General features: G+C 41.6%; 3 protein-coding genes across 3 annotated transcripts in view; 1 reads left to right on the top strand and 2 right to left on the bottom strand.

Annotated features, from left to right (window-relative positions):
* Positions 1-32,638, top strand: part of ANTXR1 (ANTXR cell adhesion molecule 1) — a 93,470-nt gene extending 60,832 nt beyond the window's left edge. Inside the window, exons 11-18 of the mRNA XM_060787030.2 lie at positions 7,464-7,533; positions 8,147-8,225; positions 14,678-14,773; positions 19,195-19,236; positions 23,053-23,148; positions 23,928-24,095; positions 25,709-25,789; positions 32,342-32,638. Coding sequence (XP_060643013.2) covers positions 7,464-7,533; positions 8,147-8,225; positions 14,678-14,773; positions 19,195-19,236; positions 23,053-23,148; positions 23,928-24,095; positions 25,709-25,789; positions 32,342-32,563 — 854 coding nt within the window. The 3' untranslated portion in view covers positions 32,564-32,638. The remainder of the gene's footprint in view (positions 1-7,463; positions 7,534-8,146; positions 8,226-14,677; positions 14,774-19,194; positions 19,237-23,052; positions 23,149-23,927; positions 24,096-25,708; positions 25,790-32,341) is intronic.
* A 15,213-nt stretch (positions 32,639-47,851) lies between these two features.
* GFPT1 (glutamine--fructose-6-phosphate transaminase 1) lies at positions 47,852-121,500 on the bottom strand. The gene is made up of 19 exons (XM_067470706.1): positions 121,387-121,500; positions 107,683-107,790; positions 107,220-107,327; positions 106,160-106,285; positions 103,943-104,001; positions 100,594-100,728; positions 97,295-97,356; positions 96,077-96,156; positions 86,853-86,958; positions 84,228-84,391; positions 81,321-81,416; positions 80,833-80,930; positions 77,308-77,428; positions 73,529-73,686; positions 64,522-64,636; positions 64,098-64,225; positions 55,052-55,219; positions 51,799-51,960; positions 47,852-49,222 (listed from the first exon to the last, which is right to left on the bottom strand). The coding sequence occupies exons 1-19, from the start codon at positions 121,391-121,393 to the stop codon at positions 49,178-49,180; spliced, it is 2,046 nt and encodes a 681-aa protein (XP_067326807.1). The 5' UTR covers positions 121,394-121,500; the 3' UTR covers positions 47,852-49,177.
* A 5,620-nt stretch (positions 121,501-127,120) lies between these two features.
* The window catches only part of NFU1 (NFU1 iron-sulfur cluster scaffold), a 21,258-nt gene continuing 12,985 nt past the window's right edge, over positions 127,121-135,393 (bottom strand). Inside the window, exons 7-8 of the mRNA XM_060787493.2 lie at positions 133,564-133,738; positions 127,121-127,647 (exon numbers count right to left, since the gene is read on the bottom strand). Of these exons, the coding sequence (XP_060643476.2) occupies positions 127,600-127,647; positions 133,564-133,738 (223 nt within the window). The 3' untranslated portion in view covers positions 127,121-127,599. The remainder of the gene's footprint in view (positions 127,648-133,563; positions 133,739-135,393) is intronic.

Below are 135,393 nucleotides of genomic sequence, written 5' to 3' on the forward strand. Positions count from 1 at the left end.
TGGTCGACTTTGACATATGGGAGTTGTAGTTTTATTTATTTATTTCGTATACTTCTATCCCGCCCTTCTCAACCCCCGAGGGGGGACTCAGGGCGGCTTACAAAATGGGACAATTCGATGCCTACACAATAATACAATAAATGTATAAAAACAGCAGTTAAACCTTTCCAGAGAACACTGAACCCAGCAGATGACGGATCTTACCAAGCTTGGCATACAGACTCATCACAGCCAACTGTGAATACTGGAGAGTTTGAGGGTGATTGATCTTGCATTCTGGGAGTTGTAGTTCACCCTTATCAAGAGAGCAGCTGACATCAGATCTGGACTAAACTTGACACACAGACCCAACATGGACCACTGTTCATGCAGGTGGAGTTTGGGGCGATTGACCTTGACATATGGGAGTTGTAGTTCACCCTTATCTAGAGAGCACTGAACCCAGCAGATGATGGATGTGGACCAAGCTTGGCACACAGACCCAACATGACCAACCGCAAATACTGTTGGGGTTTGGAGGTAATTGACCCACTATTTTGGGAATAGTAGTTCACCCACATCCTTATGTATTTTCCAAAGGGAATAGTCATCAAATACAAAAGCGAATTACCAAACCAATATAACCTAACATCCAAAAACAAGCAATGCCTTTTTCACATAATTGGAGCATTTGGCTAATCAGAGAGAGATGAGCCAAATGTGAAACAGTGGTCATTGAACTAGGATGGAGAACAGCCATAATTGGATGTTTAGCTCGAATGCTTTCACATCCTATATCTGATGTAACATTTCTGATTGTAATTTCCCTATTAAAAAAATACGAGGAAGCCGCCATTGCTTTCCCACCAACAGCCGAAGTGCCAAACCGCATTAACTCTCCTGTCTAGATGCAGCCATAGCTTTATCTCTTCTTTGCCATCCTGACCACATCATTCCTGAAAAGCAATGACTCAAGGTCTTGTGCTTCCACTTTTCCAGCCTTTCGTAAGTCTTCTTGTTTTGCATCCTTTGCGTGCAACCTTGTTTTGCAAAGAAGGGATTGTTTTGCCCTCGAAATGCCTTTTTTTGCTTCAACACCAAGTGCTTTCTGAAGTTTCTGCAAACAAAACATTAGTTTGCACAATTCCATCCCGATCCTTCTGGGAAAAAGAATAGGGTTGTGAAACCAAGAAATGGGGGTGCCAAGTTTTTGGGAAAATTAAATCGGGAAACAAGGCAACAGATTTGGTCTCTTTCTTTGAACATGGAGCATCTGTCAGTGTGCATGGACTGCTTGCTCTTTTCATGAGCAGATGGGTGTCAGAGATGAGTGTTGCAAAAGTCCGTCTCAAAACAACACCTTTATTTGGCTTTTTCCTACAATTTTAAAAAAGTATTATTATTATTATTATTATTATTATTATTATAGCCTGCTTTATCCCTCCTGTAGAAGACTTAAAGTGGCGATATTATTATTATTATTATTACTATTATATTTATGTATATCCTGCTTTATCTCTCCTGCAGGATACTTAAAGTGGATATGCTATTATTATTATTATTATTATTATTATTATTATTATATTTATAGCCTGCTTTATCCCTCCTGTAGAAGACTTAAAGTGGCGATATTATTATTACTATTATATTTATGTATAGCCTGCTTTCTCTCTCCTGCAGGATACTTGAAGTGGATATGCTATTATTATTATTATTATTATTATTATTATTATACTGACACAGTATGACACAGCAAACGAGATATATATGCTGGATTTCTTATCACGAAACTACAGGTCGAACCCTTCCCAAGTGTTTAGGACTGTGTGATTTATTATTATTATTATTATTATTATTATTATTATTATTATTGCATTTATGTATACCCTGCTTTATTTTTGATGCAGAAAATTTAAAATGGCTATGTTGTTATTGTTGTTGTTGTAATTTTACTCCACTTGATCTCTTCCAAAGGAGACTCAATGCAGCTATGTATTCATTATGATGATGATGATGATGATTATCATTACTATTTTTTGAAACACAACAAGATTATTACATAGCAAACAAGATCACTCTGCTGGCTTTTGTATTCGATTACATGTCGGACACTTCCCAAGTGTTTAGGACTGTGTGATGTATTGGCGAATAATGTGTGCATATCCCAGTAGGATGGCCTTTTGCAGCTCACAGGTGGGAATTTTGTCAACGCTGATTGTGTTTAAGTGCAGGCCAAGGCTTTTAGGCACTGCACCCAGTGTGCCGATCACCATTGGGACCCCCTTAACTGGCTTGTACCAGAGTCCTTGAGGTTCGGTCTCGAGGCAGCTGGGTATCTGTTGTTGTTGTTATTATTATTATATTTATTTATACCCTGCCTTACCTCTCCTACAAGAGACTCAATGCAGCTATATATTCATTATTATTATTATATTTATTTTACTCCACTTTATCTTTCCCGAAGGAGACTCAAAGCGGCTGTGTCTCTATTATTGTTGTTGTTATATTTATTTATACCCTGCCTTATCTCCCAAAGGATACTCAATGCAGCTATGTATCTATTATTATTATTATTATTATTATTATTGGATAGAGTAGTCTCTATTTAATTTTGTCCATTACATTTGGCCCGGCCTTTAGGTTTTAAATGCGTCATGTGTCATTGTTTTTAGTGTTTTATTGTTTTGCTTGATGTTTTATTATTTGCTTATGAGTTTTACTGTTATATTTGTATATAATTGTTTGTTGGCGGCCTTGGCCTTTGTAACCCGCATCGCGTCCTTCGGGAGATTTTGCGGGGTATAAATAAAGATGATGATGATAATAATAATAATAATAATAATAATAATATACTTATTTATTTATACCCCACTTTCTCTCTCCTGCAGGAGACTCAAAGCGGCTAAACATAAAAGCACCAGCATACAATTTAAAATATACAAATATTAAAATAGCATTAAATATAAACAGTATTAAAATTCACTGTTAAAATCCATTAAAATAATATTTAAAGTTAAAAAGTTAAAGTTAACTTTTTCAAAAGTCAAGCCAGCATTAGCATTCGTTGCAAGGGGGTGCCGAGTCGCATTCCTTTCTGAGCACGGATGTAACTTTAGTTTCTGATCAGTAAGGTTTGCGGGAGTTATAGTTTGGTGTGTCATCTTTGCAAAAACTACAAACCCCAGGGTTTCCAAAGCAGTCAAAAGTGGTCCAAAATCATATTCATTCTGCAGTGCAGACACTCAAAGCAATGCTTCATCCTGCTTTGACACAAGCAGCGCAATATCATCCTAACCTTTGGGCTTGGATTTGCTTATTTCTGAGACGATCGGAAAGAACGTCCTTAAGCTCCGAAGTCTGCTTTTAATTTCCGGTGCTTTGGCCCTACAAGCCCGGCTGTTTGTATTATTATTATTACCCAAAGCCATGATTATGTAAGAACCCAAAAGCATCTTGCCGTAAACAGGGCTGGATGGGGACCAGCTGCTGCTGCTCCGAATTGCAATGGTTTTCTTTGAGCGAGCCATCCTTGCAAGACAAGCAAAAGAAAACAAAAGGCAAAAGGCCTTTCCTTGCAAAACAAAAATCCTACAGGACACTTGAGGATATTTTAAATTGTGTACTGATGCTTTTGTGTTAAGCCGCTTTGGAGTCTCCTTCTGGAGAGAGAAAGCGGGGTAAAAAGAGATAATATTTATAGATAATATTTAGTAAGTGGTAATAAAAATGATAATGATGATAATGCTCAGGAGCCAAAAGGAGTTGTAGTTTGGCAAGATTGACAAGTTGCTTTGAGCCTTCTTGTGGTAAGAAAAAGTGAGATATAAATATAAGGAGGAGAAGGGGTGCAAACTACAGCTTCCAGGGCTCCACAGCATTGAGCCATTGGCGCAGTTAAAGTGGTGCCAAACTGCTATAATTCTGCAGTGTAGGTGCACCTTTGGGCAAGTTTCTGTTTGGTAAAGTTTATGGGGGTTATAATTTGGTGCGTCATTCACCAAGACCTTGCAAAACTACATCTCCCAGGATGTCATGGCTGCAGATGCACCCTTCATGATCCAATTCTTGCTAGGTTTGCATTTGAATACTGAATACTTGGAGAAACCACTTGATCCAAAATTCATCAACATCCATGTTGTTGTTGTTGTTTGCATACTGAATAAATGGAGATGACTTTATCCAAAATTTATTATTATTATTATTATTATTATTATTATTATTATTATTTTACTGACAGAAAAACACAATATGTCACAGTAAACAAAATATATATGCTGGATTTCGTATCACAAAATCACAAGTCAAATACTTCCCAAACGTCTAGGACTGTGTGATGTATTATTATTATTATAATTATATTATTATTGTTGATGATGATGATGATGATGATGATCATAGAATCATAGAATCAAAGAGTTGGAAGAGACCTCATGGGCCATCCAGTCCAACCCCCTGCCAAGAAGCAGGAATATTGCATTCAAATCACCCCTGACAGATGGCCATCCAGCCTCTGTTTAAAAGCTTCTAAAGAAGGAGCCTCCTCCACACTCCGGGGCAGAGAGTTCCACTGCTGAACGGCTCTCACAGTCAGGAAGTTCTTCCTCGTGTTCAGATGGAATCTCCTCTCTTGTAATTTGAAGCCATTGTTCCGCGTCCTAGTCTCCAAGGAAGCAGAAAACAAGCTTGCTCCCTCCTCCCTGTGGCTTCCTCTCACGTATTTATACATGGCTATCATATCTCCTCTCAGCCTTCTCTTCTTCAGGCTAAACATGCCCAGCTCCTTAAGCCGCTCCTCATAGGGCTTGTTCTCCAGACCCTTGATCATTTTAGTCGCCCTCCTCTGGACACATTCCAGCTTGTCAGTATTTCTCTTGTATTGGGGTGCCCAGAATTGGACACAATATTCCAGGTGTGACATTGTGTGGGCATTGAATAATGTGGACATTGATTAATTTTGGACGAGGTCACCAGCATGTATTCAATATGATGATGATGATGATGATGATAATAATAATAATAATAATTGCAAAAGGCCACCTGACTTGGATCTGTATGCATAATTGAAAATACATCACGCAGTCCTAAACGCTTGGGAAGTGTTCGACTTGTGATTTTGTGATATGAAATTCAACATAGATATCTCGTTTGCTGTGTCATACTGTGTTTTTGTGTCAGTAAAATGATGATGATGATGATGATGATGATGATGATGATGATGATGATGTGGACCTTGATTAATTTTGGACAAGGTCACCCCGATGTATTCAGTATGCAAAAAAGAAAAAGAAGAAGAGGAATTGCATACTAAATAAATGGAGACCACTTTATCCTAAATTCATCCACAATAATAATTATTATAATTGCATACTGAATACATGGGGGACACCTTATCCAAAATACATCAGCATCCACATTATTATTATTTTGTATAATGAATATCCAAAATCCATTTATAGTAATAATAATAATAATAATAATAATAATACCACCTGCCAGCAGTAAAGAATTGGTGGCGTCATAAACCCGCAAAGGTCGTGGAAAATGAACATGCAAAAATACTGTGGGACTTTCGAATCCAGACTGACAAAGTTTTGGAACACAATACACCAGACATCACAATTTTGGAAAAGAAAAAAGTCTGGGTTATTGCTGTTGCCATTCCAGGGGACAGTCGCATTGAGGAAAAACAACAGGAAAAACTCAACCGTTATCAGGACCTCACAATCGAACTGCAAAGGCTCTGGCATAAACCAGTACAGGTGGTCCCATTAGTCATTGGCGCACTGGGTGCCGTGCTAAAAGATCTCAGCCGGCATTTGGAAACAATAAACATCGACAAAATCACGATCTGTCAACTGCAAAAGGCCACCTGACTTGGATCTGCGAACATCATTCGAAAATACATCACACAGTCCTAGATGCTTGGGAAGTGTTCGACTTGTGAATTTGTGATGCGAAATCCAGCATATAGATCTTGTTTGTTGTGACACACTGTGCTTTTGTGTCAATAATGAATAAATGGAGAACCACATTATCCAAAACTCATCCTTATTATTGTTATTATTGTTATTATTGTTTGCATACAGAATACATGGGGGCCACTTTGTCCAGAATACATCAACATTACATTATTAGTAGATGCACCTTTGGTTGACATGATAGATGCCATAGAAGGCTAAAGCCAAGTATTTTATTTATTTCTCGTGTCAGGGCAGCCAGTCCATTATATTACATTTCTAACAGAACAAAGCAAACAAACAGAGAAAATACAAAATGTGTGAGTTTGGTAGTTGATTAAATGTCCTTTGACCAGTATCTGGCCACTTGGAGTGCTTCTGGTGTTGCCGCAAGAAGGTCCTCCATTGTGCATGTGGCAGGGCTCAGGTTGCATTGCAGCAGGTGGTCAGTGGTTTGCTCTTCTCCACACTCGCATTTCGAGGATTCCACTTTGTAGCCCCATTTCTGAAGGTTGGCTCTGCATCTCGTGGTGCCAGAGCGCAGTCTGTTCAGTGCCTTCCAAGTCGCCCAGTCCTCTGTGTGCCCAGGGGGGAGTCTCTCATTTGGTATCAGCCATTGATTGAGATTCTGGGTTTGAGCCTGCCACTTTTGGACTCTCGCTTGCTGAGGCGTTCCAGCGAGTGTCTCTGTAGATCTTAGAAAACTATGTCTGGATTTAAGTTGTTGATGTGTTGGCTGATACCAAACAGGGGATGAGCTGGAGATGTCTCTGCCTTGGTCCTTTCACTATTGGCTGCCACTTCCCGGCGGATGTCAGGTGGTGCGATACAGGCTAGACAGTGTAATTTCTCCAGTGGTGTAGGGCGCAGACACCCCGTGATAATGCGGCATGTCTCATTTAGAGCCACATCCACTGTTTTAGTGTGGTGAGATGTGTTCCACACTGGGCATGCATACTCAGCAGCAGAGTAGCACAGCGCAAGGGCAGATGTCTTCACTGTGTCTGGTTGTGATCCCCAGGTTGTGCCGGTCAGCTTTCGTATGATATTGTTTCTAGCACCCACTTTTTGCTTGATGCTCAGGCAGTGCTTCTTGTAGGTAAGAGCACGGTCCAGAGTGACTCCCAGGTATTTGGGTGCGCTGCAATGCTCCAGTGGGATTCCTTCCCAGGTCATCCTCAGAGCTCGGGATGCTTCTCTGTTCTTGAGATGAAAGGCACATGTCTGTGTTTTAGATGGGTTGGGGATTAGCTGGTTTTCCCTGTAAAGCCAAGTAAAGACTACAAGTCCCAAGATTCCATAGCATGGAACCATGGCAGTCAAAGTGGTATGAAACTGGATTAATGCACCCACTGATTCTGCACCACCTTGCAAACCCGACGTGCATGGGATTATTTTTTGCATCCCTCTTTTACGTTTCTTTTCAATGAAACTTTGCCAGGAGATTATGCAAAAGAAGGTAAATAAAGAAGATAATGTCTTTGCAAATATGACCTGCAAAAATCTCATTTTTTTCCTGTTTTCTAGACGAGAAGCCCTTTGTGGTTGAAGACACTTACCTGCTTTGCCCAGCTCCTGTCTTACGAGAAGTTGGCATGTAAGTCCACTATGCATCTGCTTACTCTGTTATGCCCCATTTAAATTGTATTTTCCTATCTATATGTTTTGCATTAATTGTGTTTCTGTTCCTATAGGTCATGGGCAAAGTCAGATAGATAGATGGATGGATAGATAGATAGATAGATAGATAGATAGATAGATAGGGATGATAGATAGATGGATGGATGGATAGATATTGTTTATTGATGACTCCACTGACCATGTCAATCAGCAATACAAGACAAAATAGAACACAAAATAAACACAAATCACTGTCCTAAAGCTCCCGTAAGAGTTAACAAAAATAAATTGAGACACTATAAAACTTGATTAAGAAATAGATTTGGTAAAATTGGGTTATAATTACAAGTTGAAAGCAGGGGAAGTTGCTATGCAGTGAAATACATAATAGCATAGCAATTATAATCCAACAAACAAGTTTTGACCATATATGTGTGTGTGTGTATGTATGTGTGTGTGTGTATATATATATATATATATATATATATATATATATATATATATTCAAACCAATATATATACATTCTGCTTGCTATTATAGCACGTTTGATATATATAAATTATACCGTCCTGCTCCTTTTCTTTTGCAGGGAAGCAGCGCTGCAGGTCAGCATGAACGATGGGCTGAGTTTCATCTCCAGTTCTGTCATCATCTCCAGCACCCACTGCGTAAGTCCTCTTAATTAATTAGTAGACTCCATATTAATTAATGCTGCCACTGTCTTTTGCAGCCATCAGGGTCTCCACTGGCTTTAATTCAAATGGTATCCGAGGTCGCCCGTATGGTCCGGCTGCATTTGCAGTGCAAGAGAGTGAAAGATACTTTTTCTTGTACTAATAAGTATATTGTGCTATGTCCTAATAATGAAAACCCATCAATAATAATAATAATAATAATAATAATAATTGTATTGGCTGCCTATAATAATTAAAATCCATCAATAATAATAATAATGATAATAATAATAATAATAATAATAATAATAATAATAATATCTGGCAGCCCAAGACCAAGCCATTCAAACCAATGCCATCAAAGCCAGAATTGAAAAGTTGACGACAGATCCCAAATGTAGACTCTGCAAGGAGGCAGATGAAACAATAGGTCACATCCTCAGCTACTGCAAGAAAATCACGCAGACAGACTACAAGCAGAGGCATAACAGCATTGCTCAGATAATTCATTGGAACCTGTGCAATCTCAGGTGACAGCAGAATTGAAGAGAAACAACTGGAAAAGCTAACACAATATGAGGATTTAAAGATCGAACTGCAAAGACTCGGCACAAGGCAGTCAAGGTTGTCCCAGTGATGATCGGTACACTGGGTGCAGTGCCTAAAGACCTTGGCCTGCACTTAAACACAGTCGGCGCTGAAAAAATTACCATCTGCCAGCTGCAGAAGGCCACCTTACTGGGACCTGCATGCATTATTTGCCGATACATCACACAGTCCTAGACACTTGGGAAGTGTCCGATGTGTGATCCAATACAACAGCTAGCAGAGTGTCTGCTGTGGACTCATCTTGTGTTTCTAATAATAATAATAATTATTATAATTATTATTATTATAGTATTGACCTACCTATCATAATTAAAAACCATCAATAATAACAACAACAACAACACTTTATTTATATTCCCTATCTCCCCAAGAGGACTCAGAGTAGATCACAGTACACATAGACAGCAAACATTGAATACACAGATAGAACAGAAAGGAGGTGTGTTGTTTCGACTCAGTGTCCAGTTGTTTTGGTGCTGTGGAATGTTAGGCTCGAGTCCAGCCACAAGGGGTGGTGTCGCTCCATCCTCTATGATGAAGAGCCATCAGGACTTTATTATCCATAAAACCTAACAACAACAACAACAACAATAGTATTGGCCTGCCTTTAATAAATAAAACTCATCAATAATAATAATAATACGATTTTTATATTTTTTTTGTCGTGTCAGGAGCAACCGCTCCTGTTGTGAGAGAATTGGTCGTCTGCAAGGACGTTGCCCAGAGGACGCCTGGATGATTTTTGATGTTTTATCATCCTTGTGGGAGGCTTCTCTCATGAGGAGCTGGAGCTAATAGAGGGAGCTCATTCACCTCTCCCCGGATTCGAACCTGCGACCTGTCGGTCTTCAGTCCTGCCGGCACAGTGCTTTAACCCACTGCGCCACCGGGGGTTCCATAATAATACGATATGATAATACGTAATACATAATACGTAATACATAATAATACGATATGAGAATTTAAAGATCGAACTGCAAAGACTTTGTGACAAGCCAGTCAAGGTGGTCCCAGTGGTGATCGGCACACTGGGTGCAGTGCCTAAAGACCTTGGCCTGCACGTAAACACAATCGGCGCTGACAAAATTACCATCTGCCCGCTGTGATCCAATACAACAGCCAGCAGAGTGTCTGCTGTGGACTCACCTTGTTGTGTTTCAAATAATGATAATAATAATACATGTATTACCCTCCATAAAAACCTAATAATAATAATAATAATAATAATAATAATAATAATTGTATTGGCCTGCCTGTAATAATTAAAATCCATCAATAGTAGTAATAATAATAATGATAATAATAATAATAATAGTATTGGCCTGCCTATAATAATTAAAATCAATAATAATAATAATATGAATAATAAATGTATTACCCTCCATAAACCTAATAATGATAATTGTATTGACCTTCCTATATAATTAAAATCCATCAATAATAATAATAATAATAATTGTATTATCCTCCATAAAACCTAATAATGATAACAATAATAATTCCATTACTCTACCTACCTACCTATATATATATATATATATATATATATATATATATATATATATATATCTTGTGTCAGTAGTGACTGCTGGTGTGAGAGAATTGGCCGTCTGCAAGGACGTTGCCCAGGGGACGCCTGGATGATATGATGTTTTTATCATCCTTGTGGGAGGCTTCTCTCATGTCCCCGCATGAGGAGCTGGAGCTGATAGAGGGAGCTCATCTGCCTCTCCCCGGATTCGAACCTGCGACCTATCAGTCTTCAGTCCTGCCAGCACAGGGGTTTAACCCACCATGCTACCGGGAGCTCCACCTATATAATTAAAAACTATCAATAATAATAATAATAATAATAATAATAATTAATAATAATAATAGAAACTGTAACAACAATAACAAGCTCAATGCTATGCAGTCCTGTGAGTTGTAGTTTGGCACCCTTTGGGTGGAGGAGACCTTGCAAAACTACAACTTCAGTTGTTTCAAAAGCCTTGTGAAGTGGTACCAAGCCACATTAAGTCTGCAGTGTAGATGCAGCTGTGGGTAAGGCACGCTTTCCAGGCATTTTACAAGCTGTTTTTCTGCAGTCCTATAAACCAGAAAGCAAGAATCCAAGGTGGCTGGCAGGCAGCCCTTGGCTTTTCATTTCCTTCTTTTATGGACCCAGATTGTTCCAGTTACAAAAAGCAAAAATAAGAGGTCTGGTCCATGCATTCATTTATGATAGAAATGCTGCAGAGACATCTTGCTTCTTAGGAATGCATGGAGAATGGGCCTGGGAGGCTTCAGCATAATAAACCCTGGCAAGAGCACAAGAATGCATTTGTCTGTTGCTTTTGTCCGGCCTTAATCTGAAATATTTCTTTAAGATTAAGGTGTTCTTTGTGCATCGTGCCTGGCTGCAGCACTCCCTTCAAATTATTATTATTATTATTATTATTATTATTATTATTATTTGAAACACAACAAGATTAGTACACAGCAAACAAGATCACTCTGCTGGCTGTAATCTCTCTTGGTTCCAAGGTCTGTTTGGAGACAGAATGTGGAGGCATTTCTTCCATTGTTTCCTATACATTGTGCCTGCCTGCATCCCCTAAATAATAACAACAACAGTCTGCCTTTCTCTATATCAATTGTGTATGAATAGTGTAGGGCTGGCTTGGTCACGGTAGTACACGCTTTGGTTACATCCCGCTTAGACTACTGCAACGCTCTCTACGTGGGGTTGCCTTTGAAGACTGCCTGGAAGCTGCAGCAAGTCCAACGCGTGGCAGCCAGATTACTAATGGGGGCTGGGTACAGGGAGCACACCACTCCGCTGTTACGCCAGCTCCACTGGCTGCCAATTAGCTTCCGAGCACAATTCAAAGTGCTGGTGTTGACCTATAAAGCCCTAAACGACTCCGGCCCTGTTTACCTCTCCGAACGTATTCTCCCCTACGAACCATCAAGATAATTAAGATCATCTGGAGAGGCCCTGCTCTCGGTCCCACCGGCCTCGCAAGCGTACCTGGTGGGGACGAGGGACAGGGCCTTCTCGGTGGTGGCCCCGCGACTCTGGAACTCTCTCCCTCTGGAGGCCAGAACCGCCCCATCCATCCTAACATTTAGGAAACGGGTGAAGACGTGGCTGTGGAGTCATGCCTTCGATGAATGAGACAACACCATAGGACCCTGGATGGAAGTTGATGTAGATCAATCTTAATAGGACGACTGACCACTGTAGTTTTATATATAGTGTTTTTAAAGTTGTTTTTGTAATTGTGATATATGATATTTTAATGAGTGTATATGTTTTTTATGGCTGGAAACCGGGCTGAGTCCCTCAATGAGGTTGAGAAGCTCGGTATAGAAAACTGTGAAATGATAAATAATAATAATTATAGGAAAAAGCAAGATATGGCCATCTTTTCCTTCCTAGAAAAAGGCGCATTATTTTTGGAACCGTCCTCTCTTTCCGCAGCGCAACCGTGCACCCCATCTGCTCATAAAAATAGCAACCAACCCATAGACATTTATTGATGTTCCACGCTCCTCTTCAAAGCAAGCGCTGACGTTTCCGACCGATGTCTTGCTCGCGTTCGGCGCAGATTGCATTTAATTGGAAACAATTGTAGGGAAAATTGGCTCCTTTTCAGATTGCGGTTTTGCATTGTCTGCTCTCCTCCAGAAAATGTCTTGCAAAGCATTGGACAGGTGTGCTTCTAGCTGCTGCTATTATTATTATTATTACTATTATTTATATAATCTATTTTTCCTCATTTAGCACAGCTTGCATTCAATTTAAAATAATTTGCAGATTGTGATTTTGCATTGTTTGGGATACAGAGAATGTCTTGCAAAGCATTGGACAATTGTGCCTCCAACTCCCATTATTATTATTATACTTATATTTATTTATTTATTTATTTATTACGGTCGCTTATACCCCGCTCTTCTCACCCCGGGGGGGACTCAGGGCGGCTTACACAAACAAGGCACAATTCGATGCCTGCAATGACATGACAACAAAAACATAACATCAGTAATGGCTACAATTATAACAATGATAACAATTAATATAAACAATCATTACTATCGGAAAAACGCTATAAAATCCGTAAAAGCAATTAAAACAGTAAGAACAATACAAACCACATTGCTGGTCAGCGTTTAGCCGACTCAAAGTTTAAGTTCTGCTTTCCACACATTGTTGGTCCTATCCATCTGGTTCAGTATCTAATTGTCAGGATGCCCAAAGGCTTGGTCCCAAAGCCACGTCTTTACCTTTCTCCTAAAGGCAAGGAGGGAAGTTGCTGCCCTGATTTCTCCCAGGAGTGAGTTCCACAGGTGGGGGGCTACCACTGAGAAGGCCCTGCTCCTCGTCCCCACCAGCCTCACTTGTGATAGTGGTGGGGTCGAGAGCAGGGCCTCCCCAGATGATCTCAAATTCCGGGTTGGGACGTAGAGGGAGATACATTCGGACAGATACGCTGGACCGGAACCGTAAAGGGTTTTGTAGGCCAAAACCAGCACCTTGAATTGTGCTCGGAACTGAATCGGCAGCCAGTGGAGCTGACACAACAAGGGGGTGGTATGTTCCCTGTATGTCGCTCCGGTAAGCAGTCTGGCTGCCGCTCGTTGGACCAGTTGGAGTTTCCAAACAGTCTTCAAGGGCAACCCCACGTAGAGTGCGTTGCAGTAGTCTATACGGGATGTAACAAGAGCATGGACCACTGTGGCCAGATCAGACTTCCCGAGGTACGGGCGCAACTGGTGCACAAGTTTCAATTATATATTATTATTTGTGATATAATATATTTATTCTCATTCAGCACAGCTTGCATTTAATTGGAAACAATGGTAGGGAAAACTTTATTATTATTAATGTATTTTTTTCTCATTCAGCATTTCATTGGAAATAATTTGCAGATTGTGATTTTGCATTGTTTGGGATACAGAGAATGTCTTGCAAAGCATTGGTGTGCCTCTAGCTGCTGCTATTATTATTATTACTATTCTTTATATAATATATTTTTCCTCATTTAGCACAGCTTGCATTTAATTGGAAATAATTTGCAGATTGTGATTTTGCATTGTCTGGATATAGAGAATGTCTTGCAAAGCATTGGACAATTGTGCCTCCAGCTCCCATTATTATTATTATACTTATTATATTAATTATTATTTGTGATATAATATATTTATTCTCATTCAGCACAGCTTGCATTTAATTGGAAATAATGGTAGTGAAAACTTTCTTATTATTGTTGTATTTTTTTCTCATTCAGCACAGCTTGAATTTCATTGGAAATAATTTGCAGATTGTGATTTTGCATTGTCTGGGATACAGAGAATGTATTGCAAAGCATTGGACAGTTGTGCCTCTAGCTCCTATTATTATTATTATTATTATATTAATTGTTATTATTTGTAATATAATATATATATTCTCATTCAGTGCAGCTTGCATTTAATTGGAAGCAGCGGCAGGGAAAACTACATCCTTTTGCAGATTGTGGTTTTGCATTGTCTGCTGTCCTCTGATTGCGGATAATGTCTTGCTGAGCACTGGACAGACATGCCTCTTAGTGCTGCCATTGATATCAAACTCTATGGAATTGATGACTTCTGGTGGAAACAGAAACTGTATTGGGTGCTTGGACTGCCATCGCTGAAGGCCATGGCATTGAGGGAGTTGTAGTTTCCCAAGGTGTTTAGCCATCTCTGCATCACCAAACTAAAGCATCTCCCAGGGTCCCATGGCAGTTAAAAGTGGGCCCAAACTGTGTTAATTAGGCAGTACGGAGCGCCAGTCGTTTTGAGCGAACTACATCTCCCTTTTCTCCCTGCAGTCGGATGGGACGATCCTGGCCTTGGTGCTGCTGATCCTCTTCCTGCTCCTGGCCTTGGCACTCCTCTGGTGGTTCTGGCCCCTCTGCTGCACTGTGGTAAGCCCTTGGCATTTCTTGGATCTCCTCTTGAAGGAGACTAGATGACCTTTGAGGCCCCTGCCACATTTTGCGGAATATGGACAGCCTGGGAGTCTGGTGGGGTGTCCGTTTCTGGAGGTTTCTAAGCAGAGGAAGGGTTAAATGGTGCCTTCCTGCATGGAATAGATTGGGGGTGGACTGGATGACCTTTGGGGTCCCTTTGACTCTAGGATTCTAGTATTATTGTTATTGTTATTATGGAGCAGGATGCCACCTGTTGTTTTGGATGGTGTCTTCCTGTATGGAACAGAATGGCGTTGAACTAGATGGTTCTCTTTCAACATTATTCTTATTCTTATTCTTATTCTTATTAAGCAAAGTTTGGATGGTCATCTGTAGGGAAGGATTGGATGGTGTCTTCCCACATAGAACAGGATAGGGTTGGACTGGATGACCTTTGGGGATCCTTTTCAACTTTGGAATTCTATTATAATTATTATTATAAAGTAGAGGTTGGATTGGATGGTCATCTGTAGGGAAGGATTGGATGGTGTCTTCCTGCATAGAACAGGATAGTGTTGGACTGGATGACCTTTGGGGGTCCCTTTCAACTTTCGAATTCTATTATTATTATTATTATTATTATTATTATTATTATTATTATTATAAAGTAGAGGTTGGATGGTCATCTGTAGGCAAGGATTGGATGGTGTCTTCCTGCATAGAACAGGATAGGGTTGGACTGGATGACCTTTGAGGGTCCCTTTCAACTTTAGAATTCTATTATTATTATTATTATTATTATTATTATTAGTAGTAGTAGTAGTAGTAATAGTAGTAGTAGAAGTTGGATGGTCATCTGTAGAGAAGGATTGGATGGTGTCTTCCCGCATAGAACAGAATGGGGTTGGACTCAATGACCTTTGTGGGTCCCTTTCAACTTTAGAATTCTATTATTATTATTATTATTATTAGTAGTAGTAGTAGTAGTAGTAGTAATAGTAGTAGTAGAAGTTGGATGGTCATCTGTAGAGAAGGATTGGATGGTGTCTTCCCGCATAGAACAGAATGGGGTTGGACTCAATGACCTTTGTGGGTCCCTTTCAACTTTCAAATTCTATTATTATTATTATTATTATTATTATTATTATTATTATTATTATTGCTGGACTGGTTGACCTTTGTGAGTCCTGTCTTCCTGTATGGTGTCTTCCTGTATGGAACAGAACAGGGTTGGAATGGATGACTTTTGTGGGTCCCTTTCAACTCTATTATTATTATTATTATTATTATTATTATTATTATTATTATTATTGTTAATATGAAGCAGAGGTTGGGTGGTCATCTGTAGGGAAGGATTGGATGTTGTCTTCCCACCTGGAACAGAATGGGGTTGGGATAGATGGATCTTTGTGGGTCCCTTTTATTATTGTATTGTTGAAGGCTTTCATGGCCGGAATCACTGGGTTGTTGTAGGTCTTTTCGGGCTATATGGCCATGTTCTAAAGGCATTTTCTCCTGACGTTTCATCTGCATCTATGGCAAGCATCCTCAGAGGTAGTGAGGTCTGTTGGAACTAGGAAAAAAGGTTTATATATCTGTGGAATGACCAGGGTGGGACAAAGGAGTCTTGTCTGCTGGAGCTATGTGTGAATGTTGTTGTTGTTGTTGTTGTTGTTGTTGTTGTTGTTGTTGTTATTATTATTATTATTATTATTATTATGAAGCAGAGGTTGAAGGTAAGGATTGGATGGTGTCTTCCTGCATGGAACATAATTGGGTTGGACTAGATGACCTTTGGAGTCCCTTCCAACTCTAGGATACTATTATTATTATTAGTATTATTATTGAGAAAAAGCAGAGGTTGGGTGGCTATCTGAAGGTAAGGATTGGATGGTGCATTCCTGCATGGAACATAATTGGGTTGGACTAGATGACCTTTGGAGTTTCTTCCAACTCTAGGATGCTATTATTATTATTATTATTATTATTATTATTATTATTATTATTATGAAGCAGAGGTTGGGTGACAATCTGTTGTTTTGAATGGTGTCTTCCTGCATGGAACTGAATGCGGATGGACTGAATAGCCTTTGGGGGTCCCTTCCAAATCTAGGGTAGTATTATTAATATTATTATTACCATTACGCCACATGCTGGAGAGGTCCCTTCCAACTATTATTATTGTTGTTTAAGCAGAGATTGGATGGCCATCTGCCCAGAGTGCTTTGATTGTATTTTCCCTGCATGGCAGAATGAAAGAGTTTTGACTATTTATTTATTTATTTATTTGCAGTATTTATATTCCTCCATTCCATATGGAACAGATGGGGATGGACTAGATGGCCTCTGGGGGTCCCTTCCAAGTCTTATGACTCACCAGGAATCCCGTTTCAGCTTTTAGAGCCATGTTCTTCCCTCCTTTGCACACTCTCTCAGCCTCAAGGGACAGCAATGAATAACATCAGTATCAATAAATACATCTTCCCAAGAACCTGGTTGATTTAAAGCCAAATCGCAACCCATTTTACTCTTCAGGGGCTTGCGGTTTTGGAGGAAAAATAATGCTTTGGATTATGTGGAATGCTCTTGATTTGCATTTGGAACGCAGGCATGGATCTGCAACCCTCCAAGGAACAATGGTAATGTAATTTCTCCCTTTTCCCCAAAACATAAGAGGAAATAATGAGGTTGAATGTCTTGCTTTCCAGACTGGAAAAGAGCAGAGAGGGAAATTATCCTTATTGAGAAAATAGGGGGAAATATATATTAAATAAAGAAGTTGTGGAATAATAATGTTCACGGTGGGATTGAAGCCTCGGTGCTGTAATTTATGTAAACGTTGCTTAGGGACGGACACATTCCTATAATTGGGGTCCCGCCCCATTGATTGGTCCAAATTCCATCCTATTTTCCGAAACTAAACAGGACACTTTCGAGGCAACTCCTCCTGCATTTGGAGGCGTTTGGAGGCATTTTTCCTATTTCATCATCCCATTTCCCTCCTCCTTTTATGGAAAAAGAGAAGGGGAAAAGCCTGGTCTCAGCCTCAGTTCATATCCAAGCAAAGGCAATCCTGGAAGAGGAGCCCCCAGAGGGCATCTAGTCCCTCCTTCGTTTTGTTCAATGCAGTTAAACCATTGCCTGTAAGATCTTCACTTCTTATTTATTTATTTGTCATGTCAGAGTAACCAGTCCATTATATTACATTTCTAACAGAACAGAGCAAACAAACAGACAAATACAAAATTTGTGATTTGGTAGTTGGTTAAATGTCCTTTGATCACTATCTGGCCACTTGGAGTGCTTCTGGTGTTGCTGCAAGAAGGTCCTCCATTGTGCATGTGGCAGGGCTCAGGTTGCATTGCAGCAGGTGGTCAGTGGTTTGCTCTTCTCCGCACTCGCATGTCGAGGATTCCACTTTGTAGCCCCATTTCTTAAGGTTGGCTCTGCATCTCGTGGTGCAAGAGCACAGTCTGTTCAGTGCCTTCCAGGTCGCCCAGTCCTCTGTGTGCCCAGGGGGGGAGTCTCTCATTTGGTATCAGCCATTGGTTGAGGTGCTGGGTTTGAGCCTGCCACTTTTGGACTCTCGCTTGCTGAGATGTTCCAGCGAGTGTCTCTGTAGATCTTAGAAAACTATTTCTAGATTTAAGTCGTTGACGTGCTGGCTGATACCCAAACGGGATGAGCTGGAGATGTCTCTGCCTTGGTCCTTTCACTATTGGCTGCTACTTCCCGGCGGATGTCAGGTGGTGCAATACCGGCTAAGCAGTGTAATTTCTCCAGTGGTGTAGGGCGCAGACACCCCGTGATAATGCGGCATGTCTCATTCAGAGCCACATCCACTGTTTTAGTGTGGTGAGATGTGTTCCACACTGGGCATGCATACTCAGCAGCAGAGTAGCACACCGCAAGGGTGGATGTCTTCACTGTATCTGGTTGTGATCCCCAGGTTGTGCCAGTCAGCTTTCGTATGATATTGTTTCTGGCACCCACTTTTTGCTTGATGTTCAGGCAGTGCTTCTTGTAGGTAAGAGCACGGTCTAGAGTGACTCCCAGGTATTTGGGTGCGCTGCAATGCTCCAGTGGGATTCCTTCCCAGGTGATCTTCAGAGCTCGGGATGCTTGTGTGTTCTTGAGATGAAAGGCACATGTCTGTGTTTTAGATGGGTTGGGGATCAGCTGGTTTTCCCTGTAATAGGCAGTAAGAGCACCTAGAGCTTTGGAGAGCTTCCGTTCTACCGTCTCAAAGCTCCCTGCTTGAGCAGTGATGGCACGATCATCAGCATAGATGAAACTCTCTGTCCTTTCTGGCAGTGGCTGGTCATTTGTGTAGATGTTGAACATGGATGGAGCAAGCACGCTCCCCTGAGGCAGGCCATTCTACCATCTGCTTCTTCGCTTCTGTATCAATTCTTCTTCTTTTTTTATACATACAGATCATCAAGGAGCCACCTCCACCTCCCATGGAAGACAGCGAGGTCAGTGCTATATGGGTTTTCTGCCATTCTTTCGGTGCATCCACACCCAGGAATGAATGCATTTTTGCGCCACTTTTCAGACCCACGAAGACTTATTATTTTGCTGAATTCAAGCAACCCGAAAGCAGCCAGATTCTTTCCCTGCTTGGTTTTTTGTGCCTAGTTTTTCCATTTGCTGCAATTGGATTTAAAATGATGCTGATGTTGCCAACTGAATACGCTCCTTAAGGCCCAATGCTTCCAAATCTTTGCAACCGGAGCCTTTTGCAAAGGAGCCAGAAATCATGACGGATAAAGCCTGGCTGCAAACATTGTTTTCTGCCTTTCTTTTACAAAGAAAATGTGGGTCAAGGAGGAATTTTCCTCCTCTTTTTTTCCAGATTAGATTCTGACTTTTATGAAGTCTCCTTAAATGCACTTTTCCGGAAATCGCAGCCCTTGTTCTGGGCCAATGGCTTAAGAAAGGAATGAGGTGCAATGCTGGAATGCAACCAAGGCGCATCAAATATGCCTGGTGGTCCATTGAGGCGTCATATCATTGGCTTGGTTTAGATTGGTTGCCTTTGCAAAACAATGGTTGCCTTTACAAAACAATAGTGCCTTTGTCAATAATAATAATAATAATAAGGCATCCTTGAAGTGACTGGACTGACCTTGAGGGAGCTGGGGGTGGTAACGGCCGACAGGGAGCTCTGGCGTGGGCTGGTCCATGAGGTCACGAAGAGTCGGAGACGACTGAACGAATGAACAACAAATAATAATAATGTATTATTGAAGGCTTTCATGGCCAGAATCACTGCGTTGTTGTAGGTTTTTCCGGGCTATATGGCCATGTTCTGGAGGCAATTTTTCTCCTGACATTTCTCCTGCATCTATGGCAAGCATCCTCAGAGGTAGTGAGGTCTGTTGGAAGTAGGAAAAATGGGTTTATATATCTGTGGAATGACCAGGGTGAGACAAAGGACTCTTGTCTGCTGGGGCTAGCTGTGAATGTTTCAGCTGATCACCTTAGCATTCAATGGCTTGGAAGAGCCTGGGGGGAATCACAGAAGTGCTGGACCACTCTCACAACCACCATGTCAGACTACACAGAGAAGCCATTGAAATCCACAAGCATGTGGACAATTTCAACAGAAAGGAAGAAACCATGAAAATGAACAAAATCTGGCTACCAGTATTAAAAAAACTCAAAAATTACAACAGCAAAACAACAGAGAGGAAACAAACAGGCACATAAAATCACTCTCAACAAAAGATTCCCCCCAGGCCCTTCCAAGCCATTGAATGCTAATCAAGGTGATCAGCTGAAACATTCACACCTAGCCCCAGCAGACAAAAGTCCTTTGTCCCACCCTGGTCATTCCACAGATACATAAACCCATTTTTCCTACTTCCAACAGACCTCACTACCTCTGAGGATGCTTGCCATAGATGCAGGCGAAACGTCAGGAGAAAAATTGCCTCCAGAACATGGCCATATAGCCCGGAAAAACCTACAACAATCCAATAATAATAATAATAATAAATTTTACTTATATACCGCTCCATCTCCCCATGGGGACTCAGAGCAGTTCCCAGGTAACATCACAAAACATACAAAGTAAAAAAACACAACATAACCATAAGATTAACAAAATATAAGCATAAAAATTGTCACCATAACACACATATATTAAAAGTAATCCTGCATGGTCAAGGCAATTAAAAAAAATATAAAAGTCCGGGGCAAGATTTGTGCAAGCCCGAAAATTCTAGGGGGAATTAAGTGCAATGCTATGGCAGGCAACAATAATATTAGGTACGGGACTGTGGCTGTCCATTCCAGGGCCGATTAGAGGAAATGATCTAGGTAATTGGTAGGAAGAATAAGGCCGTATTAGACAATGTGTAAGACTGAGTTAGAACTGGTCATTTTCAAAGGCTTGTTGAAACCACCAGGTCTTCAAGCTCTTACGAAAGGAGGGGAAAAATGGGGCCTGTCTTATTTCCCTTGGGAGGGTGTTCCAGAGGTGGGGGGCCACCACTGAGAAGGCCCTCTCTCTCGTCCCCACCAACCGCGCTTGAGACGGAGGTGGGACCAAGCGGAGGGCATCCCCGGAAGATCTTAGAGCACAAGGAATGTGCAGATATATTCCTGTTATATATATATATATATATATATATATATAAAGAGAAAGGGTGTTCAACGGGACAGCAAAACGTGAAAACCCCCTGACGAAAACTTACCAAATTTACCATGCACATACCTCAACCCACAAGGTATGCACAAACCGATTCAAAATTCTAAACAACATTTCAACACACTCACAATCACAAAAAACAACTGAGCATGCGTAAAGGCGCCCCTAAACGCCCATACCCCAACCTTACCTCCTCCCCCTCCTTCTTCTTCCCCCGGCCACGGCCCCCCAACTTCACGCCATGCCCCCCATGTTCACGCCCCGCCCCCACCCTCCCCCGCCCCACCCCTAAACGGGAAGGAAGGAAGGAAGGAGAAGTTGAGAAGGTAAATTAAATAAGAAAGGAAGAAAAGAAAGAAAGGGAGAGAAGGAGGATGGGACAGAAGGGAGGGAGGGAGGGAGGGAGGAAGGAAGGAAGGAAGGAAGGAAGGAAGGAAGGAAGGAAGGAAGGAAGGAAGAAGAAAGGAGGGAGGGGAAGGTGTATGAAGGAAGTAAGGAAGGAGAAGTTGAGAAGGTATATGAAAGAAGAAAGATAGGAAAGAAGAAAGGGAGAGAAAGAGGATGGGAAAGAATGGAGAAAGGAAGAAAGGAAAGGAAGGAAGGAAGGACGGAAGGAAAGAAAGGAGGGAAGTTGTAGGAAGGAAGGAAGGAAGGAGAAGTTGAGAAGGTATATGAAAGAAGAAAGGTAGGAAAGAAAGAATAAAGAGGGAGAAGGAGGATGGGAAAGAAGGGAGAAAGGAAGGAAGGAGGAAAGGAAAGAAACGTAGAAAAAAAGAAGAAAGGGAAGGGGAAGGTGTCAAAAGGAAGGAAGGAAGGAAGAATGGAAGGGGAATTTGGGAAGTGGAAGAGAAAAAAACGAAGGAAGAAGAGAAAGGGAGGGAAGAAAAGAAAGAAAGGAAAGGAAGTCAAGAAGTGTGGAAGTCAAGAGCGAAGAAAGGAAGGAAAGAGATAGAGAGGGAAGAAAGGAGAGAAAGAGGAAGGAAAATAAAAAGGGAGGAGGAAGGAAAGAGGAAGAGAAGGAAGGAGGAGAGAAGGAAAGAAAAAAGGGAAGGGAGGAAAGACGGAGCAAAGGAAGAAGAGAAAGAAGGAGAGAAAGAGGGAGGGAAGGAAAGAAATAAAGAGAAGGAAGGATGGGAGCAAAAAGCTAAGGAAGGAAGTAAACAGGTAGAGAAGGAAGAAAGGAAAGAAGAAAAGGAAATGAAGGAAGGAGTGAAAGAAGGAGAGAAGGTTGGCCACAGCAACGCGTGGCGGGTAAAGCTAGTATGTGTGTGTATATATATATATATATATATATATATATATATCAGGAATATATCTGCACATTCCTCGTTTCTCCTTTATCCCTGGCATATTTTTGCATATATATATGTATATTTATGTATATCCTACATAACTGAATTGAGTTTGACATCATGGGTTCCAATCACAGGGCCATGATCTTCTTTTCTCATCCTGCCTGCATTCTTGCTGTTTTTGTTGCCATTTATTTGTATTGCAATATTGATGCACGCAGTCCTTTGCAAAGTTACCATTTATGTACATAGTCCCATTGATGTCTGCAGTGCTTTGCAAAAAAAAAAAAAAAAAGAGCTATCAAAGCAAGACAAACAGCTTTCTTTTCTGTTGTTTTCTTCAGGAGGAAGATGATGACGGTCTTCCCAAGAAGAAATGGCCGACCGTTGATGCCTCCTATTATGGCGGACGTGGCGTCGGCGGCATCAAGCGCATGGAGGTAAAGGGAGTCTGGACACTCTCCAAATATTTGGCATAAAAAATGTCCCTGTTCCGACTTACATACAAATTCAATTTAAGAGGGCTTTGATGGATGACCTTTGGGGTTTTTGTAACATTATTATTATTATTATTATTATTATTATTATTATGTAACTGTATTAGTGTCATTTTCATGCAAACGTGATTTGCATTATGATATTTAAAGCTTCCAAAAACTACTCTTTTGGATTACATTATTTGCTGGCAGAGGAGATTCTGAGAGCAATCGTCCCAAATTGTGATGAAATATTAAGTGAAAAATAAGTAATGATGATAATTATTATTAGATGGCATTATTATTATTATTATTATTATTATTATTATTATTATTATTATTATTTAAAATGATGATTATTATATAAATGACTTATTATAAATGGCAATTATTATTTCCTGCATAGAGGCAGAAGGGAGGTTGGACTAGATGCCCTTTGATGCTCTTTCCCAACTCTAGCAGTCTGTTGTTGTTGTTGTTGTTATTATTATTATTATTATTATTATTATTATTGAGACTGGATGGCCACTTGTGGGGTGGGTGCTTTATTGTGCTTTTCCTGCACAGCAAAGGAGGTGGACTGGATGCCCTTTGGGGGTCTCTTCCCACTCTAGTAGTCTATTATTATTATTATTATTATTATTATTATTATTATTTCCTGCCTGGCAGAAAGAAGGGGATGGATTAGGTGGGCTGAAGAGGTCTCTTCCCACTCTTATTATTCATTAATGCTCTGTTGCTAGGTGCGCTGGGGCGAGCGGGGCTCGACGGAGGAGGGGGCCAAGCTGGAGAAGGCCAAGAATGCCCGGGTCAAGATGCCGGAGCAGGAGTTCGAGTTCCCGGAGCCCCGGAGCCTGGGGGGAGGCATGCGCAGGCCCTCCTCCCCGCACAAGTGGTACTCCCCCATCAAGGTACGCGTCTAATGAGACGGTTGAGTTCTAGATTTATTAGAACTGCAACCCATGGCTCTTGCGGCCAAGAATACTTCTTTCTAAACTATTTTCCCAGTGGAAGGGTGACCCTTTCTCCACATGGTCGCCATCCTGCAATCTCCAAGTGCAGTGCAGTACTGTACTATCCATCCATCTATTTATCAATCCATCCATCTATCCATCCATCCATTCACCCATCCATCCACCCATTCATCTATCAATCTATTCATCTACCCACCTGCCCATCCATCTATCTAGCCATCTATTCACCCATATTTATATCTATCTATCCATCCATCCATCCATCCATCCATCCACCCACCCACCCACCCACCCATCTATCCATCCATCCATCTATGCATCTATCTATTCATCCATCCTTCCATCTATCCAACCATCTACCCATCTATTCATCCACCCGTTCATCTATCTATCTATCTATCTATCTATCTATCTATCTATCTATCATCTATCTATCTATCTATCTATCTATCCATCCATCCATCCATCCATCCATCCATCCATCCATCCATCCATCCATCCATCTATGGATCCATCCACCCACCCATCTGCTCCAGAGTGTGGTGGAGGCTCCTTCTTTGGAGGCTTTTATGTAGAGGCTGGATGGTCATCTGTCAGGGGTGCTTTGAACGTGATTGTCCTGCTTCTTGACAGAATGGGGTTGATTTCTTCCAACTCTATAATTCTATAATTCTTATTGGTATTCCCCCATCAAGGTGCATGGCACCAGAACCATGGCTTCTGCAGCCAAGGACTTTCTCTTGCACTCAAAATGGAAAACACAGGAAGCGCCCTTCTAAGCACACTAGGTTCTAGAGCTCTTGCAACAAGGAACACTCAAGGCCTCAAAATGGCAATGAAAAGCATGCAGAGTGCATGGCTTTAGGCCATTCTCCACAAAGAAGGAGGTCAGCAGTTGCATAGATGTACCTCTGTATGTCATCTTTTGCATCCCATTGGTGCATTTCTGTCAAATCCTTTTTGTGTGTCCCTGCCCTATTGAAATCAGCAGCGGATATAGAACAGCAAACTTTGCCAGAAAGAAATGGCTGCAGACAACCTTTCGTTCCATCATTACTTAGCAAATTGCATCTTAGCAGTCTTTAAGCACATGAATTCAGGAACCTGGGATTTCTATGCATTGCTTTGAAAATCAATTGTGTCATTTAATTTTTGTAAAAAACAAACAAACAGCTAGCAAAAACTAGATTCCATGGGAATTTATAGAAAGCAAGTTTACAGCTTTGCATTGTTTTCTTGCTCATTGCTTAATTGCATTTGCACTGTAGAATTAATGTAGTTTCTCCATTTTCTCTATGCTATGGGGGCCTGGAAGTTGTAGCTTTCCAAGGCCTGCTTTGTCCTAAGAATGCTGGGGCCTTCCCAAACTACACATCCCAGCATCCCTTTTTGCCATGGCACTTCAATTAGTCTCAAAGTTCATTCACTCTGTAGTGTCCATGCACCCCATGAAATTATTTGGTGTTATGTTATGCTATTTTATGTTAAATAAATGTTCATGTTTATGGTCAATCTGTGGGTTTTGTGAACTCTTTGCCTTCTCTTTGCAGGGAAAATTAGATGCTTTGTGGGTTTTGCTGAGAAAAGGCTACGACCGGGTCTCTGTGATGCGGCCACAACCAGGAGACAAGGTACAAACACTCTTCTGCATCTTTATTTATTTATTTACAGTATTTATATTCCGCCCTTCTGACTCTAAAGGGGACTCAGGGTGGGTTACAATGTACATATACATGGCAAACATTCAATGCCATAGACACACAACATATATAAACAGACACAGAGGCAATTTATCATTCCAGCTTTTCTTGAAGGTATTTTGGCCACCAGGGGAGCTGTCGCTTCACCCACCATTTGTGACACTGATGAAGTACTTCCTCATTCTTTGCAGGTTTGCTGGAGATTTTTATGGCCTCATAAATTAGTTAAATTTGCCTCCCCAAATACGCGGTAACTAAATTTCCTACTTGACAGATGTAACTGTCTTTCAGGCTGCAAAGGTCAACAGCAAGCTATACAAAATTGGTTGGAAGCTCACTCCGACCCGGGCTGGCTTTGAACTCATGACCTTTCGGTCAGTAGTGATCTTAATGCAGTTAACTCCCAGCCAGCTGTGCCACAATCCCAGTGCACACACACACACAAAAGGTAAATGTTTCCCCTGACATTAAGTCATGTCTGACTCTGGGACTCTGGTGCTCATCTCCACTTCTATGCCGAAGAGCTGTGGCCACCGGCATGACTGCATGGAGTGCCGTTACCTTCTCGCAGAACCTGTACCTACTGCATGTTCTCAAACTTCTAAGTTGGCAGGAGCTGGGGCTATCAGCAGGAGCTCACCCTGCTCCCTGGATTCAAACCACCAACCTTTCAGTCAGCAACTTCCGCAGCTCAACTGTTTAACCCGCAGCGCCACCAGGGCTCCAACTTGATATTCATCATGAAATACAGTTATAAAAAGCAAATTAAGGCAAACTTAATGTAACACAGTTTTACTGCATTATAGAAACAGCTTTCTGAATGCAGTTTGAGTTAAATGGCAATCAGTAAACCTTAGCCAGTTGCTAGAGTTCCAGTTAACGAAGAGCTTACGTTTATTATTATTATTATTATTATTATTATTATTATTATTATTATTATTATTAGCATCTTCCCTGCAAACAGTGGTATTTGCTAAGATTTGGTTCCAGGACCAAGATCCTGGATGCTCAAGTCCCAAATGCAATGGCGCCAAAAAAAAATACTATTCCTTTGTACAAAATGGTAAAATCAAAGATTGCTTTTCTGAAAATTATATGTGTGTGTGTGTGTGTGTGTGATGTGTGTGCGAAATTAAAAAAATATATACTTTATTTTCTCTCTCTCTCTCTATATATATATATATATTAAATTCTATGGTGTCATAAAATATTATCCCTTTATACAAAATGGTAAAATCAAAGTTTACTTTCTTGAATATATATATATATATATATATATATATATATATATATATATAATATAATGCAATATATATATAATAAAATGGTAAATAAAATATTTTATACAATATATGTATATTTTATTTAATAATATATATTTTATAATATTTTATATCTATCTGTTGTGAATCGCTTTGGGACATTCTTCCTAAAGTATCAGATTGAAATTTACTTTGAGATCTAGATGTTTACATAGGATATTGGGAGACTTAACTTGAATTAATCCTGGAACCAAACCTTAGCAAATACCACTGTTTGCAGGGAAGATACTAATACTAATACTAATAATAAATGTAAATTCTTCATTAACCAGAGTGTATTGGAGTCCATAGGACTCCTTGGAGGTTGTTATGCAAAGACTGGTTGACCATCTGTCGGGAGGGCTTTGATAGTGTCCTGAATAACAGAATGGGGTTGGACTGGATGGCCTTGGGGGGGCCCTTCCAACTGTAGGATTCGATGATTCCTTCTTTTTAGGTTGTTACACAGAGGCTGGATGGCCATCTGTCGGGAGGTTGGACTGGATGGCCTTTGGGGGCTCCTTCCGACTTTACAGTTCTCTGCTATTTCATTTAAAGAAATCAGGGATAGAGTTAGGTTCCTGCAGTAATGAATGGCCCCAGAGCCCCTTGGAGGCGCATCATGCCCAGACATGCGCCAGTGCGCCACGACCTCCTTGCTTTCCTCCCTCCCGCATTCCCAGACGCAAACATGCACCCCAGCCTGCCTTCGCCATATTTTTCTAATGACAGAAAGGAATTAACTTTCGTGAGAATTATTTTTCGCAAAGCCACCGCATCCCTTTAAAGGCAGACCTGCGCCGACTTCAAAGGTGCCTCAAAGCATTGACCAAAGCAGACCATTTTTGCTTTGCAAGCAGTGAGTGACACAGACTTTCCATCGACGTCAAGCAAAAAACCTCCAGGCAGAATTCCCCGGGTCCCTTTTGGAGCTCCGCTGCCTGGAAAGCCAGGATTGGGTTTCTTGTTTGGAAACAAAAACAATAATCTTTATCCTTTGGGTCCAATAAATCATCCTTCGGGAGCAGGGTGAGATCTAGCGTATGGCCTTGTTCTCCTGCATTGCTTTGAAGGCAGGAGCGCTGCTGTGCTTTTGCAAAAGCAGCAACAAGGAGGCTATGTTCAGCAGTGGAACTCTCTGCCCTGGAGTGTGGTGAAGGCTCCTTCTTTGGAAGCTTTTAAACAGAGACTTCCACTCCCATAATTCCTAACAGCTGGTATTATATTTTTATTGTTATTAGGTCCAAGTGTCTGGGGTTTGTCTCTGAATATTAGGCTCTTCCCAAAGGCTTGAGATATTGAGATCATAATAATAATAATAATAATAATAATAGTTACTATTATATATATGTACTAGCTGTACTTGCCACACGCTGCTGTGGCCAACCTTCCCTCCATCTTTCTCTCCTTTTTTCCCTCCTTCACTTTTCTTCTTTCCTTCTCTCCTTCCTCCCTTCTCTTCCTCTTTCCTTCCTTCCCCTCTTTTCTTTTCCTCTCTCTCTCTCTCTCCTTTCTTCTTTCCCTCCCTTTCTCTCCTTCCCTCGCTCCCCCTTCCCTTTTTCTTTCTTTCTCTCCTTTCTCTTCTATCTCTTTCCTTCCTTCCCCCTTTTTCTTTTCCTACTTCTTTCTCTCCTTCTCTCCTTCCTTTGCTCTTTGCTTCCATCCTTCCTTTTCTCTTTCCTTCTTTCTTGCCCTCCCTCTTTCTCTTTCTTTCTTTCTTTCTTTTTTTTCTTTTCTTTCCTTCTTCCTTCTCTACCTCTCCTTCTTTCCCCCTTTTCTTTTCCTCGCTCTTTCTCTCCTTTCTTCCTTCCTTCCCTCCCTTTCTCTCCTTCCTTCACTCCCTCTTTCTTTCCTTCCTTCCCTTTTTCCTTTCTTTCTCTCCTACCTTCCTCTTCTATCTCTTTCCTCCCTCCCCCTTTTTTCCTACTTTTCTCTCCTTCCTTCCTTCCTTCCTTCCTTCCTTCCTTCCTTCCTTCCTTCCTTCCTTCCTTCCTTTGCTCTTTGCTTCTATTCTTTCTTCTCTCGTTCCTTCTTTCTCACCCTCCCTCTTTCTCTCCTTCCTTTCTCTCCTTTCTTCCTTCTCTACCTCTTTCCTTCCTTCCCCCCTTTTTCTTTTCCTCCCTCTTTCTCTCCTTTCTTCCTTCCCTCTCTTTCTCTCCTTCTTTCACTCCCTCTTTCTTTCCTTCCCTTTTTTCTTTCTTTCTCTCCTTCCTTCCTCTTCTATCTCTTTCCTTCCTTCCCCTCTTTTTCTTTTCCTACCCCTTTCTTTGCTTCCTTCCTTCCTTTGCTCTTTGCTTCCATTCTTCCTTCTCTCTTTCCTTCTTTCTTGCCCTCCCTTTTTCTCTCCTTCCTTCCTTTCTCTCCTTTCTTCCTTCTCTACCTTTTTCCTTCCTTCCCCCCTTTTCTTTTCCTTCCTCTTTCTCTCCTTCCTTCACTCCCTCTTTCCTTCCTTCCTTTTTTCTTTCTTTCTCTCCTTCCTCTTCTATCTCTTTCCTTCCTTCCCCCCTTTTTCTTTTCCTACCCCTTTCTCTGCTTCCTTCCTTCCTTTGCTCTTTCCTTCCTTCTTTCTTCCTTTTCTTCCCTCTTTCTCTTCTTGTTTATTTCTTTCTCCCCTTCCTTCCCCCCCTCTTCCTTTCCTTTTTTCTGCATCATCATTTAGCTTTTTGGGGGCTTTTTAAGTCCTTTCTGCTGTTTTTTGTGGGGGTTATGAGTGATGGTCACTCGTTGGTCTGTTAGGAGTATAGTGTCCAAATTTGGTGTCAGTTCGTCCAGTGGTTTTTGCGTTATGTTAATCCCACAAACGAACACACACACACACACACACACAATACTTATTATAATATTGTAATATATTACTTTTCTTTGTGGACTCTGTGAATGCACGCATGTGGAGTATCTGTGTCTGCGCAGGCTTCAACGGAAAACTTCCAAAGTTTAAATCCAAAGTTCCTCGGATTTGAACTGCCAACCTTTCAGTCATCAAGTTTAGCAACTCAATGCTTTAACTCACTGCACCACTAATAATCATCTTTGTCATCATCATAAAGTATTGGTGATTCTTTGCTATGCATCCGAAAGGTTGGCGGTTCAAATACAGGGTGTGGGGTGAGCTCCCACTGTTAGGCCCAGCTCCTGCTGACCTAGAAGTTCGAAAATATTCAAATGAGAGTAGATCAATAGGCACAGCTTTGACAGGAAGGTAAGGGCACCCCATGCAGTCATGCCAGTGGCCACATGACCTTGGAGGCGTCTACGGACAACGCCAGCTCTTTGGCTTAGAAATGGAAATAAGAGTCGGATATGACTAGACTTAATGTCAGTGGAAACCTTTACCTTTACTTTATGCTATGCAGAAAGGACCTTTTTTTGCCGATTTTCTGGGTTTTCTGCTCTTGTTGTTTAAAATGGGAAGGAAAAGAATTCCAGTATAAAATCTCAAAGAAAACCGTATCCTGTAAATGTTTTATTGGGTTTTGGTGGAAGAGTGACAGCTGAAGTGTCCAAAACCATCACTATTTTCAGGCAAAATTGTCCAAGATGCAAAAGCATTTTTATGGCTGAGTTTCCCCAGCTTTGAATTATTGTTAAAAGCCTTGGGGGGGGGGGGGGGGCAAAGGAGAGATGATGTATTGCATAGGAACGAGAGTCGAAAACAGATCAAGTTGCATTGCAAGGCAAAGCGACAAATGGCACGGCGAGGCGCATCTACACTGCAGGATTAATGCAATTTGGCACCACTTTAATTCTCATAGTTCCGTGCTATCGGCTTCAGGGATATGTGATACTACAACTCCCATTATTATATTGCATGGAGCCATGGCATTTAAACTGCATTCATTCTACAGTGTAGATGCATCCGAAGTAATATAGGCTGTTCAGTATTTTTTGTAAAATGGCAATAAGGCAGAATTTTGGGTCTCTCCAGCTATATATAATAATAACAATAACAACAACAACAACAACAACAACAATAATAATAATAATTGGAAGGGCCTTCCTACCAGACAGAAAGAGGGGGCTGGGCTAGATGACCTTTGGGGATCCCTTCTGGCTCTAGAATTCTATATTATTATTATTATTATCATTATTATTATTATTATTATTATTACCATTATCATTATTATTAAGCAGCAGGAGCTAAATGGCCATCTGTTGGGAGGGGTCGGACGGTACCTTCCTGCCAGGCAGAAAGAGATTGGACTGGATGGCCCTTGGGGGGTCCCTTCCAATTAGTATCATCATCATCATCATCATTAAGCAGGGGCTGGATGGCCATCTTGTCAGGAGGGATTAGATGGTGCCTTCCTGCCTGGAAGAAAGGGGCTGGACTGGATGGCCTGTGGGATCCCCTTGAAGTTATTTTTATCATTATTATTATCCTTAGCATTATTGTTGTTATTATTAAGGAGGAGTGGGTGGCCATCTGTTGGGAAGGGTCAGATGGTGCCTTCCTGTCTGGGAAAAAGGGGCTGGACTAGATATCCGTTCGGGGTCTCTTCCAATTATTATTGTCATCATCATCATCATCATCATCATCATCATCATCATCATCAGGCAGGAGCTGGATGGCCACCTGTCAAGAGGGATAAGATGGTGCCTTCCTTCTAGGCCCTTCCTATTATTATTATTATTATTATTATTATTATTATTATTATTATTAAGCAGGAGAGAGATGGCCATTTGTCAGGAGGGGTCGTACGGTGCCTTCTTGAAGGGGAGAAGGGGGTTGGGCTGGATGGCCCCTGGGGGTCCCTACCAATTGTTATTATTATTACCATCATCATTATTAAGCAGGGGCTGGATGGCCATCTGTCAAGAGGGATTGGATGGTGCCTTCCTATCTGGAAGAAAAGGGGGGGGGGTCTCCTTCCAGTTATCATCATCATTATCATTATTAAGCAGGGGCTGGATGGTGTCTTCCTTCCAGACCCTTCCTGTTGTTCTTGTTATTATTAGTATTAGTATTAAGCAGGGGCTGGATGGCCATCTGTCGGGAGGGATCAGATGGTGCCTTCCCTTCCTGTTGTTATTATTATTATTATTATTAAGCAGGAGCTGGATGGCAATCTGTCGGGAGGGGTCGGGCGGTGCCTTCCTGCTGGGCAGAAAGAAGGGGTCTGGGTTGGATCTCCTCTGGGGACCCCCTTCTAGCTGACCATCTCTCTGTCTGCTTCCCTTGCAGGGCCGCTGCATTACCTTCACGCGGGTGAAGAGTGGGGGTCTGCCCCCCAAGTACCCTCTGAACAACGCGGTCCCACCCCCGGCCCCCGTCTACTGCCCGCCCTGCCCCCAGGCCAACCCCTGCCCGCCCTCCCCACTGCCGCCCCTGCCACCCCCACCTCACGTCCCTCCCCCCAGCCGGGCCCCTCCCCCTTCCCGGCCCCCACCACGCCCCTCTGTCTAGACCCCCCAGGCCCTGCCCACTCCACCCCTCCCTCTCCCTCTCCCTCCTTCTCTCTCTTTCTCAGAAGCCTCTCCCCATACACTTTTCATGCCCAAAGGGTGAGCTGAAACCAAAAGGCAATCTCTCCATTCATTCATAAGAAGGAAGGAAGATGATCGGGATGTTTTCTGTTCACACTGAGAATGGACCCTTGCTTCTGGATCTGGTCCGCTGCAATGCCCAGGCCAAAGAAAGACACCTTTCTGTTTGTTGCTGAGAAAGAAGATGGTGCCATGTCCAGGAATGCATTGCAAGGAGCAACCTCGCCGCTTCTGGGGGACCGTTTCTGTTGGAACCGTCTCCAAATTAGGGAAGTTGCATGGCTTCCAAGCATCGTTGCTTTCCTATTGCTTTTCTGAATTGGATCCACTGCAATGTCCAGCTCAAGGAAAGACACCTTTCCATTCCAAAGGAAGATGGTGGCATTGCAAGGAGCAACCTCACTGCTTCTGGGGGACCGTTTGTGTTGCAACCTTCTCCAAATTGAGGAAAGAGCGTGGCTTCCAAGCATCATTGCTTTCCTGTTTGCACAGAGAATGGGTCCTTGCTGTTCTGGATCACTGGAATGGGCAAATCAAAGAAATGTCTCCATTGAGGAAGGAAGGAAGACAGGCCATGGCAGCCAGCATCACAGCGACTTGCCCTGCAAGCCTTTTGCTGCAGCCAAATGGAGCAAGGGAGCATTGCTTCCTATTTGCACAGATAATGGATCCTTGCTTCTGGATTTGGCCAACTGGAACAGTCATGTTGCTTCGTCAGCAGAATAGGAATCATTCTATTCCTCTCCAAGATGGAAGGAAGGAAGGCAATGCCACTCATTGTTTTCCATTCGTCACAAAGAAAGCAAGCAGCGGCGTCCAGCAATGGTTGGAGAGGAAGAACCTCACGTCTCTTGCTTCTTCCTCCATTGAAATGTTCGGTGCAATTGTTGCCAAATTTGGGGAAGGAGCACTGCTTCCTATTTGCACCTTTCTTGGATGGATGCTGCGCCAAAGCCATGCACTTGCAGACCTTGGGAGCGCCGTTTCCATGCACCGTCACATTGTTTTGAGTCTTTGATTTGTGCATTTCGACAAAGAAAGGAGCAGGAGATAGAATAAACTAGGTTTGCGACGGATCGAAAGGGGGAAGTGGATGCTGGAAAGCCTCTTTCGGAAGGAAGCGGCTTGGAAATGGGAATACCAGCCTCCCATCATTTTCCCAAAGGACCAGAGGAGAGTTGCAAGATGGTGAAGTGTGTTTGCATATTTGGAGAGAGGGAACGAATTGTTCTCCTGTGCTATGGCACAAGAGATACGGTGCTTGGTTGTATTGTATCACGCCCAAAGCGGAGTCTTTTCACAGTGCCTTTCATTTTGGGACAAGCTCAAAAGTTTGCATTTGCCACCTTTAAAGCACCTAAAGAGAGAAGGGGTGCCTCCAAGGAATTTCACAGTGTATTCTAATGCACTTGAAATAGACTGAATAATACATTTTCTTTTTTCCAGGGGGAAAAAATAATTTTGGGAGACTCACTTGGATAGCAGGGATTTGCAAACAACACTCATATTTGCAAGCATTTGCATAGAGTTTGTCATTGGATGTGTAGGAGCCAAACTGGGCTTGCAAAGGGAGGAAGGTGTACCACGAATGAAGCTTTAGTCCTTCCTGGTTCATACAAGATGATTCTAGTCTCGGTTTAGAGATGGTGTTTGGGGGGAATTGGGGAAGAAAGAAGGAAGAATAGAAGCAGAAAGTAATGGAGAGACTGTGCCATGTTGGAGTCATGTCTCCAACAGCCTCTATTCCCATTTCATTGGAAATATAAAGGATAAATAAGAAATGGTTGGGAAAGTTGTTAGGAAGGAGAGGGATGTAGTTGCAAATTAGAGTGATATATTGAGTTTCCTGTTTGGGAAATGGCATAGGATGAGAGTCTTCCTTCTGATGCGCATCCAATGTTTGCTTCCTTTTCCTGCAAAATTGCTCATAAACTATAGAGAGCTCTAAAAATCTGCCTTTGTGTCCCTGCCACAAACCAGTTGAAAGGACTGGGAAAGACCTGCTGGCAGAGTAAACAGACCAGCATCAATCTGGTCTGGATCCATGCCTTTGCATTGCATTTTCCTGGTGCAAATGGAAGCAAGGGTGTTGTTGGGCAGGGAACCTTTGCAGCTGCTTTCCAGACCCAAAGTACAAGAAATGCACTGGTTGCATTTTGTTCCTGCTTTTTCCCTTCCTTCCTTTGTGGGACTTTCCTTTTTCCAGCCCTGCATTGTATGCACATCGTAAACTTAGTAAAACAACTCAGGCAGGACCAGACTTAGAAATGTTTAGAAGTAGGCACAAAAAGGACCGAATCCTTCAAAAGCAAGCTTCCTCCTGCTGGTTGTTTGCAACCAAACTGTGGTTTTTGCAAAATCCTTTTTTTACACCACTTTAGTGGCTTAAGTCCTGTTGTTTTAAGTGTCTGTTGGCATGAACGTTTCCCCTAAAGAGGCTTGGGAAGATGCGTAGGTGTGCGAGGGAAGAAATAGCGCTGCAATGATCCGTTTCCAAAAATGGTTTTCCTGGCGGTTGGGAAAGGAAGAGTGTTCTATCCCGGTGGGAACTGAATGCAATTTCCTGCCGGTCAAATCCCAAAATGTTGGAGAGCGGAGCAAAAAAGAAGGGGGTTTTGCACAAAAAGAAGTGGGGGTTTACACACAAACGTTGCATTTCCTAGGCACAAAATCCCTTCCAACAAACAGAATAATTTTGGAACATTCAAATACAGGGAAACTGCTATGGATGAATCTTCATGTTGGAAAGAAAACGATCCTAATGATTCCTCCTGGCATGCAGCGATGGGATAGTGAAGGATTGAGATTCCTTGCGCTATACGGAGCAGTATGTCTATTCAAATGGGAGGTGTAGTGATCTATGCAGTCAAATGGCTTTTGAAAAGGTCAAAGGATAGTTCTTCCTGGATGCATTTTGTATTTGATTTCCTGCTTCAGATGATATCCCCAAACCACTGCAGAATAAGATCATGCAATGTTGCAGTTTTGAGGAACAAGTCCTTGTTCTCATGGGTTTTTGTTAATCTGTTCATAATGGTGGCGATGCCAGCAGAGATCTCTCTTCACACTTTGAGATGGTTTCCCATAATTAGGAATTTGGACCAACAGGATTGCAGCCAACAACCTTCCACATTGACAGGTTTCATGATAGGAGGGTTATCCAGAAAGTAAGGTTACAAGATTTAAAAAATATATACAAAGAATGAATATATTTCAAGAAAATCTACCTGGATTTTAGCATAGGGATTACATTATTTTCCCACATAATCACCATTCAGTTCAATACATTTTGTTATCCATGAGACAGGTTTTTGATGCCTGTGACATAGAAGTTTCCCTCTGCCTTTTCCCAGCTGTTCGTCACTTCGATTTTCACCTAATTGTCGTCAGGAAAGTGTTTTCCACCCAAATGTTCCTTCAATTTAATGAACAGATGAGTCACTGGGTGTGAGATCGATCGGGACTGTGAGAGGGGTGGGTTCAAACACCCCCACCAAATGAACTCTTGTGTTGCATGAGCGTTGTGTGGACAGACACGCATTGTCATGAAAGAGACAGACTCCTGCCATCAGCATCCCACGACGTTTGTTTTGGATGGCTCTGCAGTTTCTTCGTGGTCTCACATTATATGATGTACCCATTTTGCGACATGCTGTCTCGACATTTTGCTCTCTCCATAAACTCAAACGATTTCACAATGAATCGCAGTGGCTTTCATGCCCTTTGCATTTAGGTAGCCTATTACAGCGCTAAGAACGTTGTACTTGGAGGGAAACGGAATGAGGACGCTCAGCACTAAGCTTCACCACAACACAAGTTGATGAGCTCCTGACGACTGGCACTGCTCGTTCACTTCCTCTGGCATCCTGCTACATGGCAGACCAACTTCCCCCAAGAAAATACGTACCTTGCAACCTCACTTTCTGGATAGCCCTTGTATTTGCAGATTTAATACATTCTTTCTAGGAATGTATGTCTTCTGGTGCAACGCCTGCCAGAAGGTGACTATAAGAGGCTTCTCTATGCATTTATAGGTCCGTCAGCACAATTGTATGGCAACTTGTAGCAGATGTTCACCATGAAAGTCATAACTTTTTTAAAAAATTGCCATATTTTTGCTTTTTGCAGGGATCCTGTTCTTTTCATTCCAGAAAATACATACTGTTATTATCACATTTCTTCAATTCTAAGATTGCATTATTTGTAAGGCGCTCTCATGTCACTCCCACCAACAGAAAAACAGAAAAGCTTTATTGATAATATCAGTCTTAATTGGTTTATGAATCTGCTATGCACTTTTTCCGCCGAGTGAATTGAGTCTTTGAACCGTATTAGAGATTGATGATGGTTATTAATAACACCCGCATTTACTCAAATCTAATGCTCACCTTTTGGGGCTCAATGACCTTGTCAAAATGAGGCTGCGCATTAGATTTGCATAATATTGGCCATCCTAGTGCTGAGTCAAAGCCAAAAGGAGAATCTGCTTCAGGAGAAGCGGGACGTCACCTCAAATTTAATAGCAATGCTGGGATTTTGTAGTTTGGTGAGGTACCAGCATCCTTTGGAAGAGAAATGCTCAAGACCTTGCAAAACTACATGTCCCCCCATGACTCCATAGCACTGAAATACGGCAATTAAAGTGCAGTCATTATGCAGCATGCATGTGTCCAAAGTGGGCATAGGCAAACTTCAGCCCTCCAGGTATTCTGGACTCCAACTCCCACAATTCCTAACAGCCTCAGGCCCTTTTCTTTCCCCTCTCAGGGAAGGGGCCTGAGGCTGTTGCGAATTTTGGGAGTTGGAGTCCAAAACACCTGGAGGGCCGAAGTTTGCCCATGCCTAGTCCGAAGGTTTTCCTTTCCATCACTGGAAGTTTTGTTGTTCTATCACTTTCGTTTTCAAAGAAGGAATTGCAATGCACACTTTTTTTTTTTGCCCAAATGATGAAAGGATGCACTTTTTGTGGATGTCATTCAGCAGCAAATACCTTTTTTCTGATTCCGGGATTTTGGAAATGGAGGTGCGCATGAGATCCAATAGTGCACGAGGATCAAGTAAATAAAGGGTGTTTAAAAGAGCCCTCGCAATAAATGCAGCAATTGCAATTCGCACTTCTTCTTTTTTTTGCCCAAATGACAAACAAATTAGCTTTTTGCACATGTCATTCAGCAGCAAATACTTTATTTGGCTTCGGGATTTTGGAAATGGGGGTGCACATGTTATCCAATGGCACACAAGACCCGCAATGCCAAGATGCACCCCATATTTGGAGGCTGGGAAAAAGAGCATGTCTTAGAATGGAAGAAATGCAGCCTGATCTTGAAGAAATGCAGTCTGTTGCGTAACATAGTGAAAGTTCAATGTGCCCCGGGAAGGAAGCCTGCCCTTTTAATGGGGGGCTTTATTAATGCTTGATCCCTCTCTCTCCCATAAAAAACACATCCCAAATAGAGCAAAAGAGGGGCTTTGTCTGCAGGCAGAACAAAGCCACCTCTGTATATAGGAAAAGCACCTCTCCCAAGGATGGCCTTACGGTCGGTCCTTCATGGAGCGGGATTCGAACCCAGAACCCAAAGCTTTAAGAAGGGAGAAGTCTTTCACATGGACCATTAGAAGCCTGAATCACTTGCTTTTAATGGATTTGGGTTTACTCAAAGGGACACCCCAAAGAGATGGGAAATTTCCATATATATATAGGTTCGTATTCATTACAGATCCAAAAATGAACATCCCAATACGTTCTCCTACAGCGCCCATTGCAGAACTTTGGAAAAGGTTAAATTCACAACAAGTTGTTATATCTGTTTTTATTGAAACTGCTTCCAAAATTCAAAATCTGAGAGCAAAGTGTAAAATCGGACCAAGTAATTATTTCCACGCTGTGCATGAATCAAAAAGGAAAAAAAAATCCAGATATTATGGTGTATATATTGTGACTATTGTTATTATTATTGCGTGCTTGCCATACTTTGTAAGTGGAAGCATTTCCGGCCCCGTTGTGGATAAAAGGGACCCTTTGGGGTGTTTTTTCCTTTGTTTTCTTTTCACGTTGTAGTAAATTATTACGAAGCCAGTGACCTTTCATGGCCCGTTGTTGTACCAAGCTGTGCTTGTTTTTGTTATGATGATGATGATATTTCTCACCCTTGTTCCTTATTTTTACGGTTGTATTGCTTTGTATCCGTAATGTATAGATAGAAGTTGTCCTGTACTGACGAATGCCTCCTTTGCAGAGCATTAATTGCGGTTAATTAAACCAGGGAACGGACAAAGCGGCAAATGCCCCTCCAAAAAGCACATAACATAATTTGGAAAACATAGATTTTCTTTCCAAATGTCAAACAATACAGGTGGGCCATGAAGCCTGTTTGGAAAGGAAATGGCTGCAAATAAATGGGAATCTTTGCAAAAAAAAAAAAAAAAAAAGGAAAATTGTGCTTTTGGGGTCAGTAAAATCCCTGTTTTGAACCCTATTATTCCCTGGTTTAAACTTTTAAAGAAAATTGGTAGAAAACCGATGGAGCTGTTGGTTTTGAAGCAGGTCAATGGACCCAATCCAGCAAAGCATTATTTTTGCATAAGTGGCCATTCAATTGGAAAGGGAGGTGTTTCCAAACAGAAGAAAGTAGGCCAAGGATAGATCGGGTTCTATTGTTAGTTTGCACGAGAACATCCAGATTTGTAATGTATTCGAAGAATAGCAACTCTGTCAAGAATTCTAATTCCAAATGTGTTAGTATATGACAGGATTTTAGCATGCATTTAGGATGTGCCTTGGTTCTTGGGTGGCTCTCAAAGCCTGGAATGATGGGACTTTTGGAGCAAATCCAATCTCGGAGACAAAAATCCGGTTGCAAGTTCTGCTGCTCAGACTACTTTGATGCAAGGAAATACGCACCAATCTTTTACATCTGTAAAGGATGCGTGTCCAGTCGATCCTAAACTTTAGTGGGATTGACTTTGGTGAAGTTGATGGAAAATATGCCCCGTTTCCACTTGTGACCCCTTTCAGCCCAAGACATGTTTCGGTGACCTGCAGGTAGATAAAGTAGATGGAAAAACTAAACATTTACCGATAATAAATCAACTCTTGCAACGCTTGCTAAACCAGTTGCTTGTTCTGATGTACACCTGGAGCATTGTCTGCAGAGACAAAGCATTCAAGCAGGATTGTTTTCATGCATCTTCTGCAGAAGCAAGGAGGCATTTGAGCGAGGAAGACTTGTTTATTTTCTTTATGCAAGGAGGAACATCTCAGTGCATTTTCTGCTGAGGCAAGGAGGTGAAAAGGCTAGTATTTTTAATGCAAGCCTTGCTAAACAGTCTAATTGTTCCTTTTTATGAAGTACAGCTGAAGCATCTTTTGCAGAGACACATATGCAAGATGCATTAATATTTTAATGCATCTTCTGCAGAGGCAAGGAGGCACAAAGGCAAGACTTATTTCTCTCTTTTTAAGTGCAAGCCTTGCTAAACAGGCTGGTTGTCCTTTTTATGAAATACACCTGAAACATCTTTTGCAGAGGAACACAGATAAGGAGCAGTATTTTAATGACTTCTGTAGAGGCACAAAGGCAAGAAATATTATTTCTATTTTTAATTGCAAGGCTTGTTAGATGGGCTGATTGTCCCTTTTTATGAAGAACAGCTGAAGCATCTTCTGCAGAGGAAGGAGGCACATTGGCAAGCAGATAAGGAGTAGTAGTATTTTAATGCATCTCCTGCAGAGGCAAAAAGGTATATTGGCAAGCAGATGGGAAAGCAAGGATGAGTATTTCTATCATATCATGCAAGGTTTGCTAAACAGACTGGTTGTCCTTTTCTATGAAGTACACCTGAAGCATCTTCTACAGAGGCACGGAATAGCATTATTTTAATCATCTCCTGCGGAGGAACTTAAGACAAGGAGGGATATTTTGTTTGAATACAAGGAGGCCCATTGGGAAGGAGTTTTCCTTTGTTTTTAATTGCAAGGCTTGCTAAACAGACTGGTTGTCCATTTTTCATGAAGCACAGCTGAAGCATCTTCTGCAAGGCAAAGAGGCACATAGGCAAAGAGGAATATTTCTTTTTTTAATGCAAGGTTTGCTAAACAGATTGGTTTTCCTTTTTGTGTGGCACAACCCAAGCCGCTTCTGCAGAGTTTGCTGCAAACACGGCACAGATTTGAGTGAATGTCTAAAACAGCCACTAGGTGGCGTACTGGAAAAAAAAAACTTCTACCAAAGTTTGCTGAATTTTTGGAAGCCCAGTTCAGAACTTTTTTCCCAACTTTCCATGTCAGTGACAGACGTTTTAAAGACATTGCAGCCTTTTGCAACACAGTCATTCAATTTGACTAGATATGGACTTAAATTGTTATCAGGAAATGTACAGGGACGTCACGTATCTCACGAATACCTGTCATATATGATTTGTAAGATAATAATGTACATTTCCATTGAACTCGATACAGTTTGAAAAGCTCTGGTTTGAAGTGTCGAATGTAATCAAATACAAAGGGATTTTTCATTTTAATTTTTCACCCCGAACCACAGCAAATACTGCATTGTATTATAGACAAGCTTTTGGGGGATTTATGCTTTTTAAAGTATAACGAAACTGGGCACGAGGCTCCATTTGTCATTGAATTATGCAGCAAAACTTCCAGTCGGATTATCCTCCAGCATTGAATTATTCCAGGGATTAAGGCAGGCACTTTGGTATCAAAATATTTAGAGAAACCAATGGGAATCTGGGAGGGAGAGCTTTGGCTTGGATTGTGTCCATATTGCCTTCAAATCCAGATGCGAATTCCCAGCGCCAATTAATGTTTTTGCACCACAGGGAGGCCGAATGGGCCTTGTATAGTCTTGTGTATGTTATCTTCTCATTATTGTTGACTATCTCAAACCTATACGCATTTCTGAAGAGTTATTTTCATAGAAACTCCCCCCAAAAGTACAACGAATGGAAGCCTTTGGACGGCATTGCAACTTTCCTGTTGTTTCTGAGGGGGGAAACCCACCAAAGATGCAATACGCATGCATCACCAAAAGACTCCATTATAGGACTTGGCCAGAACTTGAAAAACTTCCTTTGGTAGCCACTGGAATTGGCAAAGTGCCTCACTATCAAATGCACCTCATTCCATAGAGAAAAAAGGACCAATTTACAATTAATGGAAATACAAGGAAAAACTATCACTGGAAGAGAGAGGATGCAAAGGAGCTTTCCCTCCATAAATTTGGAGACAAAGAACTTTCCAGCAAACATTCCTTATTCTGTGCCTTGTTTTGCATGAGACGAGTTTTCTTAGATAGTCATTAACCTGTCCATTTGTAATGTCATTAAAGAACGGATTCCAACTCCAGTGTTTGTATGCATTGCCTTTTTTGCAAGGGATGATGGCCATGGCCCCGTCCCCAGGCACAATTCAATTCTAAGATGCCATCAATTGCAAGATTTCAGTACCACTCTCTCTATACTAGCGGTTCTTAACCGGTGGGCCGCAGACCACGAGTGAGCTGTGAGGACGAAAATCTGGTCTGTGAGCCTCCTTCCATTTTATTTTATTTCTGTTCCTTTCACTCCTTCCCTGTTGCTGACCATGGCAGATGTTCTGTATCAGAAACTAGAGCTGATGTGGTTTATCCAATGCAATTTTCTGAATTAGCACCCCAAACCAAATCTAAAGTTGACCAAAAACTCATTAGTAACCCTTTCAGTACTAATGTTGAAGAGTGGTCCCTGGTAAAAAAAAAAATTCTCATTCTAGTGAACTGATATTTACAAATAATGTCTAGTATCTCAACTGTAACAGCTGTGTTATCACCGATAATGATATGGGCTAATCAATAAAACGTACTACTACACTGAAAAGGAATGTGAGAATTCAGTGTAGGCTTACCCTTATCCATATTTTATATTCCCTGATTGTCTCCATTAGCTTCCCACTTCTGTTTTCTTTTTCATTGCAAAGTAAGTACCTCATTAAAAAGGTACAAACCTCTGCTCTATAGGCACCTGCAATTTATGCATACACACACATGCACATCTACACCTGTGATTCTGTATAAATGCCGAAAAGCATTGTAATTCATTCTATATAAAAGCACTTGCAATTCTCCTCTCTAAATATATATATATTCTGTTTGCACCTGCAGAGAAAGATATGTTCACATCTGTGATTCTCTATATAAATATCTATGCCTGTGAGATATAGAGTAGGTAGAGGTTTTCCCCTGACATTAAGGCCAGTCGTGTCCGTCTCTGGGACCCTGGTGCTCATCTCCATTTCTAGGCTGAAGAGCCAGCGTTGTCCATAGACGCCTCCAAGGTCATGTGGCCACTGGCATGACTATATGGAGTGCTGTTCTCTTCCTGCCAGTGCCGTACTTATTGATCTACTCACATTTTCATATTTTCGAATGCTAGGTTGGCAGAAACTGAGAAACTAACAGCGGGAGCTCATGCCCAGATTTGAACCTGCGACCTTTCGGTAAGCAAGTTCAGCAGCTCACTTGTGGCTCTGTGAGATATATACACACACACATACACAGCACATGCAATTGTGTATATATATATACACTTGTGATCTCTATAGAATATATAGAAGCATCTGTAATTCAATCTGCACCAGATTCCATCAATCTGCACCTGCTAGATCTAGGGAAGTAATGCTATCCCTCTATTCTGCTTTGATTAGACCACACCTGGAATATTGTGTCCAGTTCTGGGCACCACAATTGAAGAGAGATATTGACAAGCTGGAATGTGTCCAGAGGAGGGCGACTAAAATAATCAAGGGTCTGGAGAACAAGCCCTATGAGGAGCAGCTTAAGGAGCTGGGCATGTTTAGCCTGAAGAAGAGAAGGCTGAGAGGAGATATGATAGCCATGTATAAATATGTGAAAGGAAACCACAGGTAGGAGGGAGCAAGCTTGTTTTCTGCTTCCCTGGAGACTAGGACGCGGAACAATGGCTTCAAACTACAAGAGAGGAGATTCCATCTGAACATGAGGAAGAACTTCCTGACTGTGAGAGCTGTTCAGCAGTGGAACTCTCTGCCCCGGAGTGTGGTGGAGGCTCCTTCTTTGGAAGCTTTTAAACAGAGGCTGGATGGCCATCTGTCAAGGGTGATTTGAATGCAATATTCCTGCTTCTTGGCAGGGGGTTGGACTGGATGGCCCATGAGGTCTCTTCCAACTCTTTGATTCTATGATTCTATGAATCTGCAGATAGACTATATGTATATATACACACACATATACACGCATACACTTGAGATTCCTCATATAAATAGCTATAAATAAATATGCCACATATATTTATATTACATGTAATACTACTAATAATATTACAATATAATAGTATAGTACTATATAGTAATGTATCATACTGATGTACTATGCTAATAATATAATATATTGTATGTATATATATCTTGTAAGCTGATCTGAGTCCCCTTTGGGGTGAGAAGGGCAGCATATAAATGTTGTAAGTAAATAAATAAATAGAAAGCTGCTGAACTTGCTGACTGAAAGGTTGGCCGTTCAAATCCAAGTAGTGGGGTGAGCTCCCACTGTTAGTCCCAGCTTCTGCCAACTTAGTAGTTCAAAAACATGCACATGTGAGTAGATCAATAGGTACCGCCTTGGCAGGAAGGTAACGGCACTCCATGCAGTCACGTCAGTGACCACATAACCTATGGACAACACCGACTCTTCGGCTTAGAAATATAGATGAGCCCGAGTCCCAGAGTTGGACATGACTGGACTTAATGTCAGGGAAAAACCTTTACCTTTTATATACACACACACACACACACACTGCAGTAACCAGCATTCAAAACAGCCCTGTTCAAATAAGTCCTAGAACCATCTTCAGGAGAAAGGGAGATCCACACAAGTCATGGGCGTATGTTTTCTTAATTTATTCCAAAGAGCAAATGGCAAAAGACAAAGAAACGAAACATAAAAATACAGATTGGTCCCATAAAGCAAGACAAACCGGGGGGAAATAGATAGAAAGGGTGGACTAATGCAGGCCTGGGCCAACTTCGGCCCTCCAGGTGTTTTGGACGGCAACTCCCATAATTCCGAGCAGCCGGTAGGCTGCTCGGAATTATGGGAGTTGCCGTCCAAAACACCTGGAGGGCCGAAGTTGGCCCAGGCCTGCACAAAGTCTACCAAAGCCTTACACACATATATATCTCAATGCCTTTCTTCAAGCAGCTATGTCAAGTCATCTTTAGGCAACATAAAAGGCAACTTTGCAGGTAAAGAACGCAAGGCATTGAAGACCCCGGTGTTGCAAGGATTGGGGTCTATGTACCGATAAAAAGGAATACGATGCAGAAGAGACCCATCAACCTTCCCATCTTCCATTGCTACCTGTTTTGTATCTGGACTGAGAAATAATCCCATATACTTCTTGCAAAAACAAACCATGCTTTCTCCTACAACGTTCCTTCCCATTTGGCTCCTAACAACCCAGAGGTGCGTTACTGCATCACAAAAGGGAGGGAAGACGCACATTTTGACATAATGCACTTGCAAAGATGGCTATTTGGGTTTTCTCCGAGACCCAACTCTATCCGAAGAGTAAACACTAGGCATGTGCAACCATGGTTCTAAAGTACATACAAAACTAAAGTTCTGGTGGTGAAAACTAGAGGGCGCTGGTGCTTTGCTTCTACAGTGTTGCTAAACTTCTGGTGGTGAAAATTTCAGAACTCTTACAAAACTTTCAAAATTTCATTATTGGTGATTTTTATGACAGAACCCATTAGGAACTGCCATTTCTAATGAAATGTTGAAAGTGGTGTTGAAAGGGTCTTTGAGTGAAATTTGCAAATGCCAAGCAAGGGGCTTTGAATGAAATTAACAGCAAAAGAGAAATATACCCTTTCTCTGTAGAAAAGAAGCAACACGGAAGAAAATGTTTTAAAAACAAGAGGCATCATGTAGAGGTCACACCAACTTAAATAGGAAGTTGAGTTGTGGTTAAGCCAAAGGTTGTGGTTAAGTGCAAAGTCTGCAGGTACAATAAGGTACTTTTCATCAAGAGGCTGATGGAGCAGGAAGAATAAAGGTCAAAATACTTTCCATGACGAAAAGATTGTTGTTTACTTGAGGGTATATAACGGTGTACAAAAACCAAGGGGCGCGCGGCAGTCTTTGAAAGCACAAGCAGAAGTGCTTTTGTCCATCTCATGTTGATCAGCTTGATTAAATGGTGTCTTACATGAACCAATTGGACTCTGTGGATTTCTTCGAAAAGGGACCCCACACCCTAAACTCGTGATCCTTTACAGTGTTAAGAGTTCTGAAAGTTTCACCACCAGAACTTTAGCATCACTATAGAAGCAAAGCACCAGTGCCCCCTAGTTTTGACCACTAGAACTTTAGTTTTGTAAGTACTTTAGAACCATTTAGAACCATGGTTGCACATGCCTAGTAAATACCTTTAACAGGAGACATTTTCGGAGCAAATGCAAGAGCGCCAACATTGAAGACACACTAAAGGCCTCGATTCATACCCAATCCAATGGGATCCTATTTAGGAAGCAGTTCCTCGATGCCTAACTTATCGCTGCACAGTTCAAAAGGACAGGAAGGACCTTGCAATTATTTTTCATTACAGAAGGACAATTTTGATGACTCAATGCAGCAGGCGGCATTCAAACCCAAACACTACCTAAACTACAACTCGCAATGCTTCCATACTTGGAATGCACACTTCTCCGCGTACTTTGGCCCTCAGCGGTGAATGAAACACAAAAGCCACACTTTGGGAACATCTCCATCCTTCAAAGCTGCACATTCCCATTGAGTTGCATGTATTTTGCTCCTTCATCTTTGGTCCCGTTTAATGTGCATTGCATGCTCACTCCAGCAGCATCATAATCCCCACATATTTCAAGTATCTGACTAGATAAAGAGGACCAAGCCATTCTATTTCTATAAACACTTTCTGTCGTGTCGGGAGCGGCTTGAGAAACTGCAAGTCGCTTCTGGTGTGAGAAAACACGACAAAAAAAACCAACGCTTTCTGTGCAAAGCTGGAAGAGAGCAACCCTGGCTTTCTTCCTCCTGCAAGGACACAGAGATTGATTCCAGGTCCTTCAAACAACCGGGAAAAGGCCCAAATGTTTGTTGACTGCTTTACTCGCTGGGAGGAGAGCAGCACACAGTAAATGGTTCTCGTCAACATCAAGACGAATGCAGGTTTGTTGTTTGTTTATATTGCTTGCAATGGAAGGGAACAGAAAGGAGAGAAAGGGCTACACAATCCGGCATTGCTCCTTGTCTTTGCTGCAATATTTCACAAGGGAATCTGGGAGGGAATTTCAAGGCGCCTACAATCACTCTCTGCAAATTTGTGCTGGATTTATTGCGCTTTGGTGGCTTTCTTAATTGCCCAACACTCATTGTCTTGACAAGTGAGAAGAGGTTGGAAACCATTCTGTCATCATATTGTCAAAGGCTTTCATGGCCGGAATCACTGGGTTGTTGTAGGGTTTTTCAGGCTATATGGCCATGTTTTAGAGGCATTCTCTCCTGACGTTTCGCCTGCATCTATGGCAAGCATCCTCAGAGGTAGTGAGGTGCATCACTAGGATCTAGTCTCACCCGACTTCCAGATCTGATGCAATCCTCACCACCTCTGAGGATGCTTGCCATAGATGCAGGCGAAACGTCAGGAGAAAATGCCTCTAGAACATGGACATATAGCCCGAAAAAACCTACAACAACCCGGTTCTGTCATCAACACAATATTTCTGCATAATATCCTCATGCTTTTCTGCAAAACCATTTATGTTAACTCTCTCAAAGGGAGCTTTTGGCAACAGAGGATGATTTCTGTAAGTAAAAAGTGCAGGCAGGCTGCAACTTTCCCCTCCTTTCAGTGTTGAAAGGCATTCAAAGTCAAAGGGAATGTATTTAAATGCATTCAAACTCTGCTTTCATACCTGGAAGCCAATGAAGCACATTTGGGCAAGCAGGGAGGTGCCTTTTTCCTGAGGATTCTGCAAAGTCACCACCTTAAAGAAGCCTCTATGATGCAAATCTGGATTTAGTCTCACCTGAATTCCAATCCTAATGCAATTTTTGAATTGCAGATCTTGTTCACAGTTCTGCAAAGTCTGAACCCTAAAGGTGAAGCTGCATTTCTGTGCCGTTTAGAGCAGCCTTTTCTTCCTCTACGAGGCAAAACTGGATCTGGTTTCACCCGACTTCCAGACCTGATGCAATCCTTGCATTGCAGATCTCATTCCAGAATGCATCCCTAAATACTTCACTTGGATTTAGTCTCACCTGACTCCCAGACCAGATGCAACCCTTGCATTGCAGATCTCATTCCAGAATGCATCCTTAAATGCTTCACTTGGATCTAATCTCATCTGACTTCCAGACCTGATGCAATCTTTGCATTGCAGCTCTCATTCCAGAATGCATCCCTAAATACTTCACTTGGATCTAGTCTCACCTGACTCTCAGACCTGATGCAATCCTTGCATTGCAGATCTCATTCCAGAATGCATCCCTAAATACTTCACTTGGATCTAGTCTCACCTGACTCTCAGACCTGATGCAATCCTTGCATTGCAGATCTCATTCCAGAATGCATCCCTAAATACTTCACTTGGATCTAGTCTCACCTGACTCTCAGATCTGATGCAATCCTTGCATTGCAGATCTCATTCCAAAATGCATCCTTAAATACTTCACTTGGATCTAGTCTCACCTGACTCTCAGACCGGATGCAATCCTTGCATTGCAGATCTCATTCCAGAATGCATCCTTAAATGCATTCTGGAAGTTAGTTTCACCCGACTTCCAGACCTGATGCAATTCTTGCATTGCAGATCTCATCCCAGAATGCATCCTTAAATGCTTCACTTGGATCTAGTCTCACCTGACGTGCGCACCTAATGCAATCGTTGCATTACAGATCTTGTTCTGAAATGCATCCCTAAATGCTTGATCCCATCAGAAGCAGTCAGGAGCATGCCACTTCCTTTGGAGGCCTTGCATTTCTATCCCGTTTAAAAGGTGTGAAGGATAAGCAGCAACAGAATGGTGAATTGTGCATTCATGGTGTGACAGATCCCCACAAGGCTGGAGGAAAGGGGAGTTGCACTGGTTTCTTTATGGCTAGGAGGACTGCAAAAGGCCAATTCTATGGGGATCTCACCTTCTGGTGCAAAACAAAGCACATCCCTATCTATGGTTTCTCCAGCTTCCTTAGTTTTTCAGCAACTTCCTGGAAATGTTTTGACCTTTGCGGGAAAACGAAGAGGATAAAAAAAACCGACGTGGAAAGGATTGTCATTTAAACAACGCCTACGGATCCCACATTGAACGGGGTCACAAAACGCAACAAGCAACAACAAGGGTTCTCGGACACAACGGAGTTGCATTTCCCCCATTTGGGGTCATTGAAATCAATACCTTCCAGTAACAAAAAAGAGAGGGGAAAGGGGGAGAAAGAGAAAGAAAGAGTCTCTTGCAAATGCCTGCCGAAGCATTCGCGGCAGAATGCACTACTCGACAGTAACGGATTTGGCCAGATTTCTTGGAAAGTCAACCTGGAAAAGGGGGAAAAAAAGAGAGATGATAAAATGCTATGAAATAAGTGCAATTGACAACGGGAATGGCTTTGGATTACGATTTTGGATCATGCGATTTTAATGTTAATATTAGGATGTTTTAATTCTATATTTTGATTGTCTAAATGTTTGCTTATGTTGTATGTTTGTTATTATTTTAATGGTTGTAATTTATAGTTATATGTCATCGTTTTAGTTATTAGGCTTTGGTTTTGTATGTATGTTGCCATTGAATCTTGCCAGTACTTGATGTACACTGCTTTGAGTCCCCCAGGGTTGAGAAAAGTGGTATATAAAGGCAGTAAATAGATTGTTGTTGTTGTTATTATTATTATTTATAGATACATAATAACACAGGACACATGAACATTAGGTCCAAGTGTCTGGTCTTCTTCTCTTCCCAAGGGTCTATTATTATTATTGTTGTTGTTGTTATTGTTATTATTATATTTTACTATTATTTTATTTTTATTTTATTTTCAGTTGGTTGTTGTAGGTTTTTCGGGCCGTATGGCCATGTTCTAGAAGCATTCTCTCCTGACGTTTAGCCTGCATCTATGGCAGGCATCCTCAGATGTTGTGAGGATACCTGCCAATATTTTCAGTATTATTATTATTATTATTATTATTATTATTATATTGTATTATATTACTATTGTATATTATATTATAATCTTTATTATATTATTTTATATTATTATAATTTTTTATTTTATAGTATTAGCATCATTTCATTACTATTATATTATTTTATTATTTTAATATTATTAACTTTATAATATTACTATCATTATAATTATTGTATTATATTGTTATTTTATTATATTATTTTTATTTTATATTGTTATCATTATTACTTCATTATTATGTTATAATTTTATTATTATGAATATAATAATAAAATTATACGTCAACGACTTAAATCTAGAAATAATTTTCTAAGATCTACAGAGACACTCGCTGGAACACCTCAGCAAGCGAGAGTCCAAAAGTGGCAGGCTCAAACCCAGAACCTCAACCAATGGCTGATACCAAATGAGAGACTTCCCCCTGTGCACACAGAGGACTGGGCAACTTGGAAGGCGCTGAACAGACTGCGCTCTGGCACCACAAGATGCAGAGCCAACCTTCAGAAATGGGGCTACAGGGTGGAATCCTTGACATGCGAGTGTGGAGAGGAGCAAACCACTGACCACCTGCTGCAATGCAACCTGAGCCCAGCCACATGCAAAATGGAGGACCTTCTTGCAGCAACACCAGAAGCACTCCAAGTGGCCAGATACTGGTCAAAGGACATTTAACCAACTACCAAACTCACAAATTTTGTATTCTGTATTTTGTCTGTTTGTTTGCTTTGTTCTGTTAGAAATGTAATATAATTGACTGGTTGCTGATGACCCGATAAATAAAATAAATAAAATAAATAAATTATGAATATTATGTTATTATTATTTTATAATATAATGTAATATTATAATTTTATTGTTATAATATTATAAGGTTATTTTTATTTATTTATTTATTTATTTATTTGCGACATTTATATGCCGCCCTTCTCACCCCGAAGGGGACTCAGAGAGGCTTACAAGGTATAAATACATACAATATATTATTAACATAGTAGAATATCAGTTTTAAATATTGCTATATTGCATTATATCAATTATACTGTAATATTATTAGTAATATTACATGTAATATAAATATATAATTATAATATCATATTATTATTACTAGTATTATATTGCATTACATTAAAAGTAAGGTAAAGGTTGTCCCCTGACATTAAGTCCAGTCATATCTGACTCTGGGGTGTGGTGCTCATCTCCATTTCTAAGCCGAAGAGCCAGCGTTGTCCGTAGACACCTCCAAGGTCATGTGGCCGGCATGACTGCATGGAGCGCCGTTACCTTCCCGCCGGAGCGGTACCTATTGATCTACTCACATTTGCATGTTTTCGAACTGCTAGGTTGGCAGAAGCTAGGGCTGACAGCGGAAGCTCACGCCGCTCCCCGGAATCGAACCTGCGACCTTTCGATCAACAAGCTCAGCAGCTCAGTGCTTTAACCCGCTGCGCCACCGGGGGCTCCATTACATTACATTATTAATGCAATTGCATTACATTACAATATTATAAATATTATATGTATATACAATATATATTATATTATATTATAACATATTATAGGCATGGTGGGAGCTGGAGTCCAAAACACCTGGAGGTAGGGCTGCTGGGATATTTATTTATTTACTATGTTTCTACCCGGCTTTTCTTACCCCGAAGGGGACTCAGGGTGGCTTACATTTATGGCAAAATTCAATGCTGCATTAAACATACAAATAAACAAATGCAACACATTGAGCAATAAAAACAGATAAAACATATCAGTACAATTCAAACAGATTAAAACATAGTGTCTAGTCCCATAGTCGTTGTTTGTACTGCTACATTTAAGTCGAATTCCATATTTCACTGCTCCCCAAAAGGGAGGAGATAAGGGAAGGGCCGCAGGTATTTTAGTATTTAGGTGTTTTGGGTATTTTAGAAAGCTTACGTCGTATCCTCGTAGGACGGCCAGGTGGAAGGCCAGGAGCTGGAGCGGGATGACGCTCAGGATGCCCTGCAGGCAGTCCACCGTATGGGGCACCTTGATGGTCCGCTTGTTGTTCTTGATGGTCTCAATGTCCTCCTTGTCGCAGATGATGACCGGCCGGCCCTGCAAGAAGAGCCAAGCGCAGCCTTTCATAACTCAATGTACTACAATGATTTGTGTTCCCAGGTGATCAATGTCCTTTCCTAACTGGTTCTATCATAAAAACACGGGAAAAGTTGAGGCACATCATATTATATTATAATATTATTATAATATATTATACTATACTAAGACAATTTCTGTCCTGGTGAACCAGCCTGGACACAGCATATTATTTGAGGACACAGAAATGCTGGACCACACCAACAACCATCATGTCAGACTACACAGAGAAGCCATTGAAATCCACAAGCATGTAGACAATTTCAACAGAAAGGAAGAGACCATGAAAATGAACAAAATCTGGCTACCAGTATTAAAAATTTCTAAAATTACAACAGCAAAAACAGCAGAGAGGAAACAACCAGGCACATCTTAACACCTCTCAACAGAAGATTTTCCCAGGCTCAGCCAGGCCTTCAAATGCTAATGAAGGTGGTCAGTTGAAACATTCACACCTAGCTTCAGCAGAGAAGAGCTCTTTGCCCCACCCCAGCCATTCCACAGATATATAAACCAATTGTCCTAATTCCAACAGACCTCACTACCTCACCACAGGCGAAACGTCAGGAGAAATGCCTCTAGAACATGGCCCTATAGCCCGAAAAAAACCCACAAGAACCTAATTTCTGTCCTTTCCGAATTGGTACTGTCATAAGCATGGGACAAGTTTGATCAACTGCACCAAGTTTTGCTTCTGTTTGTTTATACTCTGCGATTTCCCCTCCACGAAGGAGACTCAAAAGCAGCTTACAGTAACAATACAATTAAAAATCCAAAATTAGACAACCTCTGAGGATGCTTGCCATAGATGCAGGTGAAATGTCAGGAGAGAATGCTTCTAGAACATGGCCATATAGCCCAGAAAAACCTACAACAACCCAGTGATTCCAGCCATGAAAGACTTCAACAATACATTAAAATAGAATTTAACATTAATAATATTAATTAAAAATTCACAGTTAAAATCCTTAAAACTGATTAAAATCACATTAAGTGGAAACCACAGCAGCCTCTGACTTGATTTTAAAAGCCTGAATAATAATAATAATAATAATAATAATAATAATGTATTAGTATTATATACTATTATTCTATTATTATTATTCTATTGTTATATCACTACTAGCCGTATCCTGCCACGCGTTGCTGTGGCCCAGTCGGTGTATATGTGCTTTGTGTGTGTATATAATTGTGTATATACTTGTGAATGTAATTTTTTTTTTACTTTTCAGTGTTTTTATGAGTGATGGTCACTCATTGGCCTGATAGGTGTATTGTGGCCAAATTCGATGTCAATTCGCCCAATGGTTTTTGAGTTCTGTTAATCTCACAAACGAACATTACATTTTTATTTATATAGATACTAGCCGTCCCCTGCCACGCGTTGTTGTGGCTCAGTCTGTGTATATGCATTTTGTTAGTGTACATATTTGTGTGTATGTCTGCATATACATGCGCATACATTGTAATGTTTTGGGGTTTTGGGGTTTTTTTGCTTTTTAAGTCCCTTCTGTTGTGTTTTTTAGTGTTTCTATGAGTAATGGCCACTCATTGGCCTGATAGATGTGCTGTGTCCAAATTTGGTGACAATTCGCCCAGTGGTTTTTGAGTTATGTTAATCTCACAAATGAACATTACATTTTTATTTATATAGATTACTAGTTATAATTTTCATATTCTTATTACGATTCCAATCTTATTATTTTTTCTTTTACCAAAGGCGACTCAAACAGCTAACTTTAAAAAACCATAACAACGCATGAATTAAAATACCTATAAACAGTAAAACAGAATTAAACATGGAAACATTATAAACCAACAAAACCACTTGAATGAATCTATTAATTAGATTAATCAGTGAAGACATCTGCCCTTGCGCTTTGCTACTCTGCTGCTGAGTACGCATGCCCTGTGTGGAACACATCTCACCATGCTAAAACAGTAGATGTGGCTCTTTATCACGGGGTGTCTGCGCCCTACACCACTGGAGAAATTACACTGTCCACCTGACATCCGTGCTGGGAAGTAGCAGTCAATAGTGAAAGGACCAAGGCAGTGACATCTCCAGCTCAACCCCTGTTTGGGTATCAGCCAGCACGTCAACGACTTAAATCAAGAAATAGTTTCCCAAGATCTACAGAAACACTCGCTGGAACACCTCAGCAAGCAAGAGTCCAAAAGTGGCAGGCTCAAACCCAGAACCTCAATCAATGGCTGATACCAAATGAGAGACTACCCTCTGGGCACACAGAAAACTGGGCGACTTGGAAGGCACTGAACAGACTGCGCTCTGGCACGAGATGCAGAGCCAACCTCAAGAAATGGGGCTACAAAGTGGAATCCACGACATGCGAGTGTGGAGAAGAGCAAATCACAGACCACCTGCTGCAATGCAATCTGAGCCCTCCCACATGTACAATGGAGGACCTTCTTGCAGCAACACCAGAAGCACTCCAAGTGGCCAGATACTGGTCAAAGGACATTTAACCAACTACCAAACTCACAAATTTTGTATTCTGTATTTTGTCTGTTTGTTTGCTTTGTTCTGTTAGAGCCCAGCCACATGCACAATGGAGGACCTTCTTATAGTAACACCAGAGGCACTCCAAGTGGCCAGATACTGGTCAAAGGACATTTAATCAACTACCAAGCTTGCAAACTTTGTGTTCTGTTTGTTTGTTAAAAAATGCAATACAACTGTTTGGTTTGCTGCTGATATGATAAATAAATAAATCTATTAATAATCTATTAAAGCTACATAAAACACAGCACTCCCTTAGGCTTAAATCAAAAAAAGTTTATGATTATTTTGTTCTAATGCAGTGGTTCTAAACTTGTGGGTTCCCAGGTGTATTGGCCTTCAACTCCCAGAAATCCCAAACTGGTAAACTGGCTAGGATTTCTGGGAGTTGTAGGCCAAACCGCCTAAAGACCCACAAGTTGAGAACCACTGTTTTGTGAGCAGCCTTTGGTCTCATGTGAAGAGGAAGGCAGGATGTGACTGAAAGGCATGGATAAATACGTAAGCGCTTGGTGTTCGGAGGGGGCTCACCTGCCGCGCCATGACTTGCTGCAGGGCGTTCTGGCACTTGGCGTAAGTGTTGTCCCGCATGATGATCATGATGACAGGCATCAGCTTGTCCACCAGTGCCAGCGGGCCGTGCTTCAGCTCCCCGGCCAGGATGCCCTCCGAGTGCATGTACGTGATCTCCTTGATTTTCTAAAGAGAGGAGGAGCAGACAGCAGGTTATTCCAGCCTTGCAGACAGTATGGGAGCTGCCTGGTGTTGCACTGTAGTCCTGCAACACCTTTTCACCCAACACTACACACTCTTCAGATATTTATTTATTTACAGTATTTATATTCCGCCCTTTTCACCCTGCAGGGGACTCAGGGCGGATTACAATATACATATACATGGCAAACATTCAATGCTATAGACACACAATATACAGACAGACACAGAGACCTTCTCAACCTCTGAGGATGCTTGCCATAGATGCAGGCGAAATGTCAGGAGAAATGCCTCTAGAACATGGCTCTATAGCTCGAAAAAACCCACAAGAACCTAGACACAGAGACTATTTAACATTCCAGCTTTTTCATGAGGGTATTCTGGCCACCAGGGGAGCTGTTGCTTCACCATCCATTTGTGACACTGATTAAGTGCTTCCTCATTCTTTGCATGCTTACTGGATATTTTTATGGCGTCGTACATTTGTGGCACTGATCAAATACTTCCTCATTCTTTGCATGCTTGCTGAAGATTTTTATGGCGTTGTAAATTAGCCTCCCCGCATAAGCGGTATCTAAGTTTCCTACTTGACAGATGCAACTGTCTTTCAGGCTGCAAAGGTCGACAGCAAACTACACAATTTGGTCGGAAGCTCATTCCGACCTGGGCTGGCTTCGAACTCATGATCTTTTGGTCAGTAGTGATCTTAATGCAGCTGACTCCCAGCCAGTTGCGCCACAGTCCCGGTGCAATATGTAAAAGTTTATTAAGTGAAAACTTTATAAGGAGAAAGACAAGACAAAAAAGAAGCAGCAAAAGCACAAAAAGCAATTCCCAAAGAGTTCAGCATTTGAACCAAGGCACCAAAAAGCAATGCACAGAGTCTTGAGTTAGAACAGAGCATCAACTGCGCTGGACCGAAGGCCAAATTGTCCAAATACCCTTAAATATAGCAGAACATCCAAAAACAAACAGGATACCAAAGCTGAGCATCAGCTTATTAGCAAGCAGAAAATGAAGTGCCGTGCGAAGTGGCTGTAAAGAGCTTAGGAAGCAAACATACAGAGTCCAATCTTTAAAAAAATCAGAAAGGTTTATTTACAATTATAAGAAACAACTGCATTTCTTAATAATCAAGAACTGGGTCTGAGCTACTCTAACACTCATCTCTTCTAAGGTTCAAAGAGGGGGGGGGAAACGCCAATCACTACATCACTCTTGACACACATGCAGAGAGAGATCTCAAAGCACACAGCACATACTCTCCATACGAAAGTGTAAGAAGGCTTAGATTCAAAAAGCTTGCAATAGAAAAGTATCCATTTTAAACAGCCAATCAGAGAGTAGACACAGAGAGAAGAAAAAGATACCTTCCCAACTGTCATTCAGAAGACATGAGGGAAGGGAAATCCTTAGTCTATAGAAAACTAACTAAACTGTTCCTCATTGAGGACTTGAAACTTGGGCAGTGTGGGGTTGAATTCCAACACAAAGTTCACCGTTGTCTCTCAAAGCAGTAACTCCCAATCAAGAATGGAAAACGGAATGTTGGCAGACAGGAAAAGAGATGGAAAGGCAGGCTTAAAATAACAAAGCCAGCGGACCTGATGGGATCCCTGATGAAATCTTTAAAATATGGTGAAAGGGAGAAATCATGTCAAGAGGAAGGTGGCACATCGAGCCAACCTTTGTCAGAAGAACACCTTCTATCTGGAAACTGATATCCTCACTGCAGAAGAACATGCAAGTTAAGAATAGTGTTGCACTGTAGCCTTGGAACACTTTTTCACACAACACCACACAATGTTCAGATAATCCAATAAGAAAAAAGTTTATCAATAAAGAAGTATAAAAGGAAAAAAGCAAGTAAAAAAGAAGCAGTACAAAAGTACAAAAAGTGATTCCCGATGACATCAAGAGTTCATCAGCTTTTGCGCCAAGGCAGAGACTTGAGTTAACACAAAGCTCAAGAATCCTTAAGCAGGGTATTGTTCAAAAATTATATCCATAGACATGAAAACAGGAACACAAGAAAGGCAAAGCCTCCAAGCACATGAAGTCATAAACAAGAATCAAACCAAGAATCTTGAAATATATGAACCAGGAACTTAGGACTAGGAATTGGGAGCTGTTTCCCCTTTTTACAACATTGTTCCCACTAAAGGCTGTGGAGCCCAGAAACCACTTAAAGGGCCTCAATCCCTCCCATGACATCATTTCGCACACACCTGCTTTTCTCTCCTAATCTCTAAGCCTCTGAGGAAACAGATTTTGTGTCTGTTTTACATTCTGCCTCCTCAATTCAAGGTGACTGGATCTGGAAAAACCTTTGTCAGCCACATTCTCCTCTGAAGGTCGCTCTAGCTTATTCTCATGGGAAATGCTATTGCTTTCTCCTGTTGCCTGGGAACAGCCTAGGGGTTCCAAAATGTCTATCTCCAGGCCACTGCTATCTTCCACAGACCCCCTCGAAAATTACAGATTGCAACCCATCACCCCCTTCCTTATTCTCCGAGCACTCAGAAAGTTCATCCGATTCTTGCCGGGCTACAACACCTGGCTCCACAACAGAATCCCATGCGAAAGGGATCTTGGAGTCTTCGTGGACCACAAGCTGAAAATGAGCTAAGAGTGTGATGCAGCCGCTCAAAAAGCCAATGGCTGAAAGACATTCATGTACAACCTTGCCTTTCCTTCCCAGTGAAATGTTCACCCATTCTTTGCTTTAGCACAGGCCTGGGTCAACATCAGCCCTCCCTCCAGATGTTTTGGACTTCAACTCCCACAATTCCTAACAGCCAGTAATCTATATCTGTATATATAATAAAGAAGAGTGTTTGTATCGGACAGAGGAAGGGCGGAAGGGCGGAAGGGGTATGTGGCAGCGTTCTGACTGGCCAGCCTGAAAGTTCCAACATTCGGATTGGCTGCCGCAGTGGTGCTATTTGCATATGGTCTCTGATTGGCCAGCTTCAATAGGAGCCCCTGGTGGAGAAGAGGGTTCATGGCAGAAACAGGGCATGACAGAAGGAAATTTGCATATGCTCTCTGATTGGCCAGCCTCAAATCCAACATTCCGAGATGACAAAGAGAGGAAAGGAAAGGCCAAAGGGGGCTGGGTCAGAACACTCCCAATACAGACCGAAATAGGCACACAGAGCCCCCACCACCCACTCTACATCCTACTGCAGTTTGGAGGAGGATGAACCATGGATGATGGGACTTGCAGTACCACCACTCACATTCTGAGACCGCTGTTAACCTTATCCAATGACTGATCAGGACCAAACTTCGCACATAGACCTCTCATGGCCCACTTTACGTCCTGGTGTGGTTTGGCCGGGGATGGACCGTGGATTATGGGACTTGCAGTACCATTGCTCAATTCATCAGACCACTACAACCCTCATCCAAATTCCAATAAATACCAAACTTGGCATACTGAGTCTCCATGATGCACTCTACATCCAGGTGCAGTTTGAAGGAGGATGCACCATGGACAATGGGACTTGCAATACCTGCACTCCCTTCCTAAGACCATTACAACTGCCAACGATGATGGATCAGGACCACAATTTACACAGAGATCCAGCATGACCCACTCTACATCCTGGTGCGGTTTGGAAGAATTTGACAATGGATGATGGGACTTGCAGTCACTTCACTCACTTCCTGAGACCACTGAGACTCTCGCCAATGACTCATCAAGACTAAACTTGGCACATGGAGCTTCAATGACCCACTCTACATCCTGGAGCAGTTTGAAGGACGACAGACCATGGATGATGGGACATCAAGTACCTGCACAACCCAAGACTGCTGCAAAACTCATCTAATGACCAATCAAGACCAAAGTTGGCACACAGAGCCCCCATGACCCACTCTACATTCTGCTGCAGTTTTGGAGAAGGGTGGACCATGGATGATGGAACTTCCAGTACCTTCACTCACATTCTGAGACCTCTGCAAACCTCATCCAATGACGGATCAAGACCAAACTTGGCACATAGACCTCTCATGACCCACGTTACTGTTTGGAAAACTTTGGAGATGGATGATGGGACTTGCAGTACCTTTGCTCACTTCCTGAAACCACTGAGACCCTCACCAATGACTAATCAAGACTACACTTGGCACATGGAGCTTCAATGACCCACTCTACATCCTGGTGCAGTTTGGAGGAGGACAGACCATGGATGATGGGACTTCAAGTACCTCCACTCCCTTCCGAAGATTGCTGCAACCCTCTTCTAATGACCAATCAAGACCACACTTGGCACACAGAGCCCCCATGATCCACTCTACATCCTGCTGCAGTTTGAAAGGGGATGGACTTTGGATGATGGGACTTGCAGTACCTTCACTCACTTACTGACACCACTGCCACCCTCATCTAATGACTGATAAAGACCAAACTTGGCACACAGAGCCCCCATGACCCACTCTATATCCTGCTGCTGTTTGTAGGAGGATGGCCCATGGATGATGGGACTTCAAGTACCTTCACTCACTTCCTGAAAACAATGCAGCCGTTATCCTAAGACCAATAAAGACCAAACTTGGCATACAGAACCGCCAATGCCCACTTTCTCTAATAACCCGGGCAACGCCGGGTACCCAAGCTAGTATATAATAAAGAAGAGTGTTTGTATGGGAAGGACAGAGGTGCGGAGGGCGGAAGGGGTATGTGCCAGCGTTCTGATTGGCTGCCGCTGTGGTGCTATTTGCATATGGTCTCTGATTGGGCAGCTTCAATAGGAGCCCCTGGTGGAGAAGAGGGCTCATGGCAGAAACGGGGCATGACAGAAGGAAATTTGCATATGGTCTCTGATTGGCCAGCCTCAAATCCAACATTCTGAGATGAGAAAGAGAGGAAAGGAAAGGCCAGAGGGGGCTGGGTCAGAACACTCCCAATACAGACCGAAATAGGCACACAGAGCCCCCATCACCCACTCTACATCCTACTGCAGTTTGGAGGAGGATGAACCATGGATGATGGGACTTGCAGTACCACCACTCACATTCTGAGACCGCTGTTAACCTTATCCAATGACTGATCAGGACCAAACTTCGCACATAGACCTCTCATGACCCACTTTACGTCCTGGTGTGGTTTGGCCGGGGATGGACCGTGGATTATGGGACTTGCAGTACAATTGCTCAATTCTTCAGACTACTGCAACCCTCATCCAATTACCAATAAATGCCAAACTTGGCACACTGAGTCTCCATGACGCACTCTACATCCAGGTACAGTTTGAAGGAGGATGCACCATGGACGATGGGACTTGCAATACCTGCACTCCCTTCCTAAGACCATAACTGCCAACAATGATGGATCAGGACCACAATTTACACAGAGAGCCCGCATAACTCACTCTACATCTTGGTGCGGTTTGGAAGAATTTGACAATGGATGATGGGACTTGCAGTCATTTCACTCACTTCCTGAGACCACTGAGACCCTCGCCAATGACTCATCAAGACTAAACTTGGCACATGGAGCTTCAATGACCCACTCTACATCCTGGAGCAGTTTGGAGGACGACAGACCATGGATGATGGGACTTCAAGTACCTCCACTCCCCAAGACTGCTGCAAAACTCATCTAATGACCAATCAAGACCAAAGTTGGCACACAGAGCCCCCATGACCCACTCTACATCCTGCTGCAGTTTTGGAGAAGGGTGGACAATGGATGATGGAACTTCCAGTACCTTCACTCACATTCTGAGACCTCTGAAAACCTCATCCAATGACGGATCAACACCAAACTTGGCACATAGACCTCTCATGACCCACTTTACGTCCTGGTGTTATTTGGAAAACTTTGGAGATGGATGATGGGACTTGCAGTACCTTTGCTCACTTCCTGAGACCACTGAGACCCTCGCCAATGACTAATCAAGACTAAACTTGGCACATGGAGCTCCAATGACCCACTCTACATCCTGCTGCAGTTTGGAGGAGGACAGACCATGGATGATGGGACTTCAAGTACCTCCACTCCCATCCAAAGATTGCTGCAACCCTCTTCTAATGACCAATCAAGACCACACTTGGCACACAGAGCCCCCATGATCCACTCTATATCCTGCTGCTGTTTGTAGGAGGATGGGCCATGGATGATGGGACTTCAAGTACCTTCACTCACTTCCTGAAAATAATGCAGCCGTTATCCAAAGACCAATAAAGACCAAACTTGGCATACAGAACCACCATTACCCACTTTCTCTAATAACCCGGGCAACGCCGGGTCCCCAAGCTAGTATATAATAAAGAAGAGTGTTTGTTTGTATAGGACAGAGGGCGGACAGAGGGCGGAAGGGGTATGTGGCAGCGTTCTGATTGGCTGCCATTGTGGTGCTATTTGCATATGGTCTCTGATTGGGCAGCTTCAATAGGAGCCCCTGGTGGAGAAGAGGGTTCATGGCAGAAACGGGGCATGACAGAAGGAAATTTGCATATGGTCTCTGATTGGCCAGCCTCAAATCCAACATTCCGAGATGACAAAGAGAGGAAAGGAAAGGCCGGGGGCTGGGTCAGAACACTACCAATACAGACCGAAATAGGCACACAGAGCCCCCATCACCCACTCTACATCCTACTGCAGTTTGGAGGAGGATGAACCATGGATGATGGGACTTGCAGTACCACCACTCACATTCTGAGACCGCTGTTAACCTTATCCAATGACTGATCAGGACCAAACTTCGCACAGAGACCTCTCATGACCCACTTTACGTCCTGGTGTGGTTTGGCCGGGGATGGACCGTGGATTATGGGACTTGCAGTACCATTGCTCAATTCTTCAGACCACTGCAACCCTCATCCAATTACCAATAAATACCAAATTTGGCACACTGAGTCTCCATGACACACTCTACATCCAGGTGCAGTTTGAAGGAGGATGCACCATGGACGATGGGACTTGCAATACCTGCACTCCCTTCCTAAGACCAATATAACTGCCAACAATGATGGATCAGGACCACAATTTACACAGAGAGCCCGCATAACTCTATATCCTGGTGTGGTTTGGAAGAATTTGACAATGGATGATGGGACTTGCAGTCACTTCACTCACTTCCTGAGACCACTGAGACCCTCGCCAATGACTAATCAAGACTAAACTTGGCACATGGAGCTTCAATGACCCACTCTACGTCCTGGAGCAGTTTGGAGGACGACAGACCATGGATGATGGGACTTCAAGTACCTCCACTCCCCAAGACTGCTGCAAAACTCATCTAATGACCAATCAAGACCAAAGTTGGCACACAGAGCCCCCATGACCCACTCTACATCCTGCTGCAGTTTTGGAGAAGGGTGGACAATGGATGATGGAACTTCCAGTACCTTCACTCACATTCTGAGACCTCTGCAAACCTCATCCAATGACGGATCAAGACCAAACTTGGCACATAGACCTCTCATGACCCACTTTACGCCCTGGTGTTATTTGGAAAACTTTGGAGATGGATGATGGGACTTGCAGTACCTTTGCTCACTTCCTGAGACCACTGAGACCCTCGCCAATGACTAATCAAGACTAAACTTGGCACATGGAGCTCCAATGATCCACTCTACATCCTGCTGCAGTTTGGAGGAGGACAGACCATGGATGATGGGACTTCAAGTACCTCCACTCCCTTCCAAAGATTGCTGCAACCCTCTTCTAATGACCAATCAAGACCACACTTGGCACACAGAGCCCCCATGATCCACTCTACATCCTGCTGCAGTTTGAAAGGGGATGGACTTTGGATGATGGGACTTGCAATACCTTCACTCACTTACTGACACCACTGCCACCCTCATCTAATGACTGATAAAGACCAAACTTGGCACACAGAGCCCCCATGACCCACTCTATATCCTGCTGCTGTTTGTAGGAGGATGGCCCATGGATGATGGGACTTCAAGTACCTTCACTCACTTCCTTAAAATAATGCAGCCGTTATCCAAAGACCAATAAAGACCAAACTTGGCATACAGAACCACCATTACCCACTTTCTCTAATAACCCGGGCAACGCCGGGTCCCCAAGCTAGTAATAATATATTTAAGGAAATGCCAGAAAAATGCCCGCAATTCGATCAAGGGGAAAGTTTACAAACAAAGCTCTTCGGTAGGGAGATGGAGCGACAGCACTCCCCTGTGGCCGAACAAAAAACCGAACAAAAACCTCACAGATGCCGAAGATGGGGAAAGCTTATATATATACCTCTATCTATGTAAAATGTCTGTCTGATCAGTGTATAAACAGCATTGAATGTTCGCCATATATATGTTCTGTGACTCTCTAGGGTGAGAAGGGCAGAATATAAATACTGTAAATAAATAAATAGTCAAATCCCTTTCATTCTGCCATGCAGGAAAAATACAATCAAAGCAGTCCTGACAGATGGCCATCCAGTCTCTGCTTAAACAACAACAATAGTTGGAAGGGATCTCTGCAGCATGTGGCGTAATGGTAATAATAATAATATTAATAATACCACCCTAGATTTGGAACGGACCTCTAAGGGCCATCTTGTCCAACCCCCTTCTGCCTTCATACAGGCAAAACACCATCAAAGTACCCCAGACAGATGGTCATCTATCTTGTTTGCAACCCGGGGGCCGCCTGTATTTAAAGGATGATGTTCCCAAACAAGTGGAGTGGAGGAAGCCGTGTATGCTTCGGAACATACTTTCTGCATGCAGAAAGGTGTAGGTTTATCATGGGAAGGCTCACCAGGGCGCCCTCCAAGCATGTGGCGTAATGGTAGCCGCGTCCCATGATGAGGACCGAATTCTGGTGGCAGAGCTCCGTGGCCAGGCATGCAGAAAGGTGTGGGTTTATCATGGGAAGGCTCACCAGGGCGCCCTCCAGGCATGTGGCGTAATGGTAGCCGCGTCCCATGATGAGGACCGACTTCTGGTGGTAGAGCTCCGTGGCCAGGCGCTGGATCTCGTCGTCCATGCTCAGCACTTCCTTAATCAGGTCTGCAGGGGAAAGCACATACCATCACACCTACAATCACACACACTGGCTACAGGTTTGACTTCTGGATTGTCGTAAGAAGCAGGGAGACACGTCCAAATATCTGCCACTCAGGGACTCCATGTATAAGACATAGTATCATAGATTTGGAAGGCCCCCTCAAAGGCCACCTAGAAGTTGTTTGTAAGTTGAATGTTTATAACTCGGGGACTGTATATGTGTATACCAATAATATATAATATAATGTAAAAAAACAAATCCTGCCGCATTGCCACACATTCCTTCCTTCCTTCCTTACCTGGCAAGAGCTTGAGTCCCTGCATGATCTCCTTGCGCCGCTCCTGCATGGAAATCCGGTCGTCACACATCATGAGTGCAAACATCACCAGCGAAACAAACTGGCTCGTGTAGGCCTGCAGGGAGGAGAAGTGGAGAGGAGATCCCACTCAATTCGACAACTATCGGCCAGTTTCCAATCTTCCCTACTTGGGCAAAGTCATGGAACGTGTGGTGGCAACACAACTCCAGGGGTTTCTGGTAGACACTGATTATCTGGATCCGGCACAGTCTGGCTTCAGACCGGGACATGGAACTGAGACAGCCTTGGTCGCCTTGGTAGATGATCTTCGCAGGGAACTGGACAGGGGGAGTGTGTCCCTGTTAGTTCTGCTGGACCTCTCAGCGGCTTTCAATACCGTCGATCACGGTATCCTTCTGGGGCGCCTCATGGACATGGGGCTCGGGGGCACTGCTTTGCAGTGGCTCCGATCCTTCCTTGAGGGACGGACCCAGAAGGTGTTACTGGGTGACACCTGTTCGACCCCACAAACGTTGTTGTGTGGAGTCCCACAGGGTTCAATTCTGTCCCCGATGTTATTTAACATCTACATGAAGCCGTTGGGAGAGATCATTCGGAGTTTCGGAATGAGATGTTATCTCTACGCAGATGACGTCCAAATCTGTCACTCCTTTCCACCTGTCACCAAGGAGGCTGTCCAGCCCTTGAACCGGTGCTTGGCCGCTGTATCGGACTGGATGAGAGCTAACAAATTGAAATTGAATCCAGACAAGACAGAGGTCCTACTGGTCAGTCGTAAGGCCGAACAGGGTATAGGGTTACAGCCCGTGTTAGACGGGGTTACACTCCCCCTGAAGACGCAGGTTCGCAGCTTGGGAGTGATCCTGGACTCATCGCTGAGCCTGGAACCCCAGGTCTCGGCGGTGGCCGGGAGAGCTTTTGCACAATTAAAACTTGTGCGCCAGCTGCGCCCGTACCTTGGGAAGTCAGATCTGGCCACGGTGGTCCACGCTCTTGTCACATCCCGGTTGGATTACTGCAACACACTCTACGTGGGGTTGCCTTTGAAGACTGCTCGGAAACTTCAACTAGTCCAGCGAGAAGCAGCCAGATTGCTCACCGGAGCAGCGTACAGGGAGCATACCACCCCCCTACTGCGTCAGCTCCACTGGCTGCCGATCCAATTCTGAGCACAATTCAAAGTGCTGGTTTTAACCTACAAAACCCTATACGGTTCCGGCCCAGTGTATTTGTCCGAACGGATCTCCCTCTACATCCCACCTCGAAGTTTAAGATCTGCTGGGGAGGCCCTGCTCTCAACCCCGCCACTGTCACAAGTGAGGTTGGCGGGGATGAGGAGCAGGGCCTTCTCGGTGGTGGCCCCCACCTGTGGAACTCACTCCCCGGGGAGATTAGATCAGCGACTTCCCTTCTGGCGTTTAGGAAAAAACTGAAGACCTGGGTTTGGGACCAAGCCTTTGGTCACTCTGGCAACTAAATTAAGGATCTAAAGATAGACAAGGATAAATGGAATGGAATGGATATATGGACTCTGAACCGAGCATGAGATTGTTTTAATAATTTATTATGTATTCAGTTTTAATTTAACTGTTGAATTGCTTTTGTACTTTGTATTGTTGTCAATTGTTTTAGGCATCTAATTGTGCCTCCTCTGTAAGCCGCCCTGAGTCCCCCCCCCCCCGGGTGAGAAGGGCGGGGTATAAGTAAATGAAATAAATAAATAAATAAGTGCCCCCTAACTTTAATTTTCTCTGCTAAAAACACTTAAGGCAGGCACAGTTCTCTTGTTTAAGGCTTCCATCATATTGCATTTTACTTGGCTTCCAAATAGTTCATGTAGTATTTTGTAATGTTGCATTGTTTGGTGTTTTAGAATGGAGCTTATGTGTATTTACTGGTTAGTTTGTTGTATAGTATTATTATTATTTCAATCAGGAAATGCATTCAGGCAGAGCATAGGCTTCAAAACAGGCTGTCACTTTAATAGGTTTTGTTGCTTCAATGGGGTGGGATCTGGATCTTTTTCCCCCTTATTATTTTTGCAAATGTGGGTGAACTCCGGCTCCGGATCCCAAACGGTGAGCGCATCCTCCAGAAATGCAATCGTAAGTCAGGGAAGAAGGGAATGAGGAACAGCTGCTCCTTTTGGGTCCCGGCCAGGAGAGCAAAAGAGGCGGGGGGACAAGCCCTGCCCCGGAATTGCAAGCATCGGGGGTTTTGCAGCATCGCAAACCCAAAAGGACAAGAGGCAAACCCAAAGGGAGAGAAGGTGAAACTAAAGGGTTAGAAGGCAAAACTAAAGGAGGAAAAGGCAAACCCAAAGGGACAGGAGGCAAAACTAAAGGAGCAAAAGGCAAACCAAGAAGGTCAGAAGGTAAAGGGACAAAAGACAATCCAAGAGGGCAAAATGCAAAACTAAAGGGACAAGAAGCAAACCTAAAGGGAGAGAAGGCAAAACTAAACGAGTAAGAAGAAAACGCAAAAGGGACAAGGAGCAAACCCAAAGGGAGAGAAGAAAAACCCAAAAAGGGACAGAATGCAAAACTAAAGGAGCAAAAGGCAAACCCAAAAGGACAGATGGGCAAAGACACAAAAGGCAATCCAAGGCAAAAGTTAAAACTAAAGGGACAAGAAGCAAACCCAAAGGGAGATAAGGCAAAACTAAAGGAGTAAGAAGAAAATGCATAAGGGACAATGGGCAAAACTAAAGGGACAAGGAGCAAACCCAAAGGGAAAGAAGAAAAACCCAAAGGGAGAGAAGAAAAACCCAAAAAGGGACAGAATGCAAAACTAAAGGAGCAAAAGGCAAACCCAAAAGGGCAGACGGGCAAAGACACAAAAGGCAATCCAAGAAGGCAAAAGTTAAAACTAAAGGGAGAAGAAGCAAACCCAAAGGGAAAAAAGGCAAAAGTAAAGGAGTAAAAGGAAAACCCAAAAGGAACAATGGGCAAAACTAAAGGAACAAGAAGCAAACCAAAGGGAGAGTAGGAAAACCCCAAAGGGGAAAATGCAAACCTAAAGGAGCAAAAGGCAAACCCAAAAGGGCAGAAGGCAAAGGGACAAATGGCAATCCAAGAGCGCAAAAGGTAAAACTAAAGGGACAAGGAGCAAACCCAAAAGGAGAGAAAGCAAAACTAAAGGAGTGAAAGAAAAACCCAAAAGGGACAAAGGGAAAAACTAAAGGGGCAAGAAGCTAACCCAAAGAAAGAGAAGGAAAACCCAAAAGGGACGGAATGCAGAACTAAAGGAGCAAAAGACAAACCCAAAAAGAGCAGAAGGCAAAGGGACAAAAAGCAATCCAAGAGGGCAAAAGGCAATACTAAAGGGACAAGAAGCAAACCCAAAGGGTGAGAAGGCAAAACTAAAGGAGCAAAAGGAAAACCCAAAAGGGACAAAGGGCAAAACTAAAGGGAGAGAAGGAAAACCCAAAAGGGACAGAATGCAGAACTAAAGGAGCAAAAGGAAAACCCAAAAGGGCAGATAGCAGAGACAAATGGCAATCCCAGAAGGCAAAGGGTAAAACTAAAGGGACAAGAAGCAAACCCAAAGGGAGAGAAGGCAAAATTAAAGGAGTAAAAGGAAAACACAAAAGGGGCAAAGGGCAAAGCTAAAGGGACAAGACGCAAACCCAAAGGGAGAGAAGGAAAACTCAAAAGGGACAGAATGCAAAACTAAAGGAGCAAAAGGCAAACCCAAAAGGGCAGAAGGCAAAACTAAAGGGGCAGAAGGCAATCCAAAAGGGTAAAAGGCAAACCGAAAAAGACAGAAAGAAAAACTAGAGGGGGAGAAGGCAAAATTAAAAGAACAGAATGCAAAAACTAAAGGAACAAAAAGCAAACCCAAAAGGTCAAAACTAAAGGGAGAGAAGGCAAAACTAAAGGGGCAAAAGGCAATCCAAAGGGGACAGAAAGATAAAGTAGAGAAGGCAAAAGGAAAAACGAAGGAGACAAGAAGCAAACCCAAAAAGAGAGAAGGCAAAACTAAAGGGACGGAACGCAAAACTAAAAGAGCAAAATGCAAAGCCAAAGGGACAGAAAGAAAAACTAGAGGGGGAGAAGGCAAAACTAAAGGAGAAAAATAAAATCCCAAAAAGGACAAAAGGCAAAACTAAAGATCTCATCATTTGAGTCTCAACCCATTCAACCTAGTTTGTGGCAGCCACCAAAACAAACGTTTCTGGAGGAGAACGGTGATTTTCAAAGTAAAGACCGCACAAATAAGCAGGAAAGAACACTTTCAAACCAGGAACAGGATTTTCCCCCCAAATGTTGTTGCCTAGTGTATTACTATTATCATGATGACCATCGTGCTGCTTCCACCTGATGCAACTTCTATGCGGCATCTCCAGCAAACCCGAGACTGCTGATATGAAGAGGAAATGCTATTTCAGAGATGCCTCTGTTTCCTTGGGTTTGTGCCCAACGGGGTTTGCGTTGCACGCTTCAAAAGTGACATTCCCAAGCTCTGTATGTTTTCTTAAGCCGCGTTGTAAATCCCATCTTAAGAATGTGAGCTGCGCCCAGCATTACAGCATGAGGTGGGAAATCTAATGTTGTTTCATTGCCGGCTGATATAAATAATATTAATGGGTCCAGTTGGTCATGGAACATTCCTTTAGACTTGGCGGGCGGCCCAGTTTCCCCCCTTGATGAACCCTTTCCCTTGCTTCTTTTGCCTTGGTCCAATGATATGAAATCATTGGGGAGGGGGGTAGTTTTGCAAGGCTTTGATTTTTCTCTGCAAAAGAAGGCTGGTGCCCCACCAAACTACAAATCCCAGGATCCCATAGCATTGAGTCAATGCAATTAAATGAGTGAGGAGGTCCTGCAAAGAGGAGCTCCAGAAGCAGCTTCCCCTTTGGCTGTGGATGAGCACTAAGATGACCATATGACACAAATGTCATGTGCAGGAAAGTCATGAGTGCTACATTCAAGTAAATACAGTATATATAGTATTTTACACTGGCTTTATGGAGCAGAGGCATTAAACGGAAGTACTGCCTGGTGGCCAAGCCCACCATCCACTAAAATCTGGGTATAATTAAAATAATCATAATATAAAGTTGTTGTAGGGGATTTTTTGGGCTATATGGCCATGGTCTAAAGGCATTCTCTCCTGACGTTTCGCCTGCATCTATGGCAGTGTTTCTCAACCTTCCTAATGCTGCGACCCCTTAATACAATTCCTCTTGGTGTGGTGACCCCCAACCAAAAATTATTTTGTTGCTATTTCATAATTGTAATATTGCTACTGTTGTGAATTGAAATGTCAATATCTGATATGCAGGATGTATTTTCATTCACTGGACCAAATTTGGCACAAATACCCGATATGCCCAAATTTGAATACTGGTGAGGTTGGGAGGGGATTGATTTTGTCATTTGGGAGCAGTAGTTGCTGAGATTTATAGTTCACCTACAACCAAAGAGCATTCTGGACTCCACCAATAATGAAATTGAACCAATCTTGGCAGACAGAACTCCCATAATCAACAGAAAATACTGGAAGGAGTTGGTAGGAATTGACCTTGAGTTTTGGAGTTGTAGTTCACCAACATCCAGGGAGTACTGTGGACTCCAAAATTATGGATCTGGACCAAACTTTGCACAAATAGGTAATATGCCTAAATATTAACACTGATAAAGTTTGGGGAAAATAGACCTTGAGATTTGGGAGTTGTAGTTGCTGGGATTTATAATTCACCTACAATCAAAGTGCTTTCTGAATCCCACCAATGATACAATTGGACCAAACTTCCTACACAGAACGCCCATGACCAACAGAAAATACTGTGTTTTCTGATGGTCTTTGGTGACCCCTCTGATATGCCCTCAAAACCCCCCCAGGGGTCCCGACCCCCAGGTTGAGAAACACTGATCTATGACAAACATCCTCAGAGGTAGTGAGGTCTGTTGGAACTAGGAAAATGGGTTTATATATCTGTGGAATGACCAAGGTGGGACAAAGGACTTTTGTCTGCTGGTAGTCAGTTGAAACATTCACACCTAGCTCCAGCAGACAGGAGCCCTTTGTCCCACCCTGGTCATTCCACAGATATATAAACCCTTTTTCCTAGTTCCAACAGACCTCACTAGCTCTGAGGATGCTTGCCATAGATGCAGGCAAAATGTCTAGAACATGGCCATATAGCCCGGGAAAAAAAAACCTACAACAACCCAGTGATTCTGGCCATGAAAGCCTTCGACAATAAATCATAATATATTTTAAGCAATGAGTTCAACCCTTGTGCTGGCAGGACTGAAGACCAAAAGGCCTAAAGTTCAAATCCGGGGAGAGCCCGGATGAGCTCCCTCTGTCAGCTCCAACTCCCCATGCAGGGACATGGGAGAAGCCTCCCACAAGGATGGTAAAACATCAAAACATCCAGGCAATGTCCCCTAGGCAATGTCTTTGCAGACGGCCAATTCTCTCACACCAGAAGCGACTTGCAGTTTCTCAAGTCGCTCCCGACACAAATAAATAAACAAACCAGCAAAATTAAAATTTACATTCTGTTTGTACTATAATAGATGTATTGTATTTTAATCATTGCACTATGTATTTTAATATGTGTTTTGTGCAGAATTGTAGTATATGTGTTTGTATTGTAGGCCCCCTGGTGGTGCAGCAGGTTAAACTACTGAGCAGCCGACCTCCCAACCAAGAATGGAAAATGGAATGTTGGTGGGTAGGAAAAGAAATTGAAAGATGGGCTTAAAGCCAAACTTAAAAACTGTGGCATAGACATCGAGAACTGGGAAGCCCTGGCCCTTGAGTGCTCTAACTGGAGGTCAGCTGTGACCACCAGTGCTGCGGAATTTGAAGAGGCATGAATGGAGGGCGAAAGGGAGAAATGTGCCAAGAGGAAGCAGGCGCGTCAAGCCAACCCCGACCGGCACAGCCTTCCATCTGGAAACCAATGTCCTCACTGTGGGAGAACATGCGGATCAAGAATGGGGCTCCACAGTCACCTACAGACCCACCACCAAGATACAATACTTTGAAGGCCATCATCCTCGGATAGTGAGGGATTGCCTAAAAAGGTAAAGGTTTCCCCCTGCTGTTAAGTCTACTCGTGTCTGACTCTGGGATGTGGTGCTCATCTCCATTTCTAAGCCAAAGGGCCGGCGTTGTCCGTAGACACCTCCAAGGTCATATGGCCAACATGACTGTATGGAGCACCGTTACCTTATCGGCAGAGCAGTACATATTGATCTACTCACATTTGAATGTTTTCAAACTGCTAGGTTGGCAGAAGCTGGGGCTAACAGCGGGAGCTCAGTCCACTCCCTGGATTTGAACCGTCAAGATTTTCTGTTCCTGGCTTGAAAGTGTTATATCTGTTTAATTGTGCGGTCCTTACTTTGAAAGTAATTGTTCTAATTAATTTAATTTAATTATTATAATATAATTAAATTGTTGAAAGCAATTTTTAGAGAAAAAAACTATTTAATGGATTAGTCTCCACTATAATTGTAATTGGTTTTAAATGTTTTTAATGCTTAATATTTATTTCTATCTTATGCTTTGTATGATTTTTTGTCTTGTTTTTTACATTAAATGTGCTTTGATTTATATTGTATTATGTTGTGAGATACTTTGGGCTCCGTTAGGGAGAAAAGCGGGATATAAATAAAGTTGTTGTTGTTGTTATTATTATTATTATTATTATTATTATTATTATTCTCCCAAAACTTTGTTTGTGTGGCACACTATGTTGAATAGGTTGAAACTCGATGTTGAAATATTCATGGATAAACTATCACAAAATGTGCTGCTTTAGGGTAATATCCCTCCCTCAAAAACAAAGTTTTGGCAGTTCAACAAACCTTTTCCGTGATTTTATGACAGAACCAATTAGGAAATGATATTTATAACAAAGGAACAAAAATTGTGTTACATCTCTATAAATAAAAATGTAATGTTCGTTTGTGGGATTAACATAACTCAAAAACCACTGGATGAATTGCCACCAAGTTTGGCCACAAGACACCTACTAACCTAAGGAGTGACCATCACTAAAAAAAAAAAATGTCATTTGGGAGTTGTAGTTGCTGGGATTTATAATTTACTTACAATCAAAGAGCATTCTGAACTCCACCAATGATGGAATTGAACCAAACATGGCACACAGAACTCCCATGACCATCAGAAAACACAAGAAGGGTTTGGTGGGCACTGACCTTGAGTTTGGGAGTTGTAGTTCACCTACATCCAGAGAGCACTGTGGACTCAAACCATGATGGATCTGGATCAAACTTGAAACAAATACTCCATATGCCCAAATATGAACACAGATGGAGTTTGGGGGAAATAGGCCTTGACATCTGGAAATTGTAGTTACTGGGATTTATAGTTCACCTACAATCAAAGAGCATTCTGAACCCCACAAACGACAGAATCGGGGCAAACTTCCCACACAGAACCCCCATGACCAACAGAAAATACTTAAGACCATCGAGTACAACTCCCTCCACCAGGGCAAGAAAACGTAATCAAAGCGCTCCTGACAAAGAGCCATCCAGCCAGAGATATGGATAGATATGATTCACACACAAAGATATAGTATCATAGATTTGAAAGGGACCCCTAAAGAAGGACAATGATATGTTGCATGTTTCATAGAAGGCAAACCAGACAATCTCCACATCAACACTGACAAAGAAACAAGAAGAAATACTGTTTACCTACAAGCAGAAAGACATTACATATATTAGAAACCAACACTTTCTCATGACTTTATTTTCCAGCTCATGAGACTGGGCCACAGCAACGCGTGGCAGGGGATGGCTAGTAGTGTAATAAGAAGAAACCCCATTTTTGTCTCTCCCTGTCTTGTCCTTGAGAAAAAAACTATGTATTTCCAACTATTACCCAAATCCTGCCTGTATGAGACCCTGGATGGATGAATACATGACGGAATATGGATCTCGGCTTTCTCCTGCCGCTTGGATGTGATGCTTCAGATGGAAGAGGCCCCGCTCACCTTAGTGCTGGCCACCCCGATCTCCGGCCCGGCGTTGATGTGGACCCCGCAGTCGGTCTCCCGCGAGATGGAGCTTCCCACCGTGTTGGTGATGCCCACTGTCAGCGCACCCCGCTCCTTGCAATAGCGCAGCGCCATCAGCGTGTCCGCCGTCTCACCTGGACAGGAAGAAAAAAGGACATTCTGAGAGTCAACACAAGCAAACACCTGTATTACAGGTGGTCCCCATGTTTTGGACAAGAGAGGTGCTGTAGGTTCTTAAGTTGAATGTGTATGTAAGTTGGAACAGGGACATATTTTAAGTGCAACTCCAGCCACATATATGAGGTTATCCGTAAAGTAAGGTTACAAGGCATGTAGCTCTCACGGGGGAAGGTGGTCTCACTGCCGTGTAGCAGGAAGCCAACGGAAGCGAACGAGCAGTGCCAGTCGTCAGGAGTTCATCAACTGGCATTGTGGTGAAAGTTCCATTTTCCTCCAAGTGCAAAGTGAAGTGAGAGGGGGGCAGAAGACAGTTCCACCTTGTCTCCTGTGCTATGCTAATAATACAATGTAATGTAATATATTTATTTATTTACTATTTATTTATTTACTATATTTGTATACCGCTCTTCTCAGCCCTCGGGCAACTCAGAGCGGTTCACAATAGCAAAATCATCATTAAAACATCATAAAACAGTAAAAAACAATTAAAACAATAGCATTCTAACAATAAATTAAACATCATAATTTATTATATTTTATTATAATATCATTATTGCTTTGTTTATGAGTTTATTTATTGTCTGTATTGTTGTTGTTGCTTTTTTACTGATGTATTTGGGTTCGGCCTCTTGTAAGCCGCACCGAGTCCTTTGGGAGATGATAGCGGGGTATAAATAAAGGTTTATTATTATTATTATTATTATTATTATTATTATTATCATATAACATCTTATATCGTCTCATAGTTAAAATCAAAATCCAGTTTCATCATCCAATTGTTCCAGATTCCTATATTCGTTACACTGCCTATTCAAATGCCTGCTCGAACAACCAGGTCTTCACTTTCCTCTGAAATGCTAACAGGGAGGGGACCGATCTAATTTCTGTAGAAAGGGAATTCCACAGCCGAGGGGCCACCACTGAGAAGACCTTGTCTCTCGTCCCTGCCAAACATACTTGTGATGTAGTAATAATATTATAATATTTATAATATTATAATTTAATGCAATATAATAAGGTAAAGGTTTTCCCCTGTCATGAAGTCCAGTCGTGTCCGACTCTGGGGTGTGGTGCTCATCTCCATTTCTAAGCCAAAGATCTGGTGTTGTCCGTAGACACTTCCAAGGTCATGTGGCCGGCATGACTGCATGGAGCGCCGTTATAAAGCAATATAATACTACTACTAATAATAATATGATATTATAAGTAAATATTTATATTACATGTAATATTATTAATAATATTACAATATAAAGGTATAGTACAATATAGTAATATTTAATACTGATATTGTATTATGCTAATAATATAATATAATATGTATGTGTGTGTGTATGTGTGTGTGTATATATCTATATATCTCTATCTATATATCTCTATCTATATATATATATCTTGTAAGCCGATCTAAGTCCCCTTCGGGGTGAGAAGGGCAGCATATAAATGTCGTAAGAGAAGGAAAGAAAGAAAGAAAGAAAAAGAAAGTTATTAGCGCTGTAATATGCTATCTAAATGCTAAGGGCATAAATGCCACTGTGATTCTTTGTGAAATCATTTCAGTTTATAGAGAGGACGTAATGTCAAGACAGAATGTGACAAAACTGGTACAGAATATATTGTGAGACCAAGAAAAATATTCGCAGAGCCATCCAAAACATCAGCTGGGATGCTGATGGCAGGAGTCTGTCTCCTTCGTGACAGTGCGCATCCATCCACACATTGCTCATGCAACACAAGAGTGATTAACCTCATTTGGTTGGGATGTTTGAAGCCTCCCCTCTCAAAGCCCTGATCTCGCACCCAGTGACTCTTATCTGTTCACTAAATGACTGCATGGAGCGCCGTTACCTTCCCGCCGGAGCAGTACCTATTGATCTACTCACATTTGCATGTTTTCCAACTGCTAGGCTGACATAAGCTGGGGCTAACAGCGGAAGCTCACACTGCTCTCTAGATTCGAACCTGCAACCTTTCGGTCAACAAGTTTAGCAGCTCAGCGGTTTAACCCACTGTGCCACCGGGGGTTTAGTATATATCCGAGTAAAAGCCTAATTTTTCAGCTCTTTTTTTAGGCTGAAAAAGTTCCCCTCGGCTTATAATTGAGTCAAGGTTATTTATTATTTTACTCTGTTATTATTATTATTATTATTTTATTAAATGTATTGTTTTACTCTATTTATTCTTATTTTATTATTATTATATTTATTATTTTACTTTACTACTGTTGTTATTATTACATTTATTATTTTACTCCATAATTATTATTGGAAGGATACGTATGCACATTTACATTGAAGAAGGTTAGAATAATGATTTTAATCAGAGTTGGGCAGTCTTATCTTAAATTACAGCTTTATGTAAATATTCAAAAACACTTAATCTACTGATGCCTCAATTAATGCAATGTTATTGGTATCTATTTTTATTCTGAAATTTCCCAGTAGCTGCTGCCTTTCCCACCCTCGGCTTATACCCAAGTCAATATGTTTTCCTGTTTTTTTATGGTAAAATTAGGTCTCTCAGCTTATATTTGGGTCTGCTTATAATGTAATACCTCGTTTGCTACAATAATAATTATAATAGGTTGTTGTAGGTTTTTCCGGGCTATATGGCCATGTTCTGGAGGCAATGTTTCTCCTGACGTTTCGCCTGCATCTATGGCACGCATCCTCAGAGGTAGTGAGGTCCTCACTACCTCTGAGGATGCTTGCCATAGATGCAGGCGAAACGTCAGGAGAAAAACTGCCTCCAGAACATGGCCATATAGCCCGGAAAAACCTACAACAACCCAGTGATTCCGGCCATGAAAGCCTTCTACAATACAATAATAATAATAATAATAATTTAATTTGAGTAGTCATATGACCATTTACAATCCATGTAAGTTTCATTAATTCATTCTTTGTATTTTAAAAAACATCACTTATCATCGTTTTATAACTTTAGTCTACTTTAATTATTTGGATTTTGTCATGATGGTGATGCATATGATGAGGCTAATCTATTTTGATTATTCTATGGTTAGTCATTTAAGTTTATAAGTTTACATTGATGTTATTTATTGATTATTTCAATCTGTTTTGTTTGTTCATTATGGCACTGAATGTTTGCCACTAGAGATCGCACTGAGTCCCCTTGGGGAGAGAGGGCAGGTCACAAATACAGATTTCGTGGCAGTTTCTGGAGTAGAGCAACTACTTCCAAAGTAAGGAGTGCACAACAAAACAGGAAATAACTAGAAACAGGATTTTTTTAAAAAATTGTGTTGCATGTGTTATTATCGGCTTGCCTTTTGTGAGTTTTAAAGGTTTTAAATTCTCTGTGTTATTGTTTAAATGTGAGTTATATTAATTGTACTGTTTTATTTGCTTGCTGTTTTGTTTTTACTGATGTGTTGTTGGACTTGGCCTCATGTAAGCCGCCCCGAGTTCCCTTGGGGAGATGGTGGCGGGGTATAAATAAAGTATTATTATTATTATTGTTGTTGTTGTTGTTGTTGTTGTTGTTCTGGCTTTTACCCATCCTTCTTTGGCAGAAGTCCCACCGGAGACCCCGAATGTGGGTCCTCCTCTTACCTGATTGGCTGATGAAGAAGCAGACGTCGTCACGGAAGACGGGCGTGTTGCGGTCCAGGAAGTCACTGGCCAGTTCCACCATCACGGGAAGCTCTGTCAACTCTTCCAGAACCTGGCGGGTCTGGGTTCAGAATGGAAGGAAACAATGGAAATAAAAGGGGGGGACACATCATGCGATGAGCATCTCTGAGCAGGAATTCAAAATCATAGCTATCTGTATTAGGCTTCTGCGAGATTACATCGGGTGAATGCCGATCAAATCTCACTGAGTAGCGAATTCCACAAGCGTCACCACCGAGAAGGCCCTGTCCTTCGCCCCTACCAGACGTGTTTGCGAAGCTGGCGGGACTAAGAGCAGGGCCTCCCCGGTGGATGTTAAACTACCCTCATATCCATTTCTGCGCACCTCCTGAAAACAGGTGCGCAGCCGGATGGAGTTTTTGGACCACAGCCAAAAACATACGGCTAGATCCGGCCCATGAGTGGCAATGGGGGGAGGGGTTTCCCTTTGGGTTTGATGCTTCCTTAAAGCTGTTTCTCCTTTCTACTCTATAGGAAAGGTTACTAGGTGGTAGTTGTTTTCTGAGAAGGAGGCTTCTATTTTGTTTGTTGGATTACTATTATTATTAATAATTATTATTATTATTTTTGAGAAGTATTTTCTGAATGAGAAGAGGGGGAAAAGAAGCTAAGAGGGACACTCTCCATTCCAAGCCCCCAAATGTGCACACGCACCCCACCCACCCATCCCCCACTCCCAGCCAGTCCTGCTAAATAAAAAGAATCAAGAAAATAAAAGAAAATCAAAAAGATCAAGAGAGAGGCCAAGCCAAAAATTCATTGAAGCCAGAATTCAACTGTGATGCTGAATATGGGAGGAGGAGCCGTGATTGGTTGCCACGTAGTCTCATTATGGATGTTACGGACGGAAAAACATGAACTACCCGGTAAAGTCAAAGAAATTGGTATGGTTGAAGTAAAATGGCTAAAACGGATCCGTGCACAAGTCTAATCTGTATACATCTGGAACATATAGCACATGGAGAAGAGGAGGACTAGACTAGCTAAGACTACCACTGTACTCTGGCCTTGTTGCCTCGGTTGGTGCTGTTGACCTCATGGCAACATAATCAATTTTAAACTTTCTTAATTGAACCTTTAGTGATTCTGAAATTGAGGTTCAATGTTTTGAGATTAGATATAATAATTTGATTATGTAATTTTAGCTTTAGGTTATAATTCGTGGTTAGATGTTGGTTTACTTTGAGATTCATAGATTCAGATGAGTCGTTATTGTATTTGTGTTTGTGATTGTGGGAATCCGCCCTGAGTCCCCTTGGGGAGAGAGGGCAGAATACAAACAAATTATTATTATTATTATTGTATTGTCGAAGGCTTTCATGGCTGGAATCACTAGGTTCTTGTGGGTTTTTTCGGGCTATAGAGCCATGTTCTAGAGGCATTTCTCCTGACGTTTCGCCTGCATCTATGGCAAGCATCCTCAGAGGTGTGAGGTCTGTTGGAAGTAGGAAAAATGGGTTTATATATCTGTGGAATGGCTGGGGTGGGGCAAGGAGCTCTTCCCTGCTGCAGTTAGGTGTGAATGTTTAGCTGATCACCTTCATTAGCATTTGAAGGCCTGCCTGAGTCTGGGAAAATCTGTTGCTGGGAGGTGTTAATCTGTGCCTGGTTTTTTCCTCTCTGTTGTTTAGCTGTTATAATTTTAGAGTTTTTTAATACTGGTAGCCAGATTTTGTTCATTTTCATGGTCTCTTCCTTTCTGTTGAAATTGTCCACATGCTTGTGGATTTCAATGGCTTCTCTGTGCAGTCTGACATGGTGGTTGTTGGTGTGGTCCAGCATTTCTGTGTTCTCAAATAATATGCTGTGTCCAGGCTGGTTCATCAGGTGCTCTGCTATGGCTGATTTCTCTGGTTGAAGTAGTCTGCAGTGCCTTTCATGTTCCTTGATGCGTGTCTGGGCGCTGCGTTTGGTGGTCCCTATGTAGACTTGTCCACAGCTGCATGGTATACAATGGTAGACTCCTGCAGAGGTGAGAGGATCCCTCTTGTCCTTTGCTGAACGTAGCATTTGTTGGATTTTCTTGGTGGGTTTGTAGATTGTTTGTATGTTGTGTTTCCTCATCAGCTTCCCTATGCAATCAGTGGTTCCCTTGATGTATGGCAGGAACACTTTTCCTCTGGGTGGATCTTCATCTTGACTCTCGTGGCTTGTTCTTGGTCTTGCAGCTCTTCTGATGTCTGAGGTGGAGTCTCCATTGGCCTGGAGAGCCCAGTTGAGGTGGTTCAGTTCCTCTTGGAGGAGGTGGGCTTCGCAGATTCTTTTTGCACGCTCTGCCAAGGCTTTAATGGTGCTTCTTTTTTGACTTGGGTGATGGTTGGAGTTTTTATGTAGATATCTATCTGTGTGTGGGTTTTCTGTAGATGGTGTGACCCAATTGTTGATCTGGTTTGCAGATGACTAGGACATCTAGAAAAGGCAGTCTTCCTTCATTTTCTTTTTCCATGGTGAACTGGATTTTTGGGTGGATGCTTTTAAGATGGTCCAGGAACCTGTTGAGTTCTTCTTCTCCATGGCTCCAAATGGTGAAGGTGTCATCCACATATCTGAACCATATCGTGGGCTTTTTGGTTGCTGTTTCCAGGGCTTGTTCTTCAAAGTGTTCCATGTAGAAGTTAGCTATGACCGGGCTGAGAGGGCTCCCCATAGCTACTCCATCTTTCTGTTCGTAGAATTCATTGTCCCACTGAAAGTAACTGGTAATTATTATTATTATTATTATTATTATTATTATTATTATCTCTCTTTATATATGTACATATTTACAAACATATTTATCTCTCTCTATAGAGACATAGTTATCTCTGTTTACATCCCTCTGAGTCCCCCCTTGGGGGTTGAGAAGGACAGGGTAGAAATGTTAGAAATATCTATCTATCTATCTATTTATCTATCTACATGCTGACCCCAAGTTACAATCATATGACTTACAAACGATTCCTAGTTAAGAACCAGGCTGAGACAACAGGAAGTGATAGCAATCTTATAATATTATAAATTATTCAAAGGGATGCTCAACTTGTACCTCCCAACCAACCAATTGTTAATGCACAAAACAAACAAACAAACAAGCAAATATATATTTCTGGAATAGATTTTTTTCTTTGTTTGTTGAGTTTTTATCATTTTACCTTCATCCTGAGTTTTCATCATTTTACCTTGTACATGTGGCCCGCTCACTGTGATTGGGATTTTTCTTTTACTGTATTTTGCATTATTTTGTTGTATTTTTATATTTTATCTATTTTATTGTGATGTTTATTGTGTGTTCCGGTTTTATTTTGTTGTAATGCATCTCCGGGCTCGGCCTCATGTAAGCCGCCCCTAGTTCCGTTTGGGAAGATGGTGGTGGTGGTGGTGGGGGGGTATAAATAAACATTATTATTATTATTATTATTATTATTATTTTATTTGCTCAAAATTTGAACAAAAGCAGACACTCACTGCGACTCCAGCATGGTAACTCGTCCCGCAAGCGATAAGGATGAGACGCCGACACCTTTGGATCTCTTTAATGTGATCTTTCAGGCCTCCGAGGTTCACTGTTAGGAGAATCAATACAAAGGGCCGGATCGCAAAAGAGAAAACAACTCAAAAGGAGACAAACACAGACAAAAAGATCTTTTTGCCAGAGCTTTACTTTGTTGATTTATAGGAAAGAGGGTGCAATGCCAATAAGCCACTGCCTCCTCATAGGAGAAAGGACTCGGCCAATCGGACTCAACAACAGGATCCCAAAACAATCTAGAAAGAAACAGCCACACAATAGTAATAGTAGTAATAATAATGATGATGAGTGTATTACCCGCCTCTCCCTAGGGCTCAAGGCAGGAGACAACATCATTAATATCCAGTTCAAAGTAGACAATCTGGATTCAGAAACTGGATTATACTTAAAAAGACAAAACAGGGCTGCTTCAGTTTCCTTTTACCTGTGCAGTCATCAAAGTTGACTCTTCCTCTCATGGTGTTAACGACCGATTCAGGCTGTTCAAAAATCTCCTTTTGCATGAAAGAGCTGAAGTTACCTTTAGATATATAAACAAAAGGTATTTACTGGCAAATCTTATGCACATTGGACAGAACGAGAGCTTGTTGCGTGCCTTCAAGTCGTTTCTGACTTACGGAGACCCTATTATGGGGCTGAGAGGGCATGCCTTCCCCAAGACCAAATCCATGCTGGAGAGTGTGATGACTGGATTGAATGAAATTATAAATTTCATATATAAATACAACACCAACACCAAAAATAGGGATGTGGCAGGTCTGGAAAGACAGAAGATAGCATGCTAAAATAAACCAATGACTTTATGGAGGAGAAGATTGGATTAACTTGTGGCATGTTGATGAAGAAAAACTGCTGAAGTGACTTAACCGATCTTTTGGTGTAAACAACATATGTTTACATGGTCAGAGACAATAGGAAATCGAATTGACTTGACTATGGAAGTAGATAATACTTGATAATGAGGAGACGCTAATTATGTTGTTTTTATTGCTGTTGTGATGTTTTATATTGTTTATTGCTTTAATTGGTATTATATTTTCATGTATACTGATTTGTTGGAAACTGCCTTGAGCCGCCGATTGGCTGAGAAAGGTGGTATACAAATACAGCAAATAAATAAATAAATAAATACATTATTATTATTTACAGTATTTCTATTCCGCCCTTCTCACCTCATAGGGGACTCAGGGCGGATTACAATGTACAGATACATGGCAAACATTCAATGCCATAGACACACAACATATATAGACAGACACAGAGGAAATTTAACATTCCAGCTTTTCTTGAGGGTATTCAAGAGAAGAAGAGAAGGCTGAGAGGCGATATGATAGCCATGTATAAATATGTGAGAGGAAGCCACAGGGAGGAGGGAGCAAGCTTGTTTTCTGCTTCCCTGGAGACTAGGACGCGGAACAACGGCTTCAAACTGCAAGAAAGGAGATTCCATCTGAACACGAGGAAGAACTTCCTGACTCTGAGAGCCGTTCAGCAGTGGAACTCTCTGCCCCGGAGTGTGGTGGAGGCTCCTTCTTTGGAAGCTTTTAAACAGAGGCTGGATGGCCATCTGTCAGGGGTGATTTGAATGCAATATTCCTGCTTCTTGGCAGGGGGTTGGACTGGATGGCCCATGCGGTCTCTTCCAACTCTTTGATTCTATGATTCTATTCTGGCCACCAGGGGAGCTGTCCCTTCACCGACCGTTTGTGACACTGATGAAGTACTTCCTCATTCTTTGCATGCTTGCTGGAGATTTTTATGGCCTCGTAAATTAGTTAAATTTGGCTCCCCACATAAGCAGTACCTAAATTTCCTACTTGGCAGATGCAACTGTCTTTCGGGCTGCAAAGGTCGACAGCAAGTTACACAAAATTGGTCAGAAGCTCAATCCGACCCGGGCTGGTTTCGAACTCATGGCCTTTTGGTCAGTAGTGATCTTAATGCAGCTGACTTTCCGCAATTGTGTACGGAAAACCCAGCCAGCCGCACCACTTTTAAGTTGAGGAAGTCAGAAATGACAACTCCTAATGCTAAAGAGGAAAAACAACATCTGTTCCAGAATTGGTGGAGCTTCAACAAGTCTTAGCTGAATGAGAAGTGGTCAAAACAACAACAGCAAAAGTTCTACATAAGGAGACCCTTTTCCACATGGAAAGTGTAGCAGATCTGAGAGGAATGCAGAAACTGGATAAACAACTCCTTCCAAGATGGACTGAATGAAGAAGGTGGTGAGTAAGAATGGATGAAGGAATGTATGTGGAGTGAATGCAGAGTGAATGTCCCCCCTTTCTGTCTGTGTAACCAATTATAAAACCAGTACAGGAGTCTTTTGTGTCTACTTCTTTCTCTGAAAGTCCCCAAGATCAAAACGATCTTGACAGATTAGAGAGATGGGCCGAAACTAACAAAATGAAGTTCAACAGTGACAAATGCAAGATACTCCACTTTGGCAGAAAAAATGAAATGCAAAGATACAGAATGGGGGATGATGCCTGGCTCGAGAGCAGTACGTGTGAAAAAGATCTTGGAGTCCTCGTGGACAATAAGTTAAACATGAGCCAACAATGTGATGTGGCGGCAAAAAAAGCCAATGGGATTTTGGCCTGCCTCAAGAGGAGCATAGTGTCTAGATCCAGGGAAGTAATGCTACCCCTCTATTCCGCTTTGGTTAGACCACACCTGGAATATTGTGTCCAATTCTGGGCACCACAATTCAAGAGAGATATTGACTCTAAGCTGGAATGTGTCCAGAGGAGGGCGACTAAAATGATCAAAGGTCTGGAGAACAAGCCCTATGAGGAGCGGCTTAAGGAGCTGGGCATGTTTAGCCTGAAGAAGAGAAGGCTGAGAGGAGATATGATAGCCATGTATAAATATGTGAGAGGAAGCCACAGGGAGGAGGGAGCAAGCTTGTTTTCTGCTTCCCTGGAGACTAGGACGCGGAACAATGGCTTCAAACTACAAAAGAGGAGATTCCATCTGAACACGAGGAAGAACTTCCTGACTGTGAGAGCCGTTCAGCAGTGGAACTCTCTGCCCCGGAGTGTGGTGGAGGCTCTTTCTTTGGAAGCTTTTAAACAGAGGCTGGATGGCCATCTGTCAGGGGTGATTTGAATGCAATATTCCTGCTTCTTGGCAGAATGGGGTTGGACTGGATGGCCCATGAGGTCTCTTCCAACTCTTTGATTCTATGATAGATTGAAATAGATTAAAGAACATTTTTAAGGATGAAAATGTGAAGCCCAAGGGAAGCACGGCTCTTTGCAGAAAGAAGTCCAGGAAAAGAAAGAAAGAAAGAAAGAAAGAAAGAAAGAAAGAAAGAGAAACCAACCCTTCATGATTTGCTGGAGTTCCATCTGGAGGGTCTGGACGGCGCGCCCCGGGTGGTCCGCGGCCATGCGCTTGATGCGGTGGATGGAGAGGCGGCCCTCCACCACAGCGGCCACATCGTCATCCTCGAGGAAAATGACCCGGTTGGTGTGTTCAATGACTGCGCTGCAAGGGAGCAAAGAGAGGGCTAAAAACTCTATCTCTAATGCTTTAAAAGCATTTGAACCACTGGAAGTGATCATCTGGAGGCCTGGGGTGCAGTGTCATCGGTATGCTGATGACACCCAAATACAAGGTGCCCGTAAAGTCTCTTAACCATTAAAAAATTAATACAACAGTAATTGATGAGATATTTTAATCAAATTGGTTCTATGCACTCAGCGGTTATCAAAGTTTTTATTTCTATTTTTTCTATTTTCAATTTACATGCTTATTTAGTTATGTCGTGTCAAAAGTATTGCATATGAAAGTATAAAACTGATACATATAGAAGGAGCACAAGAGACTTTGGTTACATCCCGTTTAGATTACTGCAACGCTCTCTACGTGGGGCTGCCTCTGAAACCTGCCCGGAAGCTTCAATTAGTTCAACGTGCGGCAGCCAGACTACTAACGGGAGCGGGGTACAGGGAGCATACTACTCCTCTGTTGCACCAGCTCCACTGGCTGCCAGTCAGCTTCCGAGCACAATTCAAAGTGCTGGTCTTAACCTATAAAGCCCTAAACGACACCGGCCAAATTTACATGTCCGAACGTATCCTCCCCTATGAGCCATCAAGATTGCTAAGATCGTCTGGAGGGGCCCTGCTCTTGATCCCACCGGCCTCACAGGCGCGGCTGGTGGGGACGAGAGACAGGGCCTTCACGGTGGTGGCCCCTCGACTCTGGAACTCCCTTCCATTGGAGATCAGAACTGCCCCTTCTATCTTAACGTTCAGGAAACAGGTGAAACTTGGCCTTGGGGATTGGCATTCGACGAATGAGCCATGATCCTGTGATATGGATGGATGACGACGAATAATGATTTTCGATGACGACTGACCACTGTAATCATATGACTGTATTTTGCTATTTTAATGTTTTAGTGTGATTTAGAAATATGATGTTTTAATGACTGTCTGTAATATTGATGTTGGAAACCGGCCTGAGTCCCTCGAATGGAGGTGAGAAGACCGGTATACAAAACTGCTAAATAAATAAATAAAATAAATAAATAATTTTTGACCAAAACTGGGCAACAGTCATCGCACTGTCTGTAGCTTCAAACAGTTCTTCCTCTGTGCCTGAGGCAGGGCATTGTGGACAATAATATGGGTGTGAAGTGGTTTGTTCTGCTCCGCAATTGCACAAAGTGGAGAATTATTCTAGATCATGCCATTTTGCCAGGTTCTCTTTTGATCTGCCCACTCCACTTCTGAATCTGTTCAGGGACTTCTACGTTGCTCTGTTCGGATATCAGCCAGCATGCCAATGTCTTAAATCAAGAAACAGCTTGATTTAAGACCTACAGAGATACTCGTGGGAACACCTCAGCAAGCGAGAGTCCAAAAGTGGCAGGTTCAAACCCGGAACCTCAATCAGGGGCTGATACCAAATGAGAATCCCCCTGGGTAGACAAAAGAGTGGATGATCTGGAAGGTGCTGAACAGACTATGCTCTGGCGCCATGAGATGCAGAGCCAACCTTAAGAAATGGGTCCACAAAGTGGAGTCCACGACATGTGAGTGTGAAGGAGAGCAAACCACAGACCACTGACTAGAATGCAACCTGAGCCTTGCCACATGCACAATGGAGGACCTTCTCACAGCGACACCAGAGGCACTCCAAGTGGCCAGCTTCTGCTCAAAGGACATTTAACATAACACCAAGTTTTCAACTTTGTTTGTGGTTCTTCTATACATTATAATTGTGTTGTCAATTCGCTTCTGACATAATAAATAAATAAATAAATAAATAAATAAGGTGCTTGGTTCCAATAGGAGACATCATCCTGAGTTTCTTTATCCTGAACTAGCCATCCCCTGCCACGCGTTGCTGTGGCCCACATGGGGGTTCTGTGAGGGAAGTTTGGCCCAATTCTATCGTTGGTGGGGTTCAGAATGCTCTGTGAACCCCACCAGCAACTACAACTCCCAAATGTCAAGATTCTATTCTCCACAAACTCTACCAGTGTTCACATTTGGGCATATTGTGTATTCTTGTAGAGTTTGGTCCAGATCCATCATTGTTTGAGTCCACAGTGATCTCTGGATGTAGGTGAACTACAACTCCGAAATCAAAGGACACTGCCCACCATACCGTTCCAGTATTTTCTGTTGGTCATGGGAGAACTGTGTGCCAAGTTTGGTTCAATTCCAACGTTGGTGGGGTTCAGAATGCTCTTTGATTGTAGGTGAACTATAAATCCCAGCAACTGCAACTCCCAAATGACAAAATCATTTTATTTTTTTTAGTGAAAGACATACATTGGGTTGTTAGGTGTCTTGTGTCCAAATTTGGTGTCAATTCGTCCAGTGGTTTTGAGTTCTGTTAATCCCACAAACGAACATTACATTTTGATTTCTATAGATGTGGAATACAATGGCAGCCCCAGGACCGCCCTCTCCAGCCATGAGAGGCCACTGACCTGGCGTCAGAGGCGAAGTAATACTCGACGGCCTTCTCCTCGACGGGGAAGAGGCAGGTGGTGCTGTCCACGCGGGCGAGGCCGCAGCCGCCCTTCTTGTCCTTTCCTGCAGAGAGAGAACATGGCACATCATTAGGAGCACATCAACACATGCCTAGAGCACCCAAAGACCCCAAGGCACAGAACCAACATGAAACCTTGCTTTCCAAAACGTCCCTGGAGTGGAAGGGGTCCATAAAAGTAGCAGCGCAACCTCTGCCACTCTTTGCGCAGGAAAAGAATTAACTTTTTTCTCGTCTGACGATGCTGACAGAGACTCTATGACCTTAACTTATTGGAGAGCCATGTTTTATATTTGCATGCTTTCATATTTTATACAAATTTCATCAGCTTATTAGCCTAGGTTGTTTTATTGGCTTATTTTTAACTGTTGTTTTAACTATTTGTTTGTTTCTGTTTTATATTTGTTGTTGCACATGGCATCGAATGTTTGCCTCTTTTGCCTTTGGAAGCCGCCCTGAGTCTCCTGGCGGAGAGAGGGTAGGTCAGAAATAAATTATTATTATTATTATTATTATTATTATTATTATTATTTGTCGTGTCAGGAGCGACCTGAGAAACTGCAAGTCGCTTCTGGTGTGAGAGGGAGCCACCGGGGGCTCCATATTATTATTATCATTATCATTATTATCATTATTATTATTATTATTTGTTGGGTCAGGAGCGACCTGAGAAACTGCAAGTCGCTTCTGGTGTGAGAGGGAGCCACCAGGGGCTCCATATTGTTATTATTATTATTATTATTTGTCATGTCAGGAGCGATCTGAGAAACTGCAAGTCACTTCTGGTGTGAGAAGGAGCCACCGGGGGCTCTATATTATTATTATTATTATCATTATCGTTATTGTTATTATTATTATTATTATTATTATTATTATTATTATTTGTCGGGTCAGGAGCGACCTGAGAAACTGCAAGTCGCTTCTGGTGTGAGAGGGAGCCACCAGGGGCTCCATATTGTTGTTGTTGTTATTATTATTATTATTATTATTATTATTATTATTATTATTTGTCGTGTCAGGAGCGACCTGAGAAACTGCAAGTTGCTTCTGGCGTGAGAGGGAGCCACCGGGGGCTCCATATTATTATTATTATTATTATTATTATTATTATTATTCCAACGGATTGGGCCTCATTAGCATAATAATAATAATTATTATTATTATTATTATTTTATTTTTATATCCCGTCAACCTTCTGCCCTAGGAGATTCGGGGTGGCTTACAAGGGACGCACCCAAGATTACAATTAAAACACACAAGTAAAACACCGGCGTCAATAACACTATGTATGCAACATGTTTTTTTGTTCCTGGGTAATCAATGCTGTTTCCTAATGGGTTCTATCATAAAAACATAGGCAAAGTTTATTAAACTGCCAAAACTTTGCCTCTGCAGAAGGGACATCCTGCTATAGCAGCTTATATTACTATATTATAATTGTAATACATTATATTATCATTTAATACATTATTATTGTATTTTTATATTATTATATTTATTATAGCATATTATAATTGCATTATATAATTGTATTATGTAAATATAATATATTGCAGTGTGTAACGCAATCTTTGTTCCTTCCTGAGTGATAAATGTGGGTTCCTAATTGGTTCTATCATAAAAACATGGGAAAAGTTCATTAAACTGCACAAACTTTGCCTTTGCAGAAGGGACATCATCCTGCTATAGCACCTTATATTGTATTATTATTGTATTTGTTATATTATTATATTTATTATAGTATATTATTGTATTATATTCGTATTATATAATTATAATATTACATTATATAACATGATTTTTGTTCCTGGGTGATCAATGTCATTTCCTAATTGGTTCTATCATAAAAACATGGGGAAAGTTGATTAAAGTTGATAAGTTCAAATAATAAATAAATAAACAAAGAAATAAAAAACGGCAAAGACTTTGTCTTTGCAGAAGGGACATCCTGCTATAGCACATCATATTATTATATTATATTAGAATTACATTAAGCCCCCCCCCCCCCCCCGGTGGCGCAGCAGGTTAAACTGCTGAACTACCGAACTTGCTGGCTGAAAGACCAGTGGTTCAAATACAGGGAGCGGGGTGAGCTCACACTCTTAGCCCCAGCTCCTGCCAACCTAGCAGTTCGAAAATATGCACATGTGAGTAGATCAATAGGTACCGCCTTGATAGGAAGATAACGGCACTCCATGCAGTCACGCCAATGACCACATATGTGAGTACATCAATAGGTACCATTACCTCCTGTGGGAAGGTAACGGCGCTCCATGCAGTCCTATCAGCCACATGACCTAGGAGGTGTCTATGGAAATGAGCACCATCCCCCAGAGTCAGACTCGACTAGACTTAATGTCAAGGGGAAACATTTACTTTTATTATAAGGTAAAGGTTGTCCCCTGACATTAAGTCTAGTCATGTCTGACTCTGGGGTGTGGTGCTCATCTCCATTTCGAAGCCGAAGAGCTGGCGTTGTCCATAGACACCTCCAAGGTCATGTGGCTAGCATGACTGCATGGAGCGCCATTACCTTCTCGCTGGAGCGGTACCTATTGATCTACTCACATTTGCATGTTTTCAAACTGCTAGGTTGGCAGAAGCTAGGGCTGACAGCGGAAGCTCACGCCGCTCCCCAGAATCGAACCTGCGACCTTTCGGTCAACAAGCTCAGTGCTTTAACCCACTGCACCACCGGGGGCTTCCCGGTGTCAATTTACACTTTTACTATAATTGTATTTATTATATTATTATTGTATTATTATTATTGTATTTATTATGTTATTATATTATAATATATTATTAAATTATAATTGTATTATATAATTATATAATACATTTATATAATTATTATACATTACACTATGTAACACAATCTTTGTTCCTGGGTTATAAATGCTGTTTCCGAATTGGTTCTATCATAAAAACATGGGGAAAAGTTGATGAAACTGCCAAACTTTGTTTTTGAAAGACCTCCTGTCATAGTGCATTTTGCTCTAGTTTTGCAATTAATATCTCTTCTAATCTCAAGAAATTTAACATAGTTTGTGCCACAAAAACAACGAAGTTTCTGGAGTAGAACAAAATTCAAAGTAAGGATGGCACAATTAAATAGGAAATAACACTTTCAAACCAGGAACAGAACCATTTTCAAATTTTCTTACATAGTGTTATCCAACTAATCCTATATCAACTAGGATTAAGATTACGAATGGATTGGATTGCTCTGAGGACAATCCATTGGAACAGCTAGTGTTAGAAGGATTTCATGTTGATACTGACTTCAAAAATAATGAATTTGAGCCAAGAAGCCTGACATCCTGTCCTTCGTAAATTGTCACCAATCATTGAAAAGTAGAGAGACACCATGAAAGGACAGATTTGAAAAGAGACGCCGGTGGAAAATCCTTGAATGCCACCATCATCTCTTTGAACATGTTGCTTTTGGTTTGGCGTGAGGAAACAAGACAGAGCTTGGCACCAGCGCTGCAAATGGCACAACTCAGTGGCCCAAGGCAAAGAAGTGCAAATCACAACAGTAAGACCTCCGCAATGGCAAATTTGCAGGGGAAATACAATCTCAAAATTCACACAAAATTTTGCCAGTTAGTCAAATTATTCCTCCAAAGACTAGACTTTATTTATTATAAACCTTTCCCTGGAATGAATGAATGAGTGTGTGTGTGTATATATATATATAGAGGCCCCCCTGATGGTGCAGCAGGTTAAACCGCTGAGCTGCGGAACTTGCAGACCCAAAGCTTGGTGGTTCGAATCCAGGGAGTGGGGTGAGCTCCCACTGTTACGGCCAGTTTCTGCCAACCTAACAGTTCAAAAGCATGCAAATGTGAATAGATCAATAGGTACTGCTTCAGCGGGGAAAATAAGTGTGCTCCATGCAGTCAAGCCAGTGGCCACATGACCTTAGAGGCATCTACAGACAATGCCATCTCTTTGGTTTAGAAATGGAGATGAGCACCAGAATCCCAGAGTCGGTCTTAACTGCACTTATTGTCAAGGGGAAACTTTGACCTTTACTACACACACCCCCACCTTGACTCTGGGAATTTGCTCTAACTCTTCGACGTTTTGCAAAGATTTTTTTTTTTTTTTTGTATTCTACAATGCAAATCCATAGAGGATTTTTAGCATGTAGGTACTATTATTGTACAATTTTTATTATTTTGTTTTATTATTTTACCTTATTTCATGAAATAAGCATTTGTTATTATTTGACTTTTTTTGGAGGGGGGGCTATTTTTTCTACTTCGGCATATAGGTAATTTTATACATTTTCCTATTATTTACTACTATTTTACATTTTTATTATTTCATTTTTATTATTTTACCTTGTTTTATTAAATAAGTTATTATTATTTGGTTTGGAGGGGGGTTAAGGGGGTGCTCTTTTTTGACTTTAGCATTTAGGAATGTTTATTATTTTTACTATTATTTACTACTATTCTACAATTTTTTAATTATTTACTGCTTTACCTTATTTCATCAAACAAGCATTTACTATTATTTAATTGGGGAGGGGGGCTTTTTCCACTTTGGCCTTTCCATTAAACAAGCAATTATTCCCCCCAAAAATGAGATTAGAGGTACCTATGTTGTTGATTATGATGTTTGTTTTTATTGTTTATTATGTTGTTGTTTTTATGCTTTTTTATATTTTGTTGTTCTCCACCTTCAGGGAGATGGAGGTGGGGTAGAAAAATAAAGTTGTTATTGTTATTATTGTTGTTGTTGTTGTTATAATGTTATTATTATTGGAAACACAACAAGATGAGTCCACAGCAGACACTCCGCTGGTTGTTGTATTGGATCACACGTTGGACACTTCCCAAGTGTGTAGGACTGTGTGATGTATCGGCAAATAATGCGTGCAGATCCCAGTAAGGTGGCCTTCTGCAGCTGGCAGATGGTAATTTTTTCAGCGCTGATTGTGCTTAAGTGCAGGCCAAGGTCATTAGGCACTGCACCCAGTGTACCGATCACCACTGGGACCAACTTTACAGGCTTGTGCCAGAGTCTTTGCAGTTCGATCTTTAAATCCTCATGTTGTGTCAGCTTTTCCAGTTGTTTCTCTTCAATCCTGCTGTCACCTGGGATGACAGCAGTTTTTATTATTATTATTATTTGATTTTTGGGGGGCTATTTTTTATAATTTTTTACTACTTCACCATTTTACAATTTTATTTATTTAATACGAGATCTATATCTTGAACATATGTTTTCCTGCCTTTTAATGTGCCACATCCTCCAGTGTAACTTTATGGTACGCTGGGACTTTATAAAAGTCAAGTCATGCAATTGACTTTGCTCTTATAGATGGCTCTAGGGATTGATTCCCTGTGGAGTCTTACTGTGTGTGTGCACACTCACACACATATACATATTCACTTCTGCCTTGGGCATGAAAGGAGCTGGCAACATGCATCATGAGGCCCGAAAGGAAAGGAAAAAACCACGTCTCACAAAGTTTGCGCTGATTGCAATTGATTGTTTTTGGAGACGCAGCAGCGTAAAGAGTACATTGTCTCAGGCACCTTCTTCCAGCGTTATGGATATTCCGTCAAAAGAATGATCCATAGGTTGAGTGGCTGAAAAAAGGGGAATGGGAAAAGGGACTGTAACAAGTCATCAAAGAAAGAGGAACGTCAGCAACTTTGATAAATAAAAACAATGGGAGGAGGATATACAGGAGACCGATTTCAACGTGAGACCCAGTTGGTGTGGCATTTGCAGTCTTGGGAGCATAGATTCCAGCTTTCCCTGTAGCATATCTATAATGCAAAGTTGTATTGTTTCTATATGCCTGCAGTATAATGGTTGAAATGCTATGGTATATCATAGGGTTGTGCCGTTACGGTTGAGGCCCTGATACTTTTTTGGGGGACCTCCCAAAATTGAGAGGTCATATATCTGTTTTTGCTCTGGGGTGCCGAAAGATCAATTTTCAATCAGCCCATAATGGAGGGGGGGGGGAGGCTCCTCAGACTCCCCTTCCTATCATTTTAGGCATCTGAGCTGTACTCTAAGAAGAGAGGCGCTTGGCTGCAAGCAAGCTCTCGCTGTATGGAAGCTTCAGTCTGGATTCAGTTTCAATTTGTTCGCCCTCATCCAGACTGTCACAGCTGCCAAGCACCGGTTCACAACCTGAACAGTCACCTCAGCAGCAGATGGAAAGAAGTGGAAAGAAGTTAAAGAGTTAGATGTCATCTGTTCTACTCTAGAGGAGATGGAGAGGTGCTTTGTTGCAGGCAGCCCACGTTTAATCTCCCAGGCCTGCATGCCACACACACTCGTTCCAAAGCATTTAAAGGAGGGAAGCTCTTTCTTACTCTAGAGGAGAGCACAGTGCATGTCAACAGCAGCCACAAATGTACAGGGTTAGTCAAAATGCATAGGCCAATAAGCCATTCAATTGAATGGCTTATTGGCCTATGCATTTTGACTAACCCTGTACTTTCCAAGACATTTAAAGAAGCGAGGCAAGCTGTTTTTTACTTTAGAGGAGACAAGCGCAGTACATGCCAGCAGCACCCATGCATGCATTCTCCAAGGCATTTAAGGGAGACTTCCCACTTTCAGGTAAGGAAGAGCAATTAAATCTTGCTTGCCAGGGACTAATAAAAAAGATTAAGCTGTGATGCCAAGAAGCAGGTGAGGAGCTGGGATCCACTCCCGCTTGTTTTTGTGTCAAGCTGATTTTCATACCAGGAAGGGCCTTCCTGTTATGTGCTCCCAAAGGTAACGAAAGTAACAAAAACAAGTGGATCCGCTCCCACTTGTTTTCGTGTCAAGCTGATTTTCATACCAGGAAGGGCCTTCCTGTTATGTGCTCCCGAAGGTAATGAAAGTAACAAAAACAAGTGGATCCGCTCCTGCTTGTTTTCGTGTCAAGCTGATTTTCATACTGGGAAGGGCCTTCCTGTTATGTGCTCCCGAAGGTAATGAAAGTAACAAAAACAAGCGGATCTGCTCCTGCTTGTTTTCGTGTCAAGCTGATTTTCATACCGGGAAGGGCCTTCCTGTTATGTGCTCCTGAAGGTAATGAAAGTAACGAAAACAAGCAGATCCACTCCTGCTTGTTTTCGTGTCAAGCTGATTTTCATACCTGGAAGGGCCTTCCTGTTATGTGCTCCCGAAGGTAATGAAAGTAATGAAAACAAGCGGATCCGCTCCTGCTTTTTTTCATGTCAAGCTGATTTTCATACCGGGAAGGGCCTTCCTGTTATGTGCTCCCAAAGGTAACGAAAATTACGAAAACAAGCAGATCCGCTCCCGCTTGTTTTCGCGTCAAGCTGATTTTCATACCGGGAAAGGCCTTCCTGTAATGTGCTCCCGAAGATAATGAAAGTAACAAAAACAAGAGGATCCGCTCCCACTTGTTTTCGTGCCAAGCTGATTTTCATACTGGGAGGGGCCTTCCCGTTATGTGCTCCCAAAGGTAACGAAAGTAATGAAAGAATGGATGAAACGAAGGGAAACGGTTCTGCACACAATCCTAGTATATAATGTAAGTGACATTTCAAGATTTTCCTATACTGTCTTTGACATCCTATTTCACTTTGCCAGTTGCTATTTTAAAGCAATGGCTCACTTTGCAGCCACAGTGAAAGACATAACTTATTTGTGTTACTTGTTGCATTGTTACTTTTCTATGAGTTTGGGTTGGGACTTTAGGATTGATGAGAGAATAATCTAAAACATGGAAAATTCCTGACCAAATGCCTCTAAAAATGCTTTTTAAAAGCAAATCTGAAGAATCATGACGCGTCTCCGATATCTGAAATACTTGGGACCAGAATGCTTTGGGATTTTGCAGATTTGGGAACGTTTGCAGGGACATCAGGTTATACTTGGAGATGGGGCCCAAGTCTATATATGTTTCATATATACACAGCATTTAAAATAACTCTGTGCATGAAACAAAAGCTTGTGTGCACTGAAGCCTCAGAAAGCAAGAGTCCCTTTCTCAGCCGCACCAAACGTCAAATCTCTGCAGCATTTTGGATTTGGGGATGGTGTGTGATTGTGTAGCATCTGGTTCCTCTCAAAAGCAACTGGTTCCAGTTAGTATGTAACTGTAGTTCCAACTTTGCTTCTGTGATTAATGGAATGAATGAAATTGTATGATTGAGGTCTGGCGAAGGGCTTATAAGGTCATGCCAAGGTTGAAGACACCATCCTAAGAAACTAAAACCTGGGGAAATGGCTTTATGGAGGAGGAGAAGGCTTGGAGAACTGCAGAACTGACGGTAACTGATCTGAGAACTTTTGATGTAAACAACACATGCTTAAATGGCCAGAGACAATGCTTCTTTGAGTTCAGGAAGTCAGAAACAACAACAACTTACATTACAGAAGAAAAACAACATCTCTCTGGAATTGATGGAGATTCCAGCAAATTTTAGCTGAATGACAGGTTGTAAAAAACAATCCAGAACACACTCTCAAATGAGGTAAGATCGGCTCCCTCCCTCCCATGGTTTTGGTACCAGGCTTTCGGACAGTAGATGTATGTAGCACTTTAGTGGGACATTGACTGGAACGGCAATACAGCTGATGAGACTGTTTTACTGTTTTAATTATTGTTTATGTATTGTTTTAATTATGATTTATGTTTAACTGTGGTTTTATTATTGTAATTATTATGTAGTGGCATTGTATCGGTGCCCATTGTAAGCCGTCCTGAGTCCTCCTTCGGGGGTAGAGAAGTGACGGGGTAGAAATACTGGAAATAATAATAAATAAGTTTCTACATAAGGAGACCCCTTTCTCTTTGAAAAGTGTGCCAGATCTGGAAGGACTGCAGCCTGTCCACCGACCTCCTTCTAAGATGGACTGAATGAAGGATGTTGAGTAAGTATGGATGAAAGAATGTATGTGGAGTGAATGCTGAGTGAATGAAGGACGGTATGAATGTTGAATGTAAGTAGAGTGAATGCTAAGAGAGTTTCCCCTCTTTGTTTGTGTAATCAATATAGCTGTTATAAAACCGGTACTGGAGTCTGTGTCTGTCTACTACTTTTTTCTGAAAGTGCTCTGTTCCACTGAAAATGGATCAAAGAACATTTTTAAGGTCCAAAAAAGATTCACGATACTTCCGATGTGTAAGAAAGGGGGAAGAGGGCTGCAGGCGTGGGCCTTTACCTGTTCTGTAAAGGATTGGAATGTGGTCTGTGGAGAGCTTGTGCTCGCTCCGGACGCCAATGAGCAAAGGGCTTCCCCTCCTGAAAACACAAAAGGACATCCTCAGCAATCAGGGATTGTTTCCAGCCTCCACAGGTCAAAGCTAATGTTTCCCAGGACTGTTTGGGACCAGCTCCAAAAACTACGGAAGCCAGTTGCACAGACCACTCTAAATCGGGACACATTCTGTGCAGCATCTGTTCACCTAAATCACTGGTTATTTTACTAGTTCTACAACATTGATGTCTCTTATTAAGGCCCTATACAATGATAGTAAGCTACAGATCAGATATGGCAAACTGGGACAAATTTCTGGAGAGATATCCAAGTCCAAAGGAGTCAGACAAGGCTGCATACTTGCCTCATCCTTGTTTAATTTATTCATCAATGATTTTGAAGAAGCCTTATTGGACCCCGATGCACATCTGCCCATGCTTGGAACAAAGAGAATACCCTTACTGTTCTATGCGGATGATGCCGCTATCATCAGGGCAGAACTACACACCTATTAAGGAAATTCTTAATTATTGCCCATAGAACAACCTAAAAATCAGTCACAGGAAATCTAGAATTATGGTTTTTTGAGAAAAAAAATTATCTCACGCCGATGGTCCCTCAATGGGCATCTCTTTTTTATTTTTACATTTCCAACCCCCCCCCCCTTTATTTTTGCTTGTGTTGTTAGGCTAAGGTCATCAGTGTTAGTAAAGATGTTAAATAAGGTCGGTGTAAGAACACTGCCTTGGGGTAAACCATTATTTTGCCTCCTCCAACTACTTTTCCTGCCTTGAAACTTCACATAGAAGCTACAGTTTTCTAGGAGGGTCTGGACAGTTTTTATAAAATCATATTCCTGAGTAATATGGTAGACTTTATGGAGGCTTTTCCTTTGTTGCACCATGTCATAAGCTGCTGTAAGGTAAACCAAAACTGTTCCAGTGATGCAGCCTTTCTCATAGTCTTCCTCAATATACAATCTTATTGTCTTGTGGTTAGTGTTTACAGGTTGGGCTCAGATCTGACGTGTTACAGATGCTAACAAAGCCAGGCTCCAAAATATAAAGCAATGAGAATCTTTCTCGTATTTAGAATGGCCTAAAATCTATGACAGACAGGACAGGGGTAAAGCCAAGGGGAACTCAGGGGAAAATAAAGAAGTTCTATAGGCATGCTCTTTACCTGGTCCCAACTGCTTGGCCACGATAGTGAACGCTTTTGAAAACGAGGGCAAATGCGCCTTCCTTAAAGGAGAAAAAAGAGATACATGTTTTATTTCTGCAGTAAAGGAGATCCAAGGGCATGTTCATATATACATGTACCGTATTTTCCGGCATACAAGACAGATATAAGACAATCCCCAACTTTTCAAGACAAAATACAGAGTTAGGGATATACTTGCCGCTTACTCTGCATTCTACGAAGACTGACCGGGGATGATGGCCTACTGCGCTGTCCCCACGGCCCCCCGCCGCTCTCCTCACTGTACTATAAAGGCTCTCCTCTGTCCCCGCCGCTCATCTTCGAAGGCCACTGGGCTTGCCTAGGCTCAAGGAAGCGGCTCCGAACGATGATTCCCAGCAGTCCCAGGCAGCAGCATTCCTGGGATGTGCTCGCTGAGGCATTCCGGGAGCCATGCTACCCTGACTTCTATGGCTCCCAGAATGCCTCAGTGAGCACATCCCAGGCACACCACTGCCCGGGACTGTTGGGAGTCATTGTCCAGAGGCACAAAGAAGCACCTTGGGATGACGATTCCCAGCAACCCCGGTCATATGTTCCATAGTTGGTGGTGGTGGACCTGGCAGTTGGTGATGGAAGGGTTAATGTAAGTCCTGGTACTAAAGGTCTGAGTAGTTTGTTAGTAACAATTTACAGGTAAAAGCAATTAAGGGTGGAGGTCTGCAGGAGATGGGTTGCAGCTGGGTGTTACTGGATTTAAGGAGCTAACTTTGAGACTTATCTTTGGAAGAAAAGTATTTGTTGCATTTTGGTGGTGGATGTTGTTGGTTCCCCCCCCCCCCCCCCCAAGGTCTGTTGGATTTTCGGTGTCCTGACCTGTTTCCTGTAATCTTGGAATCCTGGAACCTTGAACTGGCTTTTGACTACGGTATACTCTTGATCTCTGGACTTTGTTACTGAACTCTCGGCATTTGACCTTTGGACTGGACCCTTTTGACTACGAAGTTATTTTTGCTATCAGTTTTGTTTATTCTGTAGCTGCGTGCTATCTTTGTGTTTTATACTTTGGACTATAAAAACAGCCAGCAAGTAAGTGCTGTTTTAATTAAACTGTTTGTTTAAACGGGGAGTTTTGATTCATCTCTACCTAAACAAGGTAGAGCCCAAGCAATGTGATAGCGGCGTGCCTCGTTATGCTCACTGGCATTCTGGGAGCCATAGTTCCCTGACTCCTACAGCTCCCAGAATACCTCAGCGAGCACATCCCAGGCATACTGTCACCCAGGACTGCTGGGAGCCATTGTCCGGAGGTGCAAGGAAGCACCTTGGGACAACGACTTCCAGCAGCCTTCGATACCATTGACCACGGTATCCTTCTGGGAAACCTTGTGGGAATGGGTCTTGGAGGTACTGGTCCTTCCTGGAGGCCGTTTCCAGAAGGTATTGCTGGGGGACACCTGCTCAGCCCCGCAGCCTTTGTCTTATGGGGTCCCACAGAGCTCGGTATTGTCCCCCATGTTGTTTAACATCTACATGAAGTCACTGGGAGACATCATCCAGCGTTTTGGAGTTTGATGCCATCTGTACACAGATGACATCCAACTCTATCACTTCTTTCCACTCCTTTCTACCTGCTGCTGAGGTGGTTGTTCAGGTTGTGAAGCGATGCTTGGCAGCTGTGATAGCCTGGATAAGGGCGAACAAATTGAAACTGAATCCAGACAAGATAGAGGTCCTCCTGGTCAGTCGCAAGGCCAAACAGGGCATAGGGTTACAGCCTGTGCTGGACAGGGCTGCACTCTCCCTGAAGGCACAGCTTCGCAGCTTGGGAATCCTCCTGGATTCATCGTTGAGCCTGGAATCCTAGGTCTTGGCGGTGGCCAGGGGAGTATTCACACAATTAAAACTTGTGTGCCAGCTGCACCCGTACCTTGGGAAGCCAGACTTGGACACGGTAGTGAACTCTCTGGTTATATCAAGAAGTACATTAGACCCACCTTTGTAAATAATCAACTAAAATTATATTATATATAAAAAAGAATAGACTACGCATTCTACATGGGGTTGTCTTTGAAGACTGTCCGGAAGATCCAAGTAGTCCAATGGTCAGCAGCCAAACTGCTCACCGGAGTGGTGTACAGGGAACATACAACCCCCCCGTTACGTCAGCTCCACTGGCTGCCAGTCTGCTACCAAGCACAATTCAAAGTGCTGGCTTTAGTCAAAGCCCTAAACGGTTCCGGCCCAGTTTACCTGTCTGAACATATCTCCCTCTATGAACCACCTCAGAGGTTAAGATCGTCTGGGGAGGCCCTTCCTCACAGGTATGACTGGTGGGGACGAGAGACAGGGCCTTCTCATTGGCGGCCCCTCTGTTGTGAAAGTCCCTCTCTAACCCTCCTGACCTTCAGGAAAAGGCTAAGGACGTGGATGTGGAATCAAGTCCGGTTGGTGGGGACGAGAGAGAGGATTTTCTCAGTGGTGGCCCCCCGCCTCTGGAACACCCTCCCCAGGGAAATTAGACAGACCCCATCCCTCCCCTCCTTTCATAAGAGCTTGAAGACCTGGTGGTTTCAACAAACCTTTGAGAATGACTAGTTCTAGCTCAGCCCTAGACATTGTTGAATATAGCCTTATTTCTCTTACCAATTACCCAGGTCACTTCCTCTAATAGGCCCCGGAAATGAACAGCCACAAACCTGTACCTATTATTGTTGTTGCCTGCTATAGCATTGCACTTAATTCCTGGGACCCCTAGAATTTTTGACCTTGCAATAATCTCAGCTCGGCCTTTTAAATTGCCTTGAACAGGCACGATTACTTTTAATGCATATGTGTCATGGCGACAATTTTTATGCTTATATTGTTTTGTTACTCTTATGTTTGTGTTGTTTACTCTTTATGTATTGATGATGTTACTTGGAAGCTGCTCCGAATCCTCTTGGTGAGATAGAGCAGTATATCAATAAAGTATTATTATTATTATTATTATTATTATTATTGTTATTATTAGCATTCAGTTTGTAGCCCACTAGAGAACTATGGAATAGTACACTATTCCATTTGTAATGGCCATGGACTATGATTTCGGATAACGTGATTTTAAAGTGTTTTAAGGTTTGATATGTTTTTAATGATCGTTTAAATATATCTGTTTATTTTACTACATATATATGTTTACATAGCGTTGAATCATTGCCTATACATGGAAGTCACCTTGAGTCCCCTACGGGGGTTGGGAAAGATGGGGTATAAATAGGGTAAATAAACAAACAAACAAACAAACAACAGAGACTTACCAGTTGTATGATGACTCTTTCCACCAGAGTAGTGAAGCTGATGTCGTCACTTTCGCGGTTGTCATACATGTACTTGACCAGCTTGGCAATGGTTTCCGTATCCGTCTCAGACTCAAACTCATAGCCTTTGCTCTCCTGAAAGGAGGAAAAAGGAGAATAATGATGAGGGTGGAGAAGGAGGATCCAACAGCAAGGAGCTGGTGCTGCCCACACAACATGAAAAGAGGTTCCATCCTGCTACCTGAGCAAAAATGGCCTCCAGGTATCGCACAAGGAGCTCTAGCTCTTTAAAGAACCCAAGACATTTCTAAGTAAAGCTTGCAAAGGGTGCTTGCTGCTCAATACTGTCAAACCTTTCCCTAGAAAACTGCTGAAGAATGCAAGAAATCAGCTGGTGTGTGTGTGTCAGCTGTAAAATAAGATGCATGAGCCTGGGACTTTTGGTTACTGTTACATTTTTCAGGCTCGAGCTAGGCAGGTGCTTTGAGAGAAGCAGAAAGAGACAGAGAGAGTCTGGAGTGTGCTCTTGCTTCATGAGCTGCTGAAGGAGTTGTTGCAACTCAGAGTAAGCTTCACCTTGCTTTCAAACACCACCACACAAGAGCTGTAGTTTTATAGTTTATTGAGGAAAAAATCCAAGTCAAAATAAAAAAGAAGCATCGCAAAGTTCCAAAGATTCAGGTAAAATGCAGAATATAGTTCCAAAGATCTTCAGGTAAAAACAAGAGGCACAATCCTATAGGCAAAGTTCAAAACAGAGTCCAAGGTACAAGCAAAGACAATTGCCCCAAGAATCACAATGCAAGAAATCCCAAGCGTGCTGCTTTCCAGCTAAGGTATTCCATGAAGCTTTCAGGCTAATAAGCTACGTTGAACTGACGCTTTCCCTTAGTTTGCAAGAAGCCTAAATACCTTACTAACATGAAAACATTATGCTCTCATCAACATGAAAGCATTGCAATGACCTTGGCCCGAGCTGGCTTCTCGTCTGCCGGCCAGGCGAGAACTCCGCCTGGCCTGCAAATCAAGACGAGCTTGCCAGGTCAGGTCACTATCTAGGCTTTCCGCACTTTCAGTATCAGTGTGGGAAGGAGGCAAAAGCCTCCCCACCTGTTCGCTATCCCCTTCGTTAAAATTCTTTTCTTCTGAGAACCGCTGTGTTGACTCTGCACTGTCTGTGGGAGCCTCAGAAAAAGACCTAGAAACAGGCCCAGAGATCTGAGGCACAGAAAAAGAGCCAGGAATCTGAATCTCATCATCCTCATCATCAGGGAACATCTCAGCCACAACAGGAGGTTATCTAATAATAATAATAATAATAATAACAACAACAATAATAATACTTTATTTATACCCCGCCTCCATCTCCCCCAAGGGGACTTGGGGCGGCTTACATAAGGCCATGCCCATCAATACAGTAAACACAATATAAACACACACAAAATTCAAAAAATAAATTACATAAAGAATTACACAAAGAAAGACCATTTTAAATCTCTCATACAAAGACATTATGTGAGTTGATGTAACTGATCATATTGTGCATATGTTCTGAACTAAGAAGAGTAAACTACTTGTTCTTTATTGCTCATTTGTGTGGCATATTTTCTTTCTCGTATTTCTACATAACACCGCAAACTGGAAATCAGAAAAGGAACAGCACAACAGCTTCCTCTGTTTCCAGGATATCCTTTGTGGGGTAAAACAAAGAGACACACCTTTTGGGGACCTTCATTCATAAGAATAATATTTATAAACTGCACCAGTTCCAAGCATTTCTCCTCTCGCCCTTCCAAGTACTGGGCTCGTGAAATAAAACGAAGGACCTTTGATTATTTGCAGCAATTATGCTAGCGATCTCTCCATCTAAAAGTCCATCTATATATGTATGTATGTTTGTTTGTCTGTCTGTGTGTCCCACGAAGGCTGTTGCTAAGTGAAGTGGCCCCCTGTGAGGTCACTGGGAGAGAAAGGTGTCCTGTGTGAGATGGAGGAAGGTATGAAGGAAAGAGCCACAAAAAGAGCCATGGGAGAGAGGCTCCCTCAGAGCTGGAGAAAGGGGAAAGGGAAGAAAATGAAGTGGGAGGAGGGGGAAGGAAGAAAAAAGAGGGGAGGAAGGAGAAAGGAAAGGGTGATAGATATGAGGGCAGCAGAGGAAAGAAGGAAAGAAGAGACAGAGAAAGGGAAGAAGAAAGGAAAGATAAGATAAGGGGGAGAAAAGGAAGGAAGAAAAGGGGAAAATATATGAGGGAAAGAAAGAAAGAAAGGGGAGGAAAGGAATTGAGAAGTGAGGGAGGAACAAAGAAAAAGGAAGGAAATGAGGGAGGGAGGGTAAAAGATACACAGGAGGGGAGGGAAGGGAGGGAAGGAAGGAAGGAAGGAAGAGAAAAAGGAAAGAAGGAGAGAAAAAAGAAGGGAGAGAAAAGATATGAGGGGACGAAAGAAAGAAAGAAAGAATGAAAGAAAGAAAGAAAGAAAGACAGAAAGAAAGAAAAGGGAAAAAAGGAACGGAGAAGTGAGAGAGGAACAAAGAAAAAGGAAGGAAGGGGGAGGGAGAGAAAGGTAAAAGGTATGTGAGAGGGGAGGAAAGAAAGAAAGAAAGAAAGAAAGAAAGAGAAAAAGGAAAGAGGAAAGCAGGAGAGAAAAAGGGAGGGAGGGAGGGAGGGAGGGAGGGAGGGAGGGAGAGAAAGAGAAAGAGAATGGAGGAAAGGAATGGAGAAGTGATGGAGGAACAAAGAAAAAGGAAGGGAGGGGAGGGAAAGAAAGGGAAAGGAAATGGTAAAAGATACCTGAGAGGGGAGGAAAAAAGAAAGGAAGGAAGGAAGGAAGGAAGGTGGGAGGGAGGGAAAGGAAAGGGTAAAAGAACGTGGGAAAGGAGGGAGGGAGGGAGGAAGGAAGGAAGGAAGGAAGGAAGGGAATGGAGAAGTGATGGAGGAACAAAGAAAAAGGAAGGAGGGGGAGGGAGGGAGAGAGAAAGGGAAAGGAAATGGTAAAAGATACCTGGGAGGGGAGGAAAAAAGAAGAAAGAAAGAAAGAAAGAAAGAAAGAAAGGGGAAAAGGAATGGAGAAGTGAGGAAGGAACAAAAGGAAGGAAGGAAGGAAGGAAGGAGGGAGGGAGGGAGGGAGGGAGGGAGGGAAAGGAAAGGGTAAAAGATACGTGGGAAAGGAGGAAGGAAGGGAGGGAGGGAGGGAGGGAGGGAGGGAGGGAGGGAGGGAGGGAGGGAGGAAAGAAAGAAAGAAAGAAAGAAAGAAAGAAAGGGAGGGAGGGAGGGAACCCCCGGCCAATACCAAGTAAGTCTATAATATCTGTAATCATATAGATTTAACCCACAAGGACCCTCTTACTTACCAGGAATTTCTTCAGGTCTTTGTAGTTTGTGATAATCCCGTTGTGGATCACAATGAATTCTGGAAATATATGAATGGCTATAGTCACAAAGCAGTTCCAAGAGAAGCAAATTGCTTGGGAGACCACACCATCTTGGATGGTCAAGCCAGGCATGCGTATGCAGACGACCCCATTTACTAAATATGTATAGATCAAACAAAGTACCTTTCCTGTTCCATTACTTAATTTGGAGAAGTTTAATAACACTTGCCGGACCCGGCAGCAATATTAATGTCCTTTATCCCGTTTACGATTCAATTTACTAATGTAAGTGGGGGAAAGTAGGCCATCTTCCCCGTAGGCCATTACTCCAAATAGTTTTCTGGCTGAACTCGATGCGGAAAAAGAGTTATCCAGGCCGGACAGACTGCATCAACCACATCCTCTGGCCTGAATTAAAATATTTGATGGGTTAATGATATCTAATTAACAAATGAATAGGAATTTACAACCTAGGGAGAGAGAAAGGGAAAGGAAATGGTAAAAGATACCTGGGAGGGGAGGAAAAAAGAAGAAAGAAAGAAAGAAAGAAAGAAAGAAAGAAAGAAAGAAAGAAAGGCCTGTAAATTGGGTAATCCTCCGTCTTGTTGAAAATACGAGAGAGCAAATGATACCTGTGATATCGGCAGGACTGTCCCCCAAATCAGAGATTTTGCCTAGAAACAATCTAAGCATTGATCACTCATGTTTCTGATTATTATTTTTTTGTACATTGGTGACAGATTTATTCTGTATGACAGAATTCATTGAGTTGGAAGGGGCACCCAAAGTCCATCCAGTCCAACCCCTTCTGCAAGGCAGGAAGACTTCCAGAACAGATGGCCATCCAGGCTCTGCTTCAAAACCTCCAGAGAAGAAACTGAATTATCATCATTAACTGTTGTTGTTGTTATAGAATCCTAGAGTTAGAAAAGACTCCCAAAGGCCATCCAGTCCAACCCCCTTTGGCTAAACTGGAAGGCACAATCCAAACCCTCCCAACAGATGGCCATCCAAATATGAGAGATATGATTGACAGAGAGAGACTGAGACCAACAGATATGATTAGATAGATATGATTGAGATAGATAGATATGACTGACAGAGATGATTGAAATAGATATGATTAGAATGATATGGCCGAGATAGATATGATTGAGATAGATATGATTAGAAATGATTGAGATACAAAGATATGACTGACATATATGATTGAGAAAGATACGATTGATTGATTGATTGATGTTATTGATAGTTAGATATGATACATATAGATATTAGATAGATATGATTGAGATAGATATTAGATAAAATTGAGATAGACAGATATTAGATAGATGATTGGGCTTGATAGGTATGATTAGATAAATATTGTGATTAATAGATATGATTAGATAGATATGATTAGATAGATATTGTGAATGATATTTATTTATTTATTTACGACATTTATATGCTGCTCTTCTCACCCGAAGGGGACTCAGAGCGGCTTACAAAGTAAATATACATACAATATATTATTAACATAGTACAATATCAGTTTTAAATATTGCTATATTGCACTATATTGCACTATATCAATTATATTGTAATATTATTAGTATATCTATCTAATCATATTAGTAATATATATGATTAGATAGATATGATTACATAGATATTGTGATTGATATATATGATTAGATAGATATTGTGATTGATAGATAGATATGATTAGATAGATACGACTGAGATAGATATTACATAGATATTATTGAGATAGATATGATTGAGATAGAGAGATATGATTGAGACAGTTATGATTAGATAGATATGATTGATATATCACAGAATCCTTGAGTTAGAAGGGGCACCCTTCTAAGGCCATCTAGTCCCCCAGGCAGGAAGACACCATTAGAACCCTCTGGACAGATGGCCATCCAGCCTCTGCTTCGAAACCTCCATGGGAGCACATTCCACGGTCAAACAGCTATAACCATTGGGGGTTCTTCCTCATGTTTGATTCCCTACAAGTCCAAAAGAACTAGTAATGAACTTGTTAGAACAGACATAGGCCAACTTAAGCCTTCCAGGTGTCTTGGACTCCAACTCCCACAATTCCTAACAGCCTACCGGCTGTTAGGAATTGTGGGAGTTGAAGTCCAAAACACATGGAGGGCCTAAAATGACCCTCCAAAGCCCAACAGAAGTGTGTCTCACCGTTGTTTTTATCAGAGCGCTGCGGGTGGCTGTTGACGGGGTTAGGCTCGCCGTGGGTGGCCCAGCGGGTGTGGGCGATGCCCAGGTGGACGTCGAACTCAATGTCCAGGTCCATGTCCTGTTGCTCTGAAGAGAAGGGAGAAAAGACTCTTTCAAGCCACAAAAGAGGTCCTATTACATGACTCAGGGGAAGGCAAAGACAAACCAATCTCGGTAATGCAAGCCCTGTGACAAGTTGCTTTAGTATTGTTATTCATATATTATTATTTGAAACACAAGAAGATTGTTACACAGCAAACAAGATCACTATGCTGGTTTTTGTATTGGATCACCGTGTGATGTATTGGCGAATAATGCATGCAGATTCGAGTAGGGTGGCCTTTTGCAGCTGATAGATGGTAATTTTGTCAGCGCCGATTGTGTTTAAGTGCAGGCCAAAGTCTTTAGGAACTGCACCCAGTGTGCCGATCACCACTGGGACCACCCTGACTGGCTTCATATTATTATTATTATTATTATTATTATTATTATTATCATTTTACTGACACAAAAACACAGTATGTCACCGCAAAAGAAATCTATGTGCTGGATTTCATGTCACAAAATCACAAGTCGAACACTTCCCAAGCGTCTAGGACTGTGTGATGTATTTTCAAACGATGCGTGCAGATCCATGCAAGGTGGCCTTTTGCAGTTGACAGATTGTGATTTTGTCAATGTTTATTATAAATAAACAATAAATTAAAATTAAAATTAAATAAATAAAAATAATAAATAAAATTATTATTGCTGTTGTTATTCCTAAATGGAAGAATTCGGTTATACTGCCTACATCCAGTTATGACTACATAAGTTTGCTATTCTGTATGTCTATATGTAGTATCATTATTATTATTTGAAACACCATAATATGTGCTGCCTTTTTGATGTGCATATGCACCAGATGAAATCGATCATAAATTAATGATGAAAAACTGAAATGAACATTAAAAGTTAACATTAATAAACATTACAAAATAATAACAATAGTAATAATAATAGCAGAGGAAAGGGCACTTACTGTTGACTTCTTCATCCAAAGCCTTCACTTTCCCCTTCTTCTTAATGAGTGAGATTTTGCCAGCGTTGGCATCCCAGTCCTTGTCGTTGCCTCCGTCAATCCCAACTCCTAAATGCAGAGAAAGCAGGGGAAACAAAGGGAGATACAACACACACTTGAATCAGGTTGTATTACAAGATGCAGCGGCCTCTTTTTGGATACGCTGCTCTTATCAGTCCTGAACTGCACAGAAATAACAATGCAAAGCCCATAGTTAGGACACTCTCTGTAGCACAATGGTAGAAGGTTACCAGCAATTTTCCATTTACTTGTTGGTTCCTTAGACGTCTGTCTATCTATCTACTAATTTAGATATCCAAGATCCATGAGTTTAGGCACCGGACTATGTAGGAGGTTTGTGTTGAACGTGGAACTCAAGTCTGCAAAAAAGACATGGGCACGGCAGGACACAGTCAGCACTTACCAGCGGAGTCGTATCCTCTGTATTCCAGCCGCTGCAGCCCTTTGATAAGGGTCTCCAGGATCTCCCGCCGTGTCCGGGGAACATGGTAGTTCAGGTACGCAAAGATGCCTGCAAAAGCAAAAGGAAACCGTTTAGACCAGTGTTTCTCACCCTTCCTAATGCCACGACCCCTTAATACAGTTCCTCATGTTGTGGTGACCCCCAACCATAACATTATTTTCCTTGCTAATTCATCACTGTCATTTTGCTCCTGTTATGAATCATCATGTAAATATCTGATATGCAGGATGTATTTTCATTCACTGGACTAAATTGGAACCAATAACACGATACACCCAAATTTGAATATGTGAGGGTTGGGGAGATTTATTTTCTCATTTGGGAGTTGTTGCTGGGATTTATAGTTCACCTACAAGCAAAGAGCATTCTGAACTCTACCAACGATGGAATTGAACCTGTCTTGGCACACAGAACTCCCATGACCAAGAGAAAATACTGGAAGGGTTTGGCGGGCACTGGCCTTGACTTTGGAGTTGTAGTTCACCTACATCCAGAGAGCACTGTGGATTCAAACAATGATGGATCTGGACCAAATTTAGCACAAATACTCAAAATGCCCAAATGTGAACATTGGTGGAGTTTGGGGAAAATAGACATTGACATTTGGGAGTTGTAGTTGCTGGGATTTATAGTTCACCTAAAATCAAAGAGAATTCTGAACTCCACCAACAATGGAACTGAACCAATCTTGGCACACAGAACTCCCATGACCAAGAGAAAATACTGGAAGGGTTTGGTGGGCACTGGCCTTGACTTTTGGAGTTGTAGTTCACCTACATCCAGAGAGCACTGTGGATTCAAACAATGATGGATCTGGACCGAATTTAGCACAAATACTCAATTTTTTTGTGGTGTCAGGAGTGACTCCTGGTGTGAGAGAATTGGCCGTCTGCAAGGACGTTGCCCAGGGGACGCCTGGATGATTTTGATGTTTTATCATCCTTGTGGGAGGCTTCTCTCATGTCCCCGCATGAGGAGCTGGAGCTGATAGAGGGAGCTCATCTGCCTCTCAATACTCAAAATGCTCAAATGTGAACACTGGTGGAGTTTGGGGAAAATAGACATTGACATTTGGGAGTTGTAGTTGTTGGGATTTATAGTTCACCTACAATCAAAGAGCATTCTGAACCCCACCAATTATGGAGTTGGACCAAATTTCCTACACAGAACCCCCATGACCAACAGAAAATACTGTGTTTTCTGATGGTCTTTGCTGACCACTCTGACACCCCTTCTGACATCCCTTGTGCTCTTTGTTTGTAAGTATAAATCCCAACAACTACAACTCCCAAATGACAAAATCGATTTTTTTTTTAGTGATGGTCACTTCTTGGGTCAGTAGGTGTCTTGTGGCCAAATTTGGTGACAATTCATCCAGCGGATTTTGTGTTATGATGTCACTCAAAATGAACAGAGCATTTATATAATGAAGTTTCTGGAGCTGAACAACGACTTTCAACGTAAGAACTGCACAATTGAACAGATCTAACACTTTCAAACATTTGAACATTTTTCAATTTTTGTGCATAGCGATAATAACAAAGAAAGAGAAATCCCATGAGCTGGATTTCCTTTGTCACCAAAAGTACAAATTCCAAAAGATAGAGATCCATTGGCATGGACCATCCTTGCTTTGTCCAATGCATTGCAAGCAGGGAGGGAACGGTGGCAATTTGAGCCAGGAAATTTGCAGGAGAAAAGAAGGGAATCCCGGGATTGCAATGGTGATTTCTGCTGCTAAAGTTCTGTCCCTGCTGTTTCTCAAAATGGTTTCCGTCTTGCAGAAAAGGCATCATATTTGCACACCTTTCCTTGCAACGCACAAGGAAGGAATGGTGAGAGAAAGTCCAACGCAAAGGGAGAAAACGCAAGATGTGAGTCATCCTGAACATTCCGGTTATTCAAGATACTAAAAACCTAGAAGGAAATGCCCAGTGAATTCCAGAAAGCCGTGCCCGAAACCTTATCTTTACAGAGGAATTGTACAGAATTGCCAAAGCATATCTGTTTTGAGATCATTTTAGTCACCCTCCTCTGGACACATTCCAGCTTGTCAACATCTCTCTTCAATTGGCAGAATAGAGACTTCCCTGGATCTAGACACTAGACTCCTATTGATGGAGGCCAAAATCCCATTGGCTTTTTTTTGGCCACTGTATCACATTATTGGTTCATGTTTAATTTGTTGTCCACGAGGACTCCAAAATCTGAAAAAGAATGGGGGGTTGACTGTATATGTTTTTGTGGTGTGCATGTGTATACTAGCTTGGGCACCCGGCGTTATCAGGTCTGTGTGCCAAGTTTGGTCCAGATCCATCAGTGTTTGGGTTCACAGTGCTCTCTGGCTGTAGGTGAACTACAACTCCCCCAAATCAAGGTGAATTTTCCACAAAGGCCTCCAGTATTTTTTGCCAGTTATGGGGGCTCTGTGTGCCAACCATGGGCCAATTCCATCTTTGGTGGAGTTCAAATTGCTAATTGATTGCAGGTGAACTATACATCCCAGTACCTACAACTCCAAAATGCCCAAGCCAATTCCCCTCAAAACCCACCAGTATTCAAATTTGGGCATATCAGGTACGCATGCCAAGATTGGTCCAGATCCATCGTTGTTTGGTTCATAGTGCGCTATGGAGGTAGGTGAACTACAATTCCCCCAAATCAAGGTGTATTTTCCCCAAAGGCCTCCAGTATTTTTTGCCAGTTATGGGAGCTCTGTGTGCCAACCATGGGCCAATTCCATCTTTGGTGGAGTTCAAATTGCTCACTGATTGCATGCAAACTATAAATCCCAGTACCTACAACTCCAAAATGCCCAGGCCAATTCCCCTAAGAACCCACCAGTATTCAAATTTGGGCATATTAGGTACGCATGCCAAGATTGGTCTAGATCCATCATTGTTTGGGTTCATAGTGTGATCCGGATGTAGGTGAACCACAACTCCCCTAAATCCCTCCAAAGTATGTTTTGTTGGTCATGAGGGTTCTGTGTGCCAAGTTAGTTCCAGGTCCATCGTTAGTGGAATTCAGAGTGCAGCTCTTGGATTGCAGGTGAACTATACATCCCAATACCTGCAACTCCCTAAACCTCTCTAGTATGTTCCTGAGCTCATTTTGTGCTTTAGCCTTGCAGACCTTTTCCCTACAGGAGTTGGCTATTTGTTTGAATTCTTCTTTGGTGATTTCTCCCTTTTTCCACTTCTTGTGCATGTCTCTTTTGTATCTTAGCACAGTTAGAAGTTCTTTGGACATCCATTCTGGCTTCTTTGCACTTGTCCTATTTTTTCTCTTTGTTGGCACTGTTTGCAATTGTGCCTTGAGTATTTCACTCTTGAGAAACTCCCATCCATCCGTAACTCCCTTGTCTTTTAGTATCTGTGTCCACGGAATGCTGCTCAGTGTTTCCTTCATTTTTCGGAAATCAGCTCTCCTAAAGTCCAAAATGCAGGTTTGACTTGTCTTAGTTTCGGTCTTCCTTTGTACCTCAAATTGCAGGAGCACATTGTCACTTGCCCCACATGCATACATATTTTTACTTTTATTATGTGTATAGACTTGCATTGCATTGCATGCAGGCACACATATTGAGGTTTCTGGATTCTAGTCTAGTGGCATTGTCGTCATGTTTAATTATACAAATACTTGGGTGACACATTGTTGTCCCACCTTTTTCATTTTAGTAAATGAACTGCCAAGACTGAGAAAAAAAACCCCAACATCATGAAAGTACAATATAATTATTACTACAAGACACAATGTGGACGAACACATCACGTAAGTGTCATGTTTCTAAGCAGTGTCAGGCTATGAAGCAGAGGCTGGATGGCCATCTGTGGTGGTGTATTATGGCAGAAGAGGGTTGGACTGGATGGCCTTTGGGGTCCCACTTCTAGGATTATATGATGTATCTAATATATATGAAATATCTGTGGGGTCTCTTCCAACTCTAGGATTCTGTGATGTACATATCTAATATATATGAAATATCTGTCCACAGATCTACCATATCTATGGCTGGATGGCCATCTGTCGGGAAGGCTTTGATTGTGTCTTCCTGCCTGCCAGAAGTGGGTTGGCCTTTGGGGTCTCTTCCAATTCTGTGATATATCTAATATCATCTAGCTAGCTGTATCAGACTCTCTGTGTACCATATTTATAGCTGGATGGCCATCTATTGGGAGGGATTTGATGGTGTCTTTCTCAATGGCAGAATGGGGTTGGATTGGATGGCCCTTGGGGCCTCTTCTAATTCTTTAATAATAATAACACTAATAATAATCATTGATGATGATGGAGTCTTGTTCTGGATGGCTGGATGGCCATCTGTCAGGAGGGATTTGATTGTGCTTGCTTCCCTAGCCGAAGTGGGTTGGACTGGATGGCTCTCTATGGGGTCTCTTCCAACTGTAGGATTCTATGATATATCTAATATCATCTAGCTAGATAGCTAGACTATGTATCATATTTATAGCTGGATGGCCATCTACTGAGAGCGATTTGTTGGTGTCTTTCTCCATGGCAGAATGGGGTTGGACTGGATGGCTCTCTATGGGGTCTCTTCCAATTTGTGGATTCTGTGATGTACGTATCTAATATATATGAAATATCTGTCTACCGATCTACAGTAACTTTGGCTGGATGGCCATCTGTTGGGAGGGATTAGATGGTGTCTTCCTGCCTGACAGAAGTGGATTGGATTTTGGAATCTCTTCCACATCTAGGATTTTATGATCTAGCTAATCTCTCTCTATTTATATCAGGCTATCGATCTACCATAGCTACGGCTGGATGGCCATCTGTCGGGAGGGATTTGATTGTGCTTGCATCCCTAGCTGAAGTGGGTTGGACTGGATGGCTCTCTATGGGGTCTCTTCCAAGTGTAGGATTCTATGATATATCTAATATCATCTATCATCTAATATCATTTAGCTAGATAGCTAGCTAGCTAGCTGTATCAGACTCTCGATCTACAGTATCTTTGGCTGGATGGCCATCTGTTGGGAGGGATTTGATGGTGTCTTCCTCCCTGACAGAAGTGGATTGGCCTTTGGGATCTCTTCCACATCTATGATTTTATGATCTAGCTAATCTCTCTCTATTTATATCAGGCTATCGATCTAGCATAGGTACGGCTGGATGGCCATCTGTTGGGAGGGATTTGATTGTGCTTGCCTCCCTAGCAGAAAGGTGTTGGATTGGATGGCTGCCTATGGGGTTTCTTCCAACTGTAGGAGCCTATGATAAAGTCTGCAGTCCAATTAGCCCTGCTGTTAATTAGCAAAGAAATCACTTGTGAGTGCCACAAAAGTATAAAGGTAAGTTGACAGGTGAAGACATTTCCACATCAGGCGCTGCCATAGACAAAGCCAAGCACTGCAGAACATTTGAATACACATTTATTTCCTTCCTGGTCGAAAGCGAGGTGCCAAACCTGTTTCCAGTTTAGCAGAAAAAGTCTGAACTTTGTGCGATAGGCGACCCATTCTAGCACAGATGGAAACTTAGATCGGAGCTTAATAAAACACCATTCATTGCTGGATGTTGGCTCGATTTCTGTGCAAAAACCAATGCTGCATTCCGCAGAAGCACTCATGTTTATCCTTTCTGCTGTTGTCAAAAGGGCTTCAATGAGACCTTTCCCAGGTCGACTGGCAAAGCAGAATTTCCCCCGGAGAACCGAGTTTGCCAAGTGTCAGTTTATTTAAAAGTCAACTGGTTTGTGTCTTATTTATGCAACTAGCCATCCCCTGCCATGCGTTGCTGTGGCCCAGTCTGTGTATATGTGTTTTGTGTGTGTATATATCTGTGTATATATGTGTGTTTGCATATATGTATGTGAGTGTGTATATATATGTGTGTATATATTTGTGTATTTGTGTGTTTATATGTGAACATGAATACTGTGTATATGTATGTATATATTTGTGTATATATGTGTATTTTCTTTTATATATGTGTGTGTGTGTATTTGTGTATTTATATGTGTACATGCATATTGCGTTTGTGTGTGTATATATTTGTGTATATATGTATATTTGCTTTTATATATGTGTGTGTATATATATATATGGGTGTATATATATGTGTGTGTATATATTTGTGTATTTGTGTGTTTATATGTGTACATGCATATTGTGTATATGTGTGTGTGTGTGTATATATATATATATATATGGGTGTATATATATGTGTGTATATATTTGTGTATTTGTGTGTTTATATGTGTACATGCATATTGTGTATATGTGTGTATATATTTGTGTATATGTGTGTTTGCTTATATATATGTGTGTTTGTGTATATTTGTGTGTTTATATGTGTATATGCATATTGTGTATGTGTCTGTATATATTAGTGTATATATGTGTGTTTGCTTAATATATATATAGGTGTATATGTGTGTATATTTGTGTATTTATATGTGTACATGCAGATTGTGTATATGTGTGTATATATTTGTATATATATGTGTGTGTATATATGTGTGTATATATGTGTGTATATATTTGTGTGTTTATATGTGTACATGCATATTGTGTATATGTGTGCTTGTCTATATGCATATTTGTGTGTATATATGTATGTATGTGGATATGTATATGTGTGTGCATGTGTATATGTATGTGTGTATATGTGTGTATTTGTGCATATATATACGTGTGTGTGTATGAATGTGTGCATGTGTATATGCATATGAGTGTATGTGTGTATGTATATAGGGTGTATTTTTTAGGTTTTTAAGTCTGTTCCGCTGGGGTTTTGTGTGTATGTGCATGTGTGTGTGTTTATGGGTGATGGACACACATTGGACTGTTAGGTGTACTGTGTCCAAATTTTGTGTCAATTCAGCCAGTGGTTTTTGAGTTATGTTAATCCCACAAATGAACATTACATTTTTATTTATATAGATGTATGGACCCAACTGTAAAAACGAGTGCTATGAGGGATGTTCATTAAAGATTTCCCCTGACCTACTTCTATTGCTCACAGGACTCTTAAAACTGCCCATGTGTAAGGATCTACGTCGCTATAGGTTATGTGCCAATTTGCAGTTCAGAAGTGATAAGGGTCTGAAGTGGAGTGAGGTTTGAGAATTGACCCAGTGGAAGACAGAGCAGTCCTCAAGTTCCTTTCCTTGAAAGGCCGCACACCAAAGGAGACGTTCAATGAGATGAAAGAGATTTATGGTGAGGATTCCCCATCAGATGATGGAGACAAGAACTGGCATTGTCCATTTGAATGTAGTGCAAAAAGCTCCCATTCAGTGCAAAAAGCTCCCATTCCAGGGCCACCCCACTCCGCTCTTGATGAACACACCATCTAGCAAGTAGAGGTTGCCATTTTGGAAAATCGCCACGTAACCATTCGCCACCTAGCCCACAAGGTCAAGAAGAGTGTGGGGCCCTTGGAAAAAAATCACCCAAGGCCATTTTCACCTGCATAAGGTCTCTGCTCGCTGGGTCCCCAACTGCTCACACCTTTCCAGAAACAGGAACGAGTCAAATGCTCTCCGGCTCCCTTGACAATGATGTGCCATGGAAACCAGGAGGACTTTGTTAACAGTCTGATCACATAGGAGGATCACTCTGATCCTGCACCAGTTCCCAACTCAACTGTTGCCCAATGCAGTGGAAGCATCCTGAGTCAACACCTCCAAAGAAGGCACGTGCCCAACTCTCAGCAGGCAAGGTCGTACTCACAGTATTTTGGGACCAGCATGGAGTAGTATGGATGGATTTCATAGCAAAGGGGACCATGATCACTGGAGCAGACTAGGCTTCACTGATGGGGAAATGTCGGGAGGCCATCCAAACCAATGTGGCATGCTCCCCAAAGGTGTCTGCCTTCTGCAAGACAATGCACCAGTTCCCGACTCAGTTGTTGCCCAATTGAAGGAAGCATGCTTTGAAACTCTACCGCATCCCCTGAGTATTCAGGGATCTCTCTTTTCGGCGGATTTAACAGACCCCTGACAACTCAGAAAAGCTCAGCTGGACGATTCTTTGCAGATGCAATATTGGCTGCAAGGAATGATTTCTGTGCCGCTGCTATTGCCACATCGTAGGACCTTAAAAAAGGCATTCAGATGTGATTTGGTAGGTCTCTGGCGCCACACGCACTATAGCCTCCTCTTATTTCGCTTCATCGCTGCCAACTCCTCAGTAAACCAAGGGGCCGGTTTAGCTCGGTTACTCGAGAGGGGGCGTTCCGGAGCGATTGTATCGATTGCCCTAGTCATCTCACTATTCCAGTGAGAGACCAAAGCATCGACAGAGTCGCCGCCCAAGGAGGTGGGAAATTCCCCAAGAGCCGTCAGGAACCCATTTGGATCCATAAGTCTCCTGGGGCGGACCATTCTAATGGGTCCACCACCCCTGCGGAGGTTCGGAGGCGTGGTAAGTCTAAATCTGATCAAGTGGTGATCGGTCCATGGCAATGGAGCAATGGTCAGCTCCTCTACCTTGTCACCTTCACCCCATCCCTGGGAGAAGACCAAATCCAAAGCTGGAATGTGTCCAGAGGAGGGCGACTAAAATGATCAAGGGTCTGGAGAAGAAGCCCTATGAGGAGCGGCTTAAAGAGCTGGGCATATTTAGCCTGAAGAAGAGAAGGCTGAGAGGAGAAATGATAGCTATGAATATAAATACATGAGAGGAAGTCACAGGGAGGAGGGAGCAAGCTTGTTTTCTGCTTCCCTGGAGACTAGGACATGGAACAATGGCTTCAAACAACAAGAAAGGAGATTCCATCTGAACATTAGGAAGAACTTCCTGACTGAGAGAGCTGTTCAGCAGTGGGACTCTCTGCCCCGGAGTGTGGTGGAGGATCCTTCTTTGGAGGCTTTTAAGCAGAGGCTGGATGGCCATCTGTCGGGGGTGCTTTGAATGCAATTTCCCTGCTCTTGGCAGAATGGGGTTGGACTGGATGGCTCACGAGGTCTCTTCCAACTCTGTGACTCTATGGCTCAAGACCACTCAAAACTACAAATCAAAAAGCCATACCTTTTTTACCCCTCCAAAGAAGCAAAACATTTGCCCCATTTACCTTCTATTAAAAACACATATCAGTGCAAACAAAATATGTTTCAAGAACACACCAAAAGCACTCTGCACATGCTTTGGTGAACCCTCAATTTGGCTCCTATCGTTCCTTTGTTTCATTTCCATCATGCTTCGCTACTCAGAGAGTTCCCTCAGTGGCAATCAAACGGCACTAAGTCGTACCTGCTAACATAACACATTAACATTAATTATACTATCGGAACATCAATACTGAAAACCACAACGCGAAGAAGAAGCATGTGATAAAATATTGGAGATCGTCCAGCATAACCTCTGGCTGCAACAGGCAGCTGATGAAAGGGAACGGCAAGCTAGACATGCTCAGAGAGCGAGCGTTCAGAAAGGAAATCTATATCAATAAAAATGTAATGGGTTGTTGTAGGTTTTTTCGGGCTATATGGCCATGGTCTAGAGGCATTATCTCCTGACATTTCGCCTGCATCTATGGCAAGCATCCTCAGAGGTAGTGTTGGAACTAGGAAAAAGGGTTTATATATCTGTGGAATGACCACGGTGGGACAAAGGACTCTTGTCTGCTGGAGCTAGGTGTGAATGTTTCAACTGACCACCTTGATTAGCATACAATGGCCTGACTCTGCTTGAAGCAAACTTTTGTTGAGAGGTGATTAGATGTCCTTGTAATGTTTGTTTGTGGGATTAACATAACTCAAAAACCACTGGATTGACACGAAATTTGGACACAACACACCCAACAGTCCAATGAGTGTCTATCATCCCTAAAATCACACACACAAAACCCCAGACTTAAAACCCCCAAGATACATATGCACACATTCATACATACATACATACACGTATATATGCACAAACACACACAAATATACACACAAATATACACACACATACATATTCAGACACACATATATACATACACACATGCACACACATAAACACACAAATATTCATATAGACAAGCACACACATATACACAATATGCATGTACACTTATAAACACACAAATGCACGAATATGTATACACACACATATATACACCCACACACATATAAACAAATATATACAAACACATAAACACACACATATATATATATACTGGGGAGGTCTGGGAGGAATTGATTTATAGGAGTTGTAGGCACTGGGATTTATAGTTCACCTGCAATCAAAGAGCACTCGGAATCCCACCAACGACAGACCTGCAATTAACTTGGCACACAGAAACCCCTTGACCAACACAAAATACTGGAGAGGTCAGGGACAAATTGATTCATTGGAGTTGTAAGTACAGGACTTATAGTTCACCTGCAATCAAAGAGCACTCTGAACCCCACCAACGATAGATCTGCAACTAATTTGACACATAGAAACATCATGACCAAAAAAAATACTGAAGGTCTTTGGGTGGATTTATAGGAGTTGTAGTTCACCTACATCCAGAGAGCACTGTGAACCAAAACAATGATGGATCTGTACCAAACTTAGCACAAATACTTTGTATGGATGTATGAGGCGGTGCAACCCCCATGAATGATGGACCACGACCAAACTTGGCACACAGCCCCCCCCCCCCCCATGGCCCACTTTATGTCCTAGTGCGATTTGGGGATGGATGGACCACAAATGATGGGATTTGCAGTATCCCCTTCAGCTTCCACAGACCACTGTGACCCCCACAAATGGCGGACCTGGACCACATTTGGCACACATACCCCCTCATTTGGACCGAACTTGGTACACAGACTCAGCATGGCCAACTGTGAATATTGGCAGAGTTTGGAGAGGATAGATCCCTGATTCTGGGAATTGTAGTTCAAACCCACCCTTATGCATTTTCCAATGGAAGCATTAATAAAAAACAATGGAAAACTGGCTTTTTTCCTAATTAATAGAATGATACATTACCAAACTGATATGGCCTAACATCCAAAAACAAACGCCTTTTTCAAATAAGCCGGGCATTGCCAGGTCCCCAAAACTAGTCTATATGTTTACATATCTTTTCCTCTCTCTATAGAAGCATAGCTATCTCTGTATAGTTCCCTCCCTCCCCCTCTATATATTTATATACTTACAAACCTATTTATTTCTTTTTCTATAGTAGTATAACTGCCTCTACATACTTACCCCCTTTTATATATATATATATATATATATATATATATATACACACACACACACACACACACACACACACACACACACACACACACACACAAACCTATTTCTTTCTTTCTCAACAGAAGCATAATTGTCTCTGTATACATCCCCCTCTATACATATTGACAAATCTATTTATATCTCTCTGTACAGAAGCATAACTATCTCTGAATTCATTCCTCTCTCTAGGTATATATTTACAAACCTATTTCTCTCTCTAATCATAGCTATCTCTCTATACATCCCTCTCTCAATATATACAAACCTATTCCTCTCGCTATAAGATCATAGCTCTCTGTATACGTCCTCCCCTTTTCTATATATACACAAATCTATATCTCTGTAGAGAATCATAACTATCTTTGTATACATCTCTCTCTCTCTCTCTCTCTATATATATATATACAATATACAGATATACAATCATTTTTCTTTCTCTATATATAAAACCATAGCTATCTCTGTATACATCTCCCTTTCTATATGTAGAAAGCCTATTTATCTCTCTCTATAGAATCATAGCCATCTCTATATACATCTCTCTCTCTCTCTCTCTCTATATATATATATGTATTCACAACCCTATTTCTATATATAGAACCATAGTTATCTCTGTATACATCGCTCTCTCTCTCTCTCTCTCTCTCTCTCTCTCTCTCTCTATATATATATATATATATTCACAACCCTATTTCTATATATAGGATCATATATATATATATACACACACACACACACAATTTCTTTCTCTATAGAATCATAGCCATCTCTGTATACATTTCTCTCTCTATATATATATTCACAACCCTATTTCTCTCTATATATAGAATCATAGCTATCTCTGTATACACACCTCTGTACATATATATGTGTGTATATGTACACACAAACCTGTATTTCTGTATACATCTCTCTCTCTATATATATATATATACAAACCTATTCCTCTCTCTATAAAATCATAACTATCTGTGTATACACCCCTCTGCACATATATGTGTGTGTATATATGTACACACAAACCTGTATTTCTGTATACATCTCTCTGTATACATCTCTCTCTCTATATATATATATATACATATATATTCACAACGCTATTTCTCTCTATATATAGAATCATAGCTATCTCTGTATACACACCTTTGTACGTATATATGTGTGTATATGTACACACAAACCTGTATTTCTGTATACATCTCTCTATATATATGTATGCAAACCTATTCCTCTCTATAAAATCATAGCTGTGTATACACCCCTCTACACATATATGTGTGTATATGTACACACAAACCTGTATTTCTGTATATATATCTCTCTCTATATATATACAAACCTATTCCTCTCACTATAAAATCATAGCTATCTGTATATACATCCCCATATATACATATACATAAATATATATAGATACACATACACAAATCTATTTCTCTCTGTATAGAATCATAACTCTCTCTGTATACAACTCTCTCACTCTCTGTGTATATATATATATAATCATAGCTATCTCTGTATACATCCCCTCTCTCTATATATACATACAAGCCTATCATTATTATTCTATAATCATAATAATAATATAGTAATGAATATATCTATATATATACAAACCTATTTCTCTCACTATAAAACCATAGCTATCTGTATATACATCCCTATATATAGATACACACACACAAATCTATTTCTCTCTGTATAGAATCATAACTATCTCTGTATACAACTCTCTCACTCTCTATATATATATATATCCTTTTTCTCTCACTATATATAATCATAGCTATCTCTGTATACACTCCCCTCTCTCTATATATACATACAAGCCTATTATTATTATTCTATAATAATAATAATAATAATAATATAGTAATGACATGGTGGTGAAAATATGTCAAAATATTATTATTCTATGATACTAATACTAATAGCATGATGGGTGGTTCAACAATAGTCCAAAATATAACAATAATATTATAATGTATACAGATATTTCTGTATACATTATAATATTATTATTATATTTTGGACTATTGTTGAACCACCCATCATGCTATTAGTATTAGTATCATAGAATAATAATATTTTGACATATTTTCACCACCATGTCATTACTATATTATTATTATTATTATTATTATACATGTATGCATAATGTATATTTCTGTATACATTATGCATACAGAAATATATATTTATATATATACAGAAATACATATACAAACAAACCTCTCTCCCTACAGAACCCACTTTATATATATATATATATATATATATATATATATATATATATGCACATACTTTTCCATACATCCCTCAATAGGCCTCATCATACCTACATCCCCTCCTCCCTATTGACATGAATATATCACAAATTATCTCCAAATAGCAGCTGAGCATATACTATAAAGGCCTTCCTTCTTTCCTTCCCTGTTCCCTCTCTCACCACACATGTCTCCTTCTTTCCTTCCTTCCTTCCTTCTCCTCCTTTTTCCCGGGAAATGAAGAGGCTGCTCTCTCCTGGCCCCGCCCCCTCTTCTCCAGCCAGCCGCGCATGCGCCCGCCGCACCCCGTCATTGGCCCGCCGTGCCCCGCCCCCTGCAGGCGCCCCGCCCTCTGGCCACGCCCCTTCAGACGTGGCAGGAACCAACCCGGAAGTGCCCCCGCCTCCTGGAGGCATTGAGTGGGGTCATTCTTCTCTCCTATTATCACTACTGACATTAATGTCATATTTTGGACTATTAAATACTATTAAATACCCCACTATTATTTTATATAATAATAATATTTTGGAGCATTATACCCTTCCCCTTGTCTTTATTATTCTTATCATGGAATAATAATATTTTGGACTACTATTTTCTCCACTGTGCCATTACAATTATTATTATTATTATTATTATTATTATTATATTTTAGACTATTATTTTAACAGCATAATAATATTTTGAGCTATTATTTTCCCCAACATGCCATTACTATTATTATTTGAATGGAATAATAATATTTGGACTACTATTTTCCCCATTGTGCCATTATAATTAATTAATTAATTATTATTATTATTATATATTTTAGACTATTATTTTAACAGCATAATAATATTTTGAACTGTTATTTTCCCCAACACGCCATTACTATTATTTGAATGGAATAATAATATTTTGGACTATTATTTTCCCCACTGTGCCATTATTATTATTATTATTACTATTATTATATATTTTAGGCTATTATTTCAACAACATAATACTATTTTCAACTGTTATTTCCCCCAACATGCCATTACTATTATTATTTGAATGGAATAATAATATTTGGACTACTATTTTCTCCACTGTGCCATTGATATTATTTTTTATTATTATATAATATTTTAGACTATTAACAGAATAATAATATTTTGAACTATTTTCCCCACTGTGCCATTATTATTATTATTATTATTATTATTATATTTTAGACTATTATTTTAACAGCATAATAACATTTGGAACTGTTATTTTCCTCAACATGCCATTACTATTATTATTTTAATGGAATAATAATATTTTGGACGGCTATTTTCCCCACCATACAATTATTATTATTATTATTATATTATTTTGGACTATTATATAATGCAACATGCTATTATTATAATTCTTATTCTATTAACAGAATAATCATATTTTGGATTATCCCAACATGCCATTATATAATAATGATATTTTGGACAATTATTTTCCCCACCATACAATTATTATTATTATTATTATTATTATTATTATTATATTTTAAGCTTTTATTTTCCCCACCATGCTATTCTTATTTTTTTATTTTTTTTTATTTATTTACTGTATTTATATACCCCTTTTCTCAGCCCGAAGGCAATTCAGGGCGGTATTATTATTATTATTATTATTATACAGTAATAATCTTTTGAAGTATTATTTTTCCCCACCAGGCCATTATTATTATTATTTTAATTTTGGATTATTATATAATACAACATGCTATTGTTATTATTTTTATTTTTATTATTCTATTAATAGAATAATATTTTGGAATACTATTTCCCCACTGTGCCATTATTATTATTATTATTATTATTATTATTTTAATGGAATAATAATATTTTGGAGTATTATATAACCCATCATGCTATTATCATTATTTACCCCACCAGGTGGTTATTATTATTATTATTATTATATTTTGGACTATTAGTTATCTCACCATGCCATTAATAGAATTAATATTTTGGAATACTATTTCCCCACTGTGCCATTATTATTGTTGTTGTTGTTTTGATGTAATAATAATATTTTGGAGTATTATATAACCCATCATGCTATTATCATTATTTACCCCACCAGGTGGTTATTATTATTATTAGTATTATTATTATATTTTGACTATTAGTTATCTCACCATACCATTAATAGAATTAATATTTTGGAATACTATTTCCCCACTGTGCCATTATTGTTGTTGTTGTTGTTGTTATTATTATTATTATATTTTGGACTATTATTTATCTCACCATGCCATTAATAATAATAATAATAATAATAATAATAATAATAATAGAATAATAATGCTTTGTACTATTATCAACCCCACCTTTTTCTTTTGAACGTTTTCAAAGTCCTTTGTTTAATTCTTCTTAAACACTTGTATGCTTTAGGTTGCGTACCTTATTATTATTATTATTATTATTATTATTATATATTTTATATAATACAAATAATATATTTTGGGGTCTCCTTTGGCATAAATAAATATAATCATCCCCATCATCAGTGGATACGGAGGGCCCATTTTCTTTGGTATGATTATGCTAAACATCTGCTTTAAATCTTTCTGGCATTGGCCAGAACTGAGCTGGAACTCCATTGCTTTCGGTGGGAATTTCCACACAAGGAAAAGGAAGTGACATTCCAGCGCAGTAAATCCTATCTTTATAGATGTTCAGCAAACACTGCTTAAAGCACATTCTGAACTTCAACGTCACCTTTACAATTGCTTTGCACAGGTCACTTATTGACACAAAGCACACCTGTTGCAGCACGGGGATGGAGCTCCCGGTCCAGGAACAGTCGCTAGGTATTATTTCATTGACACGTTGGCAGGAAATGCAGGTAAATAATGCCTTTGTTGCAACAGGATCTGCCGTCGTCATCTGATATCCCTTCCATTAATAAAATACAGAACGTTGGCATTTATCCTGGAGAGTCCTAAATAAGAAGACACATTCCCATACTGTTTTCCCGCATGGATTATTATTTATCCCATATTGTTATTTACGAATTGTTTACCCCCACCATACCATCATCATCATTATTTAGAACTATTGTTTATCCAAGGCCCCACTGGTGGGTTAAACTGCTGCGTTGCAGAACTTGCTAACAGAAAGGTTGGCGATTCGAATCCAGGGAGCAGGGTGAGCTCCTACTGTTAATCCCAGCTTCAGCCAGTTCGAAAACATGCAAATGTGAGTAGATTAATAGGTACTGCTCCGGCAGGAAGATAACGGCACTCCATGCAGTCATGCTGGCCACATGACCTTGGACAAGCTGGAATGTGTCCAGAGGAGGGCGACTAAAATGATCAAGGGTCTGGAGAACAAGCCCTATGAGGAACGGCTTAAGGAGCTGGGCATGTTTAGCCTGAAGAAGAGAAGGCTGAGAGGAGATATGATAGCCATGTATAAATATCTGAGAGGAAGCCACAGGGAGGAGGGAGCAAGCTTGTTTTCTGCTTCCTTGGAGACTAGGACACGGAACAATGGCTTCAAACTACAAGAGAGGAAATTCCATCTGAATATGAGGAAGAACTTTCTGACCATGAGAGCCGTTCAGCAGTGGAACTCTCTGCCCCGGAGTGTGGTGGAGGCTCCTTCTTTGGAAGCTTTTAAACAGAGGCTGGATGGCCATCTGTCAGGCGTGATTTGAATGCAATATTCCTGCTTCTTGGCAGGGGGTTGGACTGGATGGCCCAACTCTTGGTCTCTTCCAACTCTTTGATTCTATGACAACGCCAACTCTTCGTCTTAGAAATGGAAATGAGCACCACTCCCCTGAGTGAGACACAACTGGATTTCATGTCAAGGGGAAAACCTTTACCTTTCAATGTTTATCCCACCATGTTACTACTACTACGACTACTACTACTACAATTTAGGACTATTGTTTATGTCATTATTATTATTATTATTATTATTATTATTATTATTATTATTATTATTTGAATAATAACAAGATGAGTCCACAGCAGACACTCTACTGGCTGTTGTATTGGATCACACATCAGGCACTTCTCAAGTGTCTAGGACTGTGTGATGTATTGGCAAATAATGTGTGCAGTGGTGGCCTTCTGCAGCTGTCAGATGGTAATCTTCTCAGCACCAATTGTGTTTAAGTACAGGCCAAGGTCTTTAGGCACTGCACCCAGTGTGCCAATCACCATTGGGACCACCTTGACTGGTTTGTGCCTGAGTCTTTGCAGTTCGATCTTTAAATCCTCATATCGAGTCAGCTTTCCAGTTGTTTCTCGTTAATCCTGCTGTCGCCTGGAATTGTAACATCGACAATCCATACTTTGTTTTCTATCATGATTGTGAGGTCAGGAGTGTTGTGCTCCAAAACTCTATCTGTCTGAATTCGGAAGTCTCAGAGTAGCTTGACGTGTTCATTCTCTGTAACTTTTTCGGGTTTATTTGTCGTGGTGTATTATTCTTGGGCTTGGCCTCATGTTAGCCGTTTCTGGTGGGACCAACCAATCTTGTATTGGTGTTGCAGTTCACCCTGCACACAGAGAACTCTGAACCCCACCAAGGACAGATCTAGACCAAACATGGCACACAGAACCCTGGTGACCAACAGAACATACTGGATGGCTTTGGGGAACTGACTCGCCTGCATGGGAGTTGTAGTTCACCCTGCACCCAGAGCCCTCTGAAACCCACCAATGACAGATCTGGACCAAACTTGGGGCCAAAAACCACATGACCAACAGAACATACTGGAGGTGCATGTGGGGGCACCAACCCACCCACGTGGCAGTTGTAGTTCAACCTGCATCCAAAGAGCATTCTGAAGCCCTCAATGGTGGATCTGGAATATATGTGGCACACAGAACCCTGATGGCCAACAGAAGGGGTTGAAGAGGGAATGACCCACTTGCATGGGAGGTGTAGTTCATCCTGCATCCAGAGCATTCTGAACCCAGGGCCGTAGCCGGGGGGGGGGGGGGTTAAGGGTTCTACCCCCCCTGCCGAAAAGGTTCTAACCCTCCCAAAACCTGGAATACTCAAGAATTTAACTAGTTAAGTAAGTTATGAGTAAACCAGGTTTCTTTTTTAACCTGACACATTTCAGGACAGGCAGAGTTTGATGGTGATTGCTCTCGGAATCTGCAAGTTGTAGTTCACCATCCAGAGAAACTGTGACCCCCATCGACAATGGACCAGGACCAAACTGGGGACAGAGAATGACCAACTGTACATCCTGCAGGGAATTGATCTTGATTTTGGGAGTTGTAGTTCACTTGCATCCAAAGAGCACGAAACCCAGCCAACGTCGGATCTGGACCAAGCTTGGCACACAGACCCAACATGGCCAGCTGTGAATGCAGGCCTGGTTTGGGAAGGATTGACCCATGATTCTGGGAATTGTAGTTCACCCACATTGTTATGTATTTTCTAAAGGGAGCATTCATAAATAGTGTTACTAAATGATATTACCTAACACCCCAAAGTTGAAGTACTTTGGCCACATCATGAGGAGACAGCAAAGCCTAGAGAAGACAATTATGCTGGGGAAAGTGGAAGGCAAAAGGAAGAGGGGCCGACCAAGGGCAAGATGGATGGATGGCATCCTTGAAGTGACTGGACTGACCTTGAAGGAGCTGGGGGTGGTGACGGCCGACGGGGAGCTCTGGCGTGGGCTGGTCCATGAGGTCACGAAGAGTCGGAGACGACTGAACGAATGAACAACAAAACACCCCAAAACAAACAATGCCTTTTTCAAATAACCTGGGCATCACCAGGTATCCAAGTTAATATGAATACAAAAATTAAGAAAACAAACAAAATAAAATGATTTAAAATATCAACAAATCTCAGTATTGTTGTTTGTTAATGATAAAAGGCGACAGTTTCCTTGTAATAATTAGAAAGAAAGAACAATAGCCTTAACTCTTGGTCCCAGTAAAAATTCCATTGTAATTCCTGCAATAACTTCACAGTGGTCTTCAAATTAGTGGATTTTTTCAGCCTTAGCGGAGTCATTGTATATCCATTTGTTACACCTTTCCTGCCATCTTGTGTCTGGAATAGTGAATTGTATGGTTTGATTTACTAATTTTTTTAAAAGTTTTAAAAAGAAAACAGAATAATGAGTGATGACGGCGTTAGCAAGGCCTTGTTGCTTTATCAATATCTAACACTGCATTTCTGAAAGTCACTGCACAAAAGTTAAAATAATAAGAGATGCTCTACCCATTTCCTCCTTTTTCATCCAAGAAAACAGAAGCTACTTCAAATATGAATTCGCCTCTTCCAGAATTGTGGAGCCGCCCTGAAAACAGTCTCAATTCTCTGGAAAACGTGGCCTTTTTTGCAGAGACAACAAAGAAACTCACTCCTTTTGTTAAAAGAGTCCCAACTCTCCCCGATTCAGGTCGGGTTTGCTTCCTTTTCTTCGTTATCGTTCTCATCCACCACCTGAAAGGCAACATAGTATTGTAATGATTATCAAAATGAATTGGAGAAAAGAAGATAACGTCGGGATCCATATATATATATCCCTTGAGCAGATTTGAAGACGAACCATTCGCATTGATGTCAATGGCGGACAATTTGTTCGCTTCCAAAAACAAGTCGGAAATGTCTGGTGATGAAACTTTCCATTCTAAACCAGTGTTTCTCAACCTGGGGGTCGGGACCCTTGAAGGAGTCGTGAGGGGGTGTCAGAGGGGTCGCCAAAGACCATAAGAAAACACAGTATTTTCTGTTGTTTATGGGGATTCCATGTGGGAAGTTTGAGCCAATTCTATTGTTGGTGGAGTTCAGAATGTTCTTTGATTGTAATGAACCTTAAATCTCAACAACTACAACTCCCAAATGTCAAGATCTATTTTCCCCAGACTCCACCACTGTTCACATTTGAGCATATTGAGTATTCGTGCCAAGTTTGGTCTGGATCCACCATTGGATGAGTCCACAGTGCTCCCTGGATATAGGTGAACTACAACTCCCAAACTCAAGGTCAATGCCCATCAAACCCTTCCAGTGTCTTCCATAGGTCATGGGAGCCAAGTTTGGTTCAAATCCATCGCTGGTGGAATTCAGAATGCTCTGTGATTATAAGTGAACTATAAATCCCAGCAACTACAACTCCCAAATTACAAAATCAACCCTCCCCCAACCCCACTAACATTCACATTTGGGTGTATTGGGTATTTGTGCCCAGTTTGGTCCAGTGACTGAAAATGCATCCTGCATATCAGATATTTACATTATGATTTATAACAGTAGTAAAATGACTGTTATGAAGTAGCAATGAAAACAATATGTTGGTTGGGGGTCACCACAACTTGAGGAATTGTATTAAGGGGCCACGGCATTAAGAAGGTTGAGAACCACTGTTCTAAACTGTAATGTAGAGTAATAGAAATATCTCAAAGGAAATTATTCCTCACTTCCATTTTTCCTCCCATATCTCAGAGGGACAGAAGAACTATTTATAAAATAATACAGTATAATATATAATACCAATAGTATAATAGACTAATAATATATTGTATACTATGTATAATACTATGACTAATATTGTAACACAATATAATGCAATATAATTCAATATATTATATATACATATAATATTAATAATATTGTAATACAATATAACACTAATAATACCATATATAAAATACTAATAATCTACATATATAAAAATGCTCTGTGCATAATGAGTACCTTAAAAACAAAAGAACCAACGAACGAAATCACACCAATTTGGCAACAAAACGTCTCACAACACAAGGAGGGATCATCACTAAAAAAATTATGATTTTGTCGCTTGGGAGTTGTAGTTGCTGGGATTTATAGTTCACCTACAATCAAAGAGCATTCTGAACCCCACCAACGTTGGAATTGAACCAAACTTGGCACACAGTTCTCCCATAACCAACAGAAAAGACTGGAAGGGTTTGGTGGGCCGTGTCCTTTGGTGTTGGAGTTGTACTTCACCTACATCCAGAGATCACTGTGGACTCAAACAATGATGGATCTGGACCAAACTTTACACAAATATTCAATATGCCGAAATGTGAATACTGGTGGAGTTTGCGGGTAAATAGCATTTTGACATTTGGGAGTTGTAGTTGCTGGGATTTATAGTTCACATACAATCAAAGAGCATTCTGAACTCCACCAACGATGGAATTGAACCAAACTTGGCACACAGTTCTCCCATGACCAAAAGAAAATACTGGGAGGGTTTGGTGGGCCGTGTCCTTTGGTGTTGGAGTTGTAGTTCACCTACATCCAGAGATCACTGTAGACTCAAACAATGATAGATCTGGACCAAACTCTACACAAATACTCAATATGCCGAAATGTGAATACTGGTGGAGTTTGGGGAAAATAGAATCTTGACATTTGGGAGTTGTAGTTGCCGGGATTTATAGTTCACCCACAATCACAGAGCATTCTGAACCCCACCAACGATAGAATTAAGCTACACCTCCAGCACAGAACCCCTATGTGAGCCACAGCAACGCGTGGCAGGGGGCGGTTAGTAGTATTATATACTAATAATATATTGTATACTATGTATAATACTATGACTAATATTATAACATAATATAATGCAATATAATAATATATAATATAATATATTATATATACATATAATATTAATAATATTGTAATGTAATACAATATAATACTAATAATACTATATATAAAAATAATGAAGACAGAGGGGAGCAGAAGACATTTCCATCTTGTCTTCTGCTTATATCACAATATACAGTATATTGTATATACATATAATATTTATAATATTATAATGTAATACAATATAATACTAGTAATAATAATACAATATTATAATTATAATTATATAGTTACATTACATGTAATATTACTAATAATATTACAATATAATGGTATAGTGCAATATCTATATATATAAATTTGTTAGGGGCATCCAACGGAGAAACAAAACTCAAAAACCCCCCAACGAAACTTAAACAAAATTCCCATGCCCATAACACAACCCACAAGGTACAAACATATCTACTCAAAATGAAAAACAACACAACAACACACTCACAAAACGGCAAAACAACAAAACTCAAAAATCCCCCAACGAAACTTAACCAAAATTCCCATGCCCATAACACAACCCACAAGGTACAAACATATCTACTCAAAATGAAAAACAACACAACAACACACTCACAAAACGGCAAAAGAATAAAACTCAAAAAAACCCCAACGAAACTTAACCAAAATTCCCATGCCCATAACACAACCCATAAGGTACAAACATATCTACTCAAAATGAAAAACAACACAACAACACACTCACAAAACGGCAAAAGAACAAAACTCAAAAAAACCCCAACAAAACTTAACCAAAATTCCCATGCCCATAACACAACCCATAAGGTACAAACATATCTACTCAAAATGAAAAACAACACAACAACACACTCACAAAACGGCAAAACAACAAAACTCAAAAATCCCCCAACGAAACTTAACCAAAATGCCCATGCCCATAACACAACCCACAAGGTACAAACATATCTACTCAAAATGAAAAACAACACAACAACACACTCACAAAACGGCAAAAGAATAAAACTCAAAAAAACCCCAACGAAACTTAACCAAAATTCCCATGCCCATAACACAACCCACAAGGTACAAACATATCTACTCAAAATGAAAAACAACACAACAACACACTCACAAAACGGCAAAACAACTGAGCATGCGCATTGGCATTCCCTGGCGTGCGCATATGGCCTTCCGGCCAATGTTCCCTCTGCGGAAACCATGCCCACTCCAAGCCCCGCCGCACCGCTTCCTGCACACACACACCCCCTGCCGCACACACACACACAACCCCACACTCCATCACTCCCCCCGCCGCTGCACACACACGCGCAACCCCACTCCCCCCGCCGCCGCACACACACACGCAACCCCACTCCCCCCGCCGCCGCACACACACACGCAACCCCACGCTCCATCACTCCCCCCGCCGCCGCACACACACACACAACCCCACGCTCCATCACTCCCCCCGCCGCCGCACACACACACGCAACCCCATGCTCCATCACTCCCCCGCCCCAATCTTACCTCCTTTTACTTCACGCCACCTCCAAACCCCACCCCACCCCTTCCTGCCCTGTCAAAATCTAGGAAAGACAGGAAGGAAGGAAAGAAGGAAGAAAGAGAAATGGAGGTAAAGAAAAAGGGGGAAGGAAGGAAAGTTAGAGAAAGAAGGAAGAAGAAAAGGAAAGGAAAGGAAAGATGGAAGGAAAGAAAAGAGAGACAGCAGAAAAGAAAGAAAAAGGGGGAAGGAAGGAAAGATGGGAGGGAAGGAAGGAAGGAAGGAGGGAAAGAAGGAGAGAAAGAGGGAAGATTGGCCACAGCAAGGTTGTTATTTCTATTATTATTATTATGCTATTCTTCCTATGAGACCCTTTTGGGAATGGGAGAGGTGTCAGGTCCCAGAGGCAATGCATTGCATTATTGTTATTGTTATGATGGTGGTAAAATAAAAGGAAATAAAAAGTGAAAGAAGGAAGCAAACAAGGAAGGGAAGAAAGGCAAAGGAAGAAAGAGGGAGGAAATGAAGGAAAGAGAGAAGGATGAAACCAAGTAGTGAAAGAAAGAAAGAGGTAGAGAAGGAAGAAAGGAGAGAAAGGGGGAGGAAAAGGGGGAAGGAATAGGTAGGTACCTCTCTTTCATAATAGTCCAGATATCTACCTCAACTTTGATAAGTTTTACTATAGGCCACAGCAACGCGTGGCAGGGCACAGCTAGTAGTAATATATAATACTGATATTGTACTATGCTAATAATATAATATATTGTATGTAAATATATCTTGTAAGCCGCTCTGAGTCCCCTTCGGGGTGAGAAGGGCGGCATATAAATGCCGTAAATAAATAAATATATTCAATATTATACTAATAGTAGTATATAATAATTATGCTGTTTTAATATTTGCATATTTGTATATTTTAAGTTGCATTGTAATGCTTTTAACTGTGAGCCAATTTGAGTCTCCATATGGAGAAAAAAAGCAGGATATAAATAATAATAATAATAATAATAATTATTATTATTATTATTATTATTATTATGGATTAACTTTTTAGGAAGACATAGATGAACAAAAGCCTGAATTCCTGTATCCCACTATAGAGTCTCATTAGGAGATTCTATTTAACTGTATGGTCAATATATCTTCGTGCCATACACTGCCGTGACCTTCTAGTGTTTACTACTACTACTACTAATAATAATAATAGCAATAATAATAATAATACATCACACAGTCCTAGACGCTTGGGAAGTGTTTGACTTGTGATTTTGTGATACGAAATCCAGCATATTGATCTCGTTTGCTGTGATATAATAATGTATGGGAGTTGCAGTTCACCCTGAACCCAGAGCACTCTGAACCCCACCAATGATGGATCTGGACCACAGGACCCTGGTGATCAACAGAACATACTGGAACACCTCAGCAAGCGAGAGTCCAAAAGTGGCAGGCTCAAACCCAGAACCTCAACCAATGGCTGATACCAAATGAGAGACTCCCCCCTGGGCACACAGAGGACTAGGCGACTTGGAAGGCGCTGAACAGACTGCGCTCTGGCACCACGAGATGCAGAGCCAACCTTCAGAAATGGGGCAACAAAGTGGAATCCACGACATGCGAATGTGGAGAGGAGCAAACCACTGACCACCTGCTGCAATGCAACCTGAGCCCTGCCACATGCACAATGGAGGACCTTCTTGCAGCAACACCAGAAGCACTCCAAGTGGCCAGATACTGGTCAAAGGACATTTAATCAACTACCAAACTCACAAATTTTGTATTTTGCCTGTTTGTTTGCTTTGTTCTGTTAGAAATGTAATATAATTGCCCTGACACGACAAAAAAATAACTGGAGGTATTTGTAAGGGACCGACCCACTCGTGTGGGAGTTGCAGTTTCCTGAACCCAGAGCACTCTGAACCCCATCAATAACGGATCTGGACCATACTTGGCACACAGACCCAACATGCCCAACTATGAATACAGGCAGAGTTTGGGGGTCATTGTCCTCAAAATCTGGGAGTTGTAGTTCACCTGCATCCATTGAAACTGTGAAATCTGGCATGCGCAAACTTCAGACCTCCAGGTATTTTGGACTCTTTTGGACTCTAATTCCCACAATTCCAAACAGCATACCGGCTGTTCGGCCCATGCCTGAGTTACGCAGTTACCATTAGCAAATTTGTTGAATATTTGTTATGCTAAAGCAAATGGGACAGATTTCAATTATTCCAATCTTTATTTCTTCGTTACCCCAAAAGGCCTTCCTTCCCAAGGCTGCTTACCTGCTCCACGCCTTCAACCTCTGGGATGTAGAACTGCAACATGTTCTGGATCCCATTCTTGAGGGTGATGATGGAACTGGGGCAACTGGTACAGGAGCCCTGCAATTTCAGCTGCACGATCCCGTCTTCAAAGCCCTTGAAGAGAACGTCGCCCCCGTCTTCCTGGACTGTTGGCCTGAAAAACAGGGAAGGCAAAGGATGGAACGCACTCTCTCTCTCCATCTTATTGCTCAATAATTCCCTCAATAATACATGCTAAAACTAATAGTAGATATGTATCCGCTTTGAGTCTCCTTTGGGAGAGATAAAGCAGGATATAAATGGAAATAATAATAATAATAATAATAATAATAATAATAATAATAGATACACAGCCACTTTGAGTCTCTTTTGGGAGAGACAAAGCAGGGTATAAATAATAATAATAATAAGAAGAAGAAGAAGAAGAACAACAACAACAACAACAACTTTTATTGAAAATATGATGAAGCACTGGAAAACTGAACTGTTTGTTGGAAATGAAAACTATGGACAACATCAGGAGAGGAATCTTCCAGGGAGACTCATTGTCCCCACTGCTTTTCATCATTACCATGATCCCTCTGTCAACAATCTTACAAAAAACAAATCTCGGCTATCAGACATCTCCGAGATCTCACAAAATTTCACATCTGCTGTACATGGATGACCTGAAGCTGTATGGGAAAACTGAAACTGAAATCCAGTCTCTGACCAACACTGTCCGAATCTTTAGCACTGATATCAACATGGAGTTTGGTTTGGACAAATGTTCGACAGTGGCACTGAAGAAGGGAAAAATCATTGAAAGTGTGGGCATAAATATGCCCAATGGCCAAGAATCAAGTGTCACTAGCCAGAGGCCTATAAATATCTGGGCATACTACAGCTGGACAACATCAAACATGAGCATGTGAAAACTGTGGTCAGCAAAGAATACATTCAAAGGGTCAGAAAAATTCTCAAAAGCAAGCTCAATGGAAGCAATACCATCAAGGCCATAAACACCTGGGCCATACCTGTCATACGATATACTGCTGGCATCATAAACTGGACAATTTGGACAGAAAAACAAGAAAACTCATGACCATTCATAATTCATTACATCCTCGCAGTGATGTTGACCGGCTCTATCTGCCTAGAAAGTCTGGTGGCAGAAGACTTTGACAAGTCAAACAAGTAGTTGAAGAAGAAAAACACACCCTGGCAGAATATGCCAAGGAAAGCCAAGAATCTGCTTTAATTGAAGTCAATAATCTGAAACTTCTCAAAGCACAGCAGACAAAGAGTCAGTACAAGAAAACTGTACTCCAAACCAGAGCTGTCAGCTGGCACAACAAAGCCTTACGTGGGAAGTTCCTTGAGAAGATTGAAGGAAAAGTTGATAAGGAGAAGATCTGGTTATGGCTCATGAATGGAACCCTGAAGAAGGAGACAGAAGGCCTGATTCTTGCAGCCCAGGAGCAAGCCATCAGAACCAATGCAATTAAGGCCTGGATTGAAAAATCAGCAGATGACCCAAAATGCAGATTGTGCAAGGAAGCTGATGAAACCATGGACCATATCCTCAGCTGCTGCAAGAAAATGGCACAGACGGACTACAAACAAAGGCATAACTCTGTGGCCCAAATGATTCACTGGAACTTATGTCACAAGTACCACCTGCCAGCAGCAAAGAATTGGTGGGATCATAAACCTGCAAAGGTCGTGGAAAATGAACATGCAAAAATACTGTGGGACTTTCAAATCCAGACTTTTGGAACACAATACGCCAGACATCACATTTGTGGAAAAGAAAAAAGTCTGGATTAT

The sequence above is a fragment of the Anolis sagrei genome, chromosome 7 (assembly GCF_037176765.1).
Source record: "Anolis sagrei isolate rAnoSag1 chromosome 7, rAnoSag1.mat, whole genome shotgun sequence".
In the NCBI taxonomy this organism is placed as follows: domain Eukaryota; kingdom Metazoa; phylum Chordata; class Lepidosauria; order Squamata; family Dactyloidae; genus Anolis; species Anolis sagrei.

What these genes read in the sequence shown, in the direction of transcription:
- GFPT1 (XM_067470706.1), bottom strand. An exon ending in TCCAATCCTTTACAGAACAG is followed by an intron (nt 86,959 to 96,076) that starts GTAAAGGCCCAC and finishes CTCTCTCTGCAG; the next exon opens with GAAAGGACAAGAAGGGCGGC. An exon ending in ACTCCAGCAAATCATGAAGG is followed by an intron (nt 81,417 to 84,227) that starts GTTGGTTTCTCT and finishes ATATATCTAAAG; the next exon opens with GTAACTTCAGCTCTTTCATG.